The following is a 142,940-nucleotide window of genomic DNA, read 5'->3' as shown; positions in this document are numbered from 1 at the left end:
GACGGATGAGGACAGGGGACACATTGTGCACCTTGTTCTGTTCTAGTAGTGGAATTTATATACAAGCGATATAGGCATCCAAAATGGAAAAGGTGCCTACATGCTGTTATGTAAATATCGTCATGAATTGCCCTTGCAAATGGTCCAGGCAGTGCTAAAGATAGCTTGCACTGGTCGCAAATAATCTCGCAATACGACATGATTTCTAGGAAATCAAACTGCGATGATTAAAGATTTGAAAATTGTTCGGGAAAATATTCGAATAATCGAATAAATTTTTTGGAAAAATGGTCGAAAAAAATCTGATCAAAATTGGTCGAAAAATTCAAAGATTAGTTGAAGTGGTTCGATACAAAATTAATCTGAATAATTCGATTGAAACAAGAGATTGTCAACAAGGAAATTTTTAAAAAATTTGATCGAAAATTGATCGGGTGGAATTGTATTCAAAATCTAGATTTTTGAGGAAAAAATTGGAGAAAATAACAAAACTGAATATTTTGGTGCAAAGGTACAAATAATCACTCGCGAATTCGATGCAAAAGATCCAACTAACCTACTCAAATATAAGCCAGTCAGATCAAGTTGAACTGTAAAGCAAACTCGGATTGAATAGGTAGAGTAAAGTCAAAACTTACCACAGCTACGTCGAGAGGTGTCCTATGGATCTCGGCACTACATATAATGAGGTGAGATTTGAAAAAAGGTAGCACCTTTATTTCAGTTTTCTATCTTTTTGGATGGTACAGATAGATGAAAAAATCGTCCCCACCTCTAAGTCCATAAAATTTTGGTGCGTATATGATTGTAAGAACACTTGTGTGTGAGAAGTAGATAAGAAGGCGAGGTAATTATCAAAAAATAAAATAATCGAATATAAGAGAGAAAAATATGAGTGACAAGTATCGCCGTCTGTTGAAGTTTTTATGGCTTTTGACTATTTTATCGAATGGTTTCTCTGGATGTGGTAGCGCTTCGTCTGGACTTCATTCTAAGTTTCTATGAACTGAATTTTCCGAAAAAAGCTGACTATACAAAAAAATCAAGATTGCCAGACGAATAAAATGCATGGAATTTTGCACATCGTTCAGTTTTCAAAGTAGCGAATTCGTAGAGATCGCTATGAATCGTCGAAGTAATGCAGGCTTATCGCTTGCACTGTAGACGATTATTTCATCTATAATGCTGCCGGTGTTGCTCGAATTTTTGTACCTTACTTGATATCTTAACGAGGTACTAACTTATTTGACGTTTTTATGAGCAGCTAGCAATCCTATTTACTCGCGCCGTTGACCAAAATTGTCTTCTGTGCTGCGCTGGGAACCATGCGGTTATCAATTTTTAGAGAAGATCGTTCTGGTTTTATTAGGGGACATGGTACAGTATCCTATAGTGGCATGATATTTACATATTGTGGCGTATACTGAAACAATAAACACACTGTGTAGAATATTACGTAAGGGCATTTACTGTTGTTGGGCAGTAAATGCTGTGTGAGAGAGATTTTTAATTAAGGTTACATATATGTACAGCTTATATTATACCTACGATTACGAGTCGAAGATTTTAATAGGAAAAGGAAAAAAAAAAAAAAAAAAAAAAATGATTTCTGGGTTGAGTGGAAGTAGGTATATTGTAAGGTGTGTTTGAACAAGGGTGTACTATATGGATAAGTTTAGGAGAAATATCATTCTATAACATACCAGGACCTAGATCTAGGTATGTTTGCGAGTATTTGAATTCGTATTTTATGAAAAGAAGATAGGTATATGGGCTATTGCGAAGAGAATTATTTCATGGAATACTCGTGAATCGTATTTAATTTACTTGATAAGCGTATTCTTTTCCCAAGTCATCGGGTAGCAAATCGCGGACCAATCTGTGTACATGTTTATTTGGGTTCGTTTGCGTATTCTTCTCCAGCTGTCATATGCGGGTGTCTGCGCTCTGTGTTGACGAGATGTAGTAGGGTCAATGTCACACTCGCTGACCGTTTTGGAGTAACAAACTCGGGGTGTGAAGATGCGTTGTTGATGTTTGTGTACGTAAACGACACAGTTGGGTTCCGGGTTCGTCTACCTGCTACGTATCCGTGGTGTATTTTACCAAGGGCTAGAACTACGATTAACATAAAAAGGAATCGGTTATTGTGTGTATTTGTGATAATGAAATCAAGTGATTTTTACATTTACGTTAAAAGAGCAGTATAGCTTGAAAGTACGTCAGGACATAGGATAGGGTATTTAGCGTATCTCCAAGCGATGTAAGATAGTATTTTACTTAGTGTCCAAATTACGAGTTCAAAACATCGATCTTGGTAAATGTCTTAGAATACTTACTTATAGATAAGGTACCGAGGACAAAAAATGAATTAATGATCGAATATAATTTTGAATTTAGAGGAAAAGAAAATGTTTTCACTTGGAAATGCACGAGGACATATGATAAGGTATTTTTTGGTGTACTTCCAAGCAATTTTAGATTGTAATTTTCTATCTGTAAAAGTATACATACCACAATAGGATAGTAGAAAGGGTTATAAGACTCAAAAAAAAAAAATATTTACACTGACTTATCCTTAATGCTTTGCTTGTTGGGTGTATGTTGTGATTAAAACAAACAAAAAAAAATATGGGTGATTAAGAAATGTAACAAGACCTAGATCTTGTGATTTTGCGAATTTTTAATTGCGATGATTAGCTATTGGTGAGATTATTTTTCATCTCTTGAGTTTTTGTTATGGCTGAAAAGTGTATCAGGACATATGATCTTGGGGTTTTTGTACACTTTTCAGTCTTAATGAGTGGTTGTTGTTGAGGTCGAAAGATGTAGCAGGACATATGATAGGGGAATTTTTGTACATCTTTCAATTCACAACGATAAAGTGGTGGATTTTCTGCAAAGCATTAGGTTTTCCATGGTTGGTTTCCTTCATCGTCTGATTTTTCATCAGGAACCATCTCATAAAAACGAGCAATAGGCTCTTGATCGCTATCAGATACGTAATTTAGGAATTTTGTCTCGAGCTGTTTTTTCCAGTGTGTCGCTGGTTTCGTCCGTAATCTAGCGAGAACTCGTTCAGATCGTGTCCTAGTTGGTAATGAGGTAGGCCTTTGAGCACTTGCCCCTGCCCTAGGAACGTTTGAAGTTTCGCTAGGTTGCGATTCTGGAATTACAGAGTCAGGTGGGGTGTCCAATGGGTTTTGAGCATTGGAGAGGTCATTATCAGGTGAATTTTGGAGCGTCATAGGAGCATCCAAAAATATTTCATCGTCAGAATCTTGGCTATCCTGACTGTCTTGGCTATCATCGATTGTTGAAATAGTCTCTTGAGACGAAGATTCAATTGCCCTATTCTTACGTGGACGACCTCTTGCTCTTTTTATTACGCTGGGGGGTTCATCCTGTGCCCCTGAAGTAGAGGGTTGGGATTGCGAAAGAATTGAGTCTTGAGACGCATGTGTTGTAGCTTGCGCCTTTTCAGGTCGTTTATTTCGTGCTTCAGCACGTTTTTCACGAGCTGATTTTGCTACTTCTTGTAAGACCACTTGAGACGCTTTTCGAAAGTCTTTCTTACTGATTACAATTTCAGTGTCATCTTCTTGATCTGAATCGAGGTATAGTTCATCATCTTCACTGTCGATTTCAGATTCATTTCGATAGTCAGTAAGAAATTCTTTGATTCTTTGCTCTAATGAGCGAGAGTCAATGCTAGATTTAAGGCAAACTTCGCTTCTCAACTTTTCTAAGTTCTCTTTTGTAATAAAAAGAGTCAATTGGCGAATGTTTGCTACTCTGTTAATTTCATCGTCATCAGTTGGTTCCAAAAGATAGCAGTTATGGCCATTTCTTTGGACAACGATGTATGGTCCAGTTTTCTTTTCATATAATTTGCCGGAAGTTTGTTTGGCGAAAGATGATTGTTTGTGATTGGCCATTAAAACCCAATCTCCTTTCTTAAAGAATGTTGGGTCGGGGTGACTTTTATTGAAGGCGTACTCTTCTTCTATTTTCTTCAGCCTTCTTTTTTCTCGAATAAAAGTCTCAACTAATTGACGGGGGGTCATTTCATTTATCTTTTGGTTGTCTTGCTCGATAGTATAGACAGCCTTTTTAGCTAATGAATCAGCGATGATGTTGGTAAACTCATGTTTTCTTGCAAAAACATGGATGAATTCGACTTTTTCGAACTCTTTACGAAGTTCGAGAATTTCCTTGAATAGATGTTCATGGTGAACTGGTTTATTCCGGGAATTTTTCCAGTTGTTGGTTTGCCATAATGAGCAGGTATTGTTGAGCGCTTTTATTGCGTAATTCGAGTCACTCAATAATTTTACTTTTTGGATATCATTTTCTTTAAGTACTTGCAAAGCGGTACGGATTGCAATTAATTCAGCAAGATTATTCGAAATTGGGTATTGAGTGCTCGTTATACGTTCTGAAATATTTAAAATTGAGTCTGGCGCAAAACAAATACCTATTCCAGCAATTGCATTCGCGTCACCGTTTTTTGAACAGGCTCCATCCGCTGTAACACGGACGTAACCATCTGTGTCAAATATCAAGTCAATATCGGGATTTAACGTTTCCTCGAGACATTTTTCAGTCGAGACAGATGGAATTTCGCGTTTGATCATTTTCTCATGAATTTTGATGAGTTCTTTCCTGAAGTTGAACTTTACACACGTCTGGGGTATTTGTAATCCAATAACATCTGCGATGCCCCAGGCTTCATTGGGTTTAAATCCAAATGAAGTTGGTGTATTGTTCAATTCATCCTCAATTTCAGAGATAATATCTTGCCATCCAAGATGTGAATGGTAAGGATTGTGGTTCTTATTAATTTTTACTCGTAGTTTGTCTCCAATCCAGCGCATCGTCCTTTCCACGGATGAAGATTGTGGATTGTATGTACTGGTGTGAGCCGCTTGAATTTGGTGTTCTTCGAGTAAATTGTACCAGGAACTGGAGATGAATTGTGAGCCATTGTCTGTTATTATTTTCTTGATGTTTACCTTGTGGCTTTCAATATCAAAAATCACCGTAGCCATTTGTTGGCAGACTGATTTTTTCTTGATATTGTATAATGTTCGTAGCCACGTCCGGTTCGTGAAAACATCTTTTGTGACCAAGAGGTATTTTGGGTCATTTTTCATTGCAGGTAAAGGTCCAAGCAAATCGACTGATAGAACATCTCCGAGTGCGTATGCTTCAATGTGTGCATATTCAATAGTCTTATGATTTGCGTAGTTCTTATTGACCTTACAGACAATACATACGTTGCAAATTTCGCGAATATACGCCAATGAATTGTTGTGATAAAATATCCTGCGAAATATTACGTCAAGTTTGGTAGATCCTACATGGCCATATACGCAATGTAGGTAATCAACAGTGTCATAGAAAAGCTCATTAGGCAGGCAGGGCACTTTTGAACCGTTTTCTAATTTTTTCATGAGAATTTTCTCCCCTCTGACATTTTTGAATATTTCAAATTTCGAAAGTTTGTTTTTCTGAGCATCTCTTTGCTTTTTATTATTCGCCGGGATACTTTCCTCAAGAATTTCAATGAGTTTTTTACACGTCGTGTCTGTCTGTTGATATGACGAGATGTTTCTGAGACGTTTATGAAGTTCAGGAATATTTTCAGCAAGAAATTTGACTTCCAGGGGTGCAATTCCTGTCTCAAATTCTTGTGAGTGAGGTTCCAATGGCTCAGTTTGAGGTTCAAATGGTTCCAGCTCTGTTGGATCTGAGTCATCCGGAATTTCAACATTGTGAACTTCTAATTCAGGTGCCTTTATTTTATAAAGGGCCTTGTTTGAAAAATTCATATCATAAATAATATCGTAACAATTTAGAACGGTTACCCAGTGAGCCGCCTTTCGGTGGGTTTGAGCAATTTCTCGAAATCGGTTGATTATTGGTAAAAGGTTAGATCTGACATGGACTCGTCGACCATGTAGCCACATTTGTAATTTTTGAACACATTTTACCAAACACATAATTTCTCGGTCAAATAAGGTGAAGTTTTTCTGGTGCTCTTTAAATGCTATCGAGATGAACATGATGATTCGTTTGTCATTCTCGACCATATAAAATAGTACTCCGTTCATCGAGTCATCAGAGAGTTGGGTGTCCAAGAACAGATCACCTTCCTTTGGAGCTTGTTGTAGTTTGAAGTCCTTCTTGAATTCAGCTTTCAAGGTCTCAAAGGCTTTTTGTTGTTTTTCTGTCCATTCGACAGGTACATCACCTTTCGTAAGATGGTAAATGGGGTTTACAATTTGGGAATATTCAGGAATAAAATCCCTGTAGAGGCCGGTATTGCCAACTAAAGCCAAAATGTCGTTCTTTTTGGATAGAGAGAATTTTCCTCGTTTAGTGTGTTTCTTTTCAAATTCCTCTAGTTTTCTAATTTTTTCACTTTGTTTTCCAATTCCTTTATCTGAAATTACGAAACCAAGATGATCAGCGCAATTTTTGAAAAATTGAGTTTTTGTTGGATTTAGCTTCAGACCGTGCTCTCTTATGAGGTGAAAGACTTTTTCAAGTCTTTTGATAGTTTCCTCAAAAGTTGTTCCTGATATTTTTATGTCGTCGACGTATTTTGTAATTCCGTCCTCATTTTCAATGACTTGATTAATCATGTGTACGAACTCACCTGATGAGATTTTGAGCCCATAAGGTAGCCTGGTGAATTCGTACACTTGCCCTTCAACTTGAAAAGCAGTAAATTTACGTGATTCCAAATCAAGTTCAAGTTGCCAAAAGCCTGCGGTGAAGTCGAGGGTGCAAAAGAACTTGTCGCCAGCATTGTCATAGAGCATGCTTGCGATTGTATTTGGCTCAGTTAAGACATTGACTAGGAATTTATTGAGTTCGTCAGCGTCGAGACATAAGCGAATATCTCCATTTTTCTTAACTACAGGTGCTAAGGTGTTAATATAGCATGAGTGTGAATACTCGATGATACCGAGAGCGAGCATTTTAGTTATTGCTTTGCGTAAAGCAGGCAATAATTTTTTACTAGGTCGGAATTTTTCTCCTCTCCATGGTTGCAGGTGTGTGTTTCCTTCTTGAAACGTGAATTTAACCTGCTCTCCGGTGTATTTACCAGGGTTGAGGTCAAAAATATCGGCAAAATGTTGTAGTCTATCAAACCCTCGGATCGCTTGTTGAAATGTAATTGATCCATTCTCAAGAGCCATATTTAGATCAGCTCGTAAATTCTCTTTAAAAGTACGTTGAGCCAATCTACGCTCTTCAAAGATTTCTTGTTCAATGATAGTATGATGAGTGTCAGACATATCTTCGGAAAATGTTTCATGTTCTTGTTCATTAGTAACCAACGAGAATACCGTCAATGCACTTTGAAATTCATCAGTGTGCATGAATGGTATTGTGAATTTTTCACAAAATTCTGGTCTACATTTTACGAGTCGTTCGGGTACATTTAACTTCATTTTTAAGTAATCCATAGAGATTCTGCCCAAAATGAATGTCTGACCTGGTGCATCAATGATGTAAAATGGCACTTTTATCATTTCATTTCCAAGTATCATTTGAAGTTCAATGATATGCGTCGCAGATGGAATTAGCGTATTATTGGCCAATCTAAGTTGGACTTGTTTTTTGAGTTTTATGAATTTCACCCAATTCGGAGCCTCTTCAAGGAATGTTTTGACCATTAAACGAGAGAGCACATTAGGAAGTGCCCCTGTATCGAGTTGTAACGCAACCTTTCTGGCACCGATTGTGACTGGTATGACACACGCAGGGTCATTAGTTTTCTGCGTCACAAGTTGTGAAGAGGTTACTGGGTCAGGCTTCTCATTCTTGAGAGAAGTGTTGTCTATCGCATCAATGAACTTGATATTTTGTTTTTTCTTCATTTTATGGAAACGTTGTTCATTGATTTTTGCGACTAATATTTCACCCAAACTCATAGCTGTTGGTGAATCTGATAGAATTGCAGGGTCGTTATAGAGATTGCGAATCGCGTTCTTAATTTTTCTTTCTGGTTTGAGTCTATTGCCTAAATCTGAGTTTTTGAGCGTTAAAATTTGATAAATTGGAGCTTCTGTTGTGTTTTCATTGGTGTCACTTCCCAAGTATTCTACTTCTGCTTGAGTGGGAAGTGTCGCCATTCTTTCTTTGAATGATTCGATTCGTGCTATCTCTGAGATGAGTAAATTGCGGACGTCGCGGTATTCCGTGATTGAAGGGAAATATCGTTTTATTGCGGAGACATAGTGAAATTTTTGTTCTATTGGCAGTAATTCTTTGCGTGCACCAACTCTGGGTCTGGTGTATTGTTTACCCTGACTATGAATAATTTCTGTTTCCAAAAAGCTCATAGCTGGCATACGTAAGAATTTTATCTTAGGATTGTTGGCTACACGTACATATATGTTCTTGAAGTCGACATAACGAGACAATTTTATATCATATTCATCTGGTGTGCGTGGTTTTACCAGAGGGAATAATAGAATTATGCTCTGTGCACCCTTGTCAAGTAATAAGTCGGTTATGTTGTGTAGCTGTTTTTCAATGATGTGATACGGTTTGCGCGAAAAATTGAATTCTAACTGACCTGCAGAGACTATAAAGTGAGATTTTTTCGGGAAATTAGCCCTCTGTAACCTACGGTGTAATTCTTCGAGGGCTAATTGATCGCGTAAATAGTCAGGTAAATGGTTTGATAACGTTACTTCGCCGCGTGCTATGTAATGGCTCAACCCATCACCAACCCAAATATATTTTTCCAAAATTAATTCTGAGGGGGCTGTGAAGGCACTAGGAGTTGCCCCTCGGCTACCTAGTGGCTTTCGTTTCCCGAAGCAGAGCTTTCATCATCATCGGAGGGAGAGGTTGTCATTAATTGCAAGGCAGCAGTAATCGTTTGCAAATCTAACTCTTCCGGCGCATCTGCGAAGATTGTGTTCAACATGTTGCATGTCGCCACCTGATCATTTAAATCTTCTGGGGGTGGTTGGTTTACAACATATTCATCCAAATCTTGATCAAATTCTACTGCTTGTACGGCAGCCGCGGGTGTGTTAGATTGAGTTTTTGGTCTAAATCTGTTAATTGTCAAATTGCCATTTTTATCGATACCAAATGGCTTGGGTGTTGGATTTGAAGTAGTCGTATTTGGGTTTTTTACTTGATTGGGGTTTTGAAGTATCGTTTTCTGTTCTGGCTTATCCTTCGGAGGATAAGTCGTTGCAGGAAGATTCGACGAAGTTGGTGGTGAGAACGTAAATGGTTTTTCATTTTGAACTGGCTGGCGATTGTTGGTGAAATTTTCATTAAAATTTTTCGGAATCCCCTTCTGTGAGATGAGATTATAAATTGCCAGTAACTGCTCATTTGAAGGTGTGCCCTTATTAGTGTATCGCGAATTATTTACAGGCGCGGGTACGGGGGGGTCATCAAATTTACGTCTATAATTTCGTTGAAACCTAACAGGTACTTCATTTTCAGGATCGTATTGAATTCTAGCCAAATTGGACAATTTTTCAAGAAAATCATCCATAGACTGTCCCTCTTCCATTAGTCTAGTCTGGTAATTTTCTGGAGCTTTCCCTATCAGGATGTCGATAATTTCATCCTCACTTCTATGGCGATGATTTCGAAGTGATTTCGCCCATCTGGCCATTTTATTCGCCATATCTTTGAGGTCTTCCGCAGAGTTGAACTCATATCTGCAAGCTTTCATTGCTTCATTTTGAGCTCTGCGATCCCAGTAGAAGTCCAGAAATTTATTTTTCAATTCGCGGTAATTTCGTACGTTTCGTACAGTCTCAAGAAATGATTTACGAGTTTTTGTATTAATCACCCCTTTAAATGCCAGAATCTTATGTCTTTCAGCTACATTTGTTTCCGAAAAATACGCATCAAATTCGTCTAAGAATTCATGCGGAAAGTGCAGTTGGTCGTCTGTGAAAGTAATACCTGCACTTTTTATAGATCCTGCATCAATCGCGAGAGATTTAACTTTTGAGCCACTTGCCGAGGGAGTATATTGGATTTTCTCTTTGATGTTATTAATTTCTTTGACAATTTGAGCACAACCTTCGTCACGCTTTTTAGTTTCTTGACAAATTTTGTCAATTGTCTCAGAAATTCGTTGCAAATCCAAAGTATTTCCTTTTGTGGCATTATTTGTTTCGATCAGTGCAACACGAGTAGATTTTAATTTTTCTTTCAATTCATCAACCCAGGTTCCTGCTTCTTTCAGGTTGTTATGAGCTTGGGTTGCAAGATCAGCAAGTTTAGAGTTGACATAAATTCCAATTCCCTTTGCCTCGCATGCTACCTTTGTGGCATTTTGAATTTTATCTTTTTGATTTTCAAAATTCTTTTTTACTTCGGCATCAATTTTTTCATTCCAGTCCCAAGTTTTTTGAAAAATTGCAAATACTTGCTCATTGGTAGTATCTTTAAAAAGTTCTGGTTCAAAGGGGCGAGAGTACTGTTGGGTACCTATCCCTTCGTCACTTGGGGTTTGTAAGTCACTCATATCCTCATATACATGCTCTTTAGCATATGCCTGAGAATGATCACTAAAGACGGAGTGAGTGGAATTTTGGCTATTTTCCTGTTCCATTTCACTGATGTTATTAAAAACCGATTTCCGATCACGTTTACGAAATTCGAAAAATTTACAAGGTTTTCTACTCACCCTACTGCGTGTGTTCAAAGCTGGAGGAGTGTTCATAGAATCACGAAAATATGAAGTGCGAACGAAAGTCCAACGCGAGAGTCCAACGCGAAAGTCTAACTTGAGCAAAAGTCACACAGAGAATAGTCGAACTGATCAGATAGTTGAGCTTATATAGTGATTTTGGATGCCTATTTTGACAAAAAAGAGAAGTGGAAATCTGGAGGTTTGGTGGGAACTTCATTGTAGTCCTTTTCCCACAAAAGATCGTGAGAATTAAGCTCTATGTGCTTTCTCACGCTGAATTTCTCCGCTTTGAGTAATAAAAGTCTATTTCAAGCTCATTTTTCTTCATTTTTGGATGAAATTTATGGCTTTGATTATTTCAACTCATTGATTTACATTGAATCATCCCTATTTTGACCAATAAATCCGTCAAGATGTAGCATTTTTGTCAGAAATTGTATCAATTAATGTCTGGTATCTGCAATTTATGGTACAGAAATATTGTAAATGTGTATGTTGGCTGAATTGTAAAAAACATAAATCTGTCAGAAAACAATCAAAAAAATATGAATTAATTACAAAAAATGGATCGGAGTATTTAACTATTGTTAGTACATGGTTTCTATTTAAGTATAGAAAGAACTGACAGAATCAATAAATTTGAGAAGTTAATTGGAATATCTTAGGGGTTGTTAGTGTATGTATCGGCATAGAACAATGAGGCTGACAGATTAATGGCTAGATTTATTGAATTTTGGAAAAATTAATCGGAGTATTTGACTATTGTTAGTATGTACATATGCATAGAACAATCAGGCTGACAGATTAATGATTGAATTAATAGATTTTGAAAAATGAATCGGAGTATTTAGCTACTGTATTTATGTCTGTTTTCGTTTTCTTATACTTGTAGGTATAAGAATAATAAAAAAATGTCAGAAAAATATTGAATGGTAATAAATTGTAAAAAACTGTCAAAATGTCAAGCAGAATATTTGAATTATTGCATGTTAATATTCTCCAGTTTCCCATGTGGCCACCACAGAAAAGCAAAAAATATTAAAATGTTAAATCAATTAATTGTATAGCTATTGGTATTTGTTAGTTTTTACATGCGACGAAAATAAAGGCAGCCTTTATGTATCTATGCTGTATTCAGTAGTCGTTTACGTATTCGTTGCCGAGCATCTATATACTCCAGCAAGTGGGTGTAATAAAGTAGTCGCATCTAGACGTTTTTATTATGTCCAAAAAATAGGTAAGAAAAAATGTAATCAAATGATGACGTTTTTATTATACCAAAAAAGGTGTTCTCAGGTATCCGAGAAGATTCTGTATGTTTTGGTGAAATAGGTGTAATAAAGTGACCAAATAGTGACAGTTTTTATTGCTAGAGCAATAAATGTCAACGCCTTGAACGAAAGATGTTCGAGTCTCTTGCTTATTAATTTTTATGACTATCTACTGGCGCTATGATTTCGTGAGAATATTTCGGCTCGGAGATTTTAAACAAAGAATTCTATTCAAAAGTAAAGGCTCTGTAAGGCCATGGCACGTGTATGCAGCTATATGAGCTGGATACAAAGAAGATTCTCTATGGGTATTGTACCTATGCATTTTATATGGAAAAAGATCACGCTCTTTTCTACTGAGAACTTAGATATTTTTTATCTTGTATTTTTAAAAAGTTTCCTCGGAGATTTCGAGTCTTTGCAACGATCTTTTTGGGCTAGATTTTCGAAATTTTGAACTTACACAGAGTCAAAATAGAGTGAGCAGATAGATACATTTTTCCAGAAAATGTAGCCAGTGTGAAATTCGATCAAATAACCCAGATCATGCAGGCTATTTGACCATTTTCTCACTGGTAACTTGAGAAAATTTTTACAGAAAGAAAATCAACGAACTATTTATAGGCTGAATTTATTCCATTTTTCTACAGATTTTCGTCTGTAAAAAGCAAGAAATAAATTCGTTTCTAGGTACCTACTTGAATAAAATGAGCTGAACTGCTTATTTTACCCATACACCAAGCTGTTAAAATATTACTAGGTACATAAAAAATAACTAAATTAGAGTGGCCAAGAAATTTTCATCAAAATTATGACATTTTGATGATTTTAAAACTGGGTGGTCTCACCCAAGTTATCATTGCACTCCATAAGGGAGGAATGAGCTTGAGTGAATTTTTTCTTAACCTAACTATACAGACGTTTTCGGAATTTTGAACACTTTAGTTATGAGCATAAAAAGATCAAAGTTTTATGCTTTGCCTTTTTTGTAGGTAATTTTGCACTTTTCTGCCAAGTTGTCAGATTTTCATCTTCGAACTTGGCAAAAAATAGCAATTTTGCCCTGATTTTAGGTCCGAATTCGTCAGATGGGTAATCTGTTCCATTTGGAACAAAATTAACCTCGGAAGAATTTTTTCCTTATTTGTGTTGTATTTTCAGATTTTCGTCTTCGTAATTTTCATAGAAATGTCCGAAAATACACCACAAAGGGGTTAGTTAGGTCAAGAAGCAATTAAATTGAATTCAAAAATATTTAAACTATTTCGATTCGGACTTGTACTGTTACGAATCGCGAGTCTAATGGTCTTGGTTAGAATTTTTTCCTAGTCCCTATTCTAAATTTTTGCATTTTAAGAGTGTTTGAAAAAATTTGTTCTATTGCTGTTTTAATTATATAGACGTTTTTCAAGTTTTTATGCTATTTTATGTGAATTTTTGGTTGCTATTTTCTCAAAGATAGACTCACATGATGGTAGAGTACTCACTTTAGGAGACAAACTTACCAATCGCTCATGGGGAGTACCATGATTCTCTGTGAGTAAAATATCCTTCATGAGAGTCTTATGAGAATGGCAATGTTTTGAATTTTTTGAATTTTTAAAAATTTTCAAAAGTGCATAATGAATGAGGTATCACAATTCTACTGTGATTCTCAAGATGACTATCGCCCATGAGGCTAGTCAGATTTTACATCTTGCTCATTGGGGGAAGCCCTCTTGATTGGCACAATATAGCTGCGATCCTTTATCCATTATGTGAGACAAAGACTAGTAATTTTTATGATGTCAAAATTTTGCTTAGATGAAATTTTGGTAATTATTTTAAGATTAATGTTCTCTGAAAATACACAGCAACCAGGGTACCGCAATTCTACTGTGATTCTTGAGATAATTGTCTCCCTTGAGGCTAGTCAGGTTTTACACCTTGCTCATGAGGAGTTTTTTCTCAATTGGCACAATATAGCTGCGATCCCCTATCCACCATGTAAGTCAGAGATTAATTTTTTACGAAGCCAGAGTTTTACGTAGATGAAATTTTGGTTGTTATTTTATGAATGATATTCTCTGTAAATACACAGTGACCAGGGCATCACGATTCTACCATGGTCCTCGAGATGATTATCTCCCTCGAGACTAGTCAGGTTTTACACCTTGCTCAGCAGGGAGTTTTTTCTCGATTAGTATGATATAGCCGCAGCTACCTACCCACCATGTAGGTCACAGAGTAATAACCACTTTCGTTTTTTAAAAGAATTTATTATTTTGACTCGGACCTGTATTTTTACGAATCATGAATCGAATAGTATTTTAGAATCTTTCCCTGCCCCTATTCGCAATTTATGCACGAAAGAGTGTTTGGAAAAATTCATTTTATGTACATACAAATATACTACATTATTTTAGCATAGTGTTAGTAAGCATTATGTACTGAAACTTTTCTCACTAAAATATGAGCTATCGTTTTAACTAGAAGACCTATCTACGAGACTTCGAGGCAAAAAACGCAATTTTAGTGGGGTATAAGAAATTTAAAAAAAAATCAAAACGAAAAAAAAAAAAATCAAAAAAAAATCAAAAATTTTGGAAGGTTATAATTTAGATTAATCCGGAACGTAATTTTTAGCTTGAATAATGCTCATTTTTTCGAGCCTTTTGAATTCAAGAAAGTTTAAAAATTAATTTTTTAAGACATTTTGGCCTTTGAGATTCAAAGGTCAAAAGCTTACTATTGCAACGTAATTTTTATCTTGAATTATGCTCGTTTTTCGAGCTTTTTGGATTCAAGAAAGTTCAAAAATTAATTTTTGGTAAATTTAAATTTTTTAGTTTATGAGTTTTCGAAGATACATGGCATGTATGAATTTTTTCTAGAGAGGTTCATCCACGTCAGGCGCCAGACTAAGTGATTTAGTCAATTTTGACATGCAACATATCTTGGAAAATCATGTTTTTTCACTCGAATTGTGTTCTTTAAGAGAACCATTTGAAATTCGAGTTTGACAGAACTTGAAAAAAAAATCGAAAAGTTTGAAAATTTTGAAACATTTAAATTTTTAAGGGTGGGTTTTTTAGTAAGTCGGACTGAAAATTTTGCAATTTTCGGAAGAATTACGCGGAAGTTAGGCGCCAATATGATAGAGTGAGATCAGGCATGATTGATATAGATGGTTATTATCATAATTCCTACCTACGTGATTGAATCAAGAAATATTCCCTAAGGTAGTGAATTTATGCCTCGCCTGGTTAGCTCAAAATATCGGAGAGGTTTCAGTCATGCAGCTCATTCTTCACAGAAATAATCTCTAATTACCAATAAAACTCATATTAATTACACTAAAGTGATAATATGTTTATTGTTAATCAGAAATAATGAAATCAAATACATATTAAAATGGGTATAAAGATCAAAGAGTATAGAATAACTATAGAGTTATTTTATAATAGGTACATGCACAAGCTTATACCTTACGACACGCGTTAGTTAATTACAGAGGATGGGTAATTAAGTACCCTAGAAATTGCATGCAATTTCGGAAATAGTGGTGAAGTTACTCACCAAGGCTCACATAATGTCCGCTTCTACTGTCTCTTTCAGGGTGGCTCACTAATACTAGGCCGGTCGACAGCAATGTATTACACGAGGTACCTATTCTTCTAGGATAATCATCGATGGCCAGCATAATCGGATGATTTCCGGTGTGAACGCGATTAATTACGTATACGATAATTTAAATCACGAAACGAGAAACATATTAACCACTAAAAGTGGGTGAAGACTGAATAAAAGGGATGAATGACCCATAGAGGACCTCATCTACTCGTATCTACATAAATACACTTTTTGACCAAGAACTACTCTTCGCGACGAGCTTTGTTCAAGTTCAACTTGATTAAGATACATCTAGTTTGGCTCGCGTCCGTGTTGCTCTATTTATACTATTTTTGGGTGCATCGGATGCGTTCTATGCGTTTGCTGCGCGCGATTACGTTATAGCTACGTAGTAGGAGTAGCACAGTAGTAGGAGTTAACACATTACCGAACTTGCAGTTTAAGGGAGTTATTTTATTCATCATCTCTATGGTGATGATTAATTTAATCATCGCTTAGGCGATGAAGGCATATTTCCTCATATCAATAGGCCCAAACGAAAAGCTCTCAATATTTTGTATTTCATGTCGAGAAGTGAAGAAACTTTTTTTTTCTATACATATGTGAGGTGTGTATTTTTTGAGTTGAACATTTTTTTTGAATTTGAATGCTTACTTGATAGATTTTTAGAAAGTTTGATTTTAAAAAAGAAATTCTTGCAGTCATCAGCGTCGATTCACGTAGAACACGAAAACACAATTTGATCGTGTATTGGAGGCAGGTACGGGTGGGTAGGAATAAATAAACTACGAAACGAGTAAGTTACTATTTCGCTAAATGCTGATTTTGCCAAATTACTACATATAACATAATCAAAGTTGAAAAAATCACACACACGAATATTTATTACTCGTATTATGCTGACAAATGTACCTACTTCTACCCATTGGATATATTTTCTTGAATCAATTGTTTCGAATATTTCACAATTGAATGTTGATATGGTTGCTTCACGTGTGTGCTTTTCGTTACCTAATTTAGTTCTAAAAAGTTGATAACAAGTCTTGGAAATGAGTGCGAATACTCCTAAAAGTGAAAATTCACATCGTATCCTCGTTATTATCGTCCTCAGTATCAATTTAGTAAGTAGATTTGCTTGCGCTTTTAAACACAATAGCCAATAGGTACCTACCTACATATTATGTGAGTATTTTTTCCATCGGAAACGCTCTATTTTCAGGTCATTTGTTTTATGCAGATGAACGGTTTATTTGGAATCACGATGATATCATTTCTCGAATGTGATACTGAAATACGTGGAATTTACGCATGTATCGAGTGGTTCATATTAATGGCAACAATCATTGCTACTATTAAAGTATAAGACTTCACATGTTGCCTTACCTATTCTTTTTCCTACGTAGATCAACTTTTGGAATGAACCAAAATTATAATATTTTCTGTTTGAAAATTTTCAGAAAAACCCGTTCATGATTTCCTGTTCAATTGTCATTATGCTCGGCGAAGTGTTCATTTACTTGTGCTTGAGTATTTGCTTATTTTATAGATATTTTTTCGGAATTTTATGGCAAATATTAGCGGATCAGTCTACAGAAAATGTGAAGGAAGAAGAAGTATTCAAATACATGTATATTTTGATTGTTTTATTCTTCATTGCGATTTTTTTTGGTGAGTAATTAAATTATGAGCCATTATAGGTATTTTTAAGTTAGGTACCTATCTAAAGATACCTATTAGGTACTACCTGATAATTGTTTTCGATGTTTCAGCTTTCAAGTATTACTCTTTAGAGGTCTTGTATAAGTATGAAGATCATAATCGTAAAATAAGTCGATCAAGATCGAGACAATATGAAAGATGCGATGTAAAATATCTATCAGGACTTCACGAAAAAGGCTTTCCAGACGCTCCTTCTTCGTATGATTTTAAAGAAATTGAATCAGCCATGTCAGCATATGGAAATGGTATTATTTGATGGTGTATATTTAATAAGCTTATCTCTCATTATTGTAAAAAATGAATTGCTTGTGTGAACGTACCTACTCAAAATCTACTATGCCTACTTATTGTCTATGCAAATAGCCATCCTGAACTGGCACTCACTCTCCGATTCGAGCAACATTAATTACATTACAATATATAAACTAAATCGATAGAACATGTCCTATTATCCTAAGACCTTTGCAATTAAAATGTCAGATGCTGAAGTTCATTTCTAAATTTTTGTCAAATTTTTAAAAATTTTACAAATTAATTTTTTTCAAATTCTCAACTGTTTTATGTAGTTGCTGAAATTCTCTACAAATTCAAAATCACTCTGGAAGAGCCAAAAATGAACTATTAGCTCCAGAAAGTTTAATTACAAGGTTTTTCAAACATTCTACTTATATTTAGCTCGGTTTTATTCAAATCGTTGAGTGTCATTTCAAATGGTTCCCTCGTAAGTAATCATACGTATTTCGTTTCATTAAACTTGAGCTTTAAACATTTTGGCATCTTGCCAAACATTGCCAATGCCGAATTTATAGTATTGATATCCCAAAAAATTTAGATGATGAATCCATAGTTCAAGAAAACGATGTTAGTTTAGTGAAAAATCATGATTCATAAAGCGGTTTTGTAATTTGTTACATTCTTTGTAATGGAGGATCCTGAAATACGTTTTTAAATGTGTTAGAGGAATCATTATCGATAAGTATTCTCTCAAATCAGCTTTCTCATCATTTATCTACTCATCTTTCGAGTTATAATATCAACTTTTAGTCGTTTTTGATTGTTTTTATATCACTTTAATAGGTTTTATTTAATTAGTATGTTTCATTTGTGATTCTCACAAAATTTTGTCCAGTTTTAGCCTAATAAAATTCCACCTTTGGTTATTATTTATTTTTTTTTTTACAATTTTTAGCCATTTTTTTCATATTATTTCTGAATTTTGTGATCTTTCAACAAATTTTATTCGCCATATTTTTGCAATTCTCAATTCAATCTCATACAATTTGGCTGATTTTCTATACCTAATTTTCTGGCAATTTAATTAATAATTTAAGGCTGTTTGAAGCATTTTTGAAATTTGATCGTGTTTCGAGAATTTCATTTGTTTTTGGTAATTTTCAATTAAGTAAGTATTTTAATGCTTATCTCATAATTTCTATCTCTATTATTTTTTTTTTAATACTTTGATGCAATTTTCACAAAATTTTATTCTATTTTAATGACGATTATTACTTATTATTTATTAAATTCTCGATGATGTTCAATAATTTGAGTAGTTTGGATTTACTAAAATTACGCGTATGAACATCTTTCATCAACTTTATGGTCGTTTTTGGGTCATTCCATGTCAACTCAACCAAAACAAGGCGATTTTGAAAGTCATGTTTTTCGATTTCGCTCAAATTTTGTTTACAATGTATACCCACCCAGTAAGTAATAACCCCGCAATCAGTTTGGTCCCAGCCCCCTCAGGGGACAGGTGGGGGGGGGCTTCCATTATTTCCACATTGTCTCGAGGTACTCAACTTCAGCAGCCCACTCCTCCAAAACTATGATACTTTGATCAAAAATGATTTCACAGTTCAAAAGGGCATTGCATTTAAAACTTTTTAAGCATTTTGAAATTTTCAAAAGTTGAAAGTTGAACTTTCAAATTGAAAGTTCAAATTTCAAAATGGCGCTGTAAGTGGGCGCTACCATTTAAAATTTTGAAAAAATTTCCATAGATGAACCTTTTGATGCTTTTTTGAAATATTCAAGTTTCGAGATGGGATCTCTTAATGGAGGGAGAGCACCCCCACCCCAAATTTTGGACGAAACTTTCGAAAGAAAATCTGGGGCATGTGACGTATTGAATTCTATGTTTTTGGTGACGCTGAACACGAATATGACGTCAGATTTTTGATAAGACCCCATCCATGGCCCCAGCACCACCCCAAGGGAGTAAAAGTTCAAAAAAGTGTTTTTGTTCGTGCGACACGTGGAATAGTATGTTTTTGGTGACGCTGAACACGAATTTGACGTCAGATTTTTGATTGGACTCCATCCACGGCCCCCAACAATTTTTTTAGACTTTTACCTATTGGGGGAGGTTCTGGGGGCCATGGGTGAGGTCGATTTAAAAAAACTATGGCAATATTCGTGTTCAGCGATATCGAAAACATACTATTTCATGTGTCACATGAATGTAACCATGTTTTTGGGGGTTACCCCTTTTGGGGAGCTGCTGGGGGCCGTGGACGGGTCCAATCAAAAATCTGATATCATATTCGTGTCCAGCGTCACCAAAAACATACTATTCCATGTGTCACACGAACAAAACACTTTTTTGAACTTTTACCCCTTTTGGACAGGTGCTGGGGGCCATGGATGGGGTCTTATCAAAAATATGACGTCATATTCGTATTCAGCATCACCAAAAACATAGAATTCGATACGTCACATGCCCTAGATTTTCTTTCGAAAGTTTCGCCCAAAATTGGGGGTGGGGGTGCTCCCCTTCCGTTGAGAGATCCCATCTCGAAACTTGAATATTTCAAAAAAGCATCAAAAGGTTCATCTATGGAAATTTTTTCAAAATTTTAAATGGTAGCTCCCACTTACAGCGCCATTTTGAAATTTGAACTTTCGATTTGAGAGTTCATCTTTCAACTTTTGAAAATTTCAAAATGCTTAAAAAGTTCTAAATTCAATGCCCTTTCGAACTGTGAAATCAGTTTTGATCAAAGTGTCATAGTTTTGGAGGAATGGGCTGCTGAAGTTGAGTACCTCGAGACAATGTGAAAATAATGGAAGCCCCCCCACCTGTCCCCTGAGGGGGCTGGGACCAAACTGATTGCGCGGTAATTACTTACTGGGTGGGTATACTTATACTGTGAACAAAATTTGAGCGAAATCGAAAGACATGACTCAAAAACGTTGATTGAGTTGACATGGAATGACCCCTTTTTTGGCAGTTTTTGCATAATTTCAATGATGTTTTATGCAATATTCATGAAGTTATGTTCTATTTTAATGAGATGTCATTATTACTTGGTTATTTTTCAATAATCTGAGCAATTTTACAATTATAACTCTTACACTTACTCATAAAGCAATTTTTCAATTATGGATATTCAATTAAGATAGTTTTCAAGAAACATCGTTAGTTGAGAAGAGAATTGCAACCCTTAAAGCGGTTTTGTAATGCTTTCAATTCACTTCTGAGCATTTGTTTGCGTTTTGTTCACAGGAATTGCACTCTTTGGTGAAAAGCTATGAAAATGTATTGATTCTGTTCTGGCGTATAAATTTTACCATTTATGTACTTACTATCAATTTTTTGAAGTACTTACTCGTAGGTACTTATTTACTTTTACTTTCACTTTTCATTTTCGTTTTTTTTTTTTTTTTTTTGTAAGTACCTTTTTTTTCAATTGAAATTTCTTATATACTTATCTAAGGAATGTTTAAAATGATTAATGATTTATTTTCTGATTTAAACAAAATTAAAGTAAAGTAGCCAAAAATCAGTTTAATTTTGTCAGATTTGATTCTCGTTCAATAACTTGTACCTATCCCATTCCATTTTTGTAAATTAGTCATTATTGAATAAAAACTAAAATATTAGAAAGACACTTTGTTGTGATATTTCATCATCATTGTCATTTAAATGTTAGCTATAGCTACTAAATGACGTATTAATCAACTACGAATTACGATGAATAAAATTTAAATTTAAAAAAAAATTCAAAGTCATGTTTAGTTCTACATATTTTGGACCTTAATTTAATGCAAAAGTAACATCGAATATACCAGAATAAATAATTTCAAATTTCTCATCATCAAATTACAATTTACATAAAACTGAAGTTGAAAAAAAAAATGCAAGAAAAAATAGGAAACCGTACAAAAATAATAAAAATATACTCGCTGATCGTGCTGATAGCTTTTCTCAATGATAATTTGATTTAAAACATATAAGCATCGAACACAACCAGTTCGTATTTACAATAATGAAAAGAAATAAATACGCTGCAAATTTAGAAATTAAAAAAAAAAAAAAATTATGCTATACAAGCGTGGAACACGATACAAAATAACACACATTATCTACTTTCGGTTTCAATAATACAAGTACTATCATTACTGTGCATATTCATATTCGTTCTAGAATCATCTCCAATCCATATGGATACAACCGATTTGAACGTTTTATTGCCAGGACGACAAGCTGATAATATTTCAACGGTCTTCTTATAACTCAAAATCATCACGGAAACAGCATAAAATTGAAACGCTGTCACATCGTAAACGCAATCAATAAAAAAGATGGTCTCTCAAAAATATGTACACGAGAAATAGAAATAAATAGGTAATGCTTACCAAAAAATATAAAAAGAGCTATTCCATTAGCTAAATCGATAGGAGCAGGTAACCAGTTATGGAACTCGGATGTCGAATCAGTACGTGTGAATTCTGCCCTGTATATCATTAAAAATACCAACGTGATGATGAACAAGACTTTGATAACGATGTATGGAAAAAACAATGCTGGTTTTTTCTGCAAAAATTGATCAAAATTTAATTAAAGAATTAGTTAAAAGGTAGTAGGCTAATAATGCATAGAAATAGTAGTCGATTAGGTAATATTTACATGTCGATTTCCATATAGAGCAATCAAAGTAACGAATACGTTCGTCAACAGACATTCGACGATGTGAAAATGGAAACTGCAGTCTATAAAATACACAGAAATTAGATTACTTGATTCAAATTACAAGTCGTAAGTAGGTGAATTTTGCTCAGTTACCTTTACTTTTATTTAAACAAAATTCGGCTTGAGCTTGAGATAAATGCACTAGTGAAACACAACTACATACGATCTACAGAGGAAAAAATAAACATCAAATTGAGTGAATATCACTGTACCAAAAATAGAGAAATATCTGTACACAAAGTTGAAGTATTTCAATGCTAAAAAAGCTACGAGTAACATAACATATTGTAAGGTTCAGTAGGTAGGTACTCACCAAATCTAGCCATAAAACAATGGAAGTCACAGTTCGCACATTTAAATCAAAATTTACAGGTTTAAAATGCATTTTGAAATTTACCATAATTAAAGAGTACGCGAATTACACAAGCTACCATCAAATATCAAGACACAAATGATGGAAAAACATAACATACGTATGAGAGCTGATGCGTATTATTGAACTGATAAGGATACCGAAGCAAGAAAATTTTGGCTTTTTAGTGACTTGAATCAACAAACCTGGTAATGTGGGAGGAAGTGTGCTAATCAGTGCAACTGCGCGATAATTATTGCAGGTGGGTCTAGATACATATTCAACATCTTTCACGATTCATATTTTTACGTACTGAATTTTTAACGTTGAACGACGAAATCTTACCTATCATATTTCTGTGTGGTTTGCCTATACTTCTGCAGAAAATATTCAATTTGATAATTACTCCTGATATTACATATTACACAAATTAATGAGTAGGTAGGTTAGGTACCTAATAAAAAATCTTATCCAATACATCAATTTTTACCATGCACTTTTTGATCTCAAATTATTCGGCTGCTCATCAGATCATGTGAAATTTCATCTCATCTCCTTTCATCTGTCGATGCTGCAATCCAAACGACATCGGTGTAAAATAACCTGTGTTGTAAAACCAAATAATAACTGATTTCATTTCTTGGAAGGAAATAAAATATTGAAAAACGATTTCATCATATTTTTTTTTGGACGTTTATTCGGAGAAATTGATAAATTACATTTTGTTTGATTTTCAGAGAATTTAAATCAAGTACAATTTTTCAGTTTCCCTCAGTTTGAACAGACCTAAGTCTTCACTTATCTCTACTGTAAAATTGACAATCTTTGGTGAAAATATTTTAAAAATTCTGGAAATCTTCGAATTCGACTCTTTCTAAAAATATGGTTTCCAAAAATTACTACCAGACCTGATTTTAAGTGCTGAATTTTATTTTTTGGTTTTTAAGGATTTGGAAAAAAAAATTGGTTCCTTTTTTTTTACGAAAACATTGTTATGATAAAATTGAAATAAAAAGCTAAAATTTAATTCATTCCCTATTTTCAATCTCTTGAAAATTGATTTGATGGTTCATTCGAGTCATTCTGGAGCCTCCAGTGAATTTGTTGAAATTCTAATTTTAGAAAAATTGCGATAAAAAAGTCCAAATGAAATTCAGTTCCTGTAACTTAAGATTAATCCTGTTTAGGATTTTTTCGATCCTCGATCGATTTGGTTTAAATTCAAAATTTTTTCCAGCAGCACAAATGAGGATTTTTGTAAAATAAAATAACGAAATTCGTCAATTAATGAAGTTTGTTAGAATAGATTTCGAGAATAGACTCCAAAGAGTGTTGGATCTAATAATTAGTACATACCCATGCGATGAATTTTGCGCTGGTCCTCCTCATATAAATTTATTTCCAGTACTAGAGAATTCAAAAATGGACTGAAAGATCCAGAATGGTTTGACAAAACCACCATCAATTCTGATTTGAGAGATTTAAAATAGAATGGAAACCACATTCATTCTTTTACCATAATTTTTTGAATCAAATTTCAATTTTTACATTAAAAAATAAACCAAATTTGGGTTTTTGAAAAATTTTTTGAAAATTTAAAAACTTTTGAACGAGGTGAAGCTGAATTGAAAGCGCGTGTAAAAATACACGACCAGCCAAAATTTCAATACCCAAAAAGATCAATTTTTCGTGAATTGTTGGAAATCAAATTTATACTTACTAAGAATGGAGAGGGGGAATCAAAATGTCGCCAAATAATACAGATTCTTAATACCTATTATAGTTGAATTTCAAGTACTTTGTAAATAAATGTTTTATGCACTAAAAACGTTAAACAGCTTTTTTTAAATGATTTTTTATAAGAAATACGAATACGATTAAGTATTATTTGTAAGTAGATAAACAAAAAAATGTTACTTTGAAAATACTTAAAATGAGGGACTAGGGACTACTTAATTCAAATTACAAAAAAACTACAAATTAATGAGCAAAACGAATAAAAATTCAAAAATAAAAACAAAATGGTACCAATACTTTGATAAAAATAATACTTATACAGCAATAAAACTTACTAATTATTATTAAACACTCAAAACTAAGGGTAAGAGTCCCTAATGTCGACCACATTTTTTCTTTTGGCTGCCAATCTGACACTTTTTGAGATATAGAAATCCCTGAAATGGCTTAAATCACACCTTCATCTTTCCCCCAGAATACATCAAAACTTCGCAGACAGCAAGATATTCTAAACGTTTTTATGAATGGTTTTCGTCAGTAATAAATCAAAATTGAATTCGAAATTTTTTGGTTCCTAATATCGCTCACTCTTTAAAATGCTCTATAATGAACGTCAAAATACACCAAAATCAGCATTATCTACGACTTAATATAGGTACAATATTTGACTATTAATATTACAGATCAGATTAATTAATTTTTGAATTAGTCAAACTCAAGTTTGGTAGATTTCTCCAAATTTTGTTTCTATAGGGTGCTCTAATTTCGACCACCATGACTGTTTATGTGATTTTTAGTGGTTAAAATTAGAGTAGTACATCATGAAAATAAAGTTGATAAGGAAATTTGCCAAACCCACTTTTAGTTAATCCATAAATTCACTAACCTGTTTCATTCGTTGAAATTTCCAATTTTATCAACTTATTTTACATTTTCCTAGACTTGAAAAACATATCTGAGGCAGAAAATTGAAAACACAGCCAAAATTCATGTTGACCCGTAGAATTTCGTTTTTTGGGAATACATGTCCTACTTCAGATAAGGGACCTTAACTATAAAAATCCAGTTGGCAACTATTCGTGTTGAAATTTTTAAAGTTTTATTTTTTTTCAATTGCGACTTTTTTGCCAACAGACGAGTGAGAATAGCCAATTTGTCAACTTTTTCCATTTTCTGGACATTTTAGGGGGACTTGGGAACCACCCTGCATGATGAAACATTCAAAACTGTAGATGGTCTCTAATACGTATGTATACATATTCATCTTAGATCATATCCTTTTTAGAATTCTTCCGTGAATTAAAATAAAATTATCTCTTCATCTTCAGTTGCTAGCGGGACAAAATATAAGTTCATGCTGCCCTTACATAATATGTTCCACAGTAGTCGAAGTTTGCAATGCTGAGGATGAAGCAGCAGCAACAGGAACAGCAATAGGACCGTGCGCCGATCGTGGACCGTGAATTTCATATCCTACAGATACGAGGGCTTTGATTATTCTATCAGATAACTTAAATAACATTTCATTATTTCAATGAATGATTGGTGCGCAGTCACCAAAGATTCACCAAAAGGATAATGTATTATGCCTAATACTGTCTTTTAATCTGCATACACCAAAATTTGTACAAATAACATAGACCTACCTTCTATAACCAAAGTATTCGGCTTTGTTTTTGTAGGTACCTTTTCTTTTTCTTCTGGGACTCGGGACTATTTAGTAGGTACGTGTTACTTTCGAGAATTGCCTTTAGAGTTAGGATTTTCTTGTTCTTCTGTACCCTGCTGAAAACACATCAATGTAGTTATTAATGAAACTTGTAAATACTTCTGGCAGATATGTACCATGATAAAATGCTGGTACAGTCTGAGACTTACTTTTAACTTTTTTCCCGATGAGGAAGGTTGTTTCATATCCTTATTGTCAGGTTTCATATCTTTTGAGTTCTTAAACGCCTCCTACAGACATATAGGTAGGTAATATTACAATTAATTTTAAGTTAAAAGTATTCAATAGGTACCTAATTCATGTTCAGAAAGATTACGATAATTACCTTATGCAATTCCAAACTTTTGAAGTATAATTTATCGTTTTTGTGAAATCTAGCGTAGTGTTTTCGCACCGTACCCCAAGGTGGGAATTTATTAAACAATTCCAAACAAAGATAACACTTCGAAGCTTCATCTTTATGCTCCAAAGCAATATGGGTACGTAATCTAGCAATTGTTATAAAATTTTCCTCGCAGTAGCCGCAACTTTTTCTACAGGACATAACACAAAAGGAGTACATAAATACAGGTAAATTAAAATCGAACGCAAAATAATGTTAACATCTTAATTATATAAATACATACGTGCGGTTTTCGGCCTTTTTGCGATTACTTGACATCTGAAACATTGTAAAGTTGGTTTTAAACACATTGTATTACCGAGCAACTTTCTTTCCTCCCAACTTCAAAAACGTAGAATTTTGAAACCAAACGTTCTACAAAAATTTCTTAAAACCCGAAATCGTAAAGAATTCAATTCTCGTTCAGATTAGATAGGTAGGTCCTGTCATCAGACTTTTGCTAGGACGTACAGTTCGTTCAATACATACGGAAAACTAAAAAGTTAAAAATTTTCTCAGGTTTATTTCAGTAGAGCATTCGGACTTTTTTTTGGTTCAAACACATCAAAATTTTCCTGAAGAATGAAGCTTTCACCCACAATAATGAGTTTTGAGTAAAAAATTTTGAATTCACCTAAAATGTCCATAGGAGACATGAATCTTGCCACGTGAATGTTTTCAACATTTTTTGGCTCCCCATGGGGAAGATATTAACAGAAGATAATTTGAAACCGCCATATCTCGGAACCAAAATTGCTCCATTGAGCATCCTCTTTTTAATTTTCCTTTCAAAAAATGTTTTTTTGACAAAAACAAAGTCTCAGGAAGAATATTAGAATTTTTCACTTTTAGGATATGACTACTCATTAATATTCAAGATTACAAATTTTTTTTGGTCGAAAATATACCATATCTACACGAGTATGTACTGTAATGTAATGTCTGTAATTGGATTTTTTTCAAATTTTTCCTCCGGGTGAATCATCTTTAAAAGCTCAAAAAATACTCAAAAATGAGTTTTTTGTGTCAGGGCACCACAAAAAAAACCATACTGACAGCGATATAATTTTTCAATTTTGCATGCATTTTTCACTGTTTTGCAGTAAAAAACTACTGCTTTTAAGAAGCCAAAATGTCGTGACTGCTAAGCAGTGAAATTTCACTGTTTCAAATTTAGAGAGAGAGAGTGTGTTGTTCAGCTTGAAAAGTTGTTCATAATGAATTTTTTTTTCAGAATTTTTGAGAGTCTGAACGATATGAAAACCACGTTTTGAATCTTTTCGAGCTAATTTTTTTTACAAAAAAAAATGGCAACACTGATTTTTATGATATCACCAGAAAGCCTTTCAAAACCCTCCTCAACTATCGGAAAAAGTTCCCTTTTGGTAGGCATCACCATTATCGATGAGTAATCCACTGCTGGAATGGATGATATCTCAAGTTCACTGAAAACTTTGACAGTCCCTAGCAGCCTTTGAAAAAGGGCTAGAGAGCTGCGATTTGCACCATAGGTCATCCCTTCAAGAGGTCTTTCTACAGGGAAAATTTCAAAAAAATTGCAGACCGCCTTTACCCTTTCTTGGTCGAATTGAAGTGCAATGACCCAACAAATAATTCTTTGGTGGGACTTACCACCAGACTTTTGACAAAGTCAAGGTTTGGGTTATCTGGTTACTACCGCAGAGGGGCATAGTTTCATGTGTTAGGCAAATATAGGTCTGCTGGAGGTTTGGCAACATTCGCTAATGTCTCATCAAAGAATTAGTTGTTCAATAATTTTCTGGTGCATCTGTGGTGGCGGCCACCAAAGTCCCACCAAAGAATTATTATTTGTTTAATAATTTTTTGGTGAGGATTCACCACCAGACTTTTTTTGAACAAAATAATTCTTTAGTGAGACATTGGTGAATGGCCGCCAAACCTCCACCAGACCTATATTTGCCTAAAACATGAAACAATGCCTCTCCGCGGCTGTAACCAGATAACTAAAACTTTGACTTTGTTTTCTCCACAACTCTGCAGGTTCCAAGGTCGTAATACCTTCACAGATGCAGAGAGCTGCTAACAGGAAACGCTGTCAAACAGGTACGACGAGTAAACAATTCTGTATTCGGATAACAACCAAGCCCCAACCAAATCCTTATTCAATCAATATTTCTTTGATGGGACTTAGGTGGCCACCAACAGACTTCCACCAGAAAATTTGTGAACAATTGCACATTATTGTTTTGGAGAATCTTTGGTGACTGTGCACCAACTAAGTATTCACCAAAATAATGATGTACATTAAGAGTATGCATAGTGCATTGCATCATCGTTTTGGTGAATCTTTGGTAACTGAGCACCAACCATTCACCAAAATAATAACCGCATTATAAAACTTGAATGGATGGAATAATTTATAAAACCGAGTAAAACACACATTTTATGTAAAAAAGTGATTGATCAAATCAATTACAACTCTGTAAAATGCACTATTTACCTATTTTGTTCTTGGCGATTTTAATTTTAATTTTAGAATTTTTGTGGTGATTAAAAAACTAATGTTATTGTAAGTAGTACATTTTGAAATTGATTTTTCGCCATTTTAAGCGGTTATGATTATGATGAATCAATTCGGCAATTTACTGTGCTGAAATAACTAAAATAAGATGTGTCATATTACCTAACCGCAAAATACACAATTTGAAGTAAGGTATCTTATTTCGTATTTTTAGTTTGATACATATCTTGTAAAATACTTATTTGACTGATTCGTAATCTACATGCTCTAATTAACAAGAAAACATGCTTAGGTATTTACCTTTGACTTTGACATTCTGTGATTCTGAAGATATTTTATCCGACACTTCCGACAGTATAATTGAAAATTAAAAACAACTCAAATTCAAAAACAAGGAGCAAAGCAAAGCAAACCACGTTTTTTTCACAATTTCACTGCACATTTATTTTGATAAGAAACGCATAGAAAATCATACATGAGAACATGAGGTCAATCTGCGCAAACTCTTTGACTTCCAGGCCAGTTTACTGAGTTACACGCGCTGATGACGTCAGATTTTGTGTTCAGTGCTGCCAAACATGTAGATTTTAAGAGTGCGGCATATTTCCACCCTGTCATAGGTAGGTATTCATTCCTCTGGCTGTACCTTGCCTAACTTCATATTCGTGTTCAGTAGGATTCTTCGCAAATATTTCATATTAATGATGCTAAATTTTCTTTGGTGGTCTGCTGTGAGCCTGTGACACAAAAAACACATTTTTGACTTTTGAGTTTTTGAAGATGACCCACCTGGAGGAAAAATTTGAAAATAATTCCAATATTATGGTAGGTACCTACTCTTGCAGATATATTTTTTAAAGAAAAACATTTCATGTGCTGGATTTAGGTTTGGTCGAGAGCCGGGATACGGCAGTTTCAAATTTTCTTTTATCGTCAATATCTCTCCCCTGGAGAGCCAAAATTTTTTCAAAAAATAAACATTGCAAGATTCATGTCTCCTCTACATACTTACTTATGGTGAATTCAAAGTGTTTCATTCAAAACAAAACTCCGTTGAATTGTGCTCCCCGCCTCCCTCAAATAAAGCGTTTTTCACCACTGTGGGCAAGGGGGGGGTGTAAAGTGGGATGAATTTTTTGGCTTCAACATTTTTTTATTTTTTATTTTCAAGGTCTTAACAATGTTTCATCAAAATTTCTAAAATTCAAGAACAGGGGCTTTTCACCTGACCTTATTGTCGGAATACCCACTAATTTGACTGAACTGCGTAAAATCAACTTAATAAATTTCACGTTTTGTGTGAGAAATGACGAAAAATTCCAAAAAAAATTAATTTAAAAATCAATGGGTCATTCCACATCAATTGAACTAAGAAGTGGTAGGGGGGTTTGACGATTTTTTTGAAAATTTTCCTGTGGAAAAACATTCCGAATGGATGACCAATGGCGCAAATCGCAGCCCTCTAACCCATTTATAAAGACAGCCAGGGGGTGTCAAAGTTTTCAGTGAACCTAAAATATCATCCATTTCAGCAGTGGATTACTCGATAACCGCGATATCTACTAAAATGGAACATTTTCCCACAGTCAAGGGTTTTGAAAGGCTTTTTGGTGATATCATAAAAATCAGTGTCGCCACTTTTTTTCGTACAAAAAATTAGCTCAAAAAGTTTCGAAACGTAGTTTTCATATCGTCCAGACTCTCAAAAATTCTGAAAAAAAATATATTATGGACAACCTTTCATGTTGAACAACATATTAAAAATTTGGGATGGTGACATGTTGCAAAGTTGATTTTAAAAAATTTAAAGTTTGCGAAAAAAATGCGATTTTTTGATTTAAAACATGTAAAAAAGTTTTGATTGGTGTAGTTGACTCATTTGACCCCTATTTTTACGTATCTGTTGAAAAAGTTATAAAAAACCCTTTCATTCGATGAAATTAACTTCTCACAAAAAAATCAAAATTCGAAAAAATTCAATTTTCAAGTTTAAATATCAGTTGTCTTATTTTGACCTCTTTCTGACGTATCTCATGAAAAAGTTGATAAAAATTACACTCACAACAAAAAAATAAAAATTAGTTTATTTTTTTAATCTGTTCGAATTTTGATTTTTTTTTGTGAGGAGTTCATTTCATCGAGTGAAAGGGTTTTTTTCAACTTTTTCAACATATACGTAAAAATAGAGGTCAAATGGGTCAACTTTACCTATCAGAACTTTTTTTTCATGTTTTAAATCAAAAAATCGAATTTTGTCGCAAACTTTAAATTTTTTAAAATCAACTTTGCAACATGTTACCATCCCAATTTCTTAATATGTTGTTCAGCATAAAAAGTTGTCCATAATGTATTTTTTTCAGAATTTTTGATAGTAGGAACGATATGAAAACTATGTTTGTTATCTTAGAAGTTAGAATTGATAATGATCAGCAAATGTGTGGTAATTGTAATTGATTAGGTTGATGGTTTCTCTCATAAATATCACCTTAGGGGGAGATTTATTCGACTCCTAGCTAGCTTAGATGGAAGTTGTCTTGAGTAATCAATACAAATTCTAAGTCATCAAGTACACAAATGATCAACATTTAAATACCATTTATGTTCAAAGGATCTATTCTGTCAAGACATTCACTACATTTACGTTATTTATAACATATTGTAATATGTTATTTATTTATTAAATGTGTTCAACCTAGACAAATAGAATAGTGCTGAAGGCACTTTTCCTGGCATATCATGGCAATTATACATAGAATTGACACCTTACTAACCGAGCAATTTACTAAAGTTATATATGCGAAATAGGTTCATTTATGCGTAAGTGAGGAATCTATGCTCCATCCCTTACAGCGAATGACGTCATCTATTAATTATGATAAAGCTATAATTAATACAGTGGAGACACCACCATGTAAGTACCCACTTACCAAACACTGCTCACTGTCACACCACCTCTTTTCCTTAGCCTACCCCAATAATAGTGGCTGTCGGTGGCTGCTTTAGGAAGAGACACACGTATCACACGCTTCATTCAAGATACTTACCTAGGAATATCTTGATATGACCGCAAAAGGTATAATTGTTGGATCATCACCTCAGAGTATTAATTAATGACTCCCAACGATTACAATTAAATCAAAATATTATCTTAAACACATGAGTAGTGGGTTATCCTGAATATAATACTACTTAGGCCTAGGCCTGTTTTCGTATACAAATTACTTCTTGACCACATACTTCGACGAGGATCTTGCCACGGCCGATCGCTAAAACCAAGTGATGATACCTTTCAATCGACAGAAGCTCGTGCCTCCTTGACTATTGAAAGGTATCATTCACTCCCTATTTTATAATATTTTCCCACGTTAATGGAACCCTCTTTACTAAATAGCAATAAATCACATCGCGTAAAGGGTTACCCTAAGATTTATCACCTAGCAGGTGGAGGCAGATTGCACCATAACACGTTTTGAAACTTTTCGAGCTAATTTTTCGTACAAAAAAAAAGTGGCAACACTGATTTTTATGATATCAGATATCACCAAAACGCCTTTCAAATCCTCCAACTATTGGAAAAAGTTCCATTTTTGTAGGTATCTCGGTTATCGATTAATCCACTGCTGAAATGGATGATATTTTAAGTTCACTGAAAACTTTGACACCCCCTGGCTGCCTTTATAAATGGTCTAGAGAACTGCGATTTGCGCCATTAGTCATCTCTTTGGAAGGCCTTTCCACAGGAAAAATTTCAAAAAAATTGGCGAACTTCCCCTACCACTTCTTGGTCTAATTGTCGTGGAAAGGCCCTAATATAAAAAACATGAAAACAATACTTAATAGATTATATATTTACAAATAATCAATAATTTTCAAAAAAAATTGAAATTTTTACGAATGCAATCCAAAATATTTAGTTATTTAAGTCAAAGAAGTACCATTGTACCAGTCCTCTCTCCCTCCCACCCCTCCCCCTCCCTTCCTCCCTCCCTTTCTTCCTCTCTCCCTCTTATAAAAAATTATTGAAATACATTACAATCAGACTATTTCCAAATTTAATTCAATTCAAGTAGGTACCTATTTAAAATTCTTCCGTCGAATAACTCAGTGTCTGATTAAAAAAATATATAGGTGCATAGCATAACCTGATTAATACACAAATAGGTGTCATAATGCTCACACAATTTCACCCCCAAATAAAAAGATCGACCAGGTTGCTTGGTAACTGTGCAATATTAATAGAAGAAGAAGAAAGACCACCAGCAGCAGCAGCAATAGAAAATGTAATTTAATAAATGCACGTACCTACCCTGTACAATACAGTACGTTTTTTTTCTCGCCATATAAAAGGCGTCTTGAAACTGTCGTAACGATTTTATTCGAATTTTTTTCTCTGCTTTTTATTTCCAATCTATGAAGTCGTTCGATTATGGCAATTTTAATATTTCAGTCGGATTTTCAAGTCGCCAGTAGTAAACAACCTTGGCTCAAGTTCAACCTTCACTATATACCTACGTATTGAACTCACCCCTTTATTTCCCATATTTTCCCCACCAACGTCACCTACCTACTCTCACCTATTGACCATTATAATGCCGCCGCTTCCATGTGTACATAGAGAAAAGGATACCTGCCATATTTCACAAACGTGGCACGCGTCCGGGTGACGTTTATCAGCTTTTTATTATGACTCGTCGTCGTGTACTACGAAACTCGGTTATTATTTACTTTCTTCGATGTCTAAGGTGAAATGGTGATTTTACAAAAATGCTGCTGCGGATTAACCCTTAGAACCGGATCGTTGATAATATGCTATATTGTTCTGGTACGTTTCTGTGGCATTTTTTTTTGTTTTCGAGGACTTTTATTAATTTATTTTTAATTTTAAATTTTACATTTTGATTTAGGTGGAAAATACACTGTCTTTTTTGAACGTAGTCACATATTCCGGCGAGGTATCTCCTGCCAAGTCGTTAAGTAAGAATTTTTCCTCATCCGGAATTTTTTTTCCTTCTGGTTTTATGGGCCAACGCAACGTCGTCGTCGTCGTATTACCATATAAGACGCCGCATATACCTACATACAAAAGTCGATAAAAAATTTTCAAGGTTTACACATAATAAAAACTTACTAACTTACATTCGCGTTACGGAAGTGTGTCAGTTTCAAAAAGGTTCGCAAAGTCGCAATTTTTATGAAAAATATTCATTTTATGACGCACACGGATTTCTATTTTTATTCGCACAATGGATACTATTTTCGTTGTCATCGTTAGCATTTCGAAGACGTAGAAGCGTATTGTCGAAAAGTATCTATATTATTGAAATTTTATTATTAGATATAGTACGACGTTGCGTGGTGGAAAATAATGGCTGGTTTTTCATCGCTATCTCAGTATATTAGGTATTGGTTATTGGATACTTGAACCTAAATACGATTTACTTTTATTTCAGTATCGAACAGAAATGAAACCAGTGGTGCGAGATTCTTCAATATTTGGACGTCGGTGTTCAATATTATCATCGACTGTACTGGGCTGTATGGAATTTATAAAGTAGGTGGTAGTTTTTTTTTCTTGTGATCGGAGACTGAGTAGATGAGAATTTTTTTTTCAATTTTTCTATCTTGAAGGTAATGAATTTTTTCTTTGGAGGGCGATTTTGGTTACATATATTTGAGGGGGGACGGGGAGATCTCCAGAGCCTACTGACTCCAGCCAAAACTGAATTAGTCAAATCCTATGATTTGAGGTCGCTTAGTAAGACTATCAATTTATTTTTTTGGATTCAATCGCTCAGGTGTTTTTTTGCCTTCCAGCAGAAGTGAGATTTTATTTTGAAATTCAGTTGATCGACTAGGTATGAAGGTAAAAAAAGGCCTTCACTAAGTATAATTTAAAAATTTTTTGAATGTTAGTCTTTTTCTGTGAGTCTTGCAATTGGGCTTCAAAAAAGTTGAGAATTGCGATGAAAAATGGAAATTTCTGTATAAACTAAATCCCATTCTACTCCCTCCCCCTCCACCTCCACTTTCTCGACGTGTAGAATTCACCCAAAAAAATGGACCAAACCGACAGAACCACATTAATTACATAGATCGAAATGAGTGCAAATCTGTTCCTATCCTTGTACTTTTCAAGGCCCCACCCCCAGGATCTGTTACCAAGAGTATTTTTATTTTTGAAGCTCAGTTTTTCAAAATAAAGTTGTAGTCGGGGAGCCCACATAGGGATCTATTGCACCCCCCCCCGGTCGATCCTCCGGGACAACTTTTTTCTCAAAGAGGGAGTCCTAAGGAACATTTTTAGCCCTTGTCATAAAAAAAAAGTGGCCCTACTTACAAAATGGTGGCCATTTTGATTGACAGGTCGGCCAAAATCGCAGATTTTGCGTTCCAACATAGGACTTGAACGAAACTTTTCAAACAGTACAAAAGTAGATCGAAAGATCAGGCAGAAATTTATCACCTATCAAAAGTTCAAATGCTGAAGTGCCTTTTTTGAAAATCAAGTTTACCTAGGCCGAAAATGAGGGGAAAATCAAAATTTCAACAAATTGACCAAGAAAGCTGAAAATTTGGATATACCTACCCTATTTTTGACCTGCCAAATCGATTGGAAACTGTTTCAAGCCGTTTTGAGCATTTCTGTAGCCTCCATTAGATTTATGAGACTCGAAATTTCCCAAAATTTCATCAAAATATAGAGATAGAAAGCCAAAATTCATCCTGCAAACTAATTTCAATACGCTACGAAGTCGACTGCAGGTGGATTTCAAGTCGTTTTGGAGCCTCCAGCGACTTTTTGAAAATTACTGGAGCCTCCAGTACATTTTTTGCAACTTGAAATTCCCACAACGTTTCATCAAATGGAGTTAGCGAGCTGAAATTCATTTCACAGACTAATTTCAATACGTTATAAAATCGACTGCATGGTGGTTTTAAATGGTTTTAAAGCTTCCAGCTACCAGTTGGAAATTTCAATTTTCCAAAAAAACTCTATACAATCTTTCAAAAAATTGCTGGAGGCTCCAAAATGACTTGAAATCTACCAGCAGTCGACTTCGTAGAGTATTAGAATTAGTTTGCAGAATGAATTTCGGCTTTCCATCTCCATTTGATGAAACTTTGTGGGAATTTCGAATTTCAAAAATTTGCTGGAGGCTCCAGAACTGCTCAAAACGGGTTGAAACCATTTCCAATGGATTTGGCATATCGAAAATAGGGTATATCCCAAATTTCAGCTTTCTTGGTCAATTTCGTGAAATTTTGATTTTTTCCCTCATTTTTGACCTAAATTTGATTTTTAAAAATTCACCAAAAATCGAAAAAGGCACTTCAGCACTTGAAATTTTGATAGGTGTGAACTAGAAATGATTAATCTACGCTGAAAAATTGACTGAATTTATTTTAAAATATTTTTTTCTTTGCATTAAAAAAAAATAGGTCTGTCCAAGGCTACCTACTCATGATTATGAACCTGTCAAAGGCAATTAATTTTTAGCAGGACAATCTCAAGGAACTTGAAAAAAAAATACAATTAGGCTATGTCTTACAACTTATGATAATGCCTAATGAAAAACTGGAGGAAAAATTAAAAAATTTCCATTTTGAAGTAAAAAAGTTTGAGGGAGTCAAAATCTACTTCACAACCTCACCAACCAAATCCACCCCCACCCCCACCCCCGCTTTACGGTTGTAATAATCTTGTAATTATAAACACAAAAAATTTGGGGGAGGGGTAGAAGCATGAATTCGAAAAAATGATCGTGAAAAATTGGTGAAAATTTGCTAAAATTATCTATATTATCCAATCTGATAAGAGAAGCTTTCAAGGATGCCCACTCCAATTTGAACGAAACCGTACTTTTTGAAAAGAGCATAGTCTGAAACCACCCAATAACCAAAATTTCAACTACCCATATGACTATTGATTTTTCAATTTTTGGGGAATTTTTAAAAACTAATTCAAAATTAATAATTTTTTTGAAGATTCATGCTTTTTTTAAAAAAATATAATGCTTATTCAGTAAAAATGATGGAAATTATCCCTGAAAATTATATCAACTCTTCCGAATAGAATTTCACCATTTCTGGCCATTTTAGAGCCTCCAGCTCGATTTTCGATTTCTCCAAAATTTTTAAATGTCTGAAAAAGCGTAAAATTAATTAGGACAGCTAAAAATCAAGTTTGTGGCTCATTCTTACTCTGTTGAACAAGTTCATTTATGTTTGAATCGATTTCTTGGCAGACGATCTCGAGGGTTTTTATATTTGACGAGCTTCTCCACTTACGAGAAAAAACGTACATACTCGAGGTATCTGCCTGAGAATTGCCTAAAATGTGGATAAACCCTTCAAACAGACCTAGAATAAGCCACAATTCGATTTTTAGCTTTCCACAAACAAATTAATAGGTAAGTATCACGTCTTTTGGAGGGATTTTTAAATTTTGGAAAAATCGAAAATCACGCTGGAGACTTTGAAATTGCCAGAAATGGTGAAATCGGTTCGGATGAGTTGATATTAGTATCATGACTTATTTTCACCATTTTTATTACTGAAAAAGCATCATTTAAAAAAAAATAAAGATCGCTGAAAATAAATTTTGAATTTTCAAAAATCGAAAAATCAATTTGGGATGCTGAAATTTTGGTTGTGGGAGTTTCAGATCGTAATATTTTCAAAAATCAAGGTCCTGTTGAAAATCTAAGATGAATACCTCGAAATATGTACATACAATGCTTTTGTGAAAAATCCATCATTTCAACGCCCCAATGAGAAACTTCTTACTGGGGGGGGGGGGGGTATTTCATTTTCAACTGTCAGAAAATTTTTTGAACTGAACAGAGGTGAATCGAAAAATTATGCAAAAACCAACCAAAATTTTAGGATCTCAAGTGCATTTTTTTATTTTTTTCAGTGAATTTTTAAAAATCAAATAACTATGGGCCAAACATGAGAAAAAAATCAGAATTTCATCAAAATTGACCTGTATTTATAGAGCTGAAGACTCTTCAAATCGATTGAAAACGGTTTTAAACCGATTTAAACCGATTTGGAGCCTTCAACAGATTTTTAAAAGTTGAAATTTCCGTAAAATTTTACCTAATGAAATTTGAAAAGCTGAAATTTTCTTTATATTCCAAGTTTGACAAATTGAATCGATTGGAGGTGCTTTTATGAGCCATACTGGAACTGTTATCTGTATTTTGGAAGCTCCAGATTTTCAACTGCTGGTTTATGATTCTCCCATACTTTTTTCAAAAAATTACGAAATTGCTGCTGAAGTGTACACGATGATTTTGAACTAGCAGAGACCGATTTTGAAAAAAAGTACGTAATCGATCTGGCGAGTCTCAAAAAAGCACCAATCACGTTCATTATAGTGTCAAGTTGACTTGAACCTTTTTAATGATGTGTTTTTTTTTTAATGTGGAATTTCTGAGATCTGGCTGGAGGCTCAAAAACGACTCAAAACGGATCGAATGATCAAAGCTTTTCCGCAGCCAGTTTATATACCTATGAAGCTTGAAAATAGGATGCATACAAAATTATAGCTTGTTTCCAGATCAATTTAGTAAAATTTTGATATTTTTTGCTGTAGACTATGATTTTCAAAAAGTCATCAAAAAGTCAGAAAAATCGAAAAATACACGTCTTTAGCTCCTGAAATTTTAGCTGATGATGTACGTATTTTTGCATGCTCGTTCAATGCAGCTCTGTCTGTCTAGATCAAAAATTTTTCTGCTGGTTGGGATAATATCTGTCTCGTTAGTCTCAGGATGTGAAGTGACATTCGAAAGGTCCTCTCAATGAAGTTGAGTGATAAGTTCTCAAAAATTGTCAACAAAAATTGATGGGCTGTCAATTATTAAGAGACAGCGATGGGGTAAAGATAGAATTTTTTCTGAAGGTCTGCATTTCTCGCTGAAACATAAAGGGTCTCAGATCAATAGCCTAATGAATTATGTATCAAGGTACGAGATTCCATTCAAAATTCCTTACAAAATCCACTCGAGCTAAAAACTTTTCAAAATTTCAGTGGGTAGTCTACGGTATTTTTAGTCTTTGCATTTGACTAACGTTAATTTCGAAGGAGCTACCTACTTATAAACCCTTGAAAATACTCATTGGACTTTCACAAGTAATACGGAAGAAACACCCACATTAACAAGAAAGTAAAAAGGGTCAATAATTAGGGTAAATTTCCAGCACCAACATCAACAGCATTAATGGTGCTTTGCCTACGCCTCGTACCTGTTCTATTCAATACTTATACCTACACTGCGTAGGTAATATAACCATCGCTAGATATTTTGAATGTCACTCCAGCATGTGCTTAATTTTATTAACCATCTCATCTCACTTACCTAATACCAACTCATATCACACGAATTAGGTATGCTCCCAAATGAATACCACGCTGTTATATTAATTATCCGGACAATTCATTAAAAATACAAAACGAAGAGCTCGCTACAAAGTAACTGGATAGGACGAGAAGAGGGATCCGGGTTTTGGTGTGTAATTTTCAAGCATCACGCGATCCATTCGTTTACTTTTTATCGATCATGGTCTTGCAAGCTTCGCCGACGTCAAAACAATACACTGTCATAGTGATAAGACTATACCTGGCTACTGTACGAGTAACCTATACTCGTATCGATTGATCACATTAGACCGATACCTACCAAATTAGCATAAAAATTCTAAAAATAGCATAAAAACATGCGAAAAATAGAACTCGCATAAATGATTAGGTATTAATTGTAGGAAGGTAAAATCCACCAGTTGATCCTTTTTTTTTTTTTTTTGCTAATCTTGCTTGATTTCATTTCAGGGCAGAGCTCCTTTACTCATACCATTCCTAGCATATCGAACGGTTACTCTGGTATTTATGTTATTTACATTACTGAATGCGAAAAATATCGCCGATGCTTTATCCGAAGAGATTGAAAAACAAGTCGAAAATGGAAATGAACCGCCAGATTTATTTCCAGCTGTTCTTTTACTCATAATTCTAATGATGGGTAAACGATTTTATACGACCATAATAATTTACGTAAATTTAGATTTTTATCGATTGATCGTAAAAACAATTTATAAGCTAATGCCAGACTTCTCTCTGTCTTTGATTTCAGCATTGGAGTTGTATTGTGTGTTGATCGTGTATAGTTATTATCAAATATTGTGCCAAAGTACAAGAATGATCGCCGTCAATGTGCCAATCGTTTCGTATTCGACGCAGCCCCACGATCAGCTGAGTATGTATGCTCAGCCACCGGTCAATCCGTATTTGTTTCAAGCACCCAAATACCCTTATCAGTATGAAAATGGAATCAATGGAGTCAATAAGTACGCTTATAATCCCAACATGTATCCGAATCCTGATCAGTTACCTCCTCCGTATGGCACCTGACATGACGTCTATTGATTTGAAAAATTTTAATTTTAATTTTGATGCATATGATATGTGTAATTTTTGATTTTGTGTTTATATTTTTTTCTAAATTTATATTCATCTTATGTTATACTAACCTACATGTACGTACTCTCATTAAGTCTGTGTTCTTTCAAGAGCCTGTGTTTCAATTTGTTAATTATTAAACACTTATTGATATTTTGCAATTTGAGGCAGTTTTCGTACTTGGAATATTTTAAAGTTGTCCCTTCAGAGTACAGTAGACTTCCGCTTATCCGGACTAACTGGGGAATTTGGTTGTCCGGATAATCAAAAATCCGGATAATACGGATTATTATTTTTTTGGTGGAATTTTTGGTAGAAAATGACTGTTTTTTGGATAATGATGATGTATTTTTGTTATTTTTGATAAAAAGTGCTAAGGATAAATCTTATTTCTTCACAGAATAGAGAAAAACAAACCAAAAACAAAGATTACAAAAATTTTTGACCATGTACTCGTGAGTAATTCGTGAATGCTTGTCCGGATAATACGGATTTTGTCCGGATAACCGAGAAGTCCGGATAATAAGGAGAATTTATTTTCGTCCGGATAATACGGCTGTCCGGATAAGCGGAAGCCGGATAAGCGGAAGTCTACTGTACTTGGTAAAAAAATTGCCCAGATACTTGCACTTATTCGTGCATCCACCCCTTCAAATATGAATGCTGCAATTCGTGAGTTATCGAAGTGTTATGGTTTGCCAATTTTCAAATCGAACTTGAATTCAAATAAAAAATTAGGTGATTTTGAATTTGTAACATTTCATTGTATTTGCTTGGGTATTCATTTTTCAGCGTCAAATCTAAAGATAGCACCATTAACGAATGTTGACAAAGAGCTAATAATTTCACAAACCTCTTTAAACAGTGTGGATAGTAAGATAGTTAGCTGTGCGTTTTATTTGTTTTATAATCGTTAAAATTGATACCAATTTGAAAAAAAAAATTCTCAAGTAAGTACCTAACTACTTTTCAACTTATAAGTTATAATTGGCTAGGTAGGGTATACTTGAAAAATTATTTCTTAAGTATAAAAGTATGGAAGAATTATGCTCTGACAATTTGTGAAAATGATATATAAACATGATTCAAAATAATATTATGTTAAAAGTGTTTTTTTAAACACTATTTTGCTGATTTTTTTTACAGAAATTTATTTAGAATAGGTCAAAAAATCTCAAAATACTGCAGAAGTTGTTTTTAATTGCCAGCAGCATTCAATATGAATAAAAATTTAGTACAAATTAAATACAAACGAGACATTTTCATTCCTTTTTAGTGGCGTATCTATGGGCGAAACCAAGAAGGTTTTCATTTATTTGTGCTGGAGGGGGGTAAGCAAAACTGATTTTTAGACATAAAAAAATCAGAATTTGTGGTAATTTTCCGAAAACCCTTCAAAATTTATGGTTATTATTTCATTGAAATGAAGATAAAATATTTCTTGAGCGAAGCCAGAGCGAATTTTTTTTGAAAAAATCGGTTCGAAAAACCAAAAAAAATTGTAATTTTTGTATGATTTATTTTATATGTTCACCAGCTCTTGGCGGTGGGGGGGGGGGGGTTGAACCCGAAAAACCCTTATGTAGATACGAATAGGTCATTGATGCTTTCTCTAAAAATATTTCAAACAGTTTCTAACTTGTTGTATACAATCATTATGAAATTTTATGTCATTTTGAAACGGTTCTTGCGATATTCTGATTTTCAACTTACAATCTTTTCTACTAGGTATTTTCAGTTCATTTTTGCATTCTTTATGAGAGTCTTGAAAAATTTGTGTCGTAGACCTCTACTTAAATGCTGTCGATTTGAACCAAATCTTTATGAGCATCTAATCAATGCACTTTTATTGTTTTTCGTTTTCTAAAATAAATAAATTGGAAAATTGTTCTCGCTTTGAGACAATTGAACTGTTCAAGAAATTTATAAAAATTGCATCATTGATGAAAACTGTTGCCTAAATATGACAAAATTGTTATAAAAAATGCTTTAAAAATTCAAAAGTAATTAATTTTATTAGAGAGGACAAAAATTGGAAAAAAATGGAGTTTAAAGGTTATGGTAGAATTGAAGACATCAGTGAATTTGCCCAAGTAAATTTTTTCAATTTTTTTTGCAGCCTGCCAATTGTGATGGTGAGGTAGAATTTTAGTGCCCATCCCCATCATCACAATCCTTGATACTATTTTGCAAATTTTTCCAATTTTTATTATACTTCGATTTTCAAGTTTTAAAGAATGCCTGAGTATTGTTTGGTGTAATCTCTCTTAGAGGATTTGGCCCAAAACAATCTTAAATTCTCCAGTCTATACTTAATTCGAAATCCACATTATTTCCAAAAAAAAAATCCTAAAACTCTGCGACAAATACGTACCTAATACTCCAGGGAGAAGAAAAGAAGGATTTTTACAACTTCTGCTCCATCTGGAGCATTTTTAGGTCCAATAGTACAAAATTTGGGAATTGGTATGCAAATGAAAATTTTCTGCAGAGGTGTCCTATCAATTTTTTGCAGCTTTTTTGGTCTCTAAAATCGATTTTGAAATTTTGAAAATGGTCCGCACGTCTTCAAATAAGCTGTGGAAGTTTTTTGTAGGTAGCCTGAGTGTTTTTGAATTATAAGGTACTAACATACCTGTACCGATTTTTAAACCAATTTCCAGCACTTTTTGCGCGTTGAAAATAAAACCTGCCCATTATGATAAAAAAAAGTGTGTTTTGTCAGCATTTTCCACCCCTGACACATTTTTTTGCAATGGTCATAAATATTAATTTGGATTCAACGAGTCAAACTATCCCTCATTTTTACTCTTCGCTGATTTTTGGATAAATTCATGTTTTGAAAATGTTTTCCTTCCAAATTTTTTGCATCAATTGTGACAAAATATTGGAAGATGTCATTTCTGAACCTGAGGAAATATTTTCGAACGCAATTCTGCCAATTTTTTGGTCGTCATAATAGCTCGTAAATTATTGTCAATTTCAAAAATCCAGAAAATTAGCCAAAAACATCATTTGTTTAAATTGAAATAGAAACCTGGAATTCCGTTTATACTAACGTACATGAAATGAGTCGTTCTGAAGAGTATCCATTACTTTTCGCCAGTCATTTTCCCTGACTTTTCCAGGGTTTCCAGATCATTTTTTTTCAATTTTCTTGGAAAGTTAATAATTTTTTTTTTTAAATTAGCACCACTGATCAAAAAGTTAGCATCACTGGATTCCAAAATATTTCTCCAGTTTTAGGAATAAGGTAATAGGTACCTTTCAATTTTTCGCTAACTTAATTAATGCGAAACATTCGCGAAGAAAAAAATTTTCAAAACACAAATTTATCCAAAAATATAAGCGATTTTCAAATTTTTAACCGCTCAGTAGCACTCTAAAAATGGATCTCGGATTTTCACGGAAGTGTACCACAGATGGACGCAGAATCTCAAATACTTTCAGTAGCTCTATCAACCTTCCTGGAAACTGTTTCAGACCGTTTAGTGAAATTCCCACAAAATTTTATCAAATAGAGTTGGAAAGACAAAATTCACTCTGCAAACTAATTTCAATACGCTACGAAGTTGACTGCTTGTGGATTTCAAGTCGTTTTGGAGTCTCCAGCAACTTTTTGAAAATTGCTGGAGCCTCCAGTAGATTTCTGAAACTTGAAATTTCATCAAATGGAAATAAAAAGCGGAAATTTACTCTGCACTCCAATTTTAGCACTCTCTGAAAACGACTTTAGGTGGGTTCAAGTCATTTTGGAGCCTCCAGCGACTTTTTGAAAAATTCCTGGAGTCCCCAGCAGATTTTTGAAGCTTGAAATTGTAACAAAATTGCATCAAAGGGAGTTGGAAAGCTGAAATTTACTCTGCACAGTACGTGATTGAGATAAAACTGAAGTTTCAAAAAAAGGCCCATAGAGGCTCCAAAATCCAAAAATAGGGTGTCAACTAAATCTCATCCTTCTACCTCAAATGGAGGCGAAAAGGTGAACTTTTTAAATTTTCAAATGAGTATGAAATTATGATGAACAAAAAATATATGTTTTGAACTGGAATAGGGGACCCTGTCCTCTGATACTCCTAATCTATCCAACGAAATTGGACAAAAATTTGATGGAAGGTCACTCAGACTATATATCTACTACATACCACCAAACTCTTAGATCATTTGGTTTCTAACTCTTGCCTTGATCGCAAGAATTGTAAATTAGTTCAAATGTGCCTTCTTAGGAATGGGTATAGGTTTCACAATTGAAACGCATAGTAAGTAAATTTCGGTTTTCTAACTTCATTTGAAGAAATTTTGTTGAAATTTAAAATTTCAAAAATCTCCTGGAGACTCCAGGGATTTTCAAAAAGTCGCGCTGGAGACTCCAAAACGACTTGAAATCCACCTCCAGTCGATTTCGTAGGGTATTGAAATTAGTTTGCAGAATGAATTTTGTCTTTCCAACTCCATTATTGATGAAATTTTATGGGAGTTTCAAGTTTCAAAATCTGCTGGAGGCTCCAGTGATTTTTAAAAATTCGCTGGGAGCTTCAAAAGACATTAGTTGTTGAGTAAATTTCGGCTTTTTAACTCCATTTGATGAAATTTTGGTAAATTTCAAGTTTCAAAAATCTGCTGGAGGCTCCAGTGATTTTCAAAAAGTCACTGGAGGCTCCAAAATGAGTTGGACATTCACTTGCAGTTGACTTCGTAGCGTATTGAAATTAGTTTGCAGAATAAATTTCGGCTTTCCAACTCCATTTCATGAAATTTTGTGGGAATTTCAAGTTTAAAAAATCTGCTGGAGGCTCCAGGAATTTTCAAAAAATCGCTGGAGGCTCCAAAACGACTTGAAATCCCCCTGCAGTTGACTTCGTAGCGTATTGAAATTAGTTTGCAGAGTAAATTTCGGTTATACTCTAAATGGTCTGAAACAGTTTCTAATCGATTTGGTAGGTCGAAAATAGGCAAGATTTTGATTTTCCTCTCATCTTTGGCCTTAATTAGATTTTCAAAAATTCACCAAAAATCGAAAAAGACACTTTAGCACTTGAAATTTTGTCAGATGATAAATTTTTGCCTTCTCTTTCGATTTACCTACCTTTGTAAGGTTTGAAAAATTCGAGCAAGCCTTATATGTTGGAACGCAAAATCTGTTATTTCGTACGACCTGCCAATCAAAATGGCCGCCATTTTGTGAGTAGGGCAATGTTTTTTTTTTTTTTTTTTTTGAGGACAAGGGCTAGAAATGTTCTTTAGAACTCATCCTTTAAGAAAAAAGTTGTCCCGGTGAATCGGCAGGGGGTGCAATTGATCCTTATGTGGGCCCCCGACTATTTTGTTTTTTTTTTTTCAAAAAGTTTCGTCTGTGGCCTTTTTGTGGGCTCCGTAGTGTCTACAGTCCCCTCGAGATGACCGTTTTGAATGTTTTGATGTGGGAGGAGGGAGACAGTTATTCAAATCTGGAAAATTAAAAAAAAATGGTTTCATCTTTTGAAACAAACAAAATCGATTCGTTCTCGGAATGCAGACTTGAATTTTGTTTACCTATATGTACTTTGAAATTAAATTCCAGTGTGGGCCTACGCAATGAAGATTGGCAGTGAATGTTAATTCGTGAAATTGCCTATTCTATATTTGAAACTGAGACGGCTATAGAGGTAATAAAATTATTGGAATTTCAAGGCAGGTACCTAAATTTAAAATTTATTCGCCCAGAGCATGTTCAAATTGAAAAATAGACCATTTTTTTTGTTGTAAAGAACCTTTTAAAGCTCGCCTTGAAAAAGTTGTAGCAGAAATCATGGTCATTTTTTTTATGTGAAATTAAGAATTCCTTGTCCCATTCAATTCTCTGATTAGACACGATATTTTCCTCTCTATAGGGGCTCGTGTTGTTCATTTCTGCATTTTTTCTTCAGCAGATAAAAGTTTGAAATGAGCAATTATTTGGAGAGAGGTCAATCTTGAAAATAACGGTGGCGTTTCGCACCAGCTATTGTGTCTACTTCACTCCAACAAGAATTTAAAAAGCAGGTACCAGAGTGCATAAAATTATTTGCATATATTTATATGTCACTGTACTTGCTTTTCCAGTATCCATGTTTCTCGTCTAAAAAAAATAGAAATACCTAATAATAATACGGTAAAAAAAAAAAAAAAAAAAAAAAAAACACGAACCAAGCATTAAAAACAGACATTGACTCCTCGCAGAATGATATATTTACCACCAAACCGTACTGTAGGTAACTATAACGAGTTAAGTGGTACACCTTGAATTACATTTTCTTCTCATCTGTCTCATAGACACAAGTACCTCCATATATCTTAGGTCAGGAACATCACTATACTTACGCTCTCGTATAGTTAATTGGTAAAAACTTTCAAAATACCTACAGGTAAAAAAAAAATAGGTACCCAAATGGTTTTCAATACCGTTGTTAATTACTCATTAAGAAGAGCTTCGAACAGTTAAGCAGACGTCAATTCATCACCAGCAATCTGCACTATTCGCAATCTCCCGACTCCCGTCGTGATTTACCTATACGAGCACAACTTTTGAAACAATTTCGTAACAAGCTCGATATATTTTTATTGACACACAATAGGGTGGCTGAGAAACGTCGAGTTCGCGTGAGAGATGTCGAGAGAGATGACGATAATTATACATTCATAAAGCTCTCGTAGACGCGAAGATAATTACACCAGGCAGAAAATCTTTAAAAAATTCCTAATTATTATGCACATAGATACAGAAGAATTTGTTGAAAAAGCTCTCCTTAAAGATTGAACGCTGTGTTTAAAAGATTCGACCTCTAAAAAAAAAGAGTACTCTTTGGGATAGATGGAGAAAGAGAGGCGCCGGCGTACAAACCCCCTACTTCGAATACGCCGCCATACTCGGAGCATGTCTGGATGTATTTGTGTATCTCTGTGCTGTGGCTGTTTACACTCGGTTCCCATACCATTTGAACAATTGTGAAGTTGTGTTTACTATACCCAGTTCGCCTTCGCTGCTGTTCTTCACCGAATAGTGTTGCTGTGTATTGCGATCGTGGTTCCCCTATATCTACCTATACTTTGTTGTTGTGTCGGTGTGTGATCGTGTTATGTGCTGATTTGCCTTAAATTTGGATCGATTTACCGCTCATTTTTGAACACATCAGATTCAAAGGCCGAAAAATGAAGCTTATAAGGAGTACGTGCTGCGGATGCAGCGTCAAAACCGGAGCTCTCGTCATTTCTTATATTACTTTGGTAGGTACCTATAATAGATATTTTGCTCAAGTTAATATAGAAGGTAATTGGACTGTTTTGAGCATTATTTTTGTGAGCGTTTATGGGCCTTTTTAATACGAGGCCTGTGTTTTTTTTAACGATAATGATATGGCAATTTTATACACTTCCTTGTGCAATTGAATTTTATATTAGGTCAGCGTTTAAACTCGCAATCAGCTGATCGTTAGAGTTATTGAACTCGCGGTAAATTACGAAAACATTGATGCAATTTTTCGCAACGTGAGATGTGCCTCTGCCTACGTACATTAAAAATGCAGATCGAGTCGATTGTCGCGAAAAATCACCCGAAGAAACTGTGTCGTCAGGTGTGAACCAAATTGAAAAACCAGTTTCGAGAAAGGAAGACTCGTGTCGAAGAAACCGATTGTTATTTTCACCGGTTTTTTCCAGTATTTTCACTCGTCTCGATGTCATTTATTTGACTCGAAATTCACAGTGTCATTCTTGTCACATTATCGAAGCTGTTTGCAGGAAATTAAGCTACCTACCTTTCGATTTCACTGAAGCTGATTAGAATAGAATCCGAACTTTCCATTTGAATCTTGCATGTTTTCGATTAATTTGAGGCATTTTTTGAAGCATTTTTTACTGAAAGTTGTGGTTTTATTTTTGCAAGAAGAGGTAACTAGACATCTGTCAATTTCAGAAAATCTTGGTTTTTAAACCAAAGTTATAATCCTCAACTGGTTATAGTGGCAGAATTCTCGAGGTTTTAAATTTTTTTTGAAAACCCAACCTAACCTACCCTTCCTGCATCCCTCCTTCAATATTTTTCATAAAACATAATTAAATCTAACCACCAAATTTCATCATACTGGAAATAAACCGGTACTATTTTCACCCTACAGTAGGCACAAAAAGTATTGGCACATTTCACGAAAATCTTTTTTTTTTTCAAGTCGACATTCAAGAACTTAAATTTTGAGATACACTGATTTCTAGCAAAAAAAGATCATCAATAATACTTTTTGACTATCTTCAGTGGGAAAGTAGGGTAGATTTTTTTAAAAATCTTGCCTATTGCTTCAGTATTGAAATTAGGTACCTCAAAATGTGCATTCACTGCCAGTGCAAGGAGGGGAAAGGCAAGTGGGGCAATGCATATTTTTTAAAAAAAGTTTGAGAAATTACCTACTTTTAGAAGAGGAAATGTAATTGTCAGTTTTGAACCAAAAACATAATTTTTTGAAGAAAAAAAATGAAAACTTATTTCGTTTTTGAAAAGAATATGCAAATTGCAAGCATTAAGCATCTATTATTGAACCGAAAAATTCTATCTAGATTTTTGAAGAAAAACTGAAAACTTCACTTTTAAATAAAAATGGAAATTAAACTTTGCTTCTAAAAAAAAGTCTCTTGTGAAAAATTTTGGAAAAACTTGTCTCAAAAAATTGTTACCCCCAAAACAAAATTTATTCATGACCTCGACTTTCAAATTCTTACAGGAAACTTCCATATTTGAAAACACTTTTTTAGAAGAAACTTCTCCAATAACATTTTTTTGAATACGAAATTATCAATATTTTTTTAAGAGAGAGGAGGGGGGGGGGGGTTACAAAATAAATTTGTTGGGAAAATTCTGTTTTGCAAACTACTTATTTTTTGACCTCAATTTTTGAAGAAAAAAAAACGACAGGTACTTGCTTTAGAGGAGAGAGAAGGTGTAAAAAAAAATTCAGAGACCTTCAAAAGAATAAGGCAAGTGTCCTCTTTTTTTTATTTTTCAAAAATTAGTTTGACTCCTTCAAATTTGAAAATTACTTTAAATGTGCAGAGAACTTTTTTTTAGAAAATCAAGTGTTCTTTGGGAAAGGTCCTTTGAATATTTGAGCTATCTTAAAATGTGAATGAGCTGCATTGATTTGAAACAAAAGAAAAAAGTGTTTTTTTTTCAAAATTGTTTTGACTCCTTCAAATTTTGAGTTAGGTACCCACTTCAAATGTACAGAACACATTTTTTTTTTTTGGTAGAAAATTAATTTTTTTTTGAGAAAGGTCCATTTGCAAAAATTTGAGCTCTGTATAACTGAAAAGATTGCACTGGTTCTCTGAAATGGAAAAAAAGTGTTTTTCTCTCTTTTTTCAAATTAATTTAGCTCCTTAAATTTTGATAATGCCTAAAATGTGCACAGAACATTTTTTATAGAAAATTCAATTTTTCTCAAAAAAGGTCCTTTGAACATTTTGAGCTATCTGAAAACTGAAAGAGCTGCATTGATTTGAAACAAAAGGAAAAAGTGTTTTTTTTTCTTCAAAATCACCTAGTTTGACTCCTTTAAATTTTGAATTACCCACTTCAAATGTACAGAACACTTTTTTTTTTTGTGTAAATATAATTAATTTTTTTTGGGAAAGGTACATTTGCAAATAAGTATGAGCTCTGTAAAGCTGAAAAGGTTCGCACTGGTTCTCTGAAATGGAAAAAAAGTGTTTCTCTATCTTTTTTTTCAAATTAATTTAGCTCCTTAAATTTTGATACTGCCTGAAATTTGCACAGAACATTTTTTGTAGAAAATTCAATTCTTCTCAAGAAAAGTTCTTTGAACATTTTGAGCTATGTGAAAACTGAAAGAGCTGCATTGATTTGAAACAAAAAGAAAACGTTTTTTTTTTTCAAAATTACATAGTTTGACTCCTTCAAATTTTGAATTACCCACTTCAAATATACAAAACACTTTTTTTTTGGTAGAAAATTGAATTTTTTTTGAAAAAGGTCCATTTGCAAATAAGTATGAGTCCTGTAAAACTGAAAAGGTTGCACCGGTTCTCTGAAATGGGAAAAAAGTGTTTCTCTATCCTTTTTTTTTCAAATTAGTTTAGCTCCTCAAATTTTGATAATACCTCAAATGTGCACAGAACCTTTTTTTGTAGTAAATTTAATTTTTCTCAAGAAAAGTCATAGTTGAACATTTTTATAGCTACCTGAAAACTGAAGAAGCTGCGTTGATTTGAAACAAAAAATTGTGTTTTTTTTTTCAAAATTAGCTCAGTTTTGAAACTAAGTTTCTCAAATGCGCAGAGCACTTTTTCTTTTGTGTGTGTAGAAAATACATTTTTTGACAAGTGTTTTCACATTTGAGCTATCTTCAAAACTGAAAAAACTGCATTGATTTTAAAATGAAAAAAAGCTGTTTTTCTTTCTTATTTTTTAAAAAAAGTTAGTTTGGCTCCTTCGAATTTACAAATACCTCAAATGGGCAGGAAGTTTTTTTCTGGGGGAGGGCGGGATTCAATTCAACTCAAGTAAAAAACATTTTTTGAACATTTGAGCTATCAATTTTTCTCAAGAAAAGTGTTTTGAACATTTTGAGCTATCTAAAAACTGAAAGAATTGCACTGATTTGAAACAAAAAAATGTTTTTTTTTTTTTCAAAATCAGTTCAGTTTTGAAAATAGATTTTTCTAATGCACAGAGCACTTCTTTTTTTTGTAGAAAATACAATTTTTGACAAGTTTAGTGTTTCCATATTTGAGCCATCTTCAAAACTGAAAAAATTGCATTGATTTTGAAATAAAATTGAAAAAGAGGATAATTTTATTTCTTCTTTTTTTTAAAAAAAAAAAAGTAGCTTAGCTCCTTCAAATTTAAATATACTCGAAATGTGCAGGGATTTTTTGGAGGGGAAGGAGAAATTAAATTTCACTTATAAGCAAGAAACGTCTTTCGAACATTTGAGCTATCTCCAAAACCAAAAGAGCTGCATTGATTTAAAACAAAAGAAGAAATGTGCGTTTTTATTTCTTTTTTTTTCAAATTAGATCAACTCTTCAAAATTTGGTAGCACCTTTTTTTTTTTGTAGGAAATTCAATTTTGGACGAGAAAGACCCTTTGCACTTTTAAGCTGTCTCGAAAATTGGAGGAGCTGCATTGATTTGAAATTTGGATCAAAATATATTTTAGTTTCCAAAACTAGTTTAGCTTTTTTAGATTTGAAAATGTATCAAATTTGCAAAGTACATTTTTTTGTGGGAAATTCAATTTTCTACAAGAAATGACTTTTTCACTTTTAAAGTAGTATCTCCAAAACTGAAATTTAAAAAGAAAAAAATTCATCCTACTCCACGTCAAGTCTCGACCTTTTTCGAATTTTCACCCCCCCCCCCCTCAACCCTTTTGAAGATGGGCTAAAACTAGAAGTATTAGGTACTTCATTAAAATTAGATTTCCTTCAGGATGGCAGTTTGATTTTTTCAATCATCTCAAAATTCGAGCCATGAACATACCTATAGTGATTTTTGTGACATTTCTCAATACTTTTTGTGCCCACTGTAAATGTATGTAAATACCTGCTTAACTCAGCCATTGAATTCGAATTTCGAAATATGGTAAGGTGAGTTGAATGAAAGGCAGCCATGCTGTAAGATGGAACAATAATACGCTAGAAAGCACATTCTTTCGTCAAGGGACTAAGGGTAGAGAGATAGAGTATTCGGTATAAACATTTTAGGGACGTCGATATTTCTCCCTTGGTCCAGGATACCTAACGTAACATAGCCCTATACACGGTGTAAGTATGCATTGTAACACGATATCTCGCTTTTGTAATGTTGCAATGAATGCAACGTTGCCACATCCATTATATGTATTTACAAGTAGAATCCGAGTTGGGTAATAATTTCATTATTATACACGGAAGAATGATTGTTTTTCCAAGGTGTGGAAATTTTTCGAGACATTGTGGTTATTTTTTAATTCCTGATCATACTCGTATGTGATTACAAGACCACGCGAGTTCAAAAAAAAAAAAGAGGAACCGGTTAGGGGAATATCTTCGAAAAAGATCAAGTACCTTGTATAGGTAACCGGTGTCGTAAATATTTTGAGCAAATAGTATACCTCATCGTGTTGAATTCACACAGAGATTTAAATCCTTCGCTTCCTTCTCAAGCTACATAGTCTCAGTCCCAGACCCACAGGATACTGTTATTTTGTCGAGTGTTGAAAATACGAGTATCTCACTGGAAAGGTGAAAGTTGAAGTGCACTTTGGCGGAACAGTACGATGAGACGAGAATTAAGTTCACTTTATAAAATCATCTTGCTGTAAAATATCCGTTACTTTTTCAACGTTTCATTTGCCACACACACTTATTCATCCGCAATCAACTCGTCAGCTGTTTTGGTTTCAACATTTAGGCTATATTTAATTTACTTGCGGCTGCGATTGATGCCTGCGAATATAGCGATTGCCATTGCCATAACGTTGTGTGTTTTATAATGACGTCGTCATCGTCATCGTATCATTAATTGTCAACACCATTCAAGCTTCGAGCTGTTCGATAGCAAAACAAAATATCTACGTAAAATATTCCCACAAGTAGATATTTTTTGTTTTCATAGAAACCACATTTTATTTATTATTGGTTGTGACGAGGAAAGCAGATTATCGTAAATCGATATCGAAACTTTTTTCATCCGTGAACTGCGAGTTGGTTTTTTGGCTCATTTCGTCTTTAATCAAGCGATAAAACTGGTATCCAAACTGTTAGGTAGGTATTTTTTTTTTAGGGTAGCGTAGAAATCTATAGGAATCATTTTTTCTTGTCATTTTATGGTATACGAGTGTGAGTGTAAAACCAATCTGAAAATATTGTTGTGAGGAGGCCAATCGAAGAAACGTGTTTTTTTTTTGTTGATTGTAGAATTTGATTGAAACTTCTCTTATTCTTATTTTCTGTAGATTTTTTGAAAAATTTTATTTGAATTTTCAATTTTACATCACTGGTTATCGTTTAATAGGTAAATAATTCGTCGAAATAATCACATTATAATCCATAGATATGACTTGATTTTTTCGAATAAAAATAGAAACGATGACGGTGAAAAAACGAGAGATAGAGAGCTAAAAATTAATCACACTCCCGGTACATTATCGAGAAATACATTTTGAAGACAAAAATTCTCTTACAATCAACTAGCTAATGACCATATTTTATCAGAAGTTTGATAAAGTGAATAATGAAGGACTCCAAATGGCGTTTTTATCATATGCAAGCGGTTTTATTTTGTTGCATACACGATTATTTACGGTGTTCCGTTCCCGATAAAGAAATGTTGTTCCACGATGAGATTTACGTCCTCTGACTAGTTTCTATTGTCTTTCATTGTGAAAAATTCCAGTATCTTTTCGCGACAGGATGAATGCATCATACCATAGACGCGAAGAGAGCTGTGATGCGAATAGTAAAAGGTCCAGGTATATTTATCGAAAGAAACGAACAATAGACAGGGAATGTAGCTGTAGCTGTTTTAATCTGCTTTCTGGAATACCTACTCAATGTACAATTTACCTACATTTACATTAGGGTGGATCGCAAAAAAAAAAAAATGCCCGAAAAATTTTGACTAAATTTAGTTTTGACTTTAATTTTGAGTTGAATGATCACTCAAGAATTTTTTTTAGGTGAGGAGGTGGAAATGTGGGTCCTCAAATAAAATAAATTTTGGAAAAAATCGTGAATTTTTTGCTTTAGCCCTTGCCCAACCTGTTTTGAAAAAAATGCCCCAGTTCCAAAAGACACCCAGTAGGTGCACATTTGAGATTATAAAAGTTGACCTAGGACATTGCCATCCAAATCATAAGACCACTTTGAGAGTTCCTCAGAGCGATTGAAAATTTGCAAATTGCTTAGTTTTGGGTGTATTCGTGTTTTGATGTTTTTTTTTCTAAAAATCGACAAAACATTCTGCAATACCGAAAGTATGTACTAATTTTTTTGCAGGCCCTTCCTCGTTTTTCCAACATTTATACTCAAAAAAAGCAAAATTAGGTAGCAGACATTCGGTATTTTCTGGAACTGGGCCATTTTTTCTGAAACAGGTTCGGTAAAGGCTGAAGCAAAAAAAAAACACAATTTTTTCGAAACTGTCCCTTCTTAATCGAGATCCAACATGTCCCCTCAAAACACATCTCCGATGCTGAACATTTTTCTGGGTTAAACTCCAAATAAAAAAACGGCCAACAAAATAATTTTTTTTTATATTTGTTTTGTTTTCAATTGAAAATTTATAAAACCAAAGAAATGGGTAATTAGGTATAAAAAATTAGCACGATGTCATTTCTCTGTAGAAAAAACTCCAAAACAGGTCATATGCCAACTCTTTTTCTGGTCGCCGTTTTTAAAGGGGGGGATGGAGGAGGAGGGGTTGAAATTTATGGTTCTTATTTTTATAGAATGATCATGAAAACTTATCAACATGAAAAATTCTGTTAAGCAGAATGAGCTCTCACTCTCGAAGAAATCCTGAAAGGGCATCAATTTGAAAAACAAATCGAGTTCCTAACTAGCTCGTCTTTATTTTTTTAACGAATGATTTAGTTTTTTTTTTTTGCGAACATGTCTTATCAGCATATTTTTTCCATAAGGTGTTATTTGATGCATAACTACCTGTTTAAAATTCGGTTCAGTCATCTAAATTTTCAACTTATGCCAATACTATTCAAATATTCATCACATTTCGTCATTTCCTGTAAACCCAAGGGAACACCCAAATATTGCAGTAACTTCGAGTCTGTCTCTGTAATACGAACCTCTACCTGTACACGTACCTAGCTTCATATTTGCTTATAGAATGCAAATAAATAGCTGGTTTTGCTTAACTCGTTGGTACGATTCAGAATGAAGAAGAATAAGAGGACGAGACGGAATAAATGAGAAAATAACAATAATATTACGATGGATCAAAATAAATTATTTTTCAAAACTGAGAACTGTTATCTTGTGAGAGTTTGAAAATCAGCTCTAATTAATTATCAAAATTGTAAGTACCTTTTGATATTTTTCTTTTGAAATCCATATCTATTGAAAATTTAAAAAAATCACAATATTCAAAGCCTTCCCCCTTCTTTCTCAAAAAAATAATGTTGCTAGGTTGAGAATTAATTTTCCTGCAATCAGCAATTTTATTTTTTTCACTTCTGAGGAAATATATTTTCTTCGTTTTTTTGGAGGGGGGGGGGGGTGAGGACCGATTGGACATTTTTTTTACACGAATTTTTACAAAATTTTGACAATAGGTAAGATAAATTAGGAGAGCCTTATCAAAAAATTGAAACAAAAAATTTAAATTAGGTATTATCTACGTATTCTATATGCTCTCTTCAGTTACGAAAATTTGTAGCATCCTCGGTATCCTTTCCGAAGGAGTAGAGGAGCTTAAATCAGATATTATTTAGGCTTTCATCTAGAATAAGTGATTGCAAATAACACATTTTATGCTGAGTAAAACTTAAGCTGAGCCATACTGCTTTTAAGATATCGGTTCTTATTCTTTTAAATTCAAAGTGACGCTGAATAAGGGAAAAAATCTTAATGGAATGAAAAAAATTCAAAAATTCATAAGATACAAAAAAAAACACATTGTATGTAAATTGATCGAAACTTGAATATTTATGCAGATTATATCAATTGCCAAAAACAGGAAAAAACTATGGAAAAAGTGAAAAATACTTCTGTCGAAAATTTACTCGCACACTTTAAAAATCTCTATCTGCAAATTTTCTTCAAAATAGATACTTTTAGAATAATTGAAAAATATGTACAATTAAAATTTTCTATGAAAAATATATCATGAAAAATGTTTAAAATTAATTAAGTTCTTTTTGTTGAAAAACTTCAAAAATTTGAAAAAATATCTGACAATTATTATTTTTGAAAAAAAAAAATGGTAATATTAAGTAAATGAGCTCATAGTTGATTAGATTAAAAAATATCACTAGGTATAAAATCGTGAAAAAGTCATGAAAAATCTCGCAAATGCTCCAAAAATATAATTAAGAAATGGTCAAATTTATGTAAATATTGTTGTAAAAAACATTAAAGACCATCTTGGAAAATAATTTGCCCCTAATATTCTATTAGATGAAAATGAATGAAATTACATTTTGAATTCAGAAAATCGATCAAAATGTTCACTAGAATTTTCCGGCGAAGAATTTCATGTCTATGAATTTTTAAGAATCAACATCATTTTTAATTTGATAATTTTACTTTTCCAAATATCCCATTTTCCCGTCAGTATTTCTTAAGCTTGTCTCCGCTTCAACTTCTAGCCAATCGATTCAAAAAATGATGATTTGAAAGAAAAATAATCATTTCGTCACTGGTAGATGTAGTGGAGTTGCAAATGAAAAAAAAACTGCATTTGATGAAAGAAGCGTGAATTTTGGTATGATGAATTTTTGAACCAAAATGAAGTTTTTAAGACCGAGAGCCACTCAAGCTCTACCCTCCTTCGAGGGGGGGGGGGGGGGAAGCTGATGAAATTCTCTATCCATTAAGTGTAAGTACTTACAACGACTTCTGTAACTTTTCTACGAAGCGCGCAACAAAGCAGGAGGGGTTACTTTTTGATCAAATTCTGTATATTGGTATATAAAGGGGGACGGGCGAGGGTGGGGTGAGGAGTGTAATCGATGAAATGGACCATTAAATATATTCCCATGACCAGAGAAGTACATATTTACAGAATTCCAGTTCCAGAAGTGGGTTTTTCATCGACTGCACATTTTAAGGGTCTGCCCCCATGAGGGGGTGGGAGGTATTCGATGATTCCGACACTTTTAGCGGAACATATCGATCACTATTGAACAGTACTGGCCTAATATTTCAATTCTGATGGAATTTTAACCAGTATATTTTTTTTTTGCAATTAGGGGTTGATGGGGGCACGTAAAGGGGAGAGTCATCATTTTTCGCGTTTCGTAATTCTTTCAATAAATGTTTCTTATCAGTTTCAAGAAGAATTAGCATTTTTAGCTCACTGTTTCCACCATGTTTTGTCATTAAAGCGGCAATTTTGCGCGTTTTTCAAGTTTTAAGGTGCCACAGGGGGCAGAGGGGAGAGGGAACCGAAAAATGAACCACCAAAATTATTTTTACACTTTACTTAGTATATTTTCACAAAATAACATTTCCGAGTCTCAACGTCTTCCAGATCCACAATTTAGGGGGCTGAGTCTCACGCAAGGGGGAGAGGGGGAACGATGGTTTCAATGGTGAAAATAGAAATTACTTATCAATATCTAACAGCAGACACCATAATATTGGATTTCTGATTAAAACTCTATCCACAGGAAAATTTTCATAATTCTAAGCCCCACCCCCCTCGAAGGAGGGAGGAGCTCGAGTGGCTTCCGGTCTTAAAAACTTTATTTTGGTTCAAAAATTCATCATAATAACTTTGAAAATAATCACCAATTTCTGACATTTTCATGCAGCCATATCCCTCTTAAAATTTTATCATGTCTTTTCAACTTTTAAATCCTTGAAAAAAATGTTCAATGAATTTTTGACATTACGTCAGAGAGCAAAAACATATCTATGACTAAAAACTGTCCTTGAAGAGGAGGCTTTAAACAGTTTTTTTTTGTTTTTGTTGTTTGTAAATTTGTCAAGTTATGACAATCAGAGCTGTAAAGAAAGAGATAAAGGAGGAGGAATTTACTCAGTGCTCCAATTTCCTAGAGAGGGGGGGGGTCCAAGAAATGAAGGTTCTTAAATTTAAAAAAATGAATGATTTCCAAAGTAATTTTCCACGTTGTCACTAGTTGGTTTCTTAGAGAGGGGGGGGGCAGAGGTGGAAAAATAACATTTTCTCCAAGATTTTTTAAAATAAAATGTCCATTTTGAGAACTAGAGAATATAACTTTTGAACCGATGAGGACCATCTGATAAATATCCCAATTTCAAAGAAACCCCATTTCATTTTTTAAGCTACCTGGATGATTTTTTTTTTTTTTTTGAAATCTACTGGGTTCCTGAAGTGGTATAAAAATTACTCATCTAGAAGTTCTCGAGTAGGTATAGAGGAATAAATCAATGAGAGACTTCAAAGCATCAAAATAACCACATTATACTCGTAAGCTCACTCGACAAAATGAAAAAATAGGTACAATATACCTAAATAAAGAACATCGAATATATTCGTACATGTGTAGGAATATTTCAAAGAGGAAGAATAGTCGCAGTCTATTTCACGATAGACCTAATTTCACGTACCTACCTAATTAGAAGTCATCTGTACCGATTTGTAATTACATGTAGACATTCGAAATTTTCTAGCAGAATTACTCAATAATTTACCAACTCAAACTAAACACAATATGAATATGTCTATGTAAGCAAATTTGTGTCTTTTCTGATTTTACCTACTTATACCACATAAGTGAATTATGTACCTATCTACCTATACTCGCATATGGCACGAGTTATGCAGTATAGATAAAAATCTCAACGTTATGCTCGGCTCATTTCAACCTATAGCTGGTTTCCATTCAATTCATTCATCATCAAATCCGACAATCAAAGTTGACTTCCTTTTTAAAAGCATCTCGATTCGTGACGACTCGTAATTAAATTAATATCTCGAAATTTCCTCTCGTATTAGTTATTTTTTCAACCATCGTACGTACCATCTTTACTCTTGTCAGATCTCATTGCACAATATGTACAGTTCACTTCGACTTCGTCGGTCCATTTTTATTAATCGAATACACCGGCTCGGTGCTCGGTATTAACCTTGTAATACTTGGTAAAAACTTTGTCGTATTATAGACATCGACACAGGTACTACTTAGTGCGCTTGACCTTGCCCAATGAAACGAATTTTTCAAACGTACCTACTCGTAATATGGGTAAAATTGAAAAAATTTATACGTCTGTTCGTTCATTGTTAATATAAATGATTGGCAAAATTCTTCCAACAGTTAAGCACGAACAACTGCCATAAAATTATTTCGAGTACTCGGTAAAATACAATATTTACACTCGACAGAGTACACAGAGGTTATACCATCACTTCGGCGATAGCACGTCACTAATTGCCCTGGCTATTTAAACACACCGACTCGAGTTTGCATGATGAAAATAGTGTGAGAGAGAGATGGAGAGAAAAAAAATAGCCGACTTGATCACCTTTTATAATATTGAGAAGTGTGTAATTACCAGAAAGTAAATAACTTCGAACTAGGTTGAACTTGTATGTACACTGTACAGGTGAACCACACGTACATAAAAAAAGCTAAAAAGATAGTTATGAGGAGGGGAAGGGGGAAGAAATACAGGTTAGCTAGAAGATAACCGAATTCGCATGCAGTTTAATGGAATTATTTTTATCGATATGTAAATCTAAGTAACCTTTGGCCAATTTGATAATACCTATGTCCTCTATAATAATGGTACATGATTAAAAGTACCTACCTATTCGTTTCAATGCAACGTACTTATCTCTAAAATTGTGACATAAGCATCTCGATGCTTGTTTCTTTCGGCTATAGCAGACTAGTGGACGTGTTATATGTGTAAGCCTATGACTCGTGTAATGTGTATAACTTCATCTAACACTTGCATATGGGGATTGGAGGGTACAAACCGTATACTAATATCGATTACATTGCGATTATATTGCCTAATTAAAAATTTAAAGCTGTTGGAAATTTGGGTTCGAGTATACTTACGAAAGAACGAGTACGTTCGAGTTAAAGTTTATTTACTTTGGCGTTTGGTAATTCAATATTTAAGTTCGATGTGACTGTTTTCAAGGTTTCTCGATGTTTAAAGATCAATCATTATATTTTGAGAAATTTTGTAAGAAATAAGTTCTCCTATACCGTCTGCGAACGATGTGGTTTCCTTCTCGATAACTTCGAATCTACGTAATTGTAACAATCGTCGACTCTCTTGATAGGTTGTGGATTTTGAAACTGCCAAAAGTGTTTTCACGCTTTTGAAGTTTATTGGTGGGAAGGCCATTAGTGGAACGACGAATTTCTGTTTTAGATCATTTTCATCCGAAATATTTTGTGATTAATACAAAGAGTAATTTGTGTCATAAACATGATAGAATCCGCAATTTTCATTTTTTTTATTTCGTTTCTCCGAAAGATATTGGCTCAATATTCGTCTAATTGATCTAATAAATGTTGCAGTCAGAATTTTAACTCTCTGATCCTACTTACTCGTACTTAGTAGAAAACCTACGTCTATTTTTCCAAATTAGTATTTCAACTCAATTGACCCAATAAATTACGTATTGTTGTTTAATCTGTGATTGAGATCCACAAAAACATCTATAGACTCCAACATGGAATGACGTAATTGCTCAAATAAGGCCATCAGTTTTATAGATTGGTCACTTCATGAAATAATTTTTCTTGTTCTTCTCAAAAAGTTTATGCCAGAAATCATTGTCAGTATTTTAAATTCTATTTCGAGCGTTTGCCCCTCTAATTTCCAGGATAAGTTCATTTCAGAAAAGTTGAGCATCAAATTCCTAGCACGTTGACGAGAGAAGGGAGGGGGTTTTCATGCTTCGTCATTTTACCTTTATCAAATTTGCAGGCGTCGTATTAAAAATCAGATTTCACACACCTTCAAGAATGCTTTCAAAAAAATTAAAATGTCACCAGATGAGCTCTTTCGGATTGTTATACCCACTCGAATCATATACACATCGTTGCTTTTTTGAAGTATAAAATTACGACGAGGGTAAAAAAAACGAATAAAATTCACATTAATGAATCCATCACCCAAAAAACCCTAACCCCTAACTCGGGGAACTCTTCATTTAAAAACATTTCACACCCTTCCCCCATCGCCTCGCCACTTCAATAGATACTATAACTTTAAAACCACGAAAATCGTAGGTGTCAAGTTAAAAAAAAAAAAATCCTCTCGAGCTTTCGCAGCTGTCACTGTCAAGATGTAAAACTTTGGAAAAAGTTAGCTTCAGTTTGAAAATACCCTCTCCGGATACACTTTGTCAAGCTAAATCGTATCTCGGCGCGAAACTACGGCGCATGCAACCTATTTAAATTAATGAAAAACACGGTACGCGATCTCGAAATGAAATCTTCAGCTCTGAAGAATACTTGTTATTTTTGCTTTTGTGAAAATTCTGCGAGGCGTATTTATACAAGAGACATTTCAATTTGGCGTTCGCTGCTGAGATTAATTTCACAGTTGGTTTTTCATTTACCTAGCGTGTACCTCTACTTACCTCTCTACAGCCAACAATGAGTCTTATCGAGGATTTATTAACTCGCAGAGACGTCGTATTTGTATTCGTATTCGTATATTGGGGGAATTTTCACGAGGAAATTTTTCAAAGCTAATTTTAGCTCAATTTTTCCATCTGGATGTTAATTCAATTCGATTCGCTAGCTGTCGAGGTACGAGTATTTTTCTTTACCTACGTGTTGTGCCAGATTTTCCAATGTACGTGTATGAAAACCTTGAAAAAGAATTGGAGCATCGGTATTCTTTTGGGAATTACGTTGGTATAGATCTACCTTTTCTTTAACACTTCGTTTTCAGACACTCGAGTCTCTTGGGTTTTTTACTTTTTCAAAATCGATCAGACGAAAACGTTTCAAGATTCCGTAAGGCAACCCTAACAGAGTGAAGCAATTTTCTCTCTCACACACACAAAAAAAAAGAAGTAAAAAAATTGTTGAACAAACCAGCCAGGTACTAGTCAGAATACCTATAAGTAGGTGTAGCTTATTCTTTATTCAACGCTGCTAATTAAAGTGATCCTTTTAAAAAGGTTTTACGTCCAAAACGTGCTCAGAAATAGTAAATTTCAAACCGAGCTTCCTCGAAAGCCGCACATGTAATCAGCTTGCGAATAAAGCCGGCTACGAAATTATCGACCACGGTGAAAAATTTCTGCTATAGTTTCCTACCACGTCGTACTAAATTTCATCCTGTGACCTAACTCGCTGTGTAAAGGATGAATTTGAATTTCAGCACAGAGAATTTGCTTTGCGCAGTGTACATACGAAAAACGTACGACGACTGGTAAATATTTTGCAAGTTGATTCGCCTTTTATCATTGAAGTTCAAGGGTACCACTTTCCTTTTTTGCCACCCATTTTACAAGACCAACGTTACTCGTATATTCGCGCTCTTGTTTTATTGTTTTGATTTCGACATAGAATCGATTCCCTGCTGTAACATGCAATTTGCCGCAATTGTAAACTGAATTATTGCCGATGTGTTTTGATTGCGCGTTAAGAGGTATAGTATATGAAGAGGAAGAAGGGGCGAGGGAGGTGCGAGTGTCCGGTAATAGGTAATTTTGATAAATTGATTCGAACGTCCGAGCTGCGACTTCAATTTCGAGTATATCTAATAATAACAAAATAGAACGCTGGGTTAGCGATTAGGGTAGATTGCTTTGAAATATTATTAAATGTATTTATCATCCCTGTGGCCATTTGGAAATTAGTTTTGCAGAACCAAATAGAAAATGTAATGTAACCACCTACCTACTTACGATTATAATGAAAATTGTTATACGTTTTTTGAGTGTCATCGAGATGCATTCAGAGGTTAGAAAATTTGAAATTTTGGTTAGACAAGTACATAGCTATTTCGAGAATTTTTATTCCAGTTTTTGGGCTTTGTACTCGTATATACTTAGGTACGTGTATTATTTCAAAATATAGCCTAATGATTAAAATTTTGGCTCCTAATTTGAAAAAGTTACTCACGACTTCAAAATATTCCTCTAAAATGAAAATTGTAGTTGAGAAAGTTACATTTCAAATTGCATTATTCCTATACCAAAAAGAACCATCTGGTTAAAGACCATCCATAAATCTACTCATCTCTCCTAAAATTCCTCGGAGCATTTTTTTCCCCTCCTAAGTAGGCTAGAAAATACCATCAATATGTTTTTGACCAACACCAGAGTTTTAAGACAGGTTGCAATATTCTCTATAAAAATATGAAGTTGGTTGAAGTTTGAGTTGATCTGTTGACGAAGTTAAATAATTATGAAATGAAATACGCACAAAAATCTTGAATGTTTAAAGTTGGACTTTTTTTTCAAAGGGTCAAAGGGGCAATTTTATAATTTAGGCCGCACTTGAGGGAGGAAAAGGACTGGTTATTTCAAAATTTGGATAAAATTCAGCATAGGTAGGTACTATAGGGTGTTCCTTATTTTGAAAAGTTGGAATTTTGTAGCTCCCACCCCCCCCCCCCAAAACATGACCTCCGGTAAGGAAATAATTCCCTATTTTTTATTTCCCCCCTATCTGTAAAAAAAGTGGTGCCGGTAGCCTTCTAAATGGAGAAAAAATAAAAAAAATAAAAAAAATAAAAAAAGTTCTATTCATGAAAATTTATTGTTTCTGCGCCAGAATGTTTCTAAATAATCCTCTTTTTGAGAAAAAAATTCCCCCGGCCCTTCAAACCATGTTGGCCCTCTAGTATGGAGCCCCTCAAAGTTGCAAAAATCACAAAAATGAACCCGCACAACAATTGTCGACGTCGACATTTACATCGACTATGTTTTTTTCCAACATATGATGGAAAAGTGATCAATTAATTATTTAGTAGGAATCTTCTGTCCATACAAAAGCCAGGTAAATGAAAATTTTCGAAATTTTCTCATCATTTCTGATACCTTGACATGCCATCTCGACATGTAGATGTAAAATTCGATGCTCGAAATTTACATCTACAACTATGTCGACCACTTCTTCAGAATAAAAATTTCTTTTTTAGTGTTTAAAATTTTAGTAAACATTCAAAAATATGATCTTGTTCAATGTGGAAAACAAATTTTTTAGGGAATTGATGAAATTATTCACTTTTCCGCAGTTTGGAGTTGTAGATGATATGATGTTGATATTGTGGATGTATTTGTTGACGTCGAATTTCACATCAACATTAACATCGACATGTCGACATGAAAATGGATTAGTTTGATACTCGCAGATAAAGTATTGCACCATCTTTGATATAAAGGAATTCTGTTGAACTTCTTGATTACACAGACTTTTCATCTGTACTTCTTCGGAAGTGGACTTTGCATCGATGCTATTTTCAGCACTAGCAATATCCACATCAGAGGAAATAATTTTTGGGAAAACAAATTAAAAATTTTTAAACTCAAATTCTATAACTTAAAGAAGGAGGAGGTCGACATAAATTTCGATGTGAATGTCGATCCATCCACATCCGTCACTTTTGGATGCCCCATGTCGATGTGAATTTTGACCCTGTGTGGAGCCAATTGTCGACACGAATGTAGATCAACATCAGTCGACAATTACATCAACAATTAGCTCGACACAGGGTCGAAATTCACATCGACATGTGGCATCCAAAAGTGACGGATGTGGATGGGTCGATATTCACATTGAAATTAGCATGGTCATTGTTGTAGGGGAATAAATCAAAGTTATAGAAAATTTGATAAAAATATCTCATTTCCACATTAGAATTGTTCTACATAACCCCCTTTTTAAGAAAAAACCATTGTTGGACCACCCAATGATTTTGGCTCTCTTGCATGAAGCCCCTCAAAGGGAAAAATAAAAAAAATATTATAAATTGATGTCTGTAGAAATTTTTTGAAAATATCTTTCTGCATGAATAAGCGCTTTTTCAAGAAAAACTTTCCCCACGGTCTCCCAATGCATGTTGGTTACCTATAAACCCCCTCAAAGTTAACCCTTAAAGGCCTGGACCAAACTGTAAGTGATTCAAAAAAATGCTTTCAATTTATTGAATAGGACTGACATGAATATCACTTTAATGTGTTGTATGCCCCCCTCCCCCTCAAAACCATTTCGTAAATGAGGGGTCAATTTTTTCATTTTTTTGTAAATTACGAAAAAGTAAAGTACCTAATTGGCCCAAATTTGAGGTAATCTTATAATCGCATTCCACCCACCTAATTATTGAAAGCAAATCCTCGATGAGCCCCTTCCCATTTTTGGTGGGGCATAAATATGAAAAAGTTGAGGTAAAATACGGGCCAATGTCCTCCATTTTTAATTTTATGAATTTGTTAATATGCTTTCACAAAATATAATCACAAAGGGTATACGCAGTGGGGTACAGAGCGATTTTTTCATTTTTTGATTAACTAGTTTCGTAAAAGTGGCTAAAACATGAGACATGAGCACATCAAGTACCGCATATGAGAATACACTTTACTTGAAGTAAAAAGTACGACAATTATAAAATGTGTATATATAAGCATGCCTCAGCTTTTTCAGGACTTTTTACTTTTAGTTGCACAAGCCACAAATATCTAAAGCTCATCAGAATAAATCTCACACATCATTTGTAATTTGGGTAAAGTGAAATTTTTGTACGATGATGCAGGTTACTCGACTGGAATCATGATTAGTTACGATAATTATAAACTACAAATACAAGAATGCCTTAGCTTTTTCAGAACTTTTAGCTGTCAGCTTCTCATACCTCCAAAGCACAAATGAATAAATTTCACACTTCATTCGTAATTGAATATTGATTTGGATAGCGTGTAATTTTGGTATAATGATGCCATTTACTCGACAAAGACATTGGGCCAATTGCAAGGGAATCATGATTAGTTACGAAAAATAATAACTGCGGTATACAAGAATGCCTGAGTTTTTTCAGAACTTTGAGCTGTCAGCTACTCTCACCTCTAAAGCACATACTGTATAAATTTCACATTTCATTCGTAATTAATTTGGATAGTGAAATTTCTGTATGATGATGCAGCTTCCTCCACTACAAGATTGGGCACAACATAAAGGAATCATGATTAGTTATAATAATTATAAACTACAAATACAAGAATGCTTGAGCTTTTTCAGAACTTCGAGCTGCCAGCTACTCTCACCTCTAAAGCACATCTGTATAAATTTCACACAACATTCGTAATTAATTTGGATAGTAAAATTTCTGTATGAGAATGTTGTGCCTAATCTTGTGGAAGAAGAAGCTGCATCATCATACAGAAATTTCACATTTCATTCGTAATTAATTTGGATAGTGAAATTTCTGTATGATGATGCAGCTTCTTCTTCCACAAGATTTGGCCGAAAAATGTGTTGAAAGCGCATTTTTAAGTTAGTGTCAGTCGAAAATTTGAGCGCTCAAAACTTTCAAAGCTCTCTGGAGGCGGAACAAAGCATTCTATGGAAAAATTATGTCGAGAAAAATTGTAGAGAATTAAATTTCCAATCGACTTAATGTCATTAGTTTTTTTCTAGGAGGCTTAGTTTTCGATATATGTACTTATTACGTTTTTATAATATAAACGTGTTCTTATCGTAAATTTAACTTATCCCATGTTATTCTACGCACTTTCAAGTACCAGAATCCATTTTTTGAAACATTATGTACCTTTTCTCGGAAAACATCACATTATCAGTTTTCATAAATTTTTTTAAAAAATGTGTTTTTCTCAAAATCTTGTTTTTCAATCCTTCAACTTCAAGAAATGAAAAAAGGTGGGAAAAAATGAACTAGGAGGCTGGGATTGGTCTCATTCGACTCGGTATGATGTCTAGTTTTCAAAATGGCCAAAAAATTGAAAATGAAAAAATCCGACTTGTGGTCCCTTTTGTCAGAACAGGTCACAGATGTATTTCCACCCAAAATAATTTTTTTTTTGCTGAATTCAAGTTTTACTTTATTTTTTGAAATTTTTTCCAATTTTGTGGGGCTTATATTACAGGAAGTTAAAACTGCTCGGGAGAACAAGGGAAATTTCCTCTTTAGAAAACGTTATTTAAATACACACAAAATGAGAAATTAAAAAAAAAATGATTTATTTCATTTTTTGTTGTTTATTTTCAAATTTGATGGTTTCATACAAGAGGTTTTTCTTGAAACAGGGATTAGTCATGTAAAAGAATTCTTGTGCAGAAAAATGAGAATTGAAAAAAAATTTCAACTTGAGGGAGGGCTCTTGGAACGAATTTTTCTGAAAGGGGAGGGAGTAGGTATGCCTCAAACCGAAATTTCAAAATAAGAATCACTCTCCTCGCAGATACAATTGGCCATTTTATAGAAAAAGAGGATCGTAAAAATAAAGCTTTCTTGATTTTTAGCAAACTCAGACCAGTCACTTAAGTACCCTTTGATATTTTACAATCGAATCAAATATATTATTAATTCATGCTTGAGGACCCCTGACGTAGTCACCTAGATGGCTCAAAGTCTCAAATTTTTCTGGAACTTTTTTCAATAGTTAGGGGTATTGATAGGCTTTTTGATGATATCATAAAAATCAGTGTTGAATTTCCAAACATCAATTTGGTAAAAATTACACTCATAACAAAAAAATTAAAATTCGTTATTTTTTTCAATTCATTCAGAATTTTGATTTTCTTGTGACCAGTTCATTTCATCGAGTGGAAGAGGTTTTTCAACTTTTTCAACAGATACGTAAAATAGGGGTCAAATGGGTCAACTTCACCAATCAAACCTTTCTTTCATGATTCAAATCAAAAAAATCGCATTTTTTCGCAAACTTTCAATTTTTTAAAATCAATTTTACGAAATAATGCCACCCTAATTTTTTAATATGTTGTTCAGCATGAAAAGTTGTCCATAATATGTAAGTATATTTTTTCCAGAATTTTTGAGATTCGGAACGAAATGAAAACTACGTTTTGAAACTTTTCGAGATAATTTTCCGTACGAAAAAAAGTGGCAACACTGATTTTTATGATATCCCCAAAAAATGTTTCAAAACCCCTAACTATTGAAAAAGTTCCATTTTGGTAGGTATCGTAGTTATCGAGTAATCCACTGCTGAAATGGATGATAATTTAAGTTCACTGAAAACTTTGACACCCCCTGGCTGCCTTTAAAAATGGGCTAGAGGGCTGCGATTTGCGCCATTGGTCATCCCTTCGGAAGGTCTTTCCACAGGAAAATTTTCTAAAAAATCGCCGACCCCCCTTACCACTTCTTGGTCGAATTGACGTGGAATGGTCCAAGAGAGAGGATCCCCATAGTCCCAATCCAAAAAGATCAGAAAAAAATCGCTTCAAAATTTCAAAAAGTTGGGCACTGATTGAAAATATTTCCAAAATTGGAAAAAATTGCCGCATTTTACATCTCCCCTCCCTCTCTCTAATAATTTAAATTCTTTGAACCATATCATTGCCAAATAATGCTCATTAATGATGCTCACAAACACTCAATTTGTATAGGTAAAAATATTCCCAAATTGTATTTACATCTAGATATACTAAATTTTCATTTACTTTATTTTTTCAGATCCAAGCAGTCGTACCAATCTTGAACATATTGAGCAATACTGTTCCGGATATGAGTAGGTTTTATTTTATTTGAATTGTTGATAAGCGTGTCCGTATATTTATTCCCAATGTGTAGGTAAACCATATTGATCATTGAATTACTCAATTTTTTGTCTCCAGGCTCCGACAAGAAATTATCGAACGAGTACAAACGTGATTTAATGTGGCTGAGCGTAGTCACCGTTGTGGTGGTAGCCCATGCATTATACGGTATTTACAAAGTGAGTATAATATGAAAAAAAGTGGTGTCTTGTGAATTTTTTTTTTCTATTCATTGACTCATTGTCAATATACTTAGATGAAGGAAAAATAACTCGTGAATTTCACGCTCAGCTATATGGCAACCAATTGTCTATTCGAATATGCTAGAAGATTTTTATTTTATAGGTAGCAATAATTCCCTATTATACTTGCTAATCCATCAAACGTGTATTTTTATGTTATTACAGAAAAAACCCAAATACATGGTACCGTTCATGCTTTACAAATTGATCCTCATATTCATCTTCACCATGATCTTGGGATTCGCTCCAGCCATGGTGGACGAAATTAAGAAACACTTCGAACATATCCGAGATGATAACGTTCTGCCTTGTATTATTCTCACGTCGTTATTCTTTTTAGGTAATTATCACCTTAGTGCTATATTCTATGTTACCTACCTATAGTACCTATATTTTATTCATCACGAATCTTGTACAATACTTCGGTATTTTTTCATGCTGTAATCTGGCACATTTTACTCACATTTTGTTTTTTTGTTTTTTTCACAGCTGTCGAAGCGTATTTCTTACTCATCTTATTCAGTCATTACCAAAACGTTCGCCACGAAGCTATGGAAGCTGAAAATTCTCGACCTACCTCGTTCTCAGCTACGATACCCGAACCTGTAACGCCTCCAATTCCATCTTATACCAGCGAAACATCCAAAAAAATGGCTCCTCCACCATACGCTGTCTAAAAAAAAACTTACAACCAGAAGAATTTTTCCTCCTCAAAACTCTAGAAAAGTTACATTTTAAGTGCCATACTAGTTGTTAAAAATGCATTTCCTCCCAACTTGAAAACAATGAAAGAGTACGAAATATATACCAATAATCTACCATCGATATAAATTATTTTATTATCGCAGTATTTTGGCAGTTCACCGAGCTACAGTGTTTTTACACCTGCATATAGTAACCTAACATCTTTAAAATTCAATTTTTCCAACCAACGAGGCGCATACATATAAAAAAGCAACGAAGTGTTATGGCTTTTCGATGCATTACTTTTTATTATTATATGAAATTTCACCTATATCCTCGAAAAAACCTAACTTTACTGTTTTATTTTTAAACAAAATGGTGTAGAAATTTATTATATATTATAGTTCTCGTGTAAAGTTATCCTACGAGAAAGCAGATGTTTATTGTACTTTCAATATAAGTACAAGAAGAGTATTTGACTACACAATATTTCGCTAGTCGAATGTATAAATAAAATTATAAGTTATTATTTTTATCAGATACCCTCTTTCTGTTATTTTATATTATATGAGCTTTAGTGGTACGTATTTTTTAAGTATTTAAATCGCACAATGTATTACTTTATACATTTTTTTTTTTTTTTTTTGTATTTTATCGATGATTTATGTGTATTTATTCGAAGATACACCATTATATATGTAATGTTTTTTGCGGTATACTTACCTACCTTATATTTTATCATTTACTATTCCAAAGTCGCGTACCTATTGTATGGTATTTTACATTTATTGTGTATTTTCAATTAAATTATTTTAATTATTTCCTGGCTGCATGGTACCGGTTCGTCGAGTGCTTTGCTTTTGTTTATTTTGTCTCCGAAGCGAGGAAAGTAAGAGATATTTTTTCGACGAGTTGGGTAAATATTGTTTGATATTAATTTTTTTTTTTTTTTTGATAGCGTTGAAGTGTGAATTGAAGTTGTGAAAGATAAAAGAGTTTATCAAAATGGAACGTAGGAGTTTCAAGTCCATCGTGTTTATTATTATTTTTGTATTTCTGCGTAAAAAGTTTCGTTATATTTGATTATTTCTCGAGTTACGATAAGAATTTTCCACCTTAATCTGCTTTATTTGTATTGTTACAAGTAAAAAGTAACTCGCAGTTTGAAGAAATTCAGATAGAATGCTCTCTTTAAAAGTTGATTTTCGTTTTTAAAATTTCTTTGAGATGTAATATAAGTAAATGAAAGAGAGAGAGAGAGAGATGACTTTATCAACTTAATGTCCTAAATTCACGATTGTTACTTGGTTATTTGTATAAATTTTCGTTGGGTCTATGAAATAAAAACGGATTCTTCCCCAATTTGAATTAGATCAAGTGTGTTGGCCTATCGTAATTTTAAGTCAAGTGCTTGCACAAATTCGCGATGTTGGTGGTTCGTTGGGCCATGTCACCGAAATTGGATAACAGTGCTTCCAAATGTACAGCACATTTTAGACTAGAGCTGAAAAACGGTTTCGCATACTTCTCAACAGGGATGGAAACCGTAGCCGAAATTTTTAACCGAAATGAATTTTAACCGCTAAAATGATGAAAAATCTGTAACCATAACCATTATACCGTAACCAAAATTGAAGATTACATTTTTTTAAACCATAACCTTAACCAAAATTATTAGTATAAATTTTTTTAACCATAACCGTAACCGACTCATTTTATTTCGGTTACGGTTATTTTTTTGAGAAAAATTTTCATTTTTTTTTCTTTTGAAATGTGGCACTTTACATGACTTTTAAAATTTTAATTCAAATTTTTTGCAATTTTTTAAAAACAAATGAAACTGAGAAGACTTTTCTTGGAAATTTGCGTCTTGGAAATTTGCATCTCTCAATCTCTTTTGATCTGCATTGAACCAAATCACATACCCATTTATAGGCAAATAATGATGTTGATTGCAAATTGTCACTTAGGGGAGGGAGGTACACTCCAGGAAATTGACAAAATTTCGAGATATTTGTTGCAAAAGCTTACGATTTTGGATTTTTTTAAAATTTGAGATTAGTAAAAACATCATTTATTTTTCCACTTCATTGCTTTGGATTTGGAATTCCCCTTTTGTACCTAGTTGATTCAGAAGGTTGAACTTATGACCGGATTAAATTTTCTAATTTTCAAAGTAGACAAAGTTTCGAGTAATTCTTTACAAAAATTGATGATTTTTAATTTTTTTTATTTGAATTTAAGATTTCTAAAAACATCTTTTTTCATTTGATCGCTTTTATGTTTGAATGGAGTAATTCGTTGCAAAAATTTACGATTTTCAATTTTTTTTTGAATTTGAGTTCATTTTGTAAAAACATTATGTTCCATTCCCTCCCTCTGAACTTTTGCTGGAAGCTCCACCTCAGCTCAAAAAATGGTGACATTCGATTGGGTGGGATGGGGGGGAGGAGGGATAAGCTTGATGAAGTTTTGAGTAATTCGTTGAAAAAATTGACGATTTTTGTTTTTTTTTTTTGGGAATTTAAGATATAAATTTAAAATAACATCATTTCCCATTTCCTCGCTTCGAACTTTCGCTGGATGCTCCACCTGAGCTCAAAAAATGGTGACATTTGATCGGTTGGCGGATGGGGGGGGGGGGGGGGTAAACTTGAAGAAGTTTCGAGTAATTCGTTGCAAAAATTGACGATTTACGATTTTTTTTTTGGATTTGAGATTTATAAAAAACACCATTTTCCATTGCAGAACTTAGACCTGAGCTGCAGCTGCAGCCGCAGGTGCATTTTTTGAAATTGAGGTATAAATAAGTTTGATTTTTTGGCAAATAAAAAGAAAAAAACCGCAACCCTTACTTTTAACCGTAACCTTTATTTTTTTTGGTCATAACCTTAACCCTTAACCGTAACCTTATTTAATTAATTAGAAAAAAAATAACCTCTAAAAATTAACCAATATTTTTATGCTCAAAACCGAAATCTCAAAACTGTAACCGATATTTTTTTCATTTTGGTTTCCACTTTCCATCCCTGCTTCTCAAGCAATTCAAAATTCAAGTTGATGACGTATTGTTACAAAGGCACTGTCACCGAATTTATGAAAGAAGAAACGAAACGAATCACACAACATTTGTATCTTGAATGTTCAATTTATATGAGAAATACTTCGCGAAATATTTTTGATTCAAATAGTTACACACCATGAAAAGGTACAATATTTAATGTTCATTTGTTGGCTACCAAATGAAGACGAACTTACACTAGTTATTGTGAGTATATCTATATATGTTATGTAGAGGAACAATGCAGGCTATAGATTCGAAAAATATAACCTTGAAAGATTAGGTAAGAAAGACCTAATTTGGTAGGTGAGATAATCAAAATGTCATCAAAATTTCGTGGAACCGATTGTGCACTATCGGTACACCAAAAGTTTGTTGATAATTATGAGAAACCTACTTAGGTGACTCACATTCGAAAAATTGATATTTCCTAATTATAGGAAAAGAGGGTTGTTGTGTTACAGTATGATTGGACGGCGTATTTGACTTCTTCATTCGGTATTTTCAATGAAATCATCGTATCATCTCCGCGTTGAATATCTTCAGAAATATGCTCATGGTGGTCAACCAGGGTAAGGTACCCAGCTTGCACTAACAAAGCGAATGCAGCTTCATTGGCTTCAACATCTATATCACTATGTTTTTCCTCTTTGGCATGCATGAGATCATTCAAACGTTTACCATACATCGAAGACAGCATGGCAATGGAACTGTAACAAATGTTGATCGGTATATCGTTCAGTAATTCCCTGATAGATTTCATAAAACTTGGATATTTCAGAAGTTTGAAGATTGCGCTTGGGGCTGTCTCTAGCCAAAAATTCCCCACAAAGCGCTTATTGACAAAATTTACTAAATTCCACGCGGACATGTGCTTTAATCCTGGTTTGCTGAGCATGGAGTACCCATCATAGCGACTAATAGCATTTTGGATGACTTCTTCATCAATCATACGTTTCGAAGCGAGCTTTTTAAATTCGTCCAAATTAATCCCGTAGAAGGGACTCAGCTCACGCATGTTGACAAAATTTGTCTCTTCAAGGTCCTCGTTCATTCCGCTAAAGGTTGAGACTTCAACAAATCGGGAAATGCCTGTCATTATTAGTTTATGCACGTTGTTGTTACCTTTAAAAGTGTCTTCAAAAAATCTTCTACAGAATTGGAGTATTTTTTTAGCTTCTTCTTCATTAGACGGATATCCGCTGAAGTAAATATTGTTGTAGTACGCGTCGTACTCATCTATTAAAACAATCACTCCTTTGCCATGATGTAATTGCAACTCATCTATCAAGAATTTAATACGGCTCCCCGGGAAGGATGGTGACCCTTGCTCATATTTTCTAAAAGTGTCAATCTTGGTATGGATTTCGTCTTTAGTGGATGGGCGAAGTGTGCTGTCCTCCAATTTATCGTGCCAGGTGTCCAATAAATACCAATGTGATCTAAAAGCCTTTGTGATTTGTTGCTCAAGTATGTCCATGCAACCTTCGAATCCAATCATCGCTTTAAAATCCAACAGAATTACAGGATATTGTTGCATATGATTATCGAGACTCAAATACGAGGCGATCTGTGGTTTGTCTTCAAGTAATACCTTTTCCTTATTTCTTGGATCATAAATTATACCTTCTCTAAAGAACCAGTATGCATGAGATTCATTTTGAGGCATCAGTTCCAAAGTCTCACCTTTCTGGATGCCGTATTCATTGGTGGGGATTTCCAAAAACAACTTCACCATCGACAAAGTGACCGATTTGCCCCATCTTCTGGCGCAAGTTATGATATGATACTTCTTGCATGACTCAGCGAGAGTTTGAAGAAGCAAGGTTTTGTCAACCCAAGCACTACTCTTGATAATCAGGTCTAGAAATGATTCTGAATATGGGTAAATCACTTGTTCAACACTTGAAATGTCAACATTCTTCTTAATGCAAAGTGCCGTGGGGGCCTGGTCATGTGAGTAAATCACCACCACCGAATGTGAGATTGCGAAAATTATACTCAGTAAATACATGTCAATACATTCGGAAAACTACAAAAAAAGAAATTTAAATTCAGAAGTTAGTGTCTATAAATAAATACAATAATAATGTAACAGCCCAACCAGCTGATTAATGAGGGAAAAACATCATTTTCAGAAACGAAATAAAATACTTATCAGGAGTACCTACTATCTACTTACTAATGAAAAAAGGATTCATTATCACTTATCACCCTTTTAAAATTTATCTGCCCAGTTGATCAATAATTCCGACAATTTTTTATAATCAGCAGATTATGTACATACCATACTAATATCAGTAAGTAGGTACCTATTAAATTACAAAGTTGCTTTTACATCCGAATATAAAAGATAAGTTCATATTTTTAATTTCGTATCATCTGCAAATTAGTGGAATAAAATTGACTTCCATAATACGTAGCCACTAATCAAATTTTAAAAAGATAAGTCGAATCAAATAGGTACCTACACAATTAGGTTATTGATAGGTACCAATGATGATGATGATATTTAACCCACAAGATTCACTACATGTACCTATTTCAATTCTTTTTAGTACCTATATGCAGTACATATTGATTGATATTATAAATCGATGTCTACTCTGATAATATATAGATCCTCAACAACAAAGTACCTACGTGATATCAATAAGTATGTTCAAAAATATTTTGAATCTGAAAAAAACGCCAATAGAAAGCTTCTAAAAAACAACAATCACATCCGAAATTTAAAAATTGCATTTTGTTCTTGATCAATGCAATTCATATTCGGGATTTCCTTCGCACTTTTCGTCTCAGTCCTCTTTTGCTACCTATTTAAATTTTAAAATCTGGATTTGATCAATTTGTTCACCTTCAACTTTTCTTTCAGAGTTGAAAATTCTTACTTACCTACCCACTTAGCACACAAACACAATCATATGTACCTATGTACTTACTTTGTTCAAAAAAAAAGGAAATTTGAGCAATTCGTTGAAACAAAACGAAAAGAAAAAAACACTGCATCATTTTTAAAGGAATTTTTCATCATAAAAAATATCGACATACCTACCTATCGACGATACAAATATATCAATAGGTACATATTTATTTATCGATACAAAAAACTTACAAATATCAACACCACTAGATCATATTCTTTTCCAAATTCTAATTCGTCAAAATTGAATTTTTTAGATGCAACGAGGTAAATGAAAAAGTAACGTCTTGTTGACACAAGAATTACGATAGCTAACCAAAAGCAGATATGATTTTAAATTTTGTCAGGTAGACCTCCTACATTACAGCCAGGGACGTAGCGAAGTGGTTTTGCTGGCGGGGGGGGGCAAAGATCCTAAGATCCCAACCTAATTTGACTGAAAATTTCCAAGTTGGATGAAAAAAAAGGATCTTATTTAAGTTACAAGTATAGTGAGGGGATTGTATCACGACATTTTGTAGCCAAAAAATTGTAACTTTGCCGACTATAATTGAAATTTTAACGTGCTGAACACTCTGGTATTGGAAAATTTTGAAAAACTAGTGGTTCTGTTCCGAAAGAAATGAAAAATTTGCATTTTTTTATAAGCTTCGAATATTATGAGTATTTTTGGAATTTTTTTTTTGCTTAATTTTCACATTCTTAAAAGGTTTTAAAGAAGCATCGCTCGGGCCAAAGTTTTGGAAAATTTAAGTATGATTTGAAAATAAGAATAACATCAATTTTAATGAAAGAATTCGGTTTTTCTAATCTCAACATTTTTCAAATTCTATCACACATTTTTTTAAATATTGTAACTTCGTAGATGAGAATCAATTTGTGCCGAGCGAACCGAAGCCGAAAGCATTGAAAAGTTTGTAGATCGCAAAGTAGAACAACATCAATTTTAATGTACGAGTAAGAATCTGGTTTTTTCGATCTCAACTTTCTTTCAATTTCATCAGTGGTTTTGTGAAATTCTTAGAGTGAAAAAAATAACTAAATTGGCCCGAGTGAAGCAATGGCAAAAGTTTTGGAAAATATGTGACTTGAAATGGAAAAGTAGAACATCAATTTTAATAAAAGAATCCAGTTTTTCTGGTCACAATATTTTTCAAATTCAATCATACATTTCTTAAAATTGTAACTTAGTAGAAGAGAATCAAATTGGCCCCTTATCTCAGAGAGTAGGTACCTAATTTAGATCTCATTTATTCAAATCCTACATATTTGTGAGGCTCATGAGGAGACGGTAATTATCTGTTTCAAAATTAATCGCACTGAAATTTATCTAATATTGAAAGATTTTTTCACCAAAAATAAAAACATGGAGGCAATTGAATTTTGGAAATCATAATTTCAGTCATTTTTGTGCATCTTATTATCACAGCATTTACTTCCTATTTGACCTTAAAACCGGAAAATACAAATCTCTCGAATAATAATTTTAACCTTACCAAATAGGTACCCAGAAAGGAGGCGGTGGAAAGTTCATTCACCTCAAAATTTTTGAACACACAAAAAAATTCCTGATTAAATCATACCTATAACTATTCTGACTAAAAAATCAAAATGAAAAATCTGGAGGAGATTAGTGCATAAGAAAGTCGTAGTGAGTTGAGAAAAAAGGAGAGGGGATAGAACTGTTCAAAAATTTTGGAAATCAGAATTTTAGTCATTTTTTGCGCGTTTTACTGGTACTTGATTGTTATATTATCGACTTCTTTATTGGCCCTGAAATTAGCAAAAAACCTTAGAGAGTAATTTTGACCTCACCGAGACTCATTTGGGATGGAATGGAAGAAGAGAGGAGGGAGAAAGGAGAGGAGATTCATCACCATCGGCCTCTACAATTTTTGAACATCATGAACATTTTTCCAATTTACAAATATTTTTTACTTACTTAAGTACTCAATTTTTTTTGAATAAAAAAATCGAATTTAGCTACCTATAATTAATTCTGAGAACCACTTTGGGCATGAGGGAGTCGAAGTGTTCTAGATTAAGGAAGGAGTGGGAGGGAGGGTTAAAATCCACCGAAATTCTAAAAATCAGCATTTTACACTTTTCAAACATTTTGTCGCTTCATCGTTTATTTTTTCAGTTCTAAAACTAGGTAGGTATTGCAAAATGTAAACCTGGTAAAATAATTATAAGGGGGGGTCAGGTACCCCAGTTTTTTTCTAAAGAGCTGTATTTTAGCCCCCAGTTAGGCTTTTATATTTTCATCGTCGTGATTTTTATGATTGTAAACATTGAAAAAATAATGTATTTGTAGAAAGCGAACGTTCAACTGGTATAAGTTCAAAATTTTGTAGCATGCGAGCCCTTTTAAATTGGCTCCTAATGTAGGATCAAAGGTACGTACCTATACACTACAGGGTGCCCAGAAATGGAAAATTGATCTCTTTGGCTCTCGATGTCTTGAAATTTTGGCTCAGCTGGTGATGTATTTTTATACGAGCCTTCAATTCAGCTTCACCTGGTTCGAAAGTTTTTCAATTTTTCAAAAAGTTTGAAAAATCCAAATTTTTGGTTCATTTTTTAATGGAAAAATTAAAATTTGATTCAAAAAATTGTGGTAAGAGAATGAAATGTGGTTTCCATTTTATTTTAAACCTCTCAAACCAGAATTGATGGTAGTTTCAAACCGTTCTGGGTTCTGGATCTTCCAGCCCATTTTTGAATTCTCCAGTAGGCCTACTAGAAATAAATTTATGTGAGGAGGGCCAGCGCAAAATCCATCCCATATGTATCCACTTATTGGATCCAACAATCTTTCAAGTCAATTCTCAAAATTTGTCGTAACCGCAACTTCACGACTTGATGAGTTGTCTTATATTCTTTTCGAAAAATTCCTCATGCTGCTGAAAAAAATTTTGTGTTTAAACCAGTAAAATTGATTTCAAAAATTTTGTGGTAGAATCGATCGAAAAAATCCCAAAGAGAATTAATCTTAAGTTATACACGAGCTGATGAATTTCATTTTGGACTCTTTTTATCGCAATTTTTCTAAAATTAGCATCTCAAAATATCCATCCACTGGGTCATTCCACGTCAATTGGACCAAGAAGTGGTGGGCGGTTCGGCGATTTTTTTGAAATTTTTCCTGTATTAAAACCTTCCGAAGGGATGACCAATGGCGCAAATTGCAGCCCTCTAGCTAATTTTTAAAGGCAGTCAGGGGGTGTCAAAGTTTTCAGTGAACCTAAAACACCATCCATTTCAGCAGTGGATTACTCGATAACCGCGATACCTACCAAAATGGAACATTTTCGCATAGTTAGGGGTTTTGAAAGGCTTTTTGGTGATATCATAAAAATCAGTGTTGCCACTTTTCTTCGTAGAAAAAATCAGCTCGAAAAGATTCAAAATGTGTTTTTCATATCGTTCAGACTCTCAAAAATTCTGAAAAAAATATATTATGGACAACTTTTCAAGCTGAACAACATATTAAAAAATTGGGATGGCACTATGTGGTAAAGTTGATTTAAAAAATTGAAAGTTTGCGATAAAATGCGATTTTTTGATTTAAAACATGAAAGAAAGTTTTGATTGGTGAAGTTGACCCATTTGACCCATATTTTTACGTATCTGTTGAAAAAGTTGAAAAAACCCTTTCACTCGATGAAACGAACTCATCACAAAAAAATTAAAATTCGAATAAAAGATTCAAAAATTAACGAATTTTTATTTTTTTGTTGTGAGTGTAATTTTCATCAACTTTTTCATGAAATACGTCAGAAAGAGTTCAAAATAAGAGAACTGAATAAATTTACCTAAACTTTTTTTGATATTTGAAATTGAAAACTGAATTTTTTCGAATTTTGGTGAAATCAGAAAATACAAATCTCTCAAATAAAATTCTTAACCTTACCAAACACCCTATTGGGAAAGTAAGGGCAGGGGGGAGTTCACCCACCTCAAAATTTTTGAACACAAAAAAAATTTCCTAATTGAAGCATAACTATTCTGACTAAAAAATCAAAATGAAAATTATCTGGAGACGATTAGTTCATGAGGAAGCCGTAGTAATTTTGACCTCACGAAGACTCATTTGGGATGGCATGGGAGAAGATGGGAGGGAGGGTGGGAGGAGATGAGTTTCATCGCCATCTGCCTGTATAATTTTTTAGCATCATAAACATTTTTCTAATTCACAGATATTTTTAATTTTAATATTTTTTAAATTGAAAATCGAAGTTACGTATAACTCTGGAAATCAATTTGGGCAGGAGGGAGTCGAAGTGTTCTAGAGTAAGGAAGCTCGTTTTCAAACACCTTGTTGCTGCGTCGATTTTTTCAGTTCTAAAACTAGGTATAGGTACCTATTGCAAATAATGTAAACCTGGTAAAATAATTATGTATAAGAGGAGAAGAGGGGGAGGGTCAGGTACCCCAATTTTTTTTGGAGCGGTATTTTAGCTCCCTTTAGGCTTTTATATTTTCATTGTCATTTTTATGATTCTTAGCATTGAAAAAATAAGGCGAACGTTCACCGGGTAAGTTTAAAATTTTGAAGCCGGCAAAACCTGTTGAATTGGCTCTCAATGTAGGATCAAAGGTACCTATTCACTAGATGGGTGCTTTTTGTGTAGGTGCATTCTGTTTTTATGCTAAAAAAAAATATTCTAATCATTTTTTTTTAAATTTTAATCTGGGCTTGAAAATTTCTGAGGCACTTGAGTGGCTCTCATCCTAGTCTGGGCCCAAAACCATCTTTAGGACTTGGATTTTGGAATTTTTATTAGTAAGAAAATCTTCTCAATAAAAAGGGGGGTTTCAGCCTTCAGGGCACCACGCAGTCACGCACGGTTTCAAATCGGTAATTTTTTTGGAACCCATAACCAGGAACCCAAATTTTTAATTTTTGGTAATGAACCTGTAACCTTCAGGAACCTTTGAATTTTAACCGAAATTTTGTTTTCGGTACGCATCCCTGTGGGTTATTGATTTTTTCGTGTCTGGGCAAAATTCATGACCTTGATGCGCATTCAGCTTCATAGTTATTTTTTTCATGTCATAGATAGGTGTTAATTTTTTCGTTATTTTTAACATATAGTGTAGTCGTAGTTCCCTCTGTCCAAGTCATTTCTACTTCATGTGTACCGGTATCTCTATGTTTATCTTATTAGCAATTAAGGCGAAGTTTTTTCCAAAGTTGAAACAATGCTTTTACTGCTGTTCCCTGAGGACTGGGATGTTTTACATTTGCTGGATTAGTTTGGTAAGTTGGAACTGAGATAAATATACGTAAAATATTGTTGTTCAAGTGTCGATTCAACAATATTGACCTTTTTCCCGCGTACAGTTATGGAACGTATACTTTCTTTACAATGTAAAGGATCCAGTTGAAAAGGATCCTGCCAGTGTACCTTATATACTGAGATTCAGTGAGTACCTACCTATTGTTTTCTACATTGTTTTAAGAACACATACAGCTGTAATATTATACAAGTGTGTGCCTTATCGATGCTTGTGCTATGCATTGCATAAAAGATATCCTATAATGTTTGTCAATAGGGATACACATACTTGGTGATCCACAAGCAGCACAGTACATCAGTCAGTCCGAGTATAGTGGGTTATATTATATGATGGAAATGATAGCGTTTACAGTTGGTTTGATTGGGATTTATTGCGTAGGTATACAGCGTTGATGTGTTTCACTTTTAGTAAGTGATGGACAGGGCTCGGATTTTTATGATGGAGCATACTTTTTGTATGCATAGAGAATAGTGAATTTTTCAATTATCTCCAAGAGTCATAAAATTTCAAGTAATACCTATGAGCCGAATTCGTTAGAGCATACCTATTTTGGCATACTACGCCAAAAAAGCATTATGAAGGCATATTTCGGCATTATTTAAGGAATATTTTGCGTTTTTAGAGCATATTTTACGTTTTTAGCGGGTTTTAGGGAATATTTTGCTCAATTTCAAATTTTGGCGTCATATTTCATATTATTATTGTAGTATCTGGCTATTTTTCATTTTTATCCTGCAGTAAAACTTTTTTTAGTTTCAGTCTGAAAGTGGAAAAATGCTTTGGAATGAATGTTCTCTTAGATGGATGGGCCGATTTTTTTGAAATTTCCATATGTACCTAGCGTTGTGCTTTTTTTTGAAACCTAGTACTGCTTTTTCTCAAATTTGCGTTGTGCTTTTTTTGCGAATTTGGGTTGTGCTTTTTTCAAATTCACGTTGTGTTTTCTTTTTCAAAATCGCGTTGTGCTTTTTTGAAATTGCATTGTGTACGCTCTTTTTTAAAAAATCGCGTTGTGCTTTTTTTCATAATTGCTTTGTGTTTTTTTCTTGAAATTGCATTGTTACACGTTTTTTAAAAAATCGCGTTGTGCTTTTTTTCAAATTTGTGTTGTGCTTTTTTTTGAAATTGTGTTGTGCTTTTTTCAAAATCTCATAGTGCTTTTTTTCAAATTTGAGTGTGCTTTTTTTCAAATTTGCTTTGTGTTTTTTTTTTCAAAAGTGCATTGTGCTTTTTTTCAAAATTGTGTTGTGCTTTTTTTCAAATTCGCGTTGTGCTTTCTTTTTGAAATCGCATATTGCTTTTTTTTCAAAATCACGTTTCTATTTTAGAAATTGCATTGTGTGTGCTTAATTAAACGTTGAGACAAGTTTCAATTCATTCAAAAATTAACCAATACCTAAGAGTATTACTTATACCTATGTTTGTCTTTTTAGAACTCATCTTGGTGCCTAATTCTGCTACTTGAAAGTGAAACTTGTATTCTACTTATGTATGTTTTCGTAACACTATACAAACTGAATATAAGTATTCAACGTGGAGATTTGTCCATTTTTATAGAACACATTTGCACGTTCCTAATAACAGGTAGGTATGATCATTCCTAACAGTACTAGCTCCATTATACTTAAATCTTCATACCTACCTAATTACCCCTTGTATATTATGTTCACAGCATTTAAATGCTACCTGTACTTAATCATCCTGAGCTTCTGCAGCGAAGTATTTTTCTCACGAATCGTCCCAGCTGCAGTTCCATCTCCTTCCACTCCAGCATCAGCTCCCAGTGTAACCGAACCTACAACACCGGAAGCTTCTTGCATCGATTATCCTTACACTATACGGCCTCCTTATGTTTTCATCATGACTCAGCCTTGTACATCCATCTATCCACCTAACGAGATCCCTCAAATTGAGATCCCTCATATAGAGATCCCTCATATAGAGATCCCTCATATCGAGATCCCTCATATCGAGATCCCTCATATCGAGATCCCTCATATCGAGATCCCTCATATCGAGATACCTCATATCGAGATACCTCATATCGAGATACCTCATATCGAGATACCTCATATTGAGATACCTCATATCGAGATCCCACATATCGTAGTCCAGACTGATGTCGTTGATCCTGATGCCCCACCTTCTTATTCCACTGTCGTGAATGAGGAGCCACCTCCCTATACAGATCTATATCCTATTGATTTTATCGAAATTGAACGTCCCCTGTCATGAGTTCAGGGATGCTAACCTTAATTATTTTTATTAAGGTTACAGTTTCACTCCAATTTTTTTGTTGACATTTTTCAGTTTTTGTTTCGGTTTTGGTTTTGAAATTCAAAATTTCAGTTTCGGTTTGGGTTTCGGTTTTATTTACAAAAATTTTGGTTTTGGTTTCGGTTTTCGGTTTTTTCTGGTTTTACATATTTCTTTTAAATTTCTTCAAAATTTTTCAATCTCAAAATACAAAGCAATTTATTTAATTGAACGCGGTATGCGTAACAAATCTCAAATTTAGGTGGGCAAAATGATCTTTTATTCTTCCGAGCCTTTTTCCTGTTTATATTCACTGCCCTGAAATGAAGGTAAATAAGTTCCAAATTGAAAACTGATAATCCTTCAAGATGCCTTGCGGCCATCTTGCAGCTTTTCACCCCAGCCTCAAGAATTGGAAAAAATTATCGTGTGTAATCGTAATATTTCGATGGGTTCATTAAATTTTATTCATCAATTTCCCTGGATTTCGAGTCTCAAAAGTTGAAAATGTGAAAAAATTCCCACCAAAAAATTGAAAAATCTGAAAAAACCCAAACTGAAAACCGAAAAAAACCGAAATAAATTATATCAGTTTAGGTTTCGGTTTCACTCACTCTGCTTCATTATTATTGTTATGGTTTTTTACGGTTTTTAAAAAACCTATGAAATTTTGGTTTTTGTTTTCAGTTAGGGTTTGAAAATGGCTAAAATTAGGTTCTTGTTTGGGTTTTGGTTACGGTTTTCGGGTTTTTGCGGTTACGGTTAGCACCCCTGCATGAGCTTGACGATGTGCTTCCATATATATACCTTACTTATACTGATGGTGAGTCGTAGGGGACCTGGCCCTAAGGCGGCGTAATTTTTTTTCCGAAGCCTGGTGCTCCTAAAGTATCCAACCAAAATGGACAAAAATTTGATGGAAGGTCCCTCAGACTATCTACTACTTACCACCAAAAACGTGTAAAACTTTTGGTTTCAAACTCTCGTCTCAATCGAATGAATTGTAAGTAGGTTGAAATGCGCCGATGGCAAAAATGCATTCCTAAGATGGCGCAAATCCAATTTCAATGTAAAACGTGAAACTATATATCGATTGAATTTGATTGAAATTATTATGTTGAATACCTACATTAGGATCCCTAATTTACCCCCAATTTTTTTGTTTCAGGCTGTTAGAAGTTTTTTAGTGATTTGGCTGACAATTATGCTTTTTTCAATATTTTCACAGTAATGCCTTTTTATGAAATATTTTGAACAGAAACATGTAACATTAGGCACACTATATACACTACTACACAATTCACTTAAATCAACCCCTTTTTGTTGCTGAGAAGCTCCTGCTTTTGCGGCTGCGCTATCATAGGACTGTTTATACAAATTCAAATTTTAGTAAATTTATGAATGAACATAAATACTAATGAAAAAACTGAGTAGTACATTAGAAAGTAGATGAAATTTCGCACATTATAAGATACTTTCAGTCAGTTTTGGTAATGAAACCAATTTGGAGGAGCTTCCGGCAAAAAATTGCAACAATCGAATTTTTAAGCAAAAAAACAAAAATATGTTCTGAAGAAAGCAAGGTAATTGTTCAAGCGGATATGACTAGTTGACTACAGTAAAATGTCAAGAATGTAAAGCACAAAGACGGTGTGCGGTTGGTTTTTACATCAGCATTGCCAGATGCCAGAAATTTGAATTGCACCGTCTTAGGAACTGCGCCATCATAGGGCAGGGTCCCCTATATGTATAGGGGTTATGTGTATGATATTCTTTTACAAGGGAGGTGCCTCAGGTGACATTCGCCGATTTTACTGATTCATGCACCATTGGATAGAGGACATCGAATATAACCTAACTGCAAATTTTCAGTTGCTGAAGATGATAATTTCGATTTTTGAGAGTAATTTTTCGATTTTCACATAACAACATAGCAAAAGGTATTATTTCGACATTTTAAAACATACGGTGAGACTAGCACATGATGAAATTTACAGCTGATGAAGTTCATATTTCAGTCATTCAGGACGATTTTTCGATTTTCACGTTGCAATTTTGAAAAAATTGGTCAACAAAAATCTAAAAATCGTCCAAGAAGGCCGAAATATCAACTTCAGAAGCTGACAATTTCACAGTGGGTTAGTCTCACCATATGTATTAAAATTCCCAAATAATATGGAAGGTTTAGGTATGCGACCTAGGCCGACTATTTACGCTCAGTTCTTCAAAATTGCTACCTATAGTCCAGGAAAAATAGCATTCCATTGGGAAAAATGGGGGAGAAAGCTGAATTTTGGTATACTGGTCCATTTTTTTGTGCTGAACACGAATCCGATGAGTCCCCGGTCGTCCCTGGTGTGCGTTCTCCCCTATTGTGGATCTAAGCCCCCCAAAACCAGTTTTTTGCAATTTTCTCCCCCGCATTGCATTTTAGCGAGAAATAGGTAGTCGGATAAGAATCTACGTCAAATTTCCGATCTAGTGATATATCAACTTTCTTTCTACCCCCAAGGGGGGTGGAACCACAACCATTCAAAAAAGGGGGTTCCCCAAAAAATACATAAGGGCTATAGGCGCCTAAGAGGGGTGAAATGGTCCCCAAAAGCGTTTAACATGAAAGGTGGGTACCATAGAGAAACCTCTGCGCAAAAAATTTCAGATCCACACCCCCTCCCCTTTTTGCGGAACCCCCCTTTTTTGAAATTTCAGTAGCACTTTTCTCAGCCCCATTTCAACCGATTTTGAAAATTTTTCTGGAAGTGATGTATATCCTTGATAGGTATCCCCACAAAAATTTTCAACCCCCTCCCCTCATATTTACCCCTCAAAATAGCGTTTTTCGACTTTTCAATGCTTTTCAACAATGGTAAAACTTGAGGGGCCAAGTGCTCTGGAGAGGGCTAGATGAGTGTAACAAAAAATCTGACGTCATATTCGTGCTCAGCGGTATCGAATCATAAGAAAATGACACCCTGTTAATTAATATTTAGTTATTTTCCCCAAAATTCCCATTTTACCCCAACCCTCCCTAAGACACATTTTTACACCATTTTGAGGGGTAAATATGAGTGGACATCCTAATCACCAGAAAAGACAACAAATTGGAATATGACATCTATAGGAAGCCTACTCACACCAACAACTACATTCCTGCTGACTCTTACCAGCCCTGGAGCCAAAAACTGGCTGCTTTTAACAGCATGGTCCACAGATGTTGTGCACTACCCTTGAGCCCAGGAAACAGAAAGAGAGAATTTGACCACATTAAAAGAGTAGCCAACAATCTGGGATACAAGACTAGAACCATAGACACCCTCATCAAAAACCATATAAGCAAACAAAGATTGAAAGAGATCACCACTTTCCAAAGAGATAAACCTGAAAATAGAAGAATCAAGCTGACCCACTACCCAGTCTTAACCAACAAACTTTGCCAGATCTTCAGGAAAAATGATTTAGAACCTGTCACAACCAACCAACATAAACTGAAAACCCTACTGGGAAGCCTCAAGGACAAAGACCCAAAAACTGACCAATCAGGAATCTATAAGATCACATGCTCTGGCTGTGACAAGCTTTACATTGGACAGACTAAGAGAAACATCATAACCAGATACAAGGAACATATGCACAAAGCCAGATACAATATTGAAGGAAAATCAGCAATAGGAGACCACATTATAGCATCTGGACACACAATAACTGAACTAAACTTGACCCTAGAAAAACCAGTTGCCAGAATATCAGAACTACCAATTAGGGAAGCAATAGCCATGCATAAAAACAATAGAGAAAAACTCCTCAATGATGACTTGGGACCTTTGGACATTGACCTGCTCAAATGCCTACATGGAACCAGTCACATACACACTCCATACAAACAGACACACCCATCCTGGTAGTGACCACACCCAAGTTTTAGGACCAATCACAACACAGAGAAATTGACACACCCAAAGAAGTGACCACACCCAACCTTTACTTTAAGTTGTTACTTTGTATTAGTTCATTAAGTGCTCTTGCCTGATGATGAAAAGTTGTACTTTTTGAAAAGATCTTTGCAATAAAAAGCATTAAAAATAAGGAGAGAGTTTTTTCTTTTCCAATTCGATTTTCACTTTTTTTTTTTTTTGTTAAATGTTTTCCAATTTTGTCGGGCTTATACGAGTAAATAAATGTACAAGAAACCAAACCGGCTTGGGAGACCACTGTTCACTTGAAAAAAGACTTACCTATTTAGACACAGCAAATGAGTTATATTTTCAAAAAATTACTGGTTTTGACGAACTATCTTTTTTTTGTTTTTGTTCTTTTTAAACTTTGGGGACTTCATGAAACAGGAATTATTTATGTAAACAAACTCTTGGGCATAAATTAGGATTTAAAAGTTTTTTAAAACCTTTTTAAGGGTTTTTGGAATGTTTGTTTTTGGAAAAGGAAAAAATTGGGGGAGGGCTCTAAACAGAAATTTCAAAATAAGAAAACCTTTTGTTGCAGATAAGTATAGGTATGGAGAGTAGAAATAGTATAGATCACGAAAATAAAACTTTCCTGATTTTTATCAAACTTAAACAACTTAAGTATAGCTTCTGATATTTTACAATAGAATCTAATATTTTCATTCGTGCTTGAGGACTCCTGACTTAGTCATCTACATGGCTATTGAGGGCTCAAATTTTTTCTGGGCAGTTTAATCCACTCTGTGTAAACTTTCTTCGCCCATCGCCTATTTTCTTCAAAACCAATGACATGTTATCTCAATTCACTTTTGTGGAGAGGGAATGTCAAATACCCACTTTAAATGTATAGTCTAGCCTACAAATAATACACCAAGATAAATTTCGTCAAATTTAAAAAAATGTTTCCTCAAAAATTTCAATTTCGCTTCATTTATAACATTTTATTAATTTGAAAATAAATATTAAGAGAGGTGCCCATAGTCCTACTCTTGAAAGATCAACAAAAAATCGCTTCATTGGGCACTGATTTGAAAATATTTCCAAAATTGTAAAGAATTGCCGCAGTTTACATTTCCTCCTCCCTAATAATTTAAATTCATCTTTGAACCATATCATTGCCAAATGACACTCATTTATGGTATTCACGAACTTTATTTACCCGTATTTACAAAGTGAGTACCTACCTATATGAAAAAAGTGGTATCTTGTGAATTTGTTTTCTATTCATTTTCAATAGATGAAGGAAAATAACTCGTGAATTTCAGTTTCACGCTCAGCTATGCCAATGCCGGAAGACTTTTATTTACCTATAGTAGCGATATAATTCCCTATACCTAGGTGCGTTTATGATTGTCCGTAACTCTTACGGCCTGTTACAGAAAAGTAAAACCTGTACGTACATACTAATCCATCGAACGTGTATTTTTTTTTTAATGTTAAGTAATACAGAAAACCTCCAAGTAAGTACATGATACCGTTCATGCTTTACAAATTGATCCTCATATTCATCTTTACCATAATCTTGGGATTCGCTCCAGCCATGGTGGACGAAATTAAGAAACACTTCGAACATATCCGAGATGATAACGTTCTGCCTTGTATTATTCTCACGTCGTTATTCTTTTTAGGTAATTATCACCTTAGTACATACTATAGTTCAGTGGCAAACTGTAAGTAAGCGGCAAATTATGATAAAGCTTTGAAATTTGGTATGATGAACAAGGACACCAACAGAAAATTTTTAAGCCCGAGAGGCAATCGCCAAGTCCCATTGGAGGGGAATGGGGGTGATTTAGGGGAGGGTTCAACCCCCCATTTTTCCAAATGTGGCTAACGGGGCCATATTGGTGTCAATTCCATATGATTGAACCCCGCTGAGTTCGAAAATACCATTACTTTCAAAATCTGAGGAAGAGGCATGCCTCAAATTTGAGATTTTCTCAGTGAAGTTTTTGCATTTTTCTCAAAAATACCCCAAAATTACAGTTTTTTAACCCTGGACGACACGCTGACCTTTCATCGACATTTTTATGGTCATTTTCGGATTCTACAGGTCAATTACAATGCGAATCGACCATCAATACTTTCGCATACCTCTACTGTGGGTGTACAGAGGTGTCTAAAGGGGTTAAAAATTGACGTTTTTTCGGCATTTTCTCGCAAAAATCGATATGAAAGGCATTGTTAAATTATCATGATTGATTATGAAATACTAAAATCATATTCATGATGCACAAATTTTTTACTCCACAATTTTCATTCTAAAAAATCTTCATCTGGTAACTAGCTACTCACGTAAATACCACGAATAATCGGGAATGTTTGAACAAAATTATGTCGAATTATTTATTCAGACTCCCACTTCTCTGAGCCGGAACACAAAACGTAATTGAAAGAAAAAGATTGATGTACATGGCGATTTTTTGTGAAAAATTTCATCCCCCACCTCTCGAATGCTGTATCATCCCTTTGGGATCGACCAAAATGAAAAACTGATAGCATTTCTGAAATCAGCATCCTTGAAAACCTACATTTCGATATACATGTCGATTTTTTGTGAAAAATTTCATCCCCACACGTTGAATGCAGTATCATCCCCTTAGCTTCAACCAAAATGAAAAACTGATAGCATTTCTGAAATCAGCGTCCTTGAAAACCTACGTTTTGATATACATGTCGATTTTTTGTGAAAAATAGACCCGCTCCCCTATATGGTCTCACCCCCTCCCCTTGGAATCGAAAAAATCATCGCAAATTTGGGTTCGACGGTACAAAAAACATTGATGCAAACATCATCACCTCGGTAGTAAGAAAATGTACACTTACGTTGATTACATTATTTCTAAAATTGATTCAACATAAGCAAGATAAGGGTCAAATTTGACCCCCTCTACTACTTCCCAGGAGGGGTGTAAAAAGTGCCTCCGAGTCTTATTCGATGGCATTTGCTTTGTAGTATTCGAAAATCGACATTAGAACCTTCTCCCGCTAATTGTATCCGGTGCACAGTTCAAAAACCCCGATTTTTGCGAGAAAATGCCGAAAAAACGTCAATTTTTAACCCCTTTAGACACCTCTGTACACCCACAGTAGAGGTATGCGAAAGTATTGATGGTCGATTCGCATTGTAATTGACCTGTAGAATCCGAAAATGACCATAAAAATGTCGATGAAAGGTCAGCGTGTCGTCCAGGGTTAAAAAACTGTAATTTTGGGGTATTTTTGAGAAAAATGCAAAAACTTCACTCAGAAAATCTCAAATTTGAGGCATGCCTCTTCCTCAGATTTTGAAAGTAATGGTATTTTCGAACTCAGCGGGGTTCAATCATATGGAATTGACACCAATATGGCCCCGTTAGCCACATTTGGAAAAATGGGGGGTTGAACCCTCCCCTAAATCACCCCCATTCCCCTCCTATGGGACTTGGCGATTGCCTCCCGGGCTTAAAAATTTTCTGTTGGTGTCCTTGTTCATCATACCAAATTTCAAAGCTTTATCATAATTTGCCGTTTATCGCCCAAAATATACATTTTTCCACTGAACTACTATACGATCTATGTTACCTATGCTAGTATTTCATTCATCACGAATCTTCGGTACCTATTTTTTTATGCTGTAAGCTGGTACATTCTATTCACATTTTGTCAATTTTTTTCCACAGCTGTCGAAGCGTATTTCTTACTCATTTTATTCAATCATTATCAAAACGTACGTCACGAAACTATGGAAGCTGAAAATTCTCAACCTACCTCGTTCTCAGCTGAGATACCGGAACCTGTAACGCCTTCAATTCCATCTTATACCAGCGAAACATTCAAAAAAGTGGCTCCTCCACCATACGAGCTGTCTAAAAACTTACAACCAGAATAATTTTTCCTCCTCAACTCTAAAAAAGTTACATTGGAGCTTACCAAATGGAACGTAGTTGTTTCAAGTTCATCCAAGTCCATCGTACCTATTTATTATTATTTCTGCATTTCTGTGTAAAAATATCAGTAATTTTCATATTTTTTGTGAAGCTTATTATTACACTCTCAGAGAGTAATTTTGACCTCGAGAGAATATCTGCTCCAAAATTGAGCGCAATAAAAATTTGTCCATTTGAAACATTTTTTCACTTCTCAATTCGACCAACGTTTTTGAGTCATGTCGTTCGATTTCGCACAATTTTATTTCATAATGTCTACCAACCCTATAAGTAAAAAAACCGCAATCAGTTTGGTCCCAGCCTCTTCAATGGTCGGATAAGGGGGAGGTGGGCTTCAATTACATATTTTCACATTGTCTCGAGGTACACAACTTCAGCAGCGCATGCCTCCAAAGGTATGATATCTACTTTCATCAAAACTGATTGCACAGTTCGAAAACGCATTGCATTTTGAACTTTTCAAGTATTTTGAAATTTTCAAAAGTTGAAAGTTGAACTTTCAAATTGAAAGTTCAAATTTGAAAATGACGCTGTAAGTGAGAGCTACCATTTAAAAATCTGAAAAAATTTCCATAGATACACTTTTTGATGGTTTTTCGAAATATTCAATTTTGGAGATGGGATATTTTAATGGAGGGGGAGCAGCCTGAGGACAATTTGGGCAAAACTTTCAAAAAAAAATCCGAGGAATACGAAACATCCCCATTGGAAAAGGAAGGGGGAGGAGATTCATCACCATCTGCCTCTACAATTTATTTGCATCATAATAATTTTTCTAATTCGCAGATAAGTATTTTTAATTTTAATTATTTATAAATTGAAAATCGAAGTTATAACTCTGGAAATAAATTTAGGCACGAGGTAGTCGGAGTGTTGTAGATGAAGGAAGGAGCGGAAGGGAGGGTTGAAACACTCCGAAATTCCAAAAATCAGAATTTTACTAATTTCAAACGTTTTGTTGCTGGGTTGATTTTTTTATTACTAAAACTAGGTAGATACCTATTGCAAAATATGTAAACTTGGTAAAATAATTATGAGAAGAGTGGAAGGGTCAATTACCCCAATTTTTTATAAGGCGCGGTATTTTAGCCACCTTTATGCTTTTATATTTTCATTGTCATGATTATTATGATTCTTAACATTGAAACAATATGTATTTGTACTTGTAGAAGGCGAACTTTCACCTGGTAAGTTTCAAATTTTGAAGCCGGAAAAACCTGTTGAATTGGCTCTCAATGTAGGATCAAAGGTATACCTAATTCACTAGATGAGTGCTTTCTAATCATTTAAAAAAATTTTTAATCTGGGCTTGAAAATTTGTAAGGAACTTGAGTGGTTATCATCCCAGTCTGGGCCCAAAACCATCTTTAGGACTTGGATTTTGGAATTTTTATTCGCAAGAAAATCTTCTCAATAAAAAGGGGGGGGTTCAGCCTTCAGGGCACCACGCACGGTTTCAAATCGGTAATTTTTTTGGACCCCATAACCAGGAACCCAAATGTTTAATTTTTGGTAATTAACCTGTAACGTTCAGGAACCTTTGAATTTTAACCGAAATTTTGTTTTCGGTTCGCATCCCTGCGGGTTATTGATTTTTTCGTGTCTGGGCCAAATTCATGACCTTGATGCGCATTCAGCTTCTGCTTATTTCTTTCATATCATAGATGAGTGTTAATTTTTTCATAATGTTTAACATCGTGTAGTCGTAGTTCCCTCCATGTCCAAGTCATTTGAAGAAGACTTGATATGGATCGGTATCTATATCTTAATCTTAATCTTATTAGCATTTAATGATGAGTGTTTTCCAAAGTTGAAACAATGCTTTTACCACTGTTCCCTGAGGACTGGGATGTTTTACATTTGCTGGATCAGTTTGGTAAGTTGGAACTGAGATAGGTAAATATAAAATATTGTTGTTCAAGTGTTGATTCAACACTAATATTGACCTTTTCTTTCCCCGTACAGTTATGGGACGTATTCTTTATTCTTTACAATGAAGTAGAACACGTTGAAAAGGATCCTGCCGATGTACCTTATTTACTGAGATTCCGTGAGTATAGTTTTGTACATTGTTCTTAGAACACACACAGCTGTAATATTATACAAGTGTGTCTTATCGATGACTTTTGATTGAATATTTTCAGTTGATGGTCAAAAAATGATCTGTTTAAATCCATCATTGCATCCGTTCAGTCCGTATTGTCGGTTATATTATTGGATGGAAATCATAGAGTTTACAGTTGGATTGATTGGGATTTATTTCGTAGGTATACAGCGTTGATGTGTTTCACTTGTAGTCAGTGATGGACAGGGCTCGGATATTTATGATGAAGCATATTTTTTGTATGCATAGGGGATAGTGAATTTTTCAATTATCTCCAAGATTCATAAAATTTCAAGTAAAATGAGCCCAATTCGTTAGAGCATATTTTGGCATACTTTACTTCACAATAAAAGCATAGGTAATTATGAAAGCTAAATTCGGCATTATTTAAGGAATATTTTGCGTTTTTACAACATATTTTACGATTTTAGCGGTTTTTAGGGAGTATTTTGCTCAATTTCAAATGTTTGCGTCATATTATTGTATCTACGTAGTATCTGGCTATTTTTAATTTTTTATCCCGCAGTAAAACCTTTTGTTTGTTTATTTTAGATGTTTTTTATTCCTTTAATAATGGAATTAGAATTACCTTTTCGTGATTTTAAATCGCTCTGTTTTGCATTTTTGTTCGTGAATTCGTATTTTAGTACATATTAGGTCCACATCCCAGAACAATACCTATTAGTAAAGTCATATAGATAGGAATTGATTATCTCTGTAAACCGATGCGCATATCGTAAGGGGATATTTTTACTTTTTAGATCATATTCTGGCATTTTTTAGGGAACATTTAAGCGCATATTTTGGGTTTTTTAGGTAAAGAATATCCGAGCCCTGGTGACGGAAAACTGTAACTGGAATGAAGAAATTCAAACTGAAACTGAAACCGAAATGAGCAAAACTGAACTGAAACTGAAAGAAGCAAAACAGCTACTAAAAACTAAAAACTGAAACTGATGTTTGGCATCAATAAGTTTTCAAAATACTTATTACGAATTTGATGGGATAAAAAGTGGAAGTTAAACAGAAATTGAAAGGGTATTCCCGGTTAAGATAGGTGAAATGGCCCTGTTTTCAGATTTGAAAAATCATGATGGATTATTGTTGGGTACCTCCAATAAAAATTTTCGAGCGGAATTTCCGCCCCCCAACCCACCCCCCCTTGGTCAGTACATCCTAAAAACGCGTTTTTTGCGCGAAAAATTCGGTATCCATGAGTGGTGGGGATAAAATTCTGGTACCACGCGGAATGTGTAGGGAAAGCCTGGGCCTTTCAACACGATTTTTTTCAAAAATTTTTATCGTAGTGGTGGGGGTAAAATTGACAAAAGAAAACTTTGAAGCGCCACAGCTCCGAACTGAAGGGTACTACACAAAAACTGTTTTCGCCAAAATGTGTCTTTTTACTAGTACTTTCTTTCTATTAATCCATGAAATTGAAATTTTGTCTGCAAAAGGCTCGTATTTGCAAAAAAAAAACTGAAAAATACGCGTTTTTCGCGTTTTTTTTTGGAAAATTATGCGAAATATGCCAAAAATGTAGAGAACAAAAAATGTTAAGCGTCGAATTTTACCCTAGAAAACGTGTTCACAAGGTTGTCAAAACGCTCATCTACTGAAGTTAGCTTAAATTGTATTCATGAGCTCTCTGAATAAAAAAATACCAAAAATATTCAAATTGAGATCAGAGCGATTCAATCATCTCATTTTAAACATGTTTCCACAATGCTTGGTCAAAAAAATCCTTCAAAATGAAAATATCGCAAGTCAAACTTACAAAAAGTTACCAAGAATAGGCAAATTACCCTAAAATTGTTCAGAAATCTAACTCAAAATCAGTATTTGCAGAAAATACAAATTTCGATTTCAATTTCAAAAAACTTCAACAAAATCTTTTTCAAATCCAATAGGTAATATACATACATGTTCAACAAATCTTACCAAAATTCAAAAACTTGACCCATCATGAGGGACAAGTTGTTTGAAAAATCAATTTTTTTTTAGCATTTTTGAAGATCCTTTACCCATACTACATATTCTATAAAAATAAGTACACGTTCTGTATCTTATCCATAGATTGATGTGATAAACATAGGTACCTATCATTTTATTTACAAGTATAATTGAACATTTTTTTCGGGTCAGAATTTTTCTATTTTTAAAGAGAACCTGAGAAAATGAATAGAAAAAGAAATCGAGAGAAAAAATACCTATAAAATTACAAGTATTGATTTTAAAAATGGAAAAAGCAGCACTTTTGAGACAAATTCTGATAAACGTTAGGACTTTTTGACAATTTTTTCAAAACCGTACCTTCAATCTATTTTGGATAACACGAGATTTTACTAACCATTTTGGCATAAAATAGAATTTTTTGGATAATTCATCAGAAAAAGGCCTTTGCCCACAATATTTCGTCAAAAAAGTGGAACTTGCAGACAATTTTGACAAAAAGCAATAGTTTTGAAAATGTTGGCTAAAAGCAGAAGTTTCATTTACGATACCTAGGCATGTACGTAATTTACCTATTTATTTTGAAATAACTAAGAAAATATTACATTTCGACAATGATTTGGCAAAAAACAAGATTTTTTAAGGATAATTTTTGGAAAATCAAGAATTCTTGCCAATTTAGGCAACAAGATTTCTTGAACATTTTGGCAAAAAGCAGGAGTTTTCTTTTGGGAATTTTTACAAAAAGTCAAGATTTTTTGATAATTATGGCAAAAATTGGTATGTTTTTTTTGCTCATTATTACAAAAAATATTAGGATTTTGATAACGTCATTCAGAAGAAAATGTATTTTTGACAATTATGACCAAAAACAGTGCTTTTTTGATAATTTCGACAGAAGTTAGAATTTTTAAAATAATGTTTACAAAAATGGGACTTTTTTGAAAATTTTGGCAAAAGCAGGAATTTTTGCCAAGTTTGCAGTAGCGATTTTTCGCCCCATACTATGTAGCGACATGACCAACGTGACAATTATCACTATATCAGATAGTGCACAGTGAGGTGCCATACCTCATCTCATGACTTTGCTGCAAAGATGTGATGTGTGCGCACGCTTAGCTCAGTAGATGAGCGTTTTGACAACCTTGTGAACACGTTTTCTAGGGTAAAATTCGACGCTTAACATTTTTTGTTCCATACATTTTTCGCATATTTCGCATAATTTTCCAAAAAAAACGCGAAAAACGCGTATTTTTCAGGTTTTTTTTGCAAATACGAGCCTTTTGCAGACAAAATTTCAATTTCATGGACACATTTTGGCGAAAACAGTTTTTGTGTAGTACCCTTCAGTTCGGAGCTGTGGCGCTTCAAAGTTTTCTTTTGTCAATTTTACCTCCACCACTACGATAAAAATTTTTGAACAAAATCGTGTTGAAAGGCCCAGGCTTTCCCTACACATTCCGCGTGGTACCAGAATTTTATCCCCACCACTCATGGATACCGAATTTTTCGCGCAAAAAACGCGTTTTTAGGATGTACTGACCAAGGGGGGGTGGGTTGGGGGGCGGAAATTCCGCTCGAAAATTTTTATTGGAGGTACCCAACAATAATCCATCATGATTTTTCAAATCTGAGAACAGGGCCATTTCACCTATCTTAACCGGGAATATCTACCCTTTAGAAACTGAAGCTATAAAACTATAACTAAGTAATACTAAAACTGAAACTGAATCTAGACCTGAACCTGAAATAAGCAGAACTGAAACTAAAAACTAAGCTGAAAACTAAACAGAAAACTAAAACTGGAACTGAAACGCCCATCGCTGCTTTCAATTAAACGTTGAGACAAGTTTCATTTCACTCAAATATGGTATTAACCAATAATACCTATACCTATGTTTGTCTTTTTAGAACTCATGGTGGATCCTATTTCTGCAACTTGTAAGTGAAACTTGTATTCTACTCATATATGTTTTCATGACACTATACAAACTGAGAGTTGGATCCAATTTTATAGACCTCATTTGCTCGTTCCTAATAATAGGTAGGTATGATCATTCCTAACAGTACCAGCTCCATTATACTTAAATCTTCGTACCTACCTAATTACCCCTAGTACATATATTATGTCCACAGCATTTAAATGCTACCTGTACTTAATCATCATGAACTTCTGCAGCGAAGTAGTTGAGGGACGAGATGGAAGTGGTCTAAGAGGCATCATAATCGTCCGCGCTGCAGTTCCATCGCCTTCCGCTCCAGCATCAGCTCCCAGCGTAACCGAACATACCATACCGGCAGCTTCTCGCATCGATTCTCCTTACGCTGCAGTTCCATCGCCTTACGCTCAAGCATCAGCTCCCAGTGTAACGGAACATACCATACTGGCAGCTTCTCGCATCGATTCTCCTTACGCTATACAGCCTCCTCCCATCTTTACTCAGCCTTGTACACCCATTTCTCCACCTGTAGTCCAGACTGATGTCGTTGATCCTGATGCCCCACCTCCTTATTCCATTGTCATGAATGAGGACGAGGAGCCACCTCCCTATGCAGACCTATATATTTAACGAAATTGAACGATCCCTGTCATGAATTTGAGGATGAGCTTCCATATACGATAGGGTCGTTAGGTACCTACTTATACTGATGATGTGTGGTATATAGTGGTTATGTGTATGATATTCCACTATTCTGACTAAAAAAATCAAAGTGAAAAATCTGAAAACGATTAGTGCATGAGGAAGCTGTAGGTATTGTGGCTGAGAAAAAAGGAGAAGGGGGTTGAACTGTTCAAAATTTTTGGAAACCATTATTTTAGCCATTCTTACGCATTTTACTGTCAATATTGTTATAGGTATCATCGACTTCTTTGGCCCTGAATAATTAGAAAACACGTACATGAACAATATAAACATTTTAAATAGTAATTTTGACATCACAGAGACTCATTTGGGATGTCATGAAAGAAGAGGCGAGGTATAGAGGAGAAGAGATTCATCACCATCTGCCTCCATGTACAATTTTTTTGCATCATAATAATTTTTCTAATTCGCAGATATTTTCAATTTTTATTTTTTGTTTATATTTTGAAAATCGAAGTTATAACTCTGGAAATAAATTTAGGCACGAGGTAGTCGGAGTGTTGTAGATCGAGGAAGGAGTGGGAGGGAGCGCTGAAACACCCCTAAATTCCAAAAATCAGTATTTTACTAATTTCAAACGTTTTGTAGGTGGGTCAATTTTTTAAGTACTAAAACTAGGTAGGTACCTACCTATTGCAAATGTAAACCTGGTAAAATAATTATGAGAATGAGTGGAGGGGTCAATTACCCCAATTTTTTCTAAGGAGCGGTATTTTAGCCACCTTTAGGGTTTTATATTATTTTCATTGTAATGATTTTTATGATTCTTAACATTGAAAAAATATGTATTTGTAGAAGGCGAACTTTCACCTGGTAAGTTTAAAATTTTGAAGCTGGCAAGCCCTGTTGAATTGATTCCCAATCAGGGTTGTACAAAAACGTGTTTAAAAAAAAAACAAAAAAAAACGGTTTTTTTTTGTTTTAAAACTGCTTTTTTAAAATGTGTTTCAAACATAAATTCATTTGTTTTGTGTTCACCACACATCAATTTTTTAGACGTGTCGTCATATGGCGTTTTACAACAAAACTATAACCATATCCAGAGTTGAAAGAAGTAATTTAGAAGTAATTTTCAACGAGGAATTCGAATCCGATGCCCTTTTTTTTCGCTAGACCTCTGGGGGGAGGGGGGGGGGGGGTTGTACCAAAATCAAATTTTCAAAAATGAAAAAAAAATCAAGTGATTTGTCAAAATATTGTTTTTTTTGGGTCAAAAAACACAAATCTGAGGTCTTTTTTTTCACTCAGACCCCTTGGAGGCCCTTGGGGAGGTGCTAACAACATCAAATTTTGTAAAAATAAACAAAATCGAGTGATATGTTAAAATATAGGTTTTTTGGATCGAGAAACAAGAATCTGAGGTATTTTTTTTCTTCAGCCCCCTCCAGGGCCCTTGGGGAGGTGCTACCGAAATCAAATTTTGAAAAAATCACAAAAATTTGAGTAGTTTATCAAAATCTGGATTTTTTTGGTTGAGGAGTTTTATTATAGTCAGTTTTTCAATCATTCGACCCGATATTGTCGGTTATTTTATATCATAACTTGAAAAATCGGACCTAATCGGAAAGTAACTAACCACTCCCAAATTCTACACACTTCAACACACATTCTCACGCAATCGCGGTTTTGAAGGGAGTTGAATGAAAAAACTTATGCCATATACAATTACAATTACTTCGCGTTAATTTAGTTAAAATGTAGTCGAGTTTGAGACGAGTTATCTCAAGAATGGCAGCACCTCTCCAAGGGCGCCCGAGGGGTCTGAGGTGAAAAAGGACCTCAGATTCGTGTTCCTCTACCCAAAAAAACCTATATTTTAACATATCACTCGATTTTTTTCATTTTGGTAGCACCTCCCCATGGGGTCTGAGGGGAAAAAAACGCAGATTCGCGTTTCTCGATCCAAAAAACCTACATTTTGACATATCACTCGATTTTTTTTTTCATTTTTACAAAATTTGATTATGGTACCACCCACCCACCACAAGGGGTCTAGCGAAAAAAAAAGGCATCGGATTCGAATTCCTCGTTGAAAATTACTTCGAAATTTCTACTTTCAACTCTTGATATGGTCATAGTTTTGTTGTAAAACGCCACCATGCGCGCCTTTTTTCACCATCCGAGTCACTGTGTGGGGAGGGAGAGAGGAGAAGAGTTTCATCACCATCTGCCTCTATAATTTTTCAGCATCATAAAAATGTTTCTAATTCAGAGATATTTTTTATTTTTATTTGTTTAAAATTGAAAATCGAAGTTATAACTCAGGAAATCAATTTAGGCACGATGGAGTCGAAGTGTTCTAGATCAAGGAAGGAGTGGGTGGGAGGGTTGAAACATCCCGAAATTCCAAAAATCAGTATTTCACTAATAGGTACCCCAATTTTTTCTACGGAGCGGTATTATAGCCTCCTTTTGGCATTTATATTTTCATTGTCATGATTTTTACGTTTCTTAACATTGAAAAAATAATGTAGGTATTTGTAGAAGTCATTGACGTTATTGGTAGAAGTCGAACGTTCACCTGGTAAGTTTAAAATTTTGAAGCCGGCAAGCCCACTTGAATTGGCTCTTAATGTAGGATCAAAGGTAAACCTATTCACTAGATGGATACTTTTTGTGTACGTACGAGAACCTACTTTCTGTTCTTATGCTTAAAAAAGATATTGTACTTAATCATTTTAAACAAAATTTTATCTGGGCTTGAAAATTTGTAAGGCACTTGAGTGACTCTCATCTCCGTCTGGGCCCTAAACCATCTTATATGTAGGACTTGGATTTTGGAATTTTTATCCATAAGAAAACCTTCTCAATAAAAAAGGGGCTTCAGCCTTCAGGGCACCACGCACGGTTTCAAATCAGTAATTTTTTTTTTGAACTCATAACCAGGAACCCAAATTTTTAATTTTGGGTAATTAACCTGTAACCGTTGACCGGAACTTTTTTCTCAGGAACCTTTAAATTTTAACCGAAATTTTTTTTCTGTTCGCATCCCTGTAGGATATTGATTTTTTTGTGTGTGGAAAAATTCATGACCTCGATACGCATTCGGCTTATAGTTTCTTTCATGTCATAGATAAGTGTTAATTTTTTCATTATTTTGAACACCATGTCGTCGTAGTTCCCTCTGTCCAAGTCATTTGTACTTCCTATCTTGATACCTACGGGCACGAAGTGTTTCCTGATGTTGAAAACATGCTTTTTCTGGTGTTCCCTGAGAACAGGAATGTTCTACATTTGCCGGATTAGTTTGGTAAGTTGGAATAGAGACATATAAAATCGTGTTGTTAAAGTGAATCAGTGGGAACAGAAAGGGACCAAGTCACGTTTTTGGAAATTTTTTTTTCACGGATATATCTAGGGGTTTCAAAGTACGGCGGATCGACTGGTGATGTCAGATTTCCGCAAAACTGCCGGGAAAGTGGTATTTGGGCGCAGAAAAAGGGCGGATCCGCATTTATGACTTTTTTGTAAAATTTTTTTAATTCCTTGAAAAATAACTAACATTTTTGAGAAGACCATTTTTTGAAATTCAAGTTAATCTCTGAACTGAAAAATGATGAAAAAATTAACAACTTCGGCAGAAAGTCTTATACCTCAAGGGTTTTTTGGTCAATTTAAACGAGATAGCAGTCTAAATGATGTACTTAGATGTAGAATCAAGCCCCATTTGTGCCCGAGCAATTTCAAAAGAAATTTTGTCGATTGGGTGCAGAAAGGGTCTAAGTCCCATTTGTTTAGGCAGCAACGGCGCCGGCGCACGTGAATATTTTTTTTTCTAAACAATGCTAAAAATTATGTCTTGGGGTCCTCTTTCAATGACCTTAAGCATGTTTACCAAAAATTTTTGATTTTCAAATAAATAAGTTTTTTGTTATTCCTGAAGAGTGCGAAAATGGACTTAGCCCCTTTCTGTTCCCACTGATTCAAGTGTTGATACAACTCTATAATAATGACCGTTTTTCTCTCCGCAGCTATGTAACTTAATGAACTTATACTTTCTTTATCTAGTGATATTCTGTGAGTATAGTTTTGTACATTGTTCTAAGAACACATAGGTAGAGCTGTAATATTATACAAATGTGTCTTGTCGATGACTTTTGATTGAATATGTAGTTTCAGATAAAGATTATGTAAGGGGACAATATGCCTTCACTGGCTAGACAGGGATATTCATCGTATCTCTCTCAGTGGGATTATAAATCTTTCATCTAAAGGAAGTACTGGAGAATCCAATCAATAGTTCGATTCTACAGTACTTTACGTAGATGAAAGCATATACTCGATGCACTTAGGTAAGGTGTTAAGTACGTGGGAACCACCCAAGAGGTGTTTTCACATCGTTCCATTAAGGGCAGATGTGAAAAGCTCACAAGTTCGTAAAGCTCAATTCCTTCTCGACTCGAGGCTAGAAGCCAAGTTGAGATGGAATTGATCTTCACTTGTCGATTCGCGCTTCGTCTGGTAGGTCTGACCGCGGAAAAGTAATAAGGCCACTCACTCCTACGTAAGAGTTGTGCTTGAGTCCCAGGTCCTCTGCCTTAACGTTCGTGTTTAAGGGAGAGTATTCGCGTTTAAACTTAAGTCCTAAATTCGCTACCCAACGCGGGCAATTTGATAGTTACACGTAGGTGGGTAAAAGCGATCCTACTTACGCCACTATTCGGTGGAATATATATTGGTTATACGCGTAGAGTTTTATATGTTTTAGACTTAAGTTTCGTGTTGTAATTTTATTCCAAAATTATAATACACTATTCGTGTTTATCGTGTGTTCTTATTTCGCGCGCGGTTCGAATTAATACAAGGTAAACTCGACTAAATCTGTTTAAATTTATACATATTGGTGTTGTAAGAGCTGAGCTAGCAGCGGGTAAGTACTGTTTTAAAAGGTGATATATTACATCTCTTAGGGAGTTAGATTCATCCTGACCTACTAGGGAAATATTCTTATCCTCCCATCATTGGCAACGCCTCTATCTATCTATTTAACATTGGCGCCCAAACGTTCCTTTCTGTGAAAAGATTTACGACATTGACTGCTTGTTTAAAGTGACAGTTTACTCAAAACGTCATAGTAAACCTTTCCTGAAGGGTAGCACGTACTTTGCGAGACGTAATTCTATGCTAAAGGCTCGTAGGCCACACATTTAGCAAAGAATCGTAACTTTATTATTTAAAATAAAGGTACTTCGAAATTTTCAATAAAATTCGAAAATCCAAAAGTCTGATAATTTAAGAGTTTGAAGATTTGTTGGACTCGAAGAAATTTCGAAAACCCAATTAATTTCTGTGTATTTGAACTGAAAAGTACAAATATTCACGAAAATAATTATTCCAATACTCAGTGTATTTTTTATAAAGTGCTTTATTAACGTTTTTTGCTACTCGTTTTTTCTACCTACTCAAGGCTCTACTTAAAGTGAGTAACTTCAGATCAACATTTAGTTGAGCTGAAAGGTAGAAAAGTTCCTCGAGAATCGAAAAGTGCGGACGACCTAGCAGAATCGATAATATTCACATAGAAAATACTCACGAGCATCCAGTTTTTCTTCTCAAAATAGCTCATTGTGAAGAAAAATTGTGACTAAATTAATCTAGTCATAAAAATCTATTGTGTAATTGAACTAACTGGGTACAATTATTCAATAAATTTATCCTCTCCTCTCTATCTGGTGGAAATTTTTTCGGAAAAATCTACCAGATAGCTTCCTATCAAAATTATTTCTTTCCTGTGCTTTTTACCTACGTCAAAATAGGTAACCTCCACCCTTTTTGTCAAAACGTAATTTTATACACTGTTATTTTTGTTTTAATTTGTTATTTGATTCGTAATCTATTTGATTACTTAATCTCAATTCAAAATTTCTAAAAGGGATTTGCAAATTTTCTAAATTTCTAAAAGGGATTTAAAATTTTGAGTGTGCTGTATCGTGGACATTTTTCTGTGTTTCATTAAAATTAAAATTTGAAAAATAGGTTATTGTTAAAATATAGTTACGTATTCACATTAACCGCCACGCGCCCCTACCGCCACCCAGAATCGTGTAGTTTTTGTCAAACTACCTGCGACGTTGTATACAACAAACCACCCTCTCGAACAAGGGTGAAACGAACGTGTTTCTTAAGTGCCTGTTGACAGTCGCGAAGTACCCTGCAGAGTTGATAGACTAATTGATTCTTGAAAAACCTTAAAGGTTAACAAATCAATACTAAGATAGCACACGAAGTCTGCTCATTAATTTTTATTTTTATTTAAATACAGACACGAGTCTGGAAACCTTTTTCTCACCCTTACGTGTAGTTATATGAATCAGGACGGTCCTGCTTTTAATACGAGAAGAAAAAAGGGAGAAAAGAAGGCGAGTAACATTCTGGAATCTAGGAGTTTAACACCTACGAAGATTTTAATCTCGAATAAAATCGAAAAAAGTACAGAAAGTACTCCTGAACAAGGAAAAATGTCGGATATTGAAGATTATATGCCACACATTTCTAACGAGTCATTTTTTGAAAGCCAGGTTAGTGACAATCAAAATGCAAGTACTTGTCAAATGGCTACTCAAGAAGTATTTGACAAAGAAAATGATCCACTAAATGTAAATTTTGAAAAGATAATAGAAGAAGAACCTGAAAGGCTTCAACGACCTTTTCAACCTGGTGAATATAAGGAAACATTAGATGATAAGACTTACGAATGTTTTTATAAAACTTGGGAATGGCAGGATGATATGCAGAAGGAAATAAAAATAAATTATGAACTTCAAGATAAACGCATCTTAAGAAATGCAAGATTAGCAGGAGAGGCTAAAAGCCAAGCTGAAGCAGCTATAAAAAAAGCTGAGGCAGCCACAACCAAGACAAATAAAGTCATTCAAGACGTCAGTTTATGGTACGACGATATTGACCATAAATTGAAAAAGAGTGAGAAAATCGCCAAAGAAATTTCAGCAGATTTATGTTCTACGAAAACTAAAATCAGGGATTCTTTGAGAGTCAGAGATGAGGGATGCCAGAGGATGTTGGAAGAAATTAAAACTATTCAACAAAGAATGACAGCACCTGCATCTGTTCGCGGCGATTTACAATTTATACCTCAAAAGTATAAAATGATCGACCCAAATTGTGTCAAAAATTCAGGAATTTATTTCTCTGATGAAATGAGACATTTTCCTCACGAATTCTTAAAGGAATTTGAGGATTTCTTTGAAGGAGTGGGATGCTCTGAAGCTCAGAAAATTATGGCTTTCAGAGCTGTGATTTTAACTAAAAATAAAACACAGTTTAAAGAAACCATAAAAAATATGAGCACCTATCAGGAAGTCAGAGATCAATTTTTATCATTCTATTGGAATATTGAAGCGCAAAATGACGCAATGATAGAATGTAGGTACAATAATGTACACGTCGATGACATAAAAAGCATGGCGGTACATATGATAAGATGGGCGAGAACTTTGAGCTATCGCACATATCATTATGATTCTGAGGTCATTCGTGTTCTAACGAATAAAGCCCCATTAGAATACAGAGCAATGATTACTCAACCAGGTCAAACTATTGATCAATTTATTGAAAAACTCAGAGTTTTATCAAAAATTGACGTAGATCCTAAAAATGAGGTACCCTACATAATAGGAAAAAGACCTCAGGTAACGGTTCAACAGCAAAAGCTGCCATGGACCCCAGCAGCTCAAAGTGCTCAAAGCCCAACAAATACAAATAAAATTCGTGTACCCGTATATGCGAAAACTCCAGAAAAACCTTCAACTTCTACGAGCGAAGAAAGCTCAAAAACAGCTGAAATTAAAACTGAGTCTGGAGTCCAAAAAGGGCCTAATGGTGAAATTATAAAGAAAAAATTTAAACCAAAGAGTCCTTCGACAGGTCAAGTTATACCAGTGCACCACTTAGAATACGATCCAGAAACTGATCAATATTACGAGTTGAGTGACACTGAGGAAGAAATTCCACCTATGAACGTCCAGGCATTGGGTATTTTAACGGATATTTTAAGTAACCCCAACGCTGACCCCCTGGACATGCAAATGCTCACAGGGGCACTTGTGAATCTGGCTAAAGCCAATTCGCAGGCGGGAAACGGGAGCCATTAGAGGACAGCGGGGCATCTTCTAATGACTTTTGGGCCCCCAGTAATATGTTTGAAGATTACATATGGGCTGGAGATGGCATAGCGCATTTTTTAAAAAGGGGCCAAGTACAATTTCAAGAGCAAATACCTGGCTACTTAAGAGATCAATTATGCTATGAGGATTTATTCGATAGATTAAAAAATGTGAATTTTCCGAAAAATAAGAGATTCATATTATCTTCAGGTCAAGTAGAAATTAACTACTCAAGAAAACCTTATAACGTACTTGAACAATTATTACGAAAAATAATTGCAATGCTTATAAATGAAAAAGAAGCAGAGTGCGTAATTTTACTTTTTCCTATAGTAAAGCCTAGAGCCATAGCAGAACAGGAAGTCACTATGGCTAGATACATCGCTTTTCGAGAAATTTACTCGAGAGTATGTAATGATACTAGGGTCTTTATTTGGAAAAAACCAGCTTACAGATACCTAGAAATGGAGACTTATCTTAACTCTCACGGTATAGAACGCTCAAGACCAAAAATGAGCGAATCTGGATTTGTGATGCCAAATGTGGATAAATTCCATTATGTAAAATCACTAAAACGCTATTTTCCATTAATAGCGACGTATCACGAGCTATTTGTGCTAATGTCTGAAGAAATTTATAAATTTGAAGAAATTAGAGCACAACTTACAGCAGCTGATGGACACAGGAGCATAACTGGACCCCTAAAGGACATTTATGATCCTGAAACAGCTCCATTTATTGACCCAGGTCATAAAGAAACTGAGTTAGATCAAGAGGATGAACTTTCTGAAGAAATGAAAAAATTAAATCACGAGGAGAAAAATTCCTCAATGACTTTTCTTCAACCTGTAAGCGTATTAAAACGCAAACTTGAGAAAAAACCAGTAAACGTGGTAAAAAAGCAACGTGTATCCTGGGCAAAGCAACTCAACTTGGTAAAATGTTTCGAAAAGGATGAACCCCTGAGAGCACTAGATGCAGTTGATAACGCATTAATTGACCCAGAGCAAATTTGCAGACATGTGGGGCCACAATTAGTGACCCAAACTGTGAATGACCCTACTTGTGTCATTCCAATACACATAGGCAAAAAGACCTTTGCTCTACAATTGGACTCAGGGGCCCTACCAAATGCAATTTCGAAAAAATTATTGACAACTTTGTTAAGGGAGTCACCTGAATCCATCAGATTTATTCCCCTCCGACGTACAGTCCAACTGAGGTTGGCTGATAATACAGTCATAAGGTCAATGAGCCATTTAGCTGTAATTCAACTTGAATTCGGCACTGAGCTCATTGGAGTGCCATTTTATGTACTCGAATCGTCAGGAAGTACATTCATTATGGGGAGAATATCATTAGAATACATAAAAATTCTGATTGATATTCCAGAAAGAGTAGCCACCTGTAGGATGGACCCCAATAATGAATACGTAATTCCTTTTATGAATGCTGACGAAGCTCATGAAGCCTTTACCATATTCTCACTGACCCAAACCAGCAGGCAGGGTCACAGAATGGTTATAGATATGGCCAAGCATACAAAATTGGCTGATATCCATAAAGAAATTAAATTAGAAGAAGAAAAAGCTCGAAAACTTTTTCTTGAAAATTTGAATAAAGACCTATGTGATGCTGTGAAAAATAAATCAATCACACCAGAACAGGCTAAATTGGCAGAAGAAAAATTATGCCAATATAAAGACATCTTCAGCTTGAATCCGGGATGCTATAAAGGGGAAGAAGTGGACTTTAAGTTCAAATCTGGAAATGAACATTTAAAACCCTGGAGAGGTGAAAAGTTCAGACCAAGTAAAAAACTTTTACCTGGCATCAGAAAAGCTGTAGAAAAAATGCTTGCGCTCGATATAATTCGACCTTCTCACTCAACCTATATCAACACGCTCGCACCTGTTGTTAAAAAAAACGGGGATATTCGGCTCTGCTTAGATGCAGATGAATTAAATAAACACTTAGAAAATGTACTAACAGAGCCGGATACAATTGAAAGTATGATTTTTGATAACCCAGGAGATATCCTATTTTGTACTCTCGATTTCACTGCTGGATTTTTACAAAGATTATTGAATAAAAAATCCAGGCAATTTACTGCTTTTCAATTAGAGGGGCAAGTTTACGAGTTCACAAGACTACCTTATGGTACAAAAGTATCAAGTGGACTTTTCATACTTATGATCAATGCAATAATTGCAAATAAAAAGGGTCGTACCAAGTACGTAGACGATTTGAAAATTTCAGGAGAAACTTTTGAAGAGTGCTTGGACAACTTAATTGAAGTTTTTGAACTCATTCGCGAGAGTGGCTTAAAGCTCAACCCAACGAAAACCCAATTTTTCAGGAATCGAGCTGATCACCTCGGCTTTGTGCTCAGTGACAAAGGCATTGAGAAACAAAGTGAAAAACTGAAAAAATTGGAAGAGTTTGAAAAGAAAAATACCAAAAAGGGTAAATTTTCTTTGAAAAAGAAAAATGACATTTTAGCCCTAGTTGGACTGACGGGATTATATAGGAATTTTATTCCTGAATATTCCCAAATTGTGAAGCCCATTTATGAGCTCACGAAAGGTGAATCTCAAAATGTAGAGTGGGGAGAAGAGCAGCAAAAAGCTTTCGAAAAGCTCAAGGAATTATATAACAAGGATTTCAAATTGCAGCAACCCCCCCGAGAAGGAGACTTATACCTAGATACCCAAATATCGCACGATGCGATGAATGGAGTATTATTTTTCAGACGTGATGAGGAAAAACAAATCATCATGTTCGTCTCAAATGCTTTCAAAGAGCATCAGAAAGAATTCACATTATTTGATAAAGAAATAATGTGTCTCGTAAAAAGCATTTTAAAATTGCAAATGTGGTTACATGGAAGAACTGTTCATGTGAGATCAAATTTATTGCCAATAGTCAATAGGTTTAGAGAAATTTCTCAAACTCACAGAAAAGCAGCTCACTGGATTACAGTGCTCAACAGTTTCGACTTAGTGTACGACATGATCCACTCAAATAAGTCACTTTATAAAATTAAAGCACCTGAATTGGAAATTAAAGCCTTAGAGCTTGACAGTTATGAAGCTGATATTGAAAGTTCGGACACTGACTTGGGAAATTCAGAAACTGATATTGAAAATTTTGGTTCTGATCTAGAACCCATTTCAGTAAATTTTATGCAAGAACATATTTCAGAATTGCATAGAAAATTAGAGCAAATCGGTAAAATTCAAAGTTTTGATGTTACGTGTCAAAAAATTATGAGAATTTTAGAAGAAAAAGTTCCTTTAAATAATAAGAAACAGCGTGACATTCAGAAACTGAAAATGATGAAATTTGAAATTCAAAATTCTAAGAACAATGAAAAAGTTCTATACAGAATTTTGGAAAATGGACTGAAAGTTCCATGTCTCCCAGACGAACTTTTTTATGATTCCATAGATTATTTACACGATTCCTATGGTCATGTAGGGGCTGCGAAATTGGACATGATTTTTCGCAGAATTTACTACCATCAATGCTCGTTGGCATATATAAAGGAAATTTGCAATACATGTATCGTATGCAAAGTTAATAAAAGCTATACGAATAGCAAAACAATAGAATATGCTCAAATTGAGGCATACGCTATTGGCGATGTACTCTCAGCGGACATTTATGGACCCCTACCTGCTTTAAAAAATCAGCCAAAATACCTCTTAGTTGTGAAGGATATTTTTTCAAATAAAACCTGGTTGCGCACCTTATTTCAAATTAAAAAGAAAGAAGTGTGTCAGCAAATGGCTACAATAATAGACTACATAAGTAATAAAAATATTGAGATTAAAAAGGTCATAACAGATAATGGGTCACAATTTATCTCAGACTCATGGTATAATCTATTAGAAAACCATGGCATAAAAGTGGCACACACAAATGTGTATAACCCACAATCATCGTCTGTGGAAAGGACGATGAGGTCAATTGGAGATAAAATTAGGGTCAAATTAAATAAAAATCACGATCCCTACAAAACTCACCTGGGATGGCACCTACTCATTACTGAGGTTGAGTTGGAGTTGAATAACACTCCAACCTCCTTCGGTTTTAAACCTAATGAGGCATGGGGAATTAAAGATAAAATTTGTGAAACCCTACCTCAACAATCAATGAAATTTGATTTTAAATTTGAATTGACAAAAATTAGGAAAAAGATGTCTGAGAAAGAAATTCCCTCGACGACATTTTTAAAATGCATGGAAAATAAATTAGATCCAGAAAAGGACTTAATTTATGACACTGATGGCTACGTCAGGGTGACAGCTGACGGGGCTTGCTCCAAAAATGGCGATATAAATGCCATAGCTGGAATTGGAATCTGTTTCGCTCCAGACTCCAAAATGAACATTTCTGAAAGAATTGTCAATAAGCATTATGCCACTTCTAACAATTTGGCAGAATTAATGGCGATTCATGTGGCACTTAGAGTACTAAAAGCGAATAATATTAAAAAAGTAAAACTTTTGAGTGACAGCAATTATGCTGTAAAAGCTCTAAATTATAGCATATCAACATGGCAAACGAATAACTGGAAAAATGCTAAAAACAAACCAGTTCATCATGAAATGCTATTCAAGAAAATTCTAGAATTAAAAATGGAATTTGAAAGCGTAGAATTTATTCATGTTTACGCCAGAAAACATGAATACACGAATATAATTGCTGATAACCTTGCGAAAAAGGCTGTCTACACAGTCGAGCAAAAACAGCAATGTATAAGTGAAATGTCTGAAAGACAAGTGATTGAAAATTTCATAAGAGAGAAAAGGCGATTAAAAAGAATTGAAGAAGAATATGCTTTCAATAAATCGCACTTAGACCCCATCCTATTAAAACCAGGAGATTGGGTCCTTATGACAAATCATAAACAATCGAATGCGGAACGAAAAACTGCTTCGAAATTGTATGAAAAAAGGACAGGTCCTTTCGTAATAATTCAGAGAAATGGGCACAATTGTTACTTATTACAGCCTAAGGATGGAAGTACAGTTAATAGGGTGGCCAACATACGCCAACTCACCCCATTCATTTCCAAAGAAAATTTGGAAAAACTGAAAAACGACACCTGTCTAAAATCAAAATTAGACTCTCGAACATTAGAACAAAAAATTAAAGATTTTTTGACTGAATATGAGAAGGAACTTCAAAACGGAATGGATGAAGAATTTGATGAGTTTGTAACTCCAAATTTCGAGCCAATTTCAAAAAGCGACCTTAAAAACGCTTCAAACAATGTCTTGAAGGAGCTCAGTGCCAATGCGCGTGCACAACGTGCAGCGGAAAGGGAGGCCAAGAAAGCTGAAGGTAATCCGAAAACGTCAACTCCTGAAAACACTGAAAAAGCTCCAAAATTGGAATTCCCTGAACAGCTAGAAATTGCTGGGGCAGTCCAAGAAACCCCAACCCTAAAAAGAGGGAGGGGGAGACCCAGGAAAATAGACTTTGGTAAAGTCGAAAAAACTCCTGAAATAATTGAAAATAAAAAAGGTACTATTGATACCAATAAAATTCTAGAAGAAATTATTCAACTAGAACCCACTCAGGATGACAAAATTTTGGAAAAATTGGGCCCAACAGACCCAAAGAAAGTCCAAAATTTTGAAAATTCTAAAGACTTAAGTACAGGGGCACTACTTGAGGATTCCTCACTCATAAAAAGACCTAGAGGAAGACCCAAAAAGTGTACTCCCCGTGAGCCCACTGGTGAACCCACTAGTGAGCCCAATATCACTGTAAACTTGGCTGATTCGGAACCAAAAGATGAAAATGAAAATCTCTTTGGAGAATTACCAAGTCTTGAAACTGATGAGGAATTGAGCGACTCAACCTCAGAAAAATCAGTAATCAATCAAGCTATCACGAAATCTGATCTTAAAAAGTCTAATAATGACAAAGTCACTTCAACCCCAAAGCGTTCAAAACGCATATTGGAAAGAAAAATGCGCCTAGGGGAGGACCCCAAAGCCATTAAAAGACCAAGATTGGAGTTGAAAAAACTGGACTATGGTTCGGATAGCGATGAAGACCCTTACTCATTATTCTTTGAGGCAGTTATGGAAGCCTACAACGAAGAATATCAGAGCCTAAATTCTATGACAGTTTTGGAAAATCAGGATACTGACCAAAATGCCATAGAAGTCGTGGTAAATCCATTCAGGACAACAGACGACGAAGATTCAGAAAGTTCAAATGACTCTGAATTTTATGAAAGAATAAGTGAAACCATAGAATTGGTCAGAAACGCGACTGAAGAAAATTCACCTGATAGGAGCTCTGAAAGCTCAGTGGTCACTGTCCTAGAAAATGATCAAAGCACAATCATTTTCTTTGAGACAGAGACAACACAGGAGGATGCTAGAATAAGCTTTCAACCAACTAAAAGGTGGATACCAATTTTTGCTTCGGCAATATTTATTGTAATTTTATTTAGCATATTTCATGCATTTTTAAATAAAAAATCTTATGATGAATAAAAATACATACTTGTCTACTTATTTCAACTTTTTCAGCACAATTCTCACTCTCTTTTCGAAAAAGACAGGAATGTAGAAAAAACGAAAAAGGGGAAAGAAGAGACAGGTATGAAAAGGAAAAATTCTAATTTGTTAAAAACAATAAAAACGCATTCGCTCCATAAAAATTATTAAAATTCTGAAACCTTTTCTCAGGTACTATTTTGGAACTTTAGAGATAAAATTTACAAAAATTAGTGAAGGAAATGAGGAGCAGAAAATAAAAAAAAGGGGGGGGCGAATGAAAAATCAAAATTCAATTAGGATTTCGACTATTTCCAGGAAATACAAAAACCATATAAAAATGGCCCATTTCCGATTTTTCGCAAATTACAACAAAAAATGATAAAATTACCCTTTTGTTGTGTTTTCGTTTTTTACTCCCTATAGAATTTTGGACAAAATTCATCAATAGGAATATCTCAAAAAAACTCTAAAGTTTTCACTTTTTTGACCAAAAAGGCAAAAAGAGAAAATTAAAACTTGTTCTCAAAAATAAAGATAAAAATTTTTTTTTTGGGGGAAGAATATTTTGACAAAACCTTTCTGATCAACTTTGAAATCATTTTTCAGAAAGAAAAAATTTCAGAGTAACTTCTTAAGAATACTGAGGCTAAAAACTAAAAAATTTCAAATCCATTAAAAAGGAAATAAAAATTGAAAATTTTGAAAATGGATTTTCAAATTTTGAAGAGTTAAAAAAAAAAAAAAATTCAAATTTGGAAAAAAACATTTTAGTCAGCTTCTCGAAACAAAATTTGAAAAACCCAACAGAATGCTGATTATTGACGTAAAAATACCCAAAAATACATTCTAAAAGAAAATAATATTTTTTTTTTTTTTGAGAGAATTCAAAAAATGGGAAAACTTTCAGAAAAAGCTGATCGAAAATAGCGTCCCAAAATATTTTTTCAATTTTTCAAATTGGTCCTAAGTTATAAAAACAAGACATTTGCCTCACTCTTCAGACGAAAAACTGAAGAATTTGCCAAAAAATTTGGCAAAGCATTCACAGTTGTCTACCTAATGAAAACTCAGACCTCTGAGACAAAATGAGCCCACCTAAACAGTTGCTCTAAGTTGTCAAAACAAAAATCAGAAAGCAAAGAAGAATTTGCTAAAAAAATTCATCATCTTTGCCCATCTTTTCTTCATCTCGGAAATAAAGAGAAACCTCTCTGAATGGGGGACACCACATCCGCCCTCAATTCGCCCCAATAGTTGCCTTAAAAAATTAGCATACGTTTGTCCCTCTGACAAATTCAGAAAATATTGAAATTTCAAAATGAAAGTTTTGAAATGAAATTTTGAAAAGTCAAAGCACCCCATATTACGTTTGCTCCACAAAAATTAAAATTGTCAATTTTTGAAAAAACTGTTCAAATTTTGAAAAAATTGCTAATCAGAAATAATGAAAAAATCATTAAAAAATTGAATTGAAAATTCATACTGGGTTAATGGAAATTTGCTCTCTGCAGATCCATAATTTCTTTTTTGAAAAGGAGAACTATGGGATACATTGGAATGGCTCGAAAAATTCAAAATTTTTCCAAACAATCCAAACAGCAGGGGGAAAACTCAAAATAAAAACCTCTGTATAAGGAATGAAGAAAACTGCATCCAAAATGCTGAAAAACTCATTCAAAAAACCACTTTTTTCTCACTTTTGGAAATTTTTTCTCGAAGGGTCCAGAGAGTGGCTTTTTCTGGTAAAAAGGCCACCCTCTCGACACTTCGATGAAAAAACCAAAAACTCATAACCTGAAAAGAGTTGAAAAAATCTACAAGTATTTATTATATTTAAAAAATTACATTAAATATGAATAGGCATGGAAAAAATTTCGTACCTCAAACCCCCAACCCTCCAGATCATAAATGGATGAAGTTAAAGCAATTTTTTGAAAAAATTGAAAACTCAAAAAATTTGAAGAATTTGAAAAAATTTGACAAAAATAAATATACGTTAAAATCACGAAACCCAGGGAAGAATGGAAAATATCCAATCCCTACACACCCCTATACTTGTAAAAAATCTAAAATTTTGCAAAAACTCATTTTTCAAAAAATCAAAATTTTTTTTTGAAAATGAAAATATTCAAAAATTGATCGAAATGTAGAAATTCATTACGATCTAACATAATGTGAACAGTCAGGAAAATAAAAAGCCTTCAAAAAAAAAAAAAAAAAAAAAATGAAAATTTGAAAAATTGAAAATTTTTCCAAAAAATGAAAATTATAAAAAAGGGCTAAAATGGACGGATATAGGTTAAAAATTAAAAACGATCGATCATAAAGTTGAAGAAATAAATCCTCTTCGATTTCCTTTCCTCTACCCATACCAAAAATGCACTCTAAAGGGGTCAAAAAACCACCTTTTTGCTTTTAGCCCATCAAAAATTGAATTTTCATGGGAAAATAAATACTCTAAAAATCTCCCCTGAAATTAATGCTAATAGTCAATTATATTGACATGGCAAAAAGACACCTGCCTATGAACAAAATAAGAGGAAGAAATAAAAGTAGATTTGAAATTATCAATTTATCTACTAGCCATCGGACGACAATGTTATCTGCAACGTCGCCGAGGCCGATAATTTCCTCGAATTTTGCAAGTTCTAAAAGAAGATATCGGAGATAAGGAAAAAAGTTTAGCCAAAACCGGATGGGTTGAAACCTAATCACAATAAAATAAAATCATAATACCCCCGACTGACGCAATATTGGATATAGATTTGAGTGATTGCTTGACAAACGTTCGAAGATTGTGGTTTAAAAAGCATCTTGTGCATAAAAAAGCCAAAATTGAGATTTACCATTCTCGGCATGAGGTAATTTTTCTGTTCATTAATACGAGCAGAAAAATTTACACCCATTCAGAACCCTCAAAAAATGTTTCAAAAACGGAATTGAGAAACACCCCAAAAATGGGAAATCATGGTTGGTTTACCTCCAACCATATCAAAACATTTCCCAAGTACTCTGCAAGAGTACAAAATTCTGAAACGATTTCGATAAAATGACACAAAATCTAGTAGATTCAATCATTCAAAACAAACTGATTCAGAAAAGTCGTAAACTTTAGTATTCACGACACAAAAGTAATGTGGTCCCTGAAAAACTTCGAACAAATTCAAATCAGAACCAAATTTCAATCTTCATTTTTTTGAAAATAATTAAAATTAGTAAAAAATCATCCAAAAGGCGATTGGCCAAAAACTAAATTTGAAAATTTAGGAAAATAACCTAAAAATCAGTTAAATCTGAATAAGTAGGTACTACCTACCAAACCAAAACCATCTTACTAAGTAGAAAATTTTCTTAAAATAACTTTGCCTCGAAATTTTAGTATTGAATTACTCAAAAAATAATCCTACCATTGAACCTTTGGATAAAACAAAAAATCCCAATAGGTACCTACCAAACAGATTTTTTTTTTCTCCTTTCTCAAGTTTTATTAAAATTACTCCTTTTTTTGGATCGAACATGATAAAAAATACCTGATAGGTAAGATTTGGAATTGAGAAACTAAAAAATTTACGGAAAATAGGTACCTACTTCAATCATTTGGCAAATTTACCCAAAATTTTCTGTCTATTTTCTCCAAATGAAATAAAAATTAGAATTTGTTTAAAATACCTTATTCTATACACACGAAGACAACTTTTCACAATAGTTCAGAAATAAAATTATTGTTACCAAATAGGTACCTATTAAAAGAAATTCTGAAACACATTATCTCAAAATTATTAGCTTTTCACCAAAATGAATAATATGGACAATTTTGAGGAAATTTTAATACTAAAAAGTTTAAATCCAAATGAAATTTCAGTTAGGTAGGTATACCTATCTACATCACACAAAATTCGTCTGTTTATTTCACCGATCTAAACGATAAAACTTCGGGGAATATTTTTTAACTACATGAATTTTGAAAATCAAAATGATTCAAACAAACAAAAATCCGAAAAAACCTAATAAGTAGGTACCTACTCAATACAAAATTTTGAACTTTTTACGATCTTCTTTTTCTAAAACTACTGAAAGTAGAATTTAAAATGAAACATTAACAAATTCTAATAAAATTCGAAAGATTAAAATGAATTTTTTTTTTCAAAATCAAAGGAATAGGTATACGTACCTACCTATTTCCTAACTCGAAACTAAATATTCATGAAATGAATAAAAAGGGACCACAAAACTTTAAGTCAATAAAATGATAAGTCGTATTGAACTGACTAAATTAATTAAAACCCTTCGATTCCCCCCCTCTTTTCTTTTCTTTTTTCTTAGATGCCGAAAAAAGGTGAAAAACAGCAGATCGACCCGAAAGAGTGGAAGGTCAAAGTGAACTTACCTCCTACGACCAAAAATCCGATCACAGTAAAGGGACGCCCAACCTCGAAATTCATGGGCCTCGTGATAGCCGGTTATTGGTTGTATGACTTGGGGAAGACATACATAACTACGAGAAAAGAGGACAAAAAAGAATGATTTATTCGGGTTACTTTGGTGTTCTTTGTAGTTGTTATTTTTTATTTTTTTTTCGGTGACTCGCACCATATTGTGTATACTCATACCCAGTATCTTTTCCTAAGTTTATGTTAAAATAAAGCTAAAAAATACGTATGAACAACGTGTCGCCTACTTCATTTTCACCTATACAACTTAAAAGGTTACCTACAATATTATACATACACTCAGCGCGAAAAATAATGCCTATAGGCTAAATTACTCCAAACTACGAGAACATGGACAACGAATTCGTCCATATCTGGTAGGTACATAAATCTGTCGAGGTAAAACACTGTCAAAGAATAAATCCTTCGACACATCGAATATTCACACTTTGAAAATCGATAGGTACCAGACTTTCCAATACGAGAGTCTGGACCTTATAAAAATTAGCTCTTTTGGGAAGGGATCTCAGGGAGTAAAAAACACATTCGGGATAAGTACTTAAAAATCGAAACTAAATTCAGTTGGTATTCTATTTCGAAGGTGATAACTTCTAAATTTTTATTCAAATAGAAAATATCGTGCAGTTTTAGTAACTTCAAAAGTCAAATACAATCACTCCTAAAAGAATCTAATTCAGTTTACATCGATAAAATTTTTCGAACAATTAATTAATCGCGAAAAATAATTAAAAATTTACAACGCGGTAATTAAAATAAAATTTATTCGTACACCACCCACGGTGTGAATCGAACGTCAACCGGTTCGGTAAATTTTGAGTGAATCGAGCTGAACGCGATTGATAATTATTATCAATTTTCGATCAAAACAGTTGTATTTTTTTATTTTCAAAACATTGTGTTTTTCGATTGCAAAAATTGAGCGAAACAATTATAAGTTATACCTGAAACGCCTAAATCTAGTATTGAAGAAAGTGGAGTATTCCAAAAACTGGATGTACGAATTATTGGAAGATTTCTACAGAACCGAAGTAAGTACAAGTGCACTTAGCTCACTAATAAAGTATCCCGGTTCGAACAAGAAAAATCCCAAATACCATATGGATCAAAATTATTCAACGTTGAGTTAGTTCAAACACCACACAAAATTCTCAAACCCACATTAAAACGTTTAGAATGGAAAGTGCAACAAACTCCAATTTTGAATACCGAAATCTTTTCATAACTATTACGATGAATTCCAACTAGTGCATTTTGAAGTAAATCACAAGCAGATATTTGTGAACAAAGTTGTGGATTCTAGCCAATAATCTTGAAACGCTCAAGAACCAAGAAAGTTGATCTTTTTTCAGAAAAAACTAGAAATTCGAACACTAAGTTCGTGGCAAACTTTTGGTATCATATTAAAATAACCGAAAACCCTAATTTTTGGAATTTACCACTCAAACTTGAATACTAAAAAATTCCGATTATTGGTACCAAATTGGCTTATTTATTTTTTCTTCGAACCCCATTATCAAAAGTTGATTTTTTGTAGAAAATTGATTGATGATTCGAAAACAGTGTTATCAGAAAAAGCCATAAAAATGCAAATTCTGTATTGTTCCGAATTCACCCCCATTTCACTGACAATTAGAATTATTAGAGTGAAAATTCTGAAAAATCGAATCAAATCTTGATCAGGTTAAAATTTTCCTTTAGAAAAAGTTGATTTACTCAAAAATCACACATTTTGCCTCAAACGTTTATAAATTTTCAAATTGTACCCCGACTAAGGTATTAATTTAAAAATCCATCTCAAGTTTGGGCTAATGTCTAGAATTTTTAATTCACAAAACAAACTAAAAGTTTGAAAAATTCTACTCGAGTTTACAACCCAAAAAACGCTATAAAATACTCAAAGTAAAAATCTTCTTGGAACTTTCTTCGTAAATTAAAAATGATAAAATTGAAAACTCCAGCGCAGATCTGAAACCAAGTGTCAAAATCTTGAATACCCATCAAATCATTCATAAAAATTGGAAAACTGATAATCAACTGAAAAATGATTAGATTCAGGCTAAGCGGAAAAAATTGAATTTTTTTTAGTAATCAACAAATTTGCCCCATAAAACCCGCAAAAAATTAAACCATCACACATTTTGAATTTTTTTTAAAAAATATTTCAGTATTACCGATGATTTAAGATTCAGATTATTTCGAAATTTGGAAAATATTATCTAAACTAAAATGAGATCAAAATTGAAAATTCACACCTTTTTCAAAACCTCAACAAAATAATCTCAGCTACTAAAAAACCAAAACTCGAAAGTGAATTAAGTATAGAATAAAAAGTTCGAAAAAAACTTTAGAAGAATAATAATAAAAATTCCTAATTTCTCGCCTACCTAATTCTACACATTTCGAGAAAATGATTTTTTTTTACCTTAAAAGAAAAATAGAAAAATATAACAAAAAAAAAAAAAATACTTAAGATAAAAATGAATCAACAAAAACGTTGAAAAACTAAAAAATAAAAAAGCTTTGGCAATTAAATGACTAGAAAAAATAATAAAAAACTGAAAATTGTATTTTCAGAAAAAAGTAAAATATTCTTGGTAACTAGATGATAATCAAAAAACAATCAAAAATTAAAACTGAGTATTTCGATAAAAAAATAAAAAATCTTTGGTTTCGTAAAAATTAAAACTAACAAAAATTGAAAAAATTTATCAAAATAAATCACAACCCAATAAAAACCAAAACAATAAAATGATTTAACAAATCGTAAAATATTTCATCTTTGGCTAATTTTTCGAAACAAAATGTAAATGAATACCCTTTACTGCCCAATAATCCAAAAAATCACTAATTTTGACCGATTTTGAATCGTTTTAAAAGTTTCAAATACTCCTAAAAGGAATAATCAAGACCCAGTAAGCGGTATTTGAATTGAATAAACTATAAGTTTTACACAACTTTTAGTTGAAAAATGAATTCATTTTTGAAAAAGATGAAAAAATAATTATTTTTTCAATAAATAACTAATCATAAAAATTTGTTGAAAATTTTATTTTTTCAGACGGAAATGAAGATCTTATTGTGCGACGAGTGTACGGAACCGTTGGCCGAGCCAGGGGAGCACGCTCCAAAGGACGAGAATGGGGTGAAGAAAGAGGATCCACCGTATGTAACGGTTTGTAAACATGGGTATCATTGGGGATGTATCCACTATCTTTTCAAAACGACTACAACCCCCTCTCGCATCATTTGCCGACATCCTATGTGCAATCGAAGTCTGACTAACTTTGACTTTGTTCAGTTAGAATGCCCAACAAGGACACAAGTGGTAAACCAACCCCCAAACAACGAGCACATCAGGCAGATGAGATCGACGATAGGTCAGCTCCAAAAAGAAATGGAAGTTCTAAAAGAACTAATCAAAAACTTACAATCGAAAAATGAGAAACAGGCAGCCGAACTGAAAGAAAAAATCGATGCGAACGCCGTGCTTTCGAGCTCATTGACCGATTTAGAGCGCCGATTCAATCTTCTAATGGAGCAAAAATTGAATCAGTACATTCAAGCTGGACCATCGACCCCCTCCTCTTCGATTACATCAGGATCGTACTCAAAAATTCCAGCTTTAATGGAATTAGGTACTTCGTACGTGGGACCGCCAGAGTACGATCTCACCGGCGAACCCCAGCGTCAGATCCGATTCGACGCCCCGGGTGTTGAACCTATGGACACAATGAATCCTAATATTCCAATACCTCAAAAAATTGAGTATTCGACTCCCCTAAATCAGTTGTACCCGACGCAAGAGTACTATAGAGATCGCAGTTCATCCCTACCTTCAGCGAACCGAGGAAGACGAGGAATCAACGAGCGAAGAGTATTCAGAATGCCGCGAGGTACTACGAAGCGAGGCCCGCCACCGAGAGCGCTATCTCCGCGCGAAAATGAGCCCGAAGTACCCGAGGAAAAGAAAAACCCATCAGCCGAACAGCCCCGGTACCACAAAAAATACCTGTCGCGTTTTGGCAGATCTTCCAACGAACTCCAGCCCTATTATCCTATGAACGCGTACCCGTTTTATTTCACCGCCGCGGGTAGACAGGATAAAGCTAAAAATATTCACATGGTACTTTTTATGAACCAAGCGATGATGATCGGGGACGGACATATTCATGCGATGGTACATTGCATGGTTGATGAAGAAAAATATGGCCAATATCTCGATAACACCATCTATCGACGAGACCTCTTAGCGTCTGATCTCTTTCGATTACTCGATTCAATGATAATATTACCGAAAAAATTATTTATCTCGATCGGTAATTTTGATGTGGTCTGCAATACCTCTTACGATGACTTCACCGATGAAATGACGAAGATCGCGGATCTCCTTAAAGAGAAAAAAGTGACGGAGCTGATTTTAGCACCATTAGTGCACACGCCCCAACATAACAACATCGCTTTTGACCACATCAAATTGGCACTGGAAACTGACTGGGGATTGTTAGCAGGTGCGAAGACGACGCGAGTAGACGAATTTTTCGAACAACTGGATAAAATCCCACCGCCCAGAGATGAATTTGGTCCATATCACAACATCAAACGTTACGAAGAAATTTTGGACAAATTGGCCGAAAAATTCATCCCCCTTCCAATTTCTCTGCAAGAAAAAATCAAGAAAGGGAAAGTACTTCAGCCACCGAGTAAAGATCGACGACGCATTGAAATGCTCCGAAAGGGCCTAATTTCAAAAGACACCGAATCGAAGCCGACCATGTCAGTCCAACCAACCATCAAACAGGAAGAAATGGAAACTGACGATAAACCCTACACTCCGGATCAGTTGGCCGAATTAAAACGGATCGAAATAAGAAAGAAATTAATCGAACAGAAAACAGCTGAAAATGTCCAACTAGGCAAATCCGATGAGCACCCTGTAGGAGCTTCGACCAGCTCAGAATTGGCACCCGAAGATGCGCAAAATACGACACCGCAAATGCCAACTTTGACCCCTCGTACCGACTTAAATCCGGCCACGCTGAACATGTCATCGACCTCCGCTCAGGCTATTAACCTGCCAGAAGTGACGCTTACCGCTATTAACGGTCAACAGGTGATACCACCCCTCACCTTTGGGATGAACTGGCAAACGTTATTTGACCAGCACGCGCATAGTTGGACCCAGGAAATGGAACACCAAACCAGCGCGACGACAAACGAGTCTGAACAGGCTCCAAAAACACCGAACGTGTCGCTCACTGAAGAGCCCATCGTCATCTCTAGTGACGAGGAGAAAAAAGAGGGCTAATGGCTCATATTTCAACGCTCTATCGACTCAAGGTAAATTGCACAGAGTTTTTTGAATTTTTTATATCGCGTAAAAAATACCCAAATATTTGAACTACTTTTTCAAAAAACTCGAATTTTGGAAGAAATACCATCCAAAAATTACCTAGGTACAAATACGATTAAAAAACAAAAAAAAAAATTTCGAACTAAAGTACCAAAATTATAAAAAAAAAAAAAAAAAAAAAAAAAAACCCCAAAACATGTCGATATGAGCAAAAATGACCCTCTCAAAAAATGTAAAAATCAATCACGTTATTTTTCCTTCAATTTTGTTATTTTTTAATTTCAAATCAGCTTCGAAAGCTTTTATTCATCTATTTATTTTTTCTGAGCTAAATTTCTCTGAAATAGAAAGGAAAAAGTCAAAACTTATAATTTTTCGTTTTTTACATTTTCTGAAGTTTTGAATAATTTTATTTATTGTACAAAAAGTGATTGATTACAAAAAATTACCCCCTAAATTTTTTTTTTAGAAAAATCAGACTGATTTTTTAATGGAAAATGGTTTGAATTAAATTAAATAAAAACTCGAAATATTCGCGAATTTTCTACCTCTTGACTCAGTTTAAAAAGCACAATTTTGGCTTTAAAAGTGCTTAGGTAGTCTTCAAAAAATAAAAAAAAAAATCGTCGTAAAAAAGACCACCCAGCTGGAAGATAACATCCACCTTCCCACAACCGGTACCGTTACGCTCACGACCTTCACCAGTAACCTAGTAACCGCCAAAACCACCTAAAAAACTGTGTCAACCTAAATTCCATTTTCCATTCATCGATCCGACCATTAAAACGACCCGTAGAGCAGAAAAAATGAACATCCAAAAATGTAAATAAAGTTAAGATGTAATTTATTGAATATTTATTGATAATTTTTTTTTTTCATTACAAAAAACTCTACGCATTAATTTATCTATACATTTGTATAATTAAGTTATAAAATAGCACAAAATATTTTTTTTAAATTTTTTTTTTACAAACATACAAAATTTGTACTCTAAAACTACGATACAATAATACATGTATGTAAATTTTTTTTTACAAACTTAAAATAAATTCAATTTATTTTTTGAATGTTTACAATTATTTTTTATTTTTTTTATACAAACTTATATTAACGTAAAATACGTTTACAGAATCAAAAAATTCAAATTCAAAAAGTTTTTTCCAAAAATTTACAAAAATTTCAATTTTATTTTTTTTAAAATTCTTTTTTTTAACAAAGATATCACATTCAGGGCACAGAAGGCCATGTTGACTCAGACCGTAGACGGATAACATTCCTTTCAAAAATCTAGCTATCTTTGTCTTCCTGTGGAACAAAAATGGCATAAGTTTACTCAAATTTTATTTTTAATTTTTATCTAAAATTATTTTCTATGAAAAAATACAACCTGGAAAAGAAGTCCATGAGCCAAGAAAAAAGATCTGTGCATTATTAGTTAAGGAAATCTTCTTTGTCTTCTTACTGGAACAAAAAGAATTAGGTTAGAATTTTCTAATTTTAAAATTAAAATTAAAATTATCATTTTAATTATCATTTTTCCTACTTATTTTTTTTAACTAATTTAAACTACGTAATCGTAAAAATGCTATAAAAATAAGCCAAATTTTTAGATTTACTCACCTTATTGTAAATACGAAAAATATCCCAACAGACTGGTTCAACTTTGGCTCAATCCTATTTTAAGTTTCACCCATCTTTCTCTGAACTGGTCCTAAACAAAAACAACATTTTTTATTTAATTTATTTCATAACTTTAAAATTTTTTTTTAGAAATAAAAAATGTACAGATATTTTAAATCGATCATGTGTTTAAATTAGACTGATTAATCCTAAGAAACAAAAATGCTCTTAAATTTTACATTATTTAATAAAAATGTAAATATGTTTTTGTACTTATCTTTAGTTTTTGATAAACAAAGTAATTCTCTTGCCATCGTCGTTGACCAAAATACACCTGTAAAGAAGAAGAAAAAACTTGAAATTAATTATGAGAAATAAGACTGACTAGAAATTAATTTATTCTTAATTAACTATAAAACAACGTTAAACAAATAAAAAAGAAGAAAAACAACGTTGCTTAGAATTAAGTTTGTTTAGGTACATTCCTATTTATTTTTATAATTTTTCTTAAAAATTTATTTCCCTTTAAACTTTTTTAAATTTTTTCAAAAATTTTTTTTTATTTTGTTTTATGTTTCATCGAATAATGGTGGTAAGTAGTTTCGCTTTCAACCGAACTCCGTGTACAACAAAAAGGTAGCGCAATTTTTTCCAAAAACTTAGCACTCCATCATAAAAATAAAATTCCAAAATTTCAATTTTTTTTTGAAAAAATGAACATTTTGTCTGATAGAAAAACAATTCATTTTTCCTCAACCTTTTTTTTTTCATTTTTCAAACTTCCCTAAAAAACAATTCTTTTTTGGATTTTGAAGAAATGACAATTTTTCTAATAGAAAAATAACTCACTTTCTTCAAAGTTTTTTCAAATTTTTTAATTTTCTTTTTTTTCTTTTTTTCTTATCAATGATCAGTTTTGAACATTTCAAATGCTCAAATATTACATCAAACTTTGATAAAATTTTTCCTTTAGAATTTTTTTTTAAAATTTTTTTGAACTTTTTCTTTTTTCAATTTTTTTTTATTAAACTATAAAAACTCTACTCAAATTATTCAGTGAATGACTTTCCAATAGAAAATCATCCATTTTTCAAAATTTTTAGTAAAAACAATAGCTATACTCAAGCCAACCTTACCAGCAATTTTTTCTTCAAAAATTCTTGGTCAGACTATCCAAAGACAACAAAGCCAAACAACCACGAACTTCTTGAGCTTTTTTCATCTTCTCCTGAAATCATAAAATTGAGGAAGGGTACCTTTTAGATTAACCCTCCCCCTCAAAGATTAAATCGTACTTAAATACTTACCATTTCGGCCATGACCCTGCTGTGGAGTGACCAGATCAAAGGTAGCATCTGATTGGTTTATTGATATCTTCGACTTCGGTCAAATATTGATGATCAATTGTAGTTACTCTTGGTCAGTAAGAGTCAACTCACCAGCACACTCAAAATTCACCTCACTTTTGGAATTATAATAAAAACCAAAGAGTTTCAAAATTTATTTTGGGATTACTATTCCCCGCATCAATCAAGCAAAGTACGGGGGGCAATAGGGTCACATCCAGTGAAGCACAATGTCACCTTTTTTCAAAATTTCCGTGCTTTCCTCTACATTTCCTCAGGGGATACTTTAGAAGTAAACCCACGTTAGGGGCAAATGTAAGGGGACAATATGCCTTCACTGGCTAGACAGGGATATTCATCGTATCTCTCTCAGTGGGATTATAAATCTTTCATCTAAAGGAAGTACTGGAGAATCCAATCAATAGTTCGATTCTACAGTACTTTACGTAGATGAAAGCATATACTCGATGCACTTAGGTAAGGTGTTAAGTACGTGGGAACCACCCAAGAGGTGTTTTCACATCGTTCCATTAAGGGCAGATGTGAAAAGCTCACAAGTTCGTAAAGCTCAATTCCTTCTCGACTCGAGGCTAGAAGCCAAGTTGAGATGGAATTGATCTTCACTTGTCGATTCGCGCTTCGTCTGGTAGGTCTGACCGCGGAAAAGTAATAAGGCCACTCACTCCTACGTAAGAGTTGTGCTTGAGTCCCAGGTCCTCTGCCTTAACGTTCGTGTTTAAGGGAGAGTATTCGCGTTTAAACTTAAGTCCTAAATTCGCTACCCAACGCGGGCAATTTGATAGTTACACGTAGGTGGGTAAAAGCGATCCTACTTACGCCACTATTCGGTGGAATATATATTGGTTATACGCGTAGAGTTTTATATGTTTTAGACTTAAGTTTCGTGTTGTAATTTTATTCCAAAATTATAATACACTATTCGTGTTTATCGTGTGTTCTTATTTCGCGCGCGGTTCGAATTAATACAAGGTAAACTCGACTAAATCTGTTTAAATTTATACATATTGGTGTTGTAAGAGCTGAGCTAGCAGCGGGTAAGTACTGTTTTAAAAGGTGATATATTACATCTCTTAGGGAGTTAGATTCATCCTGACCTACTAGGGAAATATTCTTATCCTCCCATCATTGGCAACGCCTCTATCTATCTATTTAACAATTATGCTCAAAAAAAGAGCAGTTTTTATGTTGAGGAGGATCCTTATATACTGAGATTCCGTGTACCTTATATACTGAGATTCCGTGAGTAGGCTATAGTTTTGTACATTGTTCTAAGAACACGTTCAGCTGTAATATTATTAGGTATAGTGTGTCTTACCAATGACTTTTGATTGAATATTTTCAGTTGATGATCAAGAAACGATTAGTTTACCAGCCTGGCAACCGTTCAGTCAGTATAATCAGTTATATTATTGGATGGAAATCATAGTGTATACACTTGCCTTGATTGGGATTCATAGGGTATACAGCGTTGACGTGTTTCACTTTTAGTCAGTGATGGACAGGGCTCGGATTTTTATGCTGGAATATATTTTTTGTGTGAATAGGGGATAGAGAATGTTTCTAGTGAACGCCTCACCCAGGCTTGTGGAAATAACACCTCCCCATTTGGTTATGACTTTTCGTTGATAACGATTAGAAATATTTACTTTTTGAGTTCACTGAACTCGTTGAATAGGTAGTCAAAAGTTCCGACTTTCACATTTTTGAATTTTAAAATAAAATTCAACTTTTATTTTCGTTTGTTATATTCGTTCTGTTCCGCATTTGTCGTAACAATGACCAATTGTTTGTCTTTTTAGAACTCATGTTGGCTCCTATATCTGTTAATCGGAAGTGAAACTGTTATTCTATCCATGCATGTTTTCATTACACTATACACAGTGAACAAAACTCTACATGAACGTTTCAGAGGATCCAATTTTACAGACTCCATTTGCACGTTCCTAATAACAGGTACGATCATTCCTAACAGTACTAGCCTATAGCTCCATTATACCTAATCTTCGTACCTAATTACCCTTATATGAATGTTCACAGCATTTATATGCTATCTGTACTTCATTATCCTGAGCTTCTACAAGGAGTTATCGGACGGACAAGACGGATGTGGCCTAGGAGGCATCCTAATCACCACCGCAGCAGCTCCATCGCCTTCCGCTCCAGCATATCCTTATGTTTTCCTCATGACCCAGCCTCGTACACACATTTCTCCACCTAACGAGATCCCTCATATCGTAGTCCAGACTGATGTCGTTGATCCTGATGCCCCACCTGAGATCCCTCATATCGTATTCCAGACTGATGTCGTTGATCCTGATGCCCCACCTGAGATCCCTCATATTGTAGTCCAGACTGATGTCGTTGATCCTGATGCCCCACCTCCTTATTCCATTGTCATGAATGAGGAGCCACCTCCCTATGCTGACTACGCTCCTCAAGGAGACCTATAAAAACATTACTTTATCAAAATTGAACGTTCCCTCTGGTGAGTTTGACGATGTGCTTCCATATACATCACTTATACTGAGTCGTACCTATATAGGTAGTGGTTATGTGTATGATATTCTCTTACAATGAGTTTGATTTTCACTTCTTTCGTTTTTTTTTTGAAATGTTTTCCAATTTTGTCGGGCTTATACGTACATATCGCACCTTTGGAGTAATAAGGATTCAAATACAAATACCTACCTATATTTCATCCAAAAATGAAAAATTTTCGGAGAATTTTTACTGGTTTCGTCGGTTTTGATTTTTACCTTCTTAGTGTGCGTAGCACATTATTGGTTTCGCTTTGAGAAATGAAATTTCATTGGAAGATCGATCAAAAGTCTTATGATGGATTAACCTTTAAGGGTTTTTGGAATGATTTTTTTTGGAAAAGGAAAATATGGGACGGGAGGAGGCTCTAAAGAAAAATGTCAAAATAAGAACCCCAAGTTTACTTTAAAAAAAATCTCGAATCTTCTAGCCTTGCAGTGGTCTGAACTAAAAATTCTCAAAATACAGCCATTTTTAACGAAAAGAACAAAATTTTCTGTCATTTTATCGTTTTAATTTGGTCATTTTATCGAGAAAGAGGATCGTGAAAATAAAGCTTTCTTGATTTTTATTAAATTTTAAACCACTTGAGTAGGTAACCTTTGATAATTTATAATCGAATCAAATATTTTCATTCATGCTTGAGGACCCCTGACTTACTCACCTAGATATCTCGAGGGCTCAAAATTTTTTTGGGCAGTTTCGTCCACTCTGTGTAAACTTCATCGCCCATTGCCCATTTTCTTCAAAACCTAAGACATTTTTTCTCAATCCACGTTTGCGGTGAAGGAATGTCAAATATCTACTTTAATGATGTACCTGGCCCAAAAATAATACCTGGAGCTGAATTTCGTCAAGTTTTAAAAAAGTTTTCAGCAAAAATTTCAATCTCGCTTCATTTATAATAGTTGATGAATTTGAAAATAAAAGGAAGAAGAGAAGCCCATAGTCCCACTCTTGAAAGATCAGCAATAAATCACTTCATTTGAAAAAATTGGACACTGATTGGAAATATTTCCAAAATTGGAAAAAACTACCGAACTTTACATTCCCCTCCTTCATAATTTAAATTCTTTGAACCATATATCATCGCCAAATGACGCTTATTCATGATGATCACGAACTTTCAATTTGTACATAATAAATTATTCCCAAAATTTACCTATATAGGTATCTGAGCGTATTAAATTTTTATTAATTTCATTTTTTCAGATCCATGCAGTAGTACGAATCTTGAACATACGTGTATTGAGCAACACTGTTCCGGATATGAGTAAGTTTTACTTTATTTGAATAGTTGATAAGCGTGTTCGTATTTATTCTCAATGTGTAGGTAAACCATATATTCACTATTGAATTGCTTAATTTTTGTTTCCAGGCTCCGGCAAGAAATTATCGAATGAGTACAAAAGTGATCTAATGTGGCTGAGCTTGGTCACCTTTGTGGTGGTTGCCCATGCATTATACGGTTACAAAGCTTCACTATGATCTTGGGATTCGCTCCAGCCATGGTGGACGAAATTAAGAAACACTTCGAACATATCCGAGATGATAGCGTTCTGCCTTGTATTATTCTCACGTCGTTATTCTTTTTAGGTAATTATCACCGTAGTGCTATGTTCCATGTTACCTACCTATAGTATGTACTTCATTCATCACGAATCTTGTACAATACTTTGATATTTTATGCTGCAATTTGGCTCATTTTACTCACATTTTGTTATTTTGTATTTTTCTTCAACAGCTGTCGAAGCGTATTTCTTACTCATTTTATTCAGTCATTATCAAAACGTACGTCACGAAGCTATGGAAGTATGGAAGCTGAAAATTCTCGACCTACTTCGTTTTCAGCTGCGATACCTGAACCTGTATAAGGCCTACATATTCCATCGTATATACCAGCGAAACATCCAAAAAATGGCTCCTCCACCATACGCTGTTTAAAAACTTACAACCAGAATTTTTCCTCCTCAACTCTGTGTAAAAAGATCAGTAATTTTCATTTTTTGTGAAGCTTACAGAGACTAATTTTGACCTCAAGAGAATATCTGCTCCAAATATAAGCGCAATAAAAATTCGTCCAATTGAAACATTTTTTCACTTAAGGGTCATTCCACCTCAATTCGATCAACGTTTTTGAGTCATGTCGTTCGATTTCGCTCAATTGTTTTTTACAATGCCTACGCACTCAATAAGTAAGAAACCTGCAATCAGGGTGGTCCGAGCCTCCTCAGGGGGTGGGTGAGGGGGGGGGTGCTTCAGTGTTATTTTCACATTGTCTCGAGGTACACAACTTCAGCAGCGCATGCCTGCAAAGGTATGATACTTTGATCATAACTGATTTCACAGTTCGAAAGGGTGCTGCGTTTTGAACTTTTCAAAAGTTGAAAGTTAAACTTTCAAATTGAAAGTTCAAATTTAAAAATGACGCTGTAAGTGAGAGCTGCCATTTAAAATTCAGAAAAAATTTCCATAGATACACTTTTTGATGCTTTTTCAAAATATTCAATTTTCGAGATGCGATCTTTTAATGCAAAGCGGAGCACCCTCTCCTCCAAATTTGGGCAAAACTTTCAAAAAAAAATCTGAGGCATACGAAACATTCCCATTGGAAAAAGAGGATCAAAGGTACCTACCTATTCACTACAGGATGCCCAGAAATAGTGTACATTTGATTTTCAAGGAAAATTGATCTCTTTGGCTCTCGATGCCTTGAAATTGTGGCTCAGCTGATGATATATTTTTATACGCGCTTTCAATTCAGCTTCACTGGTTCGAAAGTTTTTCAATTTTTTAAAAAGTTTCAAAAATCCAAATTTGGTTTATTTTTTAATGGAAAAATTAAAATTTGATTCAAAAAATTGTGGTAAGAGAATGAAATGTGGTTTCCATTTTATTTTAAACCTCTCAAACCAGAATGATGGTAGTTTCAAACCGTTCTGGGTTCTGGATCTTCCAGCCCATTTTTGAATTCTCCAGTAGGCCTACTAGAAATAAATTTATGTGAGGAGGACCAGCGCAAAATCCATCCCATATGGATGCACTTATTGGATCCAACAATCTTTGAAGTCAATTCTCAAAATCTGTCGTAACCAACTTCACGACTTGGCGAATTTTCTTATTTTCTTTTCAAAAAATTCCTCGTACTGCTGGAAAAAATTTTGTGTTTAAACCAGCAAAATTGATATCAAAAGTTTTGTGCTAAAATCGATCGAAAAAATCCCAAAGAGAATTAATCTCAAGTTACACGAGCTGAATTTCATTTGGAGTCTTTTTATCGCAATTTTTCTAAAATTAGAATCTCAAAAAATCCACTGGAGGCTTCAGAACGACTCGAATAAACCACCAAATCAATTTTCAAGAGATTGAAAATAGAGCACGAATTAAATTTTAGTTTTTTATCTCAATTTTATCATAACAATGTTTTCGTAAAAAGTGAATCAATTTTGATTTTTTTTTTCAAATCTTTAAAAACCGAAAAATAAAATACAGCACTTGAAATTATGTTTGGTAAGTAATTTTTGGAAACCATATTTTTAGAAAGAATCGAATTCGAAGATTGCCAGAATTTTTTTTTATATTTTCACCAAAGATTTCAATTTTGCAGCAGGGATAAGTGAAGACTTAGGTTTGTTGAAAATTAAGGAAACTGAAAAATTGTAGGTACATATGATTTAAATTCTCTAAGAATCAAACAGAATATAATTTATCAATTTCTTCGAATAATCATTCAAAAAAAAAAAAAAAAAAAATGAAGATCAAATGGTTTTTCAATTTTGAGTTCAAGATGAAATCACTTAGATAAGTATATTGTTTTTTTACAACACTGGTTGTTTCACACCGATGTCGCTTGGATTGCAGCATCGACGGATGAAAGTAGATGAGTGAAATTTTACATGATCAGATGTGTAGCCGAATAATTTGCAATCAAAAAGTGCATAGTAAAAATTGATGTAGGTATTGGACAAGATTTTTTATCAAGTAAGTACCTATTAATTTATGTAATATCAGAAGTAATTATATAAAACATCATTGAAATTATACAACAACTGCCAAAAACGACCAAAAAGTTTATGAAAGTTGTTCATACGCGTAATTTTAGTAAATCTAAAGTACCCAAATTATTGAACATCATCGAGAATTTGATAAGTAATAATTGTCATTAAAATAGAACGAAATGTGAAAATTGCATCAAAGTATTTTAAAGAAGAAAAAGATAAAGATAGAAATTATGAGATGAGCATTAAAATATTTAAGTAAGTAAGTAATTGAAAATTACCAAAAAGAAATGAAATTCTCGAAACACGATGAAATTTAAAAATTGCTTCAAACAGCCTTAAATCATTAGGTAATTAAATTGCCAGAAATATAGGTATAGAAAATCAGCAAAATAATATGGAATTGAATTATGAATTGCAAAAATGTTGCGAATAAAATTTGTTGATAGATCACGAGATTCAGAAATATAAAAAAATGGCTGAAAACTGTACAAAAAAATTACCAAAAGTGGAATTTTATTAAAACTGGACAACATTTTGTGAGAATCACATGAAACATAGGTACTAATTAAATTAAAACCTAAAAGCTGATTTGAGAGAATACTTATTGTTGATACTGATTCCTCTAACAGTATTTCAGAATTCCCATTACAAAGAATGTAACAAATTACAAAACCGCTTTATGAATTATGATTTTTCACTAAACTAACATCGTTTTCTTCAAAGGAAGTATGCAACTATGGATTCATCATCAAAATGTTTTAATCCGTTTGGAAAGATGGCAAAATTTTCAAAACTCAAGTTCAATGAAACGAAATACGTAAGATTAAGATTAGAGATTAGATAATAAACTATTCTCAACTTGTGTGCAAATAACATTCAAGTAACTCGACTTTTTGCAAATTTGAGCGTTGGAAGAGAGAATTTCATTTTATTATATTGATTTTATCATTTATTTATCATCTGAATTGCCAGTAAAAGTAATCTACGTAGGTACGTGTATGAAAATGTAAGAAAAAAAAAATATATTAATTTAAAATAAAATAACACTTAGGTATTTGATAAATGAATTGACAATTCAGAATACCTAATGATAATTTTATGGGTGGAATGTCTCGTGAGTCAAATATCTCGTAGGTCAAAATGTCGCAGTCCCGTTTTTTTTTTTTTTTTTTTTTTTTTAATTTTAATTTTTATGTTTTTGATTCGAGTGGCTGCGGTAACGGTAAATCAATGTAGTGCTGTGCAGTTGGGTTTCATTTATCAACAGTTTTTTTTTATATACTTATCGTACAAGGGAACCACTACTCAAGACGTTCATTATTGATTTCAAGGGACCACGATTTTTGGAAAGAATATGGTCTGAAGCTGTACTGAAACCCTCATAACCAAAGTTCAAGTTTTTTGTTTTGTTTTGTTTTTTGTTTTTTTATTAGATCAGTGACAAAATTATGAAAATTAGTCCTGAAACTGGATCATTCCATGTCAAATTCGACCAACGTTTTTGAGTCATGTATTTCGATTTTGCTCAAATTTTTTTTACAATATCTACTCTCCTAGTAGATAATAAACCCGCAATCAGTTTGGTCCCAGCCCCTTCAAGGGCGAGTGGGAGGGGAGGGGGCTTCCATTATTTTCACATTGTCTCGAGGTACTCAACTTCAGCAGCGCATTCCTCCAAAACTATGATACTTTGATCAAAAATGATTTCACAGTTCAAAATGGTATTGAATTTTGAACTTTTCAAGCACTTTAAAATTTTCAAAATTTGAAAGCTGAACTTTCAAATTGAAAGTTCAAACTTAAAAATGGCGCTGTAAGTGGGAGCTACCATTTAAAATTCTGAAAAAATTTCCATAGATCTACCTTTTGATGTTTTTTCGAAATATTCAAGATTCGAGATGGGATCTCCTAATGGAGGGGAAGCACCCCATCCCCAATTTGGGGTAAAACTTTCGAAAAAATCTGGGGCATGTGATATATTGAATTGTATGTTTTTGGTAACGCTGAACACGAATATGACGTTAGATTTTTGATTGGATCCCATCCACGGCCCCCAGCACCATTCCAAGGGGGGGCAACCTAAAACAAAAATGGTTTCAATCGTGTGACACATGATATAGTATGTTTTCGATATCGCTGAACAGGAATATAGCCGTGATTTTTCAAATTGACCTCACCCATGGCTCGCAGAACCCCCCCCCCCCCATTGGTAAAAGTCCAAAAAATTGGTTGGAGGCAGTAGATGGGGTCCAACCAAAAATCTTACGTCATATTCGTGTTTAGTGTCACCAAAAACATACTATTTGATGTGTCGCACGAAAAAACCTATTTTGAACTTTTACCCCATTTGGGGAGGTGCTGGGGGCCGTGGATGGGGTCCAATCAAAAATCTAACATCATATTCGTGTTCAGCGTTACCAAAAACATACAATTCGATGTATCACATGCCCCAGATTTTTTTCGAAAGTTTTGCCCCAAATTGGGGGTGGGGGTGCTCTCCCTCCATTAAGAGATCCCATCTCGAAACTTGAATGCTTCGAAAAAGCATCAAAAGGTACATCTATGGAAATTTTTTCAGAATTTTAAATGGTAGCTCCCACTTACAGCGCTATTTTGAAATTCGAACTTTCAATTTGAAAGTTCAACTTTCAAATTTTGGAAATTTCAAAATGCTTAAAAAGTTCAAAGTTCAATACGATTTCGTACTGTGAAATCAGTTTTGATCAAAGTATCATAGTTTTGGAGGAATGCGCTACTGAAGTTGAGTACCTCGAGACACTGTGATAATAATGGAAGCCCCCCTCCCACCCACCTCCTGAGGGGGCTGGGACCAAACTGATTGCGGGATTCTTATCACTGGGTGGGTAGATATTGTAAAAAAAATTTGAGCGAAATTGAAAGACATGACTAATTGATAACCCAACTGATATTAACTTCCGAATCTGAATTTTATAATTTCAAGCGATTATAGTGCCTCCAGTGCAATTTTCGATTTGTCCAGAATTTTGAAATCCCCAGAAAAATTCTCCGAGAAAGAATTCCTACCCCCCTTCCCGCCCACCCACTTCAAAAACATTTATCTATCATAAAAATGTAAATAATCTGATAGGGAACTCAAAAACGGTTTATGACCTCTTTAGCTCCCTTTAAGAAACCCTAACAAGGATCCTGAGGATGAACTTCCTCAAAGAATGAAAAATTTGAATTACCTACAGTGAGAGCACTATCCTCTTACAAAAAGGTCGCACCTATCGAGACGTTAGATGCGATTGATAATGCTACCATCGTCGACTCAAAAGAAGTGAAATTAACAAACAAATGAGTGCACAACTTGTTACTCAAAATATCAATTACGCTATTGAACTTCTGAACTAAAATTACTGAAAATTTTTAGTGAACACATAGGTAAGTAAAGTAGGTAGCTATTTTAATAACGCAAAATGTTCGTAATTTTATCCATTTTAAAAAAGGTTTTTTACCCAAAGTTCTATCTTTCACTGTTCAAAAGTTCTTCCAATATGGCTTATGCGTACCTATGATTCCCCTTGAAGCACATAAGCACATTAAGGTAATTTGCAATACCTACCTTAAAAATAAACTTTTCATAATTTTGCATAGTACCTATTTTAAGTACCCAATATCTACAAAAATATCGAACTGACTTTTGAGTAGGCATACAGAAACAATGAAATGGTGAAATCCCAGAGTGATAATATGCTTTTTAAGCTTCATCTATAATGACCATAAAAGGTGTAATTTTTACAGTAAAGTAGGTATAGGTACCGTTGGCTTCTTACGAAAATACGACAGAAAAATGTAGCCTACAGAAAATATAAGAACTTAAGAAGTCACGATAGGTAGGTACTTTTCCATTGCTTAATTATCATACTACATATTTCAGACAAGGGGTCGACTTGATCAAAAAAATTTGCTACTCAATGCTCACTGAAACTAAGTGTGAATCTAGCTGAAAGATTCTCGATGCGCTTGTCAAAGCGCATGGCTACATTTGTCGTAACAATCCATCTGTGGAAAAGGGGTTGATATATTTTGTCAACAGGTGGTAGTAATTCCTATCAGTCTGAAACGCGGAAAAGATGCTGGGGCTTACATTTACTCTTCATTAAACAACATAATGGCAGACACGAACGATGGTGAACATACGAGTACAAACAACAATGAAAACGAAATTTCACCCGCGTCGAAAACCTTAAAGTTATTACTTTTGATTGCATGCCTAATTGCGTTATTTTTAAACTTTTATATATTTCTTTTTCCATTCATCTACGCCTATTTTATTTAACTGGTGAGTACCAATAATCAGTACTATTATGCTTTTTTTTTGCCATTTTTTAAATTTCATTTTATGTAATGCTTCAGAATAGATTGCATAAAAATACAGGAAAGTTTTAAATTTTATTTTTTTTAAATTCCGACACAGGGCAATTTTTTCTCCCATTTTTTAAGGTGATACCTAGCATAAAAATTTTTTTCATTGATTATTTAACTTGGCATTTTTAAAGTACCTTTCTATTAGGTACCTACACTACCTACCTAAGCAATTAATTGTTTCGCTCGATTTCGAAATTAAAAATCATTTTGGAACTTTTTAAAAAGTCAATTTCAAAAAGGTTTTGAGGAATAAATTTTCAAAAATTGTTTGTGAATTTTAGTTCGATCACAACTGAAATTTTGGAAGGTAAGTAACACATTTTGGTTACTAAAAGTTACTTTTTCCAGTTTTTTCACAAATTTCCTTTTTTTTAATACCCAGAATTTATTATTGAAGAAAAAAATGCTCTTATTTAACTGGCTATACTACTTTTTGAAGAGTTTTTTGAAAAAAACTCTTCAATATTGTAATACTTGATTTTTTGATGATATTTTGAAACCTTATCGTACTACTTTTTTAGCAATACGAATTTTATTTTTCCAATTTTTGATGAGTTTTTCTTTTGAATTTTTTCGAAGGTTTTCTCAATTTTAGCAAGTATTACTTACTCATTATTTTTGAATTTCTCGATAGTTTTTAGCGGGTTTTCCTGTTTTGATCGATTTTTACATCTTGAATTGTGGTGATTTTTTTCCAAAATAATTTTTTCATGATTTTGATTTAAATTTTGATAATTTTTGCTGTATTTTATCACCTCAAGTTCTAGTGATTTTTTCCACCTCATGATTGTATGTTTTTATTGCTGAAATCTCCGATTTGGGGATTTTTCTTTCAAATTGTTGTAGATTTTTCTCAATTCTGATGGGTATTATTCATTTGAATTTTCAGTAATCCTTTTGTCTTTACTTTTTCCATGATTTCTTTTCCTTCAAATTTTGGCGAAGTTTTTCCAGTTTTGATAGACTTTTCAACTTATGTTCACTATTTTAATTTTCCTCTAAATTATGGTTATTTTTTTGGCTTAATTTTGACTAAATTATTTCTATTTTAACAGTTTTTTTCACAACTCGTCCTTTAATAAAACTGGTGATTTTTTTTGCTTTGGTTTTTGTGAAATTGCATGGGATTTTTCTTCTTCCAAAAGTTACGATTACCTTTAAATTTTGATCAGTTTTTAAGGGGGTGGGGGGGAGGTCAAGGTTTGATGAGTTTGTTTTTTTTTCATTTTTACCTATCATTCGTTGATCCCTCTACCCCTCCCCCCCACCCCCATTTATGGGAATGGTCCTCGAGATTTCCTCTCTCTTTGGATAATTTTTTTTTGTCACTCTCTCTTTGAATATTTTTTTTTGCCAAGTTCAAATTTTTTCCCTCTTGAATCTTCTTGAGTTTTGCTTGAAAATTTTTGATAATTTTTCTCAAAAAAGTTTTGATTCTTTTTTCTGAATTCATATCCACTTTTAATTCTCTCGAGTTGTCTGTTTTAAATTTTCAGTGATTTTTCCTGAGCTGAATTTTTCAAATTTTCCCATTTTCACCCCTTCTACAGTTTTGTTTTGAATTTTATTGATTCATTTTTCTGCCTACATTTTTTTATTAATTTTGACAAAACCTTTCTTGGATTTTCGCGATTTTTATGAAAATGTTCTCCTAATTTTGTGTCAAATTTTAGTAATTTTTTCTGCTCGAATTTTTGAGGAATTCTCCTTTTTACAGTTTTCTTTTTTGGATTTCAAGACAATGTTTTTATTTTGAATTTTTTTCAGTTTTTTTGATTTTTTTTACGTTTCATTCTTTTAAATTCTCATAAATTGTATTTCCCAATTTTTCGATGATTTTCCCAAAATTTTTATGTTTTCTTCTGTGTCTGAATTTTGTGAAGTTTCCGCAATTTTATTGTGAATTTTCGCGAGAGTTTTTTCAAGATATTTTTTCTTAAATTTTAGTGTTTTTGTTGCATTTTTTTTTTTTGAAACTTGTGTGAATTTTTGCCAGGTTTTGATGTCTTTTTCTCGCAAATTTGAGGATTTAACCACTGCGTGGTGCAGGGTGGCCAATATCTGGTCCCAGCCTGATGTCAGTTTGCCAGTCAAGAGCAGATGTCAACTGAAAAGCTGCGGGTTCGTCTGAATGGGCTTCAATGTACCAGTATCTCCTACATTCTTCTTTGCCACCTGCTCAACTCACTCGGCCACATTGCCACTTATGGAGAAGGGGTTTATTTGTGTATATATTCTATTTTTTAGTTCTGAACTTGGAAAATTTTCAACTTTTTGATTTTTTTTTTTTAATGTTACAAAGTATAGGTGTTTTTGAAAGTTGATAAAACTTATTTTGAATACCATATGATGAATAGTTTTAGATAAATTGAATAAGTGATTTATTTGAGTAGGTATGTAATATGCATATTAGGCACTTTAAAAAAAAACCCTCAGCTAAAATATTGGTATAGTGTGATAATTTAAAAAAAATTAATTTCTTTTTTGCCCAAATACCCAATGAAAATGTTTTAAAATTTTAATTTTCATCTTTAACATTTTTTACACCTGCAGGTTTATGGAGCAAAGTCCTTCAAAAACCTACAAAAAAACAATCTGAATTTGGATACAAAATGTGTGTCAATTTTTTTCAACTAACAAATTGTGTTATAAATACCTACTCATGTCCTCAAATAAAAAACATGTTGTCAGGGACAAGCGTGGCCCAACTGCCTAGCAGTTATTTCCATATGTACCACCATAGGGTGTACTATGAGCTGTCTTCCTATAGGGATGGCTGAGCCGAATCCCTTCGATTACGTGTTAACTGCTATATGATCGTATGCATATGTGCACACACACACACACACACAGACGATCAGTATAAAAACATGACGTCATATATTGGTATTCGGTTGCGCATCGAGCATGTTAGGGTAGCTAACGTACCCCTTTACACCTCGTCTACAACCCTATCCGTTAGATCCTCCCTTATTTGTAGGGTAGTGGGGACTGCTATGTTCGCGAGAGATGCTGGTATCAACCAAGCATCTCGCGAAATCCAAGCTCTTTACTTAGCGTCGGAATCTCGAGCTCTCTGGTGCTACGTCCAAGTGATGTGTCGATCTCATCGTCATGATCAAATAATAAACGCACAGGCCTATGTCTGTGTCTTTCTATTTCCGATTGTACCACTTATAAGCGTGGAAATTTACAGTGTATTCTCTTATACCAAAGTAGCTTATATGGCGGTATAAGGAATATTACTTTTACTAACTCTCTTAAACGGTTTAAATTACACTACATAATGACTCGAATAACTCTAAAAAATAGTGTCAACAACTCTTTAACTTTTTTATATAACTCTTTAACGTAACCGGAATAACATCGCGAATAACTCTTTACATATCGTCGCGTATAATTGTGAACGGAGAGACGATATAACTGGTAACAGTGTCAGTAAGTAACCAAATATGCATAAAATCCCTAAGAACTAGCATGATTATTTTATGATTCGAACCCTTATAATTATCGTGTTACTTTTATGTGTATTTTCTCTGGAATCGCGTACTTGCGTGATTGCCACGATTTTCACCTTGTGATGTAAATTACCTCGAATTAGACATATTCAGTGCAACTTACGAGTTTAGTTTATTTCTGGTCTTTTACTCACTTTCTATATACGATACAAGGCGGGTTGGAGTTACCCAATGTCCGAATTAGAGCTAGCCAGGACACAGCGCCAATATTCCCCACTTAGGGAATATTATTGGGCGTCTCACCCATAGAAAGATTAATCTCAATCTCCTCTATACCATTAATTCCAATCTCCCTTATATCAATGTTTCTCTTTGAATTAAAAAAAAAATGATTTTCACTGTAATTTTTATAAAATTTTCGCAGAAAATATTAAGGACTGTAATTTGAAGTATCGTTTTTAATAAATATTGATTGATCGAAATTCACCAATAAAAAGTGTTACCTACCTATGCACATAAGTTTTTATATTTTTCCTTTTTTTGGTCCCCAATCCCAAAATCCAACGTGGGTGGGGAAGTATATTAGGACATTATTTAATTATCATTTAATTATTTTGCTACATCCACCCCCCCCCCTGGTGCAGCCCGATATCTATGTTAAGAGAAATATTCATACACCTGTAGAATCCTTATAAAATTTTGAATTTTTTTTGTTTAAGCTTTTTTGGATTGCAAAATTATTTCAGCTACAATAGGTATTTGTTTGATTGCATTATACAACTTTAGATTTTCTGCTACAGTCACCTGCAGTTCTCTCCAGAGCCCTCAGCCCCCCTCTCACAGTTTTTATTATTCCTCCTCGAGGATTGATTTCACATTTGAAATACTTAGCTTGGTAACTTTGTTCAGGTGCAATTTATCGTTACTTTAAAAAAGAGGGTTAGCACGATAAATAAATATTCACGATGAAAAAGAGGATTACACGATAAAATAGTGTATTTCACAATAATGAAATGTAGGTAGGTAGGTATTGCATGATTTCTTGAAAAACAAACAATAAATTAGGTGGTATCCACGACATGATAGTAAGAACAATAAAAAATAAACAATTTCCACTAGAAGTTTTTGACAGAATGAACGATAAATAAGTGATGTCCAATTGTCCACGATAAATAAGGATAAATGAACGACAAAAAGTATAAGATTTTTGCGAGTGAATAAAAAATGAAGTGTTCCAGTAGGTACCTATTTCAATAAAGCTTTACGAGATAACGCTGGACATCCTCGTTTATTTTTTTTGAGCCAATGGGACGGATTTTGCTGCCAAGGGAGAGTTGAAATTTGATAAATTTTCACCTGAGTCTAATACTTTTTCTCGAAATGTCCCAATTCTCCCCTAATTGGACTTGGAAAAATCATAGATTTTCAATGAAATTACGAAAAATTCTATTTTTTACCTATTCAATGGCCTTTGCATCCCCTCCTTCTAGGGCTTAATTTGGGTTTCGAACCAAAATAACGTCAAAAATGAATTCTGGCCCAAAAAACGTACGTACTGATACCCCGCCACTCAACTTTTCCAAATATTTACCCCTTTGCACCCTCCTCCTGGAGCCCCCATTTGAGGTTCGAACCAAAATAACAACAAAAACGAATTCAATTCATTACTTACCTAAGTTAAGTACAGAAAAAAAATTTTAAGACATCAAATTAGTATTGGTAATTTTAGTCTGTTTAAATAAACACTGTTCCAAAGCAGAACAATGTGTAAGCTGAAGTCTTACAAAAGTTGCACCACTTCATCTTACATACCTACTCGATGTTGATATAGTTTGTGGCCACATCTTAATTTTACAAGCGCTTCCCTAGGAAAATTCTGATAGCTGTATTACAATAAGTATCTACCAAAAGCAACGATTTGATAATCACCTATGACTGGATGTTCTAAGTTTGCGGAATACAGTGTTTTAATACGAGTAGGTAGCAGTACCTAGTATGTTTTCGGAAATTAATTCAATTCATCTGCAAAATCTTCTTCAGCGTATCCTTTAATGTATCCTTTCAAATGATAAACGTTTCAGTTTAATTATTTTTGACTCTACTTTCACAGCTTTTGGAACGTCACTCATTTACAAAATTTCTGTTAACATACCTAGATATTCAACGATATATTCTCTCACATAATCAAACATTCTAAAATAAGTATTATCTTATGAGTGAGCCATATATGTACTTCAACTGCAATTTCCAAAGCAAGGAAATCTCCTAGTGGTGAGTAAGTGACAATTAAACAAATTATCCAGGACTGTACTGCATTCGTGGCTTTTGCAACATCATAATCGGATACTTCTTCGATAATTAAACTCATCTACCTACTCCTACATGTACCTAAATGTGAAGTGATTGTTTGATGTTATCCGCTCATAAATTAATTAAGAAGCGTAGCAGGAATAAAATATAATTACAATATTCGTACTTCACATTTTAACCACCACCTAAACATTTACCTCGTATTTTACTATACAAACACGGAAATTGTTAAATGGAGAATTTTTTACTCCAGCAGAAATATGCGATGAAGAAAACAGTGAAAAAGACAGACATAGAGGTAGGTACGTTGAAAAAAACAACAAAACAGACGGGTGATGCGAGGGGCAGGCAGCTACAGCGCTTGAAAAGTCTGTCTGGCACAGGTGGAGTTTGCGTGGTATATTGGTGGTACCTCTGCCCTAATTCGTATTCAAAGCTAACACAGTTCCAACTTTATCTTTTTTGTAAGTTCTTTTCGTAGTTTTGCTGGTCCAACATGGCCCAGCCCTAGCCACAAAGCCTGGAATAATTTTGAGTGGGTATGACTAACTGTAGGAATTTTTCACCAAAAAAAAGAAAGAATTTTTCCGTATTTCAGGTAGGTATTTAAGTAAGAAAGTTTTCCCACTGTGAAGAGGTTACTTGTGAAAGTTCTCAAAACCCAAGTTGTATTTGTGGGAGTGCAAAAAGAAAAAATGGTTTTAAATGACAGTTTGAGAAACGCTGATTTTTCTATTCAAATTTAAAGAAGATAAAAAGAAAGGCGAGAGGAGAGATGGAGAAATCCAGAGGAATTTTTTACAGGATTTTTCATGCAATTCTCACATTCTATCCGACTCAGAATCAAATGTGATTTTCTCCTCCGCAATTTTCGCTGGCAAATAGCATTTGGTGTTTTTATGT

At 34.1% G+C, this 142,940-nt stretch overlaps 7 protein-coding genes and 1 long non-coding RNA gene across 14 annotated transcripts; 5 read left to right on the top strand and 3 right to left on the bottom strand.

Annotated features, from left to right (window-relative positions):
* Positions 1–16,471: 16,471 nt before the first annotated feature.
* LOC135834598 (uncharacterized) lies at positions 16,472–21,154 on the top strand. Of its 3 annotated transcripts, none has more exons than XM_065348519.1 (5): positions 16,472–16,700; positions 16,817–16,936; positions 17,037–17,247; positions 17,349–17,543; positions 20,807–21,154. In XM_065348519.1, exons 1-5 carry the CDS (start codon positions 16,629–16,631, stop codon positions 20,833–20,835), a joined length of 627 nt encoding a protein of 208 aa, XP_065204591.1. In that variant the 5' UTR covers positions 16,472–16,628; the 3' UTR covers positions 20,836–21,154. The 3 variants fall into 3 exon arrangements, with proteins under 3 accessions (XP_065204591.1, XP_065204589.1, XP_065204590.1); XM_065348517.1 differs by having other exon boundaries at positions 16,478–16,700; positions 16,799–16,936; XM_065348518.1 differs by lacking the exon at positions 20,807–21,154 and having other exon boundaries at positions 16,478–16,700; positions 16,799–16,936; positions 17,349–18,461.
* A 24-nt stretch (positions 21,155–21,178) lies between these two features.
* Positions 21,179–22,925, bottom strand: LOC135834599 (uncharacterized). The gene is made up of 5 exons (XM_065348520.1): positions 22,587–22,925; positions 22,367–22,439; positions 22,211–22,293; positions 21,940–22,117; positions 21,179–21,853 (listed from the first exon to the last, which is right to left on the bottom strand). Exons 1-5 carry the CDS (start codon positions 22,671–22,673, stop codon positions 21,663–21,665), a joined length of 612 nt encoding a protein of 203 aa, XP_065204592.1. The 5' UTR covers positions 22,674–22,925; the 3' UTR covers positions 21,179–21,662.
* Positions 22,926–23,405: 480 nt separating this feature from the next.
* LOC135834597 (PR domain zinc finger protein 10-like) lies at positions 23,406–29,511 on the bottom strand. The gene is made up of 6 exons (XM_065348516.1): positions 29,277–29,511; positions 26,718–26,752; positions 26,417–26,624; positions 26,241–26,321; positions 26,009–26,147; positions 23,406–25,835 (listed from the first exon to the last, which is right to left on the bottom strand). The coding sequence occupies exons 1-5, from the start codon at positions 29,289–29,291 to the stop codon at positions 26,094–26,096; spliced, it is 393 nt and encodes a 130-aa protein (XP_065204588.1). The 5' UTR covers positions 29,292–29,511; the 3' UTR covers positions 23,406–25,835; positions 26,009–26,093.
* A 4,046-nt stretch (positions 29,512–33,557) lies between these two features.
* Positions 33,558–41,189, top strand: LOC135834596 (uncharacterized). The gene is made up of 5 exons (XM_065348515.1): positions 33,558–33,798; positions 33,881–33,950; positions 34,427–34,527; positions 39,814–40,003; positions 40,115–41,189. Exons 1-5 carry the CDS (start codon positions 33,724–33,726, stop codon positions 40,390–40,392), a joined length of 714 nt encoding a protein of 237 aa, XP_065204587.1. The 5' UTR covers positions 33,558–33,723; the 3' UTR covers positions 40,393–41,189.
* Positions 41,190–47,348: 6,159 nt separating this feature from the next.
* Positions 47,349–70,584, top strand: LOC135834595 (lysosomal-associated transmembrane protein 4B-like). Its single transcript, XM_065348513.1, has 5 exons — positions 47,349–47,682; positions 68,755–68,809; positions 68,916–69,016; positions 69,245–69,419; positions 69,569–70,584. Exons 1-5 carry the CDS (start codon positions 47,608–47,610, stop codon positions 69,754–69,756), a joined length of 594 nt encoding a protein of 197 aa, XP_065204585.1. The 5' UTR covers positions 47,349–47,607; the 3' UTR covers positions 69,757–70,584.
* Positions 70,585–80,623: 10,039 nt separating this feature from the next.
* LOC135834589 (uncharacterized) lies at positions 80,624–129,966 on the top strand. 5 transcript variants are annotated; one of them, XM_065348508.1, is made up of 15 exons: positions 80,624–81,013; positions 81,098–81,179; positions 81,310–81,432; positions 82,488–82,638; positions 82,727–88,897; positions 90,932–93,074; positions 93,164–93,248; positions 93,343–93,461; positions 97,167–97,299; positions 97,392–101,150; positions 127,138–127,291; positions 127,376–127,823; positions 129,089–129,149; positions 129,255–129,472; positions 129,621–129,966. In XM_065348508.1, exons 6-10 carry the CDS (start codon positions 92,916–92,918, stop codon positions 97,823–97,825), a joined length of 930 nt encoding a protein of 309 aa, XP_065204580.1. In that variant the 5' UTR covers positions 80,624–81,013; positions 81,098–81,179; positions 81,310–81,432; positions 82,488–82,638; positions 82,727–88,897; positions 90,932–92,915; the 3' UTR covers positions 97,826–101,150; positions 127,138–127,291; positions 127,376–127,823; positions 129,089–129,149; positions 129,255–129,472; positions 129,621–129,966. The 5 variants fall into 5 exon arrangements, with proteins under 5 accessions (XP_065204580.1, XP_065204581.1, XP_065204578.1 ...); XM_065348506.1 differs by having other exon boundaries at positions 80,626–81,013; positions 81,310–81,428; XM_065348505.1 differs by having other exon boundaries at positions 80,626–81,013; positions 81,310–81,428; positions 93,343–93,465.
* On the top strand, positions 86,511–87,212 carry LOC135833655 (uncharacterized). Its single transcript, XM_065347424.1, has one exon. It carries the CDS (start codon positions 86,511–86,513, stop codon positions 87,210–87,212), a length of 702 nt encoding a protein of 233 aa, XP_065203496.1.
* On the bottom strand, positions 123,561–126,490 carry LOC135834591 (uncharacterized). Its single transcript, XR_010556708.1, has 3 exons — positions 125,108–126,490; positions 123,972–124,305; positions 123,561–123,812 (listed from the first exon to the last, which is right to left on the bottom strand). It is a non-coding gene; the product is annotated as an uncharacterized LOC135834591 (long non-coding RNA).
* Positions 129,967–142,940: the final 12,974 nt, after the last annotated feature.

This window comes from Planococcus citri, chromosome 2, assembly GCF_950023065.1.
Source record: "Planococcus citri chromosome 2, ihPlaCitr1.1, whole genome shotgun sequence".
NCBI lineage: Eukaryota > Metazoa > Arthropoda > Insecta > Hemiptera > Pseudococcidae > Planococcus > Planococcus citri.
The sequence above is the reverse complement of the archived record's forward strand: the minus strand, read 5'-3'. Positions and strand labels throughout refer to the sequence as shown.

Excerpts from the sequence above, each read along its gene's own strand:
- LOC135834598 (XM_065348517.1), top strand. The coding sequence starts at position 16,629 with ATGAGTGCGAATACTCCTAAAAGTGAAAATTCACATCGTATCCTCGTT. Across the intron at positions 16,937-17,036 it reads CAATCATTGCTACTATTAAA|AAAAACCCGTTCATGATTTC; the intron begins GTATAAGACTTC and ends GAAAATTTTCAG. Across the intron at positions 17,544-20,806 it reads CATGTCAGCATATGGAAATG|GAATTGCACTCTTTGGTGAA; the intron begins GTATTATTTGAT and ends TTTTGTTCACAG.
- LOC135834599 (XM_065348520.1), bottom strand. The coding sequence starts at position 22,673 with ATGGTAAATTTCAAAATGCATTTTAAACCTGTAAATTTTGATTTAAAT. Across the intron at positions 22,440-22,586 it reads TTGTTTTATGGCTAGATTTG|ATCGTATGTAGTTGTGTTTC; the intron begins GTGAGTACCTAC and ends TTTCCTCTGTAG. Across the intron at positions 22,294-22,366 it reads TTGTTTAAATAAAAGTAAAG|ACTGCAGTTTCCATTTTCAC; the intron begins GTAACTGAGCAA and ends TGTATTTTATAG.
- LOC135833655 (XM_065347424.1), top strand. The coding sequence starts at position 86,511 with ATGGTCCACAGATGTTGTGCACTACCCTTGAGCCCAGGAAACAGAAAG.
- LOC135834596 (XM_065348515.1), top strand. The coding sequence starts at position 33,724 with ATGGTGATTTTACAAAAATGCTGCTGCGGATTAACCCTTAGAACCGGA. Across the intron at positions 33,799-33,880 it reads TAATATGCTATATTGTTCTG|GTGGAAAATACACTGTCTTT; the intron begins GTACGTTTCTGT and ends ATTTTGATTTAG. Across the intron at positions 33,951-34,426 it reads ATCTCCTGCCAAGTCGTTAA|TATCGAACAGAAATGAAACC; the intron begins GTAAGAATTTTT and ends CTTTTATTTCAG.
- LOC135834595 (XM_065348513.1), top strand. The coding sequence starts at position 47,608 with ATGAAGCTTATAAGGAGTACGTGCTGCGGATGCAGCGTCAAAACCGGA. Across the intron at positions 68,810-68,915 it reads CAATACTGTTCCGGATATGA|GCTCCGACAAGAAATTATCG; the intron begins GTAGGTTTTATT and ends TTTTGTCTCCAG. Across the intron at positions 69,017-69,244 it reads CATTATACGGTATTTACAAA|AAAAAACCCAAATACATGGT; the intron begins GTGAGTATAATA and ends ATGTTATTACAG.
- LOC135834597 (XM_065348516.1), bottom strand. Across the intron at positions 26,625-26,717 it reads AAAAAGGCCGAAAACCGCAC|AAAAAGTTGCGGCTACTGCG; the intron begins GTATGTATTTAT and ends TATGTCCTGTAG. Across the intron at positions 26,148-26,240 it reads CATCGGGAAAAAAGTTAAAA|CAGGGTACAGAAGAACAAGA; the intron begins GTAAGTCTCAGA and ends ATGTGTTTTCAG.
- LOC135834589 (XM_065348506.1), top strand. The coding sequence starts at position 80,888 with ATGTGTACCGGTATCTCTATGTTTATCTTATTAGCAATTAAGGCGAAG. Across the intron at positions 81,014-81,097 it reads ACATTTGCTGGATTAGTTTG|TTATGGAACGTATACTTTCT; the intron begins GTAAGTTGGAAC and ends TCCCGCGTACAG. Across the intron at positions 81,429-82,487 it reads GTTTGATTGGGATTTATTGC|AACTCATCTTGGTGCCTAAT; the intron begins GTAGGTATACAG and ends TTGTCTTTTTAG.